At 29.4% G+C, this 144179-nt stretch overlaps 3 protein-coding genes and 1 long non-coding RNA gene across 8 annotated transcripts; 2 read left to right on the top strand and 2 right to left on the bottom strand.

Annotated features, from left to right (window-relative positions):
- Window positions 1-19794: 19794 nt before the first annotated feature.
- On the bottom strand, window positions 19795-36581 carry LOC107446543 (glucose-6-phosphate exchanger SLC37A2). 2 transcript variants are annotated; one of them, XM_087163978.1, is made up of 6 exons: window positions 36442-36581; window positions 33135-33477; window positions 30209-30482; window positions 25901-26077; window positions 22992-23335; window positions 19796-20285 (listed from the first exon to the last, which is right to left on the bottom strand). In XM_087163978.1, exons 2-6 carry the CDS (start codon window positions 33459-33461, stop codon window positions 19911-19913), a joined length of 1497 nt encoding a protein of 498 aa, XP_087020104.1. In that variant the 5' UTR covers window positions 33462-33477; window positions 36442-36581; the 3' UTR covers window positions 19796-19910. The 2 variants fall into 2 exon arrangements, with proteins under 2 accessions (XP_042906379.3, XP_087020104.1); XM_043050445.3 differs by lacking the exon at window positions 25901-26077 and having other exon boundaries at window positions 19795-20285.
- A 5418-nt stretch (window positions 36582-41999) lies between these two features.
- On the bottom strand, window positions 42000-100323 carry LOC107446550 (uncharacterized). 2 transcript variants are annotated; one of them, XM_071185680.2, is made up of 11 exons: window positions 99840-100323; window positions 99679-99760; window positions 85850-86003; window positions 81351-81432; window positions 77600-77731; window positions 70516-70621; window positions 68606-68663; window positions 68350-68522; window positions 65137-65246; window positions 61972-63374; window positions 42000-42277 (listed from the first exon to the last, which is right to left on the bottom strand). In XM_071185680.2, the coding sequence occupies exons 3-11, from the start codon at window positions 85996-85998 to the stop codon at window positions 42271-42273; spliced, it is 2220 nt and encodes a 739-aa protein (XP_071041781.2). In that variant the 5' UTR covers window positions 85999-86003; window positions 99679-99760; window positions 99840-100323; the 3' UTR covers window positions 42000-42270. The 2 variants fall into 2 exon arrangements, with proteins under 2 accessions (XP_071041781.2, XP_071041777.2); XM_071185676.2 differs by lacking the exon at window positions 99679-99760 and having other exon boundaries at window positions 99840-100132.
- A 39-nt stretch (window positions 100324-100362) lies between these two features.
- LOC107446569 (GDP-D-glucose phosphorylase 1) lies at window positions 100363-114062 on the top strand. Of its 3 annotated transcripts, XM_071185683.2 has the most exons (11): window positions 100363-100587; window positions 102096-102212; window positions 103683-103790; window positions 103868-103921; window positions 104951-105043; window positions 107969-108027; window positions 108110-108212; window positions 109726-109829; window positions 111192-111331; window positions 112320-112385; window positions 113666-114062. In XM_071185683.2, the coding sequence occupies exons 1-11, from the start codon at window positions 100507-100509 to the stop codon at window positions 113776-113778; spliced, it is 1038 nt and encodes a 345-aa protein (XP_071041784.2). In that variant the 5' UTR covers window positions 100363-100506; the 3' UTR covers window positions 113779-114062. The 3 variants fall into 3 exon arrangements, with proteins under 3 accessions (XP_071041784.2, XP_071041783.2, XP_087020105.1); XM_071185682.2 differs by lacking the exon at window positions 103683-103790; XM_087163979.1 differs by lacking the exons at window positions 100363-100587; window positions 102096-102212 and adding an exon at window positions 103055-103254.
- A 12558-nt stretch (window positions 114063-126620) lies between these two features.
- Window positions 126621-131625, top strand: LOC147809365 (uncharacterized). The gene is made up of 3 exons (XR_015433732.1): window positions 126621-126832; window positions 128707-128851; window positions 131215-131625. It is a non-coding gene; the product is annotated as an uncharacterized LOC147809365 (long non-coding RNA).
- Window positions 131626-144179: the final 12554 nt, after the last annotated feature.

Below are 144179 nucleotides of genomic sequence, written 5' to 3'. Positions count from 1 at the left end.
AACATAAAGTAGTCACATCAACATGGATATGTTTAATGTGACAGAATTGTTTCTACTCTTACTTTAATTTTAGTATTAGAAATTCTCATTAATTTTAAGAATGCTTCGATGATTATTTCAAATTAAATAAAATAATTAGCCCCCCTTCTAATAAAATAGTTAAATAACAAAATAGTCCTTGATTATAGCCAATCTAAAAATGCCGTTTACTTGGTTCATCCATAAAGCTCTTCAATTATCAGTAATGATAATTATTGAATACGATAATATCGTGGGCATTAACTGCAACAACGAATGTTAATTACAGCATTATCAGTTTTAATAAATTTCAATTGGTCAATTCAAATTTTAATAAAATTCAAATCAACCAATATAAATTAAATTGAAAAACATCGAGGAAAAATTTATATTTTCTGAGAAAATATATTCTTTTTGAAATTTCTGTAGAAATTAGCAATAATATAATAGTGTTCAAATAACTATTGTATGTAGCAAAATTGTGTTTAAAAATTCATACATTTTTGTTCTTTATTTTTTTTCTCCACAAAATAATTTTCATATGAAAAATATTCATATGAGATGAAAAATTCTCATACATTTAATGTTATAAAACACGTTTCACGTTTCAAATTGAGTCAGTCAAACAATAGGTAGATAATAAAAACCATTTACTTTCGGATTTAAATCTCTTTTTAAAATCACAATTCACGTTGCTTTTTTGGCTGTAAGCTTTCCTATTCATTGTGTTATTAGTTAACGAAATTGATTTCCAAAAATATACTTTTAACTACTTATTTGAAGTAACATAATATTTGAAATAGTTATCAATTACATGTTTGACGTTAAAACCATTCTAAATAATATTTATTTGAGTCATTTCGTAATAAAAATAAATCAACGTTATTTACAAAATCCTTTGGTGGAAGTAATCACCAAAACCAATATTGACTGCAACATAACTAAGAAAATATAGACTGGAAAATTAATTTAATTCAATCTCATGACAATAGAATGAACTTATTCTAACAAATTTAAAATTGTTTCATCAAATAGTCATCTATATCTGCTTATTGTTCGTTTCGTTCAAAGCAAATTTAATTAATTCAATTCAACTTTTCTCGAATAAATTCTCGAAAATGTCAAAAAGAAAATTGATTCAGCTATGTTTAGAGATGGTCCCGTGTTTATCATTCACTTTATAAAATTTGGCCTTTTAAGAAAAATTTTCATTTGACGATTTCAATTAATATGCATAAATTAATTTTCGTTTTTCCTCTTGGGAATTCATAAAAGTTACAAGGAATTGAAGCGGCACGATTCCAGTTAGTTTTATATAATCTTGCAATTTGATGTTTAATACGGTACGTTTAACACGTTTTAGGTCCGTATGGCGAAATAGACATCATTTCATAATAAATCACCTGAAGCCAAGAGATGAAAATTCCATTTCTGTATTGCAGCAAATATTTAATCTTAAAGAAATCCCGGCATTTGATTAGTGATCGAGCAAATTATACCGGCCAGATGTATGTTTTTATTTATTTTTTATTTTATAACCGTCGTTGAACAGCCGACCCAATTTTATGGGTTTAAGACTACTAATGTTCAACTCCGTAGTCTGCCTTGTAATTTAGAACCCAATCCAGAAGACAAGGGAGATCCTGGATCGAGTATTTGGAGAAATTTGCCTTCCTGGAGGACTTTTTGATGGAGCTAACCCGCATTTGCGTTACATGGAGAGGAAGATCACAAGAACATCCTACGGTTAGTCTGACGGCAAGGGGATTCTAACCCATGATCCGTCTACCACTGAGGATATCTCACGTGAGCACTGTGGTCGGTGCAAACCGGATGCTGAATTCGTATCGACTGGGATTCGAACCCGGTTCGCCTCATTGGAAGGAGAACGCTCTGTCCCCTGGAGCTATCACGGCTCCAGATGTATGTTTAATAAGATTCTTACGATTGTCGGCCAGGTGGCCGAGAGGTTAGCTTACTTGACTGCGAAGCCAATGGCTGTGGATTCGAATCCCGCTCAGGGCTTGGATGTTTCTCTTTGTGTGCTTTCCTCTGTTGTGCGTGATGTGTGAATGCGGCCCACCCTGTGAACGGGTATCTGTGGCGTGGGTAATGTTGCTCACCTCCGTGATTCTGGTCACAAGGTGCACAGCGGACAACTCAAAATGAGTAACACCTCTGGCACCTTCCATGGCCAAGAACGATAAGTTCAGTGCCTGCCGTTAAAAAAAAATTAAAGAAATACTTTTACAATTTGTCATTCATTGAATTACAAATTTTAATAGCAAAACTAATTTTAATACCAAGATAAATATCCTTCAAAGTGTTGATATTAAATTCCGTGATGTTTTGTAGTTGGCAACATGGTATTTACAAGAAATAACAATTTTGTAAATTTTAACAGTAGTTCAAAATACAAATGAAACCAAAAGAATTTGTGTGTCAAATTCTGAGTAAAATCTTAACTTGAAATTTTTGGATCTCGTTTTATAAATGGTAGTAAAAAAAAATATTAGTCATTCGAAAAGACGAAATAGTTGCGAGTTCACGGCGAAAAATGTAATGCATTTAACAACAAAAATAGTGGCAAAATGGTGTTCCACTAAGCGTTCTTCAACAACAAGAACCAAGGAAATTCTTAGTGTAGTTAAACACCAAGAACGTTTGCTCTTCACAACTAAACAAAAAGTAGCTAACACCACTTTACGTACTGACTAGCACTAAACTTTATCATGACAGTAGAATATGAAGTGCACAAGAATATACGAGTCAGTAATGTTATTTTTACGATAAAATAAGAATTATTAATTTAGAATGAATATAAATTGATATTTAAAATAAGATTAGTTTGTCAATCAAACGTAGGCACAGCACAGAGAGAATATTTCAATGAACTCGAACTTGTCTTAACAGGCTTACGCAGATAGCAATTTAATATTACAAAAGTATTTAATACAATTGGCAGAAAAATTAAAATATAATTATCCTTGTTACACAACTAAAAACGCACATACCTTTTGAAACGGTGAACTTTTTAATAGATATAGTACAGCGTAGAAGACAGCAAATTTACGATGATTCATAATCGATTGTAAAGAAACAAACTACTGGAGATATCAAAAGTATGCCAAAATTCAAGCTTTGAAAAATAACACGAAATTGGTAACATTTGCCAAACGCCAAAATTGGCGAAAAATTTCCAAAATTGGTGACAATACTTCACAAGTGATGCAAACATTTTCAAATTTAACTGTAAAAACTGTAAAACTTTTACTGCAATTAAACTGTAAATTTTTTCCGTGCATCTGACTATACATTTCTTACTTAACAGAAAGATGAGCACTATGTCATGTAGAATGTAAACAAACTAATGATGCATCGAATTTGTCAGGTACACTAAACAAAAATATATCAAGGTTACTATAAAATTACCTAACCAAATAATAAATCTAAGTTAAGTAAAAGCCGTAGACGAGAATATTTCAACAATTTCGATGTTCAATACGAAGCTTTATTTAATTAACTTAATTAACATTTTAACTTATGTGGAGATACTTAGCGCAATTTTAACAATCTATTTTACTTATAAACAACCAGCTGGCACTGACGTCATAACTCATATATGTGAATATCCGTGATCTTCTTTTTGAAGTGCAAGCACCCAATTAGTTTAACTTCCGGAGACACCAATGTTGGAAAGCTATTAATACCAAAAATCAGCTATTAATTTTAATAATCAAAAAATGCCAAGTGGAATATCGCGAGTAATTTTTTATCAATCCATCATAAGCTGGCGAGAAGTTTCAACGCGTGTTAATTATCAACAAATACGAAAATTTGCCGCTAAATATGTATGTTAGTTGGGTAATAAGAATAAATTATTTTAATTTTTAAATCTCTGAGAACTGTATTAACTGATTATAACTTCAATTCCCTGCCGTTCTGTTAAGCCTAGTTCGAATCCCTCTTGAAATTTTATCTGTTCTACACTCATGCTTAAATTGCAAACTAATTTTTTTAAGAATTAATATATGGGTGATTCCCACGAAATATGACAATTCACTGTCCCTTGCTCCAAGATCTAATACTATAATACTAAAAGAACTTTTTTTAAAAAAAATTAATTAATTGCACTGCTGTTAGCATTTTAAAATGACTTTGCACTACCATTGACTGTTTTGTATAGTTAAAAAATTTAATTGAACCTCAAAATGTCATTTTCCTGGCATGTCCCAAGCAATGTTTCCAATTGGCAAGCATAGTAAAGTTATATGCTATAACTAGCTTCAAAACTTCCCAGAAATTTTTCAATATCTAATTTTTGTTTTATCTCAACCGGTGTAAGCATTTCTAGAATATACGCAGAGGGCATTATTTACAAAAACTTCGTTTAAAAAAAATTTTCTGTCAATAGTTTGTTTGTCTCAAGAAAATCTGTCATTTTCCTGGCTACTTTAATTTAGTGGTTTATAACCAAAATAGATAGAGCGAGCAAACAATATCTTATGTTAATAGATTGATTAGATACCCTCCTATATGAACATGTCTTGTTGCATGAATAAAGAACCAACTTTATGGTTTAAAATCTACTTCAAAAATTTTTTCAAGATGAGTAGGTTTTTGTGTTGTCATTTTCCTGGCTGCTTGAAATCATTAATAACATAAACTATATAAATTTATCTGAGTTATTTTAAGAAATCCTGTTGTTTTCTGCAGAATGTAAACGTCTTAGTCCAAAAATAAATTAAAGTAAAGTTACATGCTATAAAATGGCGAATTTGTCATTATCCTGGTTGTCATTTTCCTGACTTAAGAATTCCAGGACATTGAAGTGAAACCAGAAAAACCAGTTGTGTAATACCAGATACCAGTTGTGTAAAGGAACATTGGAGTAGTGAAACACTAGATTTAAGAGTTATGTTCAGCGTTTCACTACACTACGGTGGAGTAAAGTAGTTGCCACCATTTTTGGTGTTCAGAAGCAACACTTTGGTGTAATATAGTTCCCACCACTTTTGGTGTCGAGGTACACTAAAAAATTTTATAGTGCACAATTTAAAGGTTGTAATTTAGACACCAAACACGCGCTCATTCACACCAAATGAGAATTGTTTTCGCTTTAATCTTGGCGAGCTTTAAATATCGTCTGTAGATTGTTTTTATTTGAGAACAAGCTGGCGTGAAGAAGTCTTCGAAGCTGGTATATATCGACCAAAACAAAAGGTCGCTATTAAAATATGTGTTTGGTTGTGTAATTAGGAGAATTATATTTTTAATTTTAAATCTATGGGAATTAAGTGATTTTTACCACGTATAATTTCTATCGGCTTCTGTTCTGTTAAGCCTATTTCGAATTCGTCTTTATATTCTCTCTGTACTATGCGTGTGTTTGATTTGCAAACTAATTTTTTTAAGCATTAGTATACACATGCATTCTAAATTAATGAATCTTTTTGTATATTTTATCGTTAAAATAACGTTACTGGCTCTTAAGTGTATCTTCCTTTACTGCTATTATAAATTTTGATGCTACTGAATACTGAAAAGAAATGGTGGTGATGCTTTAAACCAAGTAGTAAAACTTGGTATAGTGGAACACTTAGTCGAGCACCACTTTGGTGTAAAATAGTTGTCATCATTTTTGGTGTTAAAATACACAAAAAAAAATTTACAGTAAGCATGAAACTGAAAATGAAATTAAAGGATGCCTATTACATGAATAGAAGCTACATTCAAAGAACGCCAACTACTTTCAACGAAAACTACAAAAGAACGTAGGCTTTTTTTATTCATTGCATTTATAGTTTTTTTTATTAATAATTCATGGAATCAGACACCTGATCATTTACATGCACAAAAACTATAAACTAAATCTAAATATCATTCATATCACGGAATTTACATAGGTCTTCTGTTAAACTTTTATATAAATCAGACTAAAAATGAAGAGTTAATCGTGTGAGCAATTATAGAAATATTGTTTGACTTTGCGAAAGCTAATCTAATGTATACAGTCGCCAATGCAAACGATACCATATATTTCTCGTTTATACGAATTTCAACTTATACTTCAAAAACAATGTTATTAAATTGCGTGCTGTAAGAAAATTTTCAACACAAAAAAATTTATTTTATTTATATGCAAATTTTAAGTTAGTATTTGCTCTTAGATTGCATTTCGTAGAGAGAATATTACATCCAAATACAGAAAACATAAGTAAAAAGGTACTCAAGAAGTTCAAAAAATGGAAATTCTCTGGGTTTAATAGCAAACTTAATTTGTGAACAACTCTTTACAAATAAGACATCATCCTATTTCATAGCTATTTAAATCTTGGCAATGACACTGTTGAATTTTCAAGTTAACAAACTCAACATCCCCAGAAAATTCTACACCAAGCTCTAAATAAACTGAATTAAATTCCTTCTTTCAGATAGAAATGAGACCTAGTTTCTGGTTACGGATTAGAAATTGGAACGCTATTTCAAAAGCGGAACATTCGAAAATTCGCTTAGGTTCGAAAAAGAGAAAACTTATTTGAAAGGTCTGATTAAATCTCCGAACATCATTAAATAGAAAGAATCAAATAGCATATCACGTTTGATACAAAACCGATATTCTACGTAAGAATGCGGTTCTTTTCTAGAACATTCAAAATCTGATATAAAACTAGTTTCATTAGAGTAAATTTGATTCTACATTAATTTTATGTTCATTAGAAAACTATTTTTAATTTATAGACTAATACAGGGGTGGCCAACCTCCTTGATAGTCGAGCCATTTTTCAAATTTGAAATTTTACGCGAGCCTCAATTAAATACGTATTTAAAAGGTATGAAAAATTTTTTTTACAGAATTTATATTTATTGAAAACATATAAATAAAAGTACAAAATATGTGTATTGAATTTAAATATTAAAAATTAAACACATTTATTTTACTTCTCTTGATAATTCTTTAAAATTTGGTGAATAATTGGTAACAGCACTTCTCAGTAATTCTTTGAGATGCTGGTTAGTTAATACTGATCGGTGTTTGGATTTCACGAATTTTAAAGTGGAATAAAATGATTCATATAAGAACGTTGTTCCGAATGTTGAAATAATTCGACAAGCAGTATTTTTTAATTCAAGATACTTCGATTCTGGTACAAATTCTCAAAATTCAGCAATTGACGTCGACTTATATTTTAATTGTAGAGCTTGATCTTCTTGCATCTCCATTAATTCTATTTCTCCAGATGCTTTTTGGGTAATAATTATATTGGAAATGGAAAACACTCACCTTGAATTATGTTAATTTCAAATGGATTCAGAAAAAATCAAGAGATGATTTAAAATATTTCAAGTCTTGAAATCGATTTTAGAATTCCGTCAATAGTTCTTCTAGCTTTTTTATATACTCGTTGAGTTTCTCTTGTTCTTGTTTTTTAATTCGAGGAAAATGACAAAATGTTTTATTTTTAATGTCCTTTTGAAAAAGTTGCAATTTAGTTTGAAAACTAAATAAACACTGTGAGAGGTCAGATATTATTTTATCTTTCCCCTGCAATTGTAAATTCAGTGTTTGCAAATGTTCCATGACATCAGTTGAAAATATTAAGTCTTGTAGCCACTCGTCATCGTCTAATTCTAAATAGGTTTCTTCCTTTTCTTTTTAGAAATGCAGCTATCGAATCAAACAAATCTACAAAGCAATTTAATACGTTGTAGCTAGATAACCATCTAACAATGCAAAAGAAATTAATGTCATTTGGAAGTTCTTCATCCTTTAATTCTTTAAGGAAATTTTTGAATTGTCGATGATTTTTTGCATTGGTTTGAATGTAATTTACAATGCCGTAACACGGTTTTCATAACATCAGGATATTTTAAATATTTTGTAACGAGATGATCTCGGTGAATTATGCAGTGAATTGGTATGAATTGTGGAATTTGAGAATCATCTCTTAAAATCCCAATAAGACAGATTTTTTTTTTTACCCAGCATTGCCGGAGCTCCATCAGTTGCACTGCTTTCAAGTTTATTAAGAAGCGCATCAAACGTTTTCATTATGGAATCTAATGCATTTTTAATATCGACACCGCGGTTAACTCTTGACGTGCTACTAAATCTAATAATTCTTCTTTAACTACGAAATCAGGTGAAACAAAGCGTATAAAAATTGCCAATTGCGGATGATCTATGATATCTGTCGATTCGTCAAGGAACGATTATAACTTTTTTTTAAATATAATAGCACAAAAATGAAAAGGAAACTCACGTACATTTATAGAGAGCCACAAATAATCCTTCAAAGAGCCGCATGTGGCTCGCGAGCCGCAGGTTGGCCACCCCTGGACTAGTAGAAAAAATAACACATTAACGCTATCTTAATATATGAAGTATACCAAATGCAAATTCTGTTTAATGGCTAATTCACTAGTACTAAAAATTCTCAATTCCTAAATTTTGTTTGTTAAATGTTAAGTTAAAAACAACAAAAAAATGGTTATACTGCGATAAAATCAGACGCTAATATATTAATAGACGCTAATAATCGTTGCAAAGAAATCAAATGGTTCCATAAACTATGATTGGCGTAAAATTAAAAGGTTAATTAGACAAATGGGGGAAGATAAGTAGGGTGTCTGACAACCTTGTCTACCTAAAGAAGGTAACTAATGGAAATTTTGGTCATAATATTGCTTGAATTGAATGCAACCCACCTCAGGCTCTAAGTTGAATAATATTGTACGATTTCAGCATGATTGCATGATAAAGTAGTTGACTTATCCAGAAACTTGGTATTAATACTATACGCTTTGTTTCATTTTATTTATTATTGTTTTACAACTGGTGTTGAGCAACCGACCTATTTTTGGATTTACGGCTATCAATGTTCAACTTCATAGACTTTTAATTCTGAACCTAACCCATAAAAGAAGGGAAATCGAGGGTCGTTGGAACGAATTAGCTTTCGAGGAGGACTTTCCGATGGAACTAGCCAGCATTTGCGTTACATGCAAAGGAAAACCACTAAAATCTCTTACAGTGAGTGGGATACTAACCTATAATCCACCCACCACTGAGGATAATTTATGCCAACATTGTGGTCACTGCGAGCCATAAGCAGAATTTGAATCAGCCAGACATTGCTAGGATTCGAACCTGACAAAACATCATCCAGAAGCGAGTGCTTTTCACCTGAGCAACCGTAACTCAATATTAAAATTTAACACATTTTTAGCGTTTTATGACTAATGGAACTGATATTCGGGTTCAATGTTTAAAATTTCTAATCTGTTTTTTTCTTCTTCCTCTTTTTTAATTATCAGCATCCGATAAACCCATTTCTTAAAATATCTTTCTATATCAATAAAGAAGAATGTTTATATATGTGTGTGCATGTATTTTATACAAATCCACAATTCTAAACTAATCCGAGCCAAATTTGGTGCACAAACGTTCAAAGACATGGCAGACCTAACTGTCTATTTTAAAACATTCGCAAACTATCATTTCGCGCGCTACATCTCAAAGAGATTGTTTTTCTTAGGATTTGTCAAATAATTAATAATGAGCCGCGATGGCTCAGGGGATAGAGCGTTCGCCTTCCAATGAGGCCAACCGGGTTCGAATCCCAGTCAATACGAATTCCGCATCCTGCTTGCACAGACCACAGTGCTGACGTGAAATATCCTCAGTGGTAGACGGATCATTGGTTAGAGTCCCCTTACCGTCAAACTAACCGTGGGAGGTTCTCGTGATCTTCCTCTCCATGTAACGCAAGTGCATATTAGCTCCATCAAAAACTCCTCCATGATGGCAAAAATTCTCCTAATACTCGATCCAGGAGTTCCCCTGTCTTCTGGATTGGGTTTAAAAATACAAGGCAACGGAGTTTAACATTAGTGATCGTAAACCCAAAACATTGGGTCAGCTGTTCAACGAAGGTTATAAAAAAATATTTAATAATGAGCCGTGGTGGCCCAGGGAATAGAGTGCTCGCCCTACTATGAAATGCTCCGGGTTTAAATCTCAGCGATGGCTGGGTGAAAACCATTAAAGATCACCATATTATTATTGTTGTTAGTTAATTTTAGTAATAGTGTTTAGTGTTCGTGATGTATCGATCTATTAATCAATGGACTGTAACACACATAATAATTTATTTACAAAATTGATGATATAAAAATTGACAAGATCTTTGTAAAGTGACAGGGAGATGCGCCCTGCTCCAGAGTTAAATGGCAACTGAACAATATCGTGTTATATGATGTGAGCGCCGCCTCGTGGCATAATTTGGCAATTCTTAACAAATAGGTATTACTTTAATTGATATTTTTTGTAAGTACTAAACACGCTACGATTGATATCGAGATACCTACGTGGAAATAGCTTTTTATGGTCCACCGAACGGAATATGAACCGGAGAAAATAGTTGATCATGGTAATTTTTGTCCATCAAATGTTCATATCTAGCAATAGCATTATGCCAAATAATACTGAACATAATTATTTGATCCAGGGATGTACTTCTAAAAATATGATTTGCTTAATCTGATAACATAAAGATACCTGAAAAGGCATAAATCATGGATACAGTACCTGAAAAAAAAATTGATTATGGTAATTTTTTACAATCAAGGCTTTGACCTCGAGCAATAGAAATATGCCAAATATTTATGTATATAATTTATCCTTATTTGGAAGGAATGAACTACTAAAAACATGTTTTGTTCAATCTGATAACATAAAGCTATCTGAAGGGGTAACAAAAAATTAAAAAAAATAGTGCGTGGAGTCCCTCCGCGCAGAAGAAGTTAAACTTCGCAACCTGCGACGTTAATTGTAGAAGAATCTGCAGTCGTAGAAGGATCACTAGTTCTATTCAACGACTCTTTTTCCTGCTCTGCTCGCTTCCGTGCTCTGTAATCACGGTAATATTGTGCATTTTTCCCTCGTGGACCTCTTGAACCAGTGGAAGTGCTCCTCATCGTCTCGCCCTGAAAAATGTATTTGTATTAATAATATATGTGAATGCGTCATAATGTAATTTCAAAAGAGAAAACCTAACAGTCAATTGATATTCACAAGAGACGTACCTTGACATAACCTTAAATCCGTCGCATTGTCCGTGGGATCGTTTTCACTCATTTTTTACAATTGTTATCCACTAAGTTTGAAAATAAGAAATACTACCCTATTAAATTATATGTGTATCAAAACAAACTAAAAAAATATTTATAGAAAAATAAAAGTTTTATGACTTTTATTATTTTTATGCCAGTGAGAACCAAAACAATATGGAAATGAATGAGGAAAAACTGGATCCTACCACGTGATTTCCCGGCCAATAAAAATGTAGCGTTAAATGTTTAACGCAACCTTGTTGGAAGTCGCATAAGAAGCATAACTTCAAAAAATGAAATTGTGCTAGCTTAATTAATTGTGTTGGTATATATCTTTGAGTCTTGGGCTTGATTTCGTAGTTTTATTTAATACTGATTTATTGATCATTTACTTCTTTTCTCACCTAGTGCGAAAAAACAGTTATTCAGCTAGTCTCTAAATAAGTAAAATATCTATAATTAAATTAATATTTACTAATAATTTTGATTTAAAACATGATGATTATAATAGGATACCTGAGAGTGATGCAGTGTGGGTATTCCGATACTGATTGGTTGTTGAACCGTGGCATCTGCCTACGTTAGCAACTCTTCTATTTCGAGTAAGCCAACCTCATCAAGTATTAATGTTCTTAAGTAACATTCTATAATCTCCTACAAAGATTTTTTCACAAAGATTTAAATTCTTTCACAATATATTTCTTACTCAACACAAAGACAGGCACGAAGCCATGTAGAACATAAACAAACTAATTACGCATTGAAGTTGCCAGGTTCACAAAACGAAACTATATCACGGTTACAATAAAATACATAAACAGATTAAAAGAAATCTAAGTTAAGTAAAAAACGCAGACGAGAAAGAATTATATTTCAACCAATTTGATGAGTGATATGGCACCGCATTTAATTAACTTCACGTTAATTAACATTCTAACTTTAGAGGAGAAACTTAGCTTAAATTTAACACGCCATTTTGCTCATAAATGTTCATCTAGTGCTAACGGCGTAGGTCTACGTACGTATGTATCATTAATCTTCTTTTTCTTCTTGAAGTACAAGTACCTAGGTAATTGGGTATACTATAACCTACGTCACAGGTTGTGTTATTCCTACTAAATTTAACCCATGAACGGCATTTTCTGCGAGCCTAACTTCAAGCCACAAATAAACAAACGAAGTGTTTGATCGTTTAAATAGCTGCTCGCCAGATTTTATTGCATTATAAAGAAAAGTAATTGATATTCGATTTTTGATTAATAATTTATTTATGTGGATAGTGGCATTTATGTGGATAGTGGCATAGAATTTAGCATTGCGTCATGGTAAATGTTATTCCTACTAAGTGGAAGTAGTTGTGTTTTTTTTTATATTATGCCCAATTGCTGCATACATGAGTAATTATAACTAGCTTTAAAATAACTATAAAATAATTATATATTTGTTTATTATTCATATTAATCCTGGTAAATGTAGCGAATTCTTCTTAATATTTTCATATAAATCCTTTTAACCATTTTATTATATATGATATCCAATTGTTTAATGTAAAATTTAGTTAATGCAATAGTAATCGCTTAATGTAACGATGAAATTTATTATATAAATTATCCACGTTGGATTTTATTCCAAATTAGCAACTAAGGTGGTGGCATTTCAAATATTTTTACCATATCAGCTAGCTAATTTCGCTGTTATGCTAAACAATGAGAGATTATGCATACTATTTTGCTTATTGTACAGAATAACAAGTTAATAGCATACTAGCCAATTTCACACATTGAGAGTATTATGAAATGAAGTAGAAGGAAAAAGAATAAATAAGATATTTGTACTAAGCATTGATAGAAAAGCATAAAAATAAAAAAAAATTTAACAAAAGAGCTTAGACTTTTACATTTTAAAAATAAATAAATAACTTACTTTTTTGTGAGGTAGAGACTCTTGTTAAAACGACATCGTCAAAATCAGAAACTTCTCTTAACTCTAAATCTTAGAATTAAGAATCTTAACTTAACTCTAAATCGCAATATTTAGTACTGGCTCAAAGAAAAAATCGAAATTAGTAGTATGAAGGGTATAATTCTTTATTAAAGGAAAAAAATTAACAGTTTTAATAAAATTTGAAAGAAGGCGAATGTGGGAGCAAGCATTTAAATATTTTTTAATAAATAATGTGAAAAAAGAGAAAAAAATCGTTCTATAACTAGAATAAGAACGAGTCAAAAAGAAGAAAGTCTCCTACCTGAATCAATAAATATGAAAATTACAAACTCAAAAAATAAAAAAGAGCTGAGTTTCAAACAATTATTTCATTCACATGGAAATTTATTATAATCTCGGAAAATGATAAAAGAATTCTTTAAGGAAAGAATCTTTTCTTCTATTTTCTCCCTTTCATCAAAATACTAGATCAAAAGAAAATAAGAAATTTTGCAAACGATATCTGTATTAAATATCTGACTGCAGAAGATTTTCTTTATTAAGAAAAAGCGATGACCATCGCACAATTTCTTTGCATTGGAAATGATTGGAAGAATGCGTATTTTTTTTTATTATAATATTCGTTGATAAATTAAAATGAAAGCAAAATGCATCCGTATTTTATAATTCGCGATCGCAACGAACTATAGGGGGCGTTGTTGTATGAGACTAATACCTGCGATTTCTATATGAATAGTCATTCATTTATTCTAGAGATGTCTTTAATGTAGCGTGTATAGCAATGCAACGTTCCTTCTTTATCGTGGCTATTTAAATTTAAAAAAGAAAAACGTTTAATATCCTTTCTTATGCAAACGAAAACAAAATGGTATCTCTTTTCTTTTTAGAGAAGGAACATCCAAAACACATCGGAAAAATATTTGCACATAAACAGAAAAAAATATGTATATTCTTATAAGAGTTAAAACCTAATGCCCGAAAAATAGTTTTACTAAATTTAATGATGTAACATAAAAGGCCTATTTAAACTTTGCATTCCATAGTTTTAAGAATCATATTACTTCAAAAATTAAAATGAACAAAAAGTATACATAAGCCTCATAATTTTATGAAATTTAACTTTGTAAAAAAAGTTTTTTGACAACAATTTTTATCAAAAAATTTTAAGTTTCAATAAAAATCATTATTTAGAAACTAAAAAACGTAAAATAAAGAATGCTTACGATACAAAGCAAGAAATAAAAAACCAATTCTAAAAATTCCTTACATTAAAATAAACAACTTTCATGTTTTTTCTTTTTTGATTCATAATCGGACGCAGAAAACCATTCTATAGAAAACTATCATCAAATAAGAAAAAAACTACTTAAAAGTAAAATTTTTTATTTTATAAAAATTAACACTTACCTGCTTTATAAGACAGAAGAATTCCAAAATGATTTGTTCTTCGATTTTTGTTACCATTTTTTAGTGCTACGAAAATGCGTCTTTGGGATTTGACAAAAATAGAACAAGATGCAATTTCATTTTTTCAAGAGCGAAATATTTTGCCCATTGTCCACCGAAATCCGATAAACTACTTTGATTTTAAATAAAGTGTTTCATTTTATGATTTGACACAAAAATTTTAGGTGCAGAAAGGCGGCACTTAAAAACCGCCAAATCTGTAGCTGCTGTGGCGTTAATACATAAGTACTGAATTTTTATTCATACTTTTCTGAATCATATTACTTGAAACATTAGAATATGCAAGAAGTATACATAAACACATAATGTTATACCATTTATGTTTACGAAAAAAGTATTTTGACAACAATTTTTATAAAAAAATTATAAACTATAAAACGGAAAATAAAGAATTCTTAAGATAAAAAACGATTTTAAGAATTCTTTACATTGAAATAAAATCTTTCATATTGTTTCTTTTCTTATTATTCTTATATATTTCTTAATCAGACGTAAAAAACCATTCTGTAGAGAACTATCATCAAATAAGAAAAAAAAATTTGCAAGCTAATTTTTTATTATAAAAATCATAACACTTACCTTCTTTATAAATCTGCAGAGTTCCAAATGAAATGTTCTTCGTTTGAAAGTTTTATTTTCAAATAATTTGTACATAGATTATCCCTTTATTATTTTTAGATAACGTACCACACATCAAAATTTTATAATTGTAAGATCTCGATATGAATTTGAATATGTAGCTTAAAAACAGAACAGCTGAATTCTAGTTGAAATTATCTATTCTTTCAAAACTAAAAAATACTTACCAAGAAAACGATAAAAAATTTATTAATCATCAGCACAAATGACACTATTTCAAGTAATTTGGTTGATTCTTTATTGTTGTTTTCCGAATTATATAGATACAGAAATATGCACTGTTCTATAACAAAGAAGAAAATTCTATAACTATTGCAGTTCTTGACGGTCTGAATTCACATTTATTTATTGGAATGACGAAAGCAATGTTGACTTCATTTTAATTTGCAATGAATTGAAAACAGAAAAAATTATTTTACCGTAATATACACATCTGTAACAGCAAGTGATCACCAAATTGTAAATTATGTTGTTGGTAATAGAAAGGTAAAAATTATGGAGAAATTGTTCTTCAAATGCTTGGCGTGTTCTGCTTCAATGTCAGGCATGTTCTGGATAGTTTATCAAGTTCTTCAGCTTTTCAAGTTCTTCAGCTTCAGAAATTTTGATTTTTATTTGCTGCTAAGAAAATGGCGTCCGTCATGGCCAATGATTTTCATGGAACTAAATGAAAACGTGATAAATTAATGTCTGATATTTACAGGCTCCCGCTAGAGGGCGTACTCGAGCGTTGCGATCGCGAATTTAAAAATCGCATATACTAATGAATAAAGGGATGCCTGCAAGTGACGTAGTGTGGGTATCCTGATACTGATTGGTTGTTGAACCGTGGCATCTGTTTACGTTAGCATTTGTTCATTCCATTCTATATACAAAGATTTTTTTTCTCGGAGATTTCAATTATTTAACTAAACAAAAATCTTTTTCATATAAGAATCAAGTGTTAGTTTATGAAAACAGTTGAAAACGATACAAAAATACTGATTTAAAATGATTTTTCAACGGATACTGAAGTGACTATTTTTTTTTTTTTTAATTATTGGCATTATTATTTTTACGTTTTAAAAGCACATGGTGAAACGATTAATTGATTTTATCAAATTGAACAGAAGGCTAAATTGCATTTCTCTGTTGATAAAAAATAGCATTTAATATTTTTTACACTCAATGTAAAAACAAAACTATTATTGTTGCTTACAGACTGATCGTTGTGCATTAAAGATTAAGACGCATTTCTGAAATAGTTTCAGAAGATGATAGTTCAAGCACAAGTAGTACAAAATTAAGAAATGTACCTATGTGTTTTCACTATGATTTAACACAGTGGTTACCAACTGGCTGCCCTCGGGTCACATCCGGCCCGCGAAGCCTTTTTTGTGGCCCGCGAACTAAAATATAGTAGTTATCATTTTTTTGCTGACAATTTTCGTAAAAAAATCTATATGGGTTTAAAATACTTTTCTTTCGTAAAAAAAAAACCCTAATTTCTTCATTTTACTGAAATTTAACACACCAAAGATGAAAAAAGAAAATTTCTCAGGTAAAAATCTACTTCTTATTTTAATTTGTAATACAATACTTTTGTTTTGTACAACTTGATAAAAGTCTGACAATAATATTTAATGTTCCTTCAAACATAGAAGAGTTCTATATAAAATGTTGATAAAGTTGCGTCCCGCCATTTGACTGGTGTTTTAAATTGCTGCCCCCTGCCTCATGTAAGTTGGAAACCCCTGCTTTAACATAAACTGAAGTACTCTTCCACCTAATAAAGTTTATTAATTTCTTGCATGCATTATTATTTTTAATTTAAATTTATTGTTCATTATAGGTTATGTGTGCAAAGTTCATGAATAGAATTATCATTATCGTAATAATAAGAAAACAGAATTGAGGAAATAAAGAATTTTTTAGTTATAATAAATAACAAAATAATAGTTGTAAATAAATAAAAAAATATACTAGAATTTCTTCAAAGTTTTGTCAACTCCAGTTACTCCACAAATTTTAACAGAACAGAGGTTTTAGAATGCATTCTATTGATTCATATTAGATAACATTTAATCTGTAGATAATTGGATACTTTCAAGTGATCACGTTTAGGTAAATCGTGCCATTTTTCAATTCAGAAGCCAATCAGGTTCAACACACATATACGTTGCTAACAAGTATCTAATTAAATCTAATTTAAATCATATGGTTTGGCGTAAAGGCTTCACTTCTTAAGCTACAAGTACCCAATTCAATTTATGCGCATGACGTCTATAATCAAGTGTAATTTTTTTTTTAAAAATTTGTAACATTGCATGCCTATTAACTATACTCTTTGGCCAAGCATTAGTTACTACTCGACATATCATGCTTACGTTGCAAGGAAAAGCAATAGTGATTAAACTGTTTTAGCAGAACAAGCAGTAATGCGTTACCACAGCCGAAAATATGATTTATCGATTAGAGCAGAGGGGGCCAAACTGCGGCTCTTTCAAGGATTATTTGTGGCTCCAATATTAAACAAGAAAAACTCAACGAGTATATAAAGAAGTTAGAAGGAATATTGGCGGAATTCCAACATAGATTTAAAGACTTGGAATATTTTTAATCGTCTCTTGATTTCCTTCTGAATCTATTTGAAATTAACATAATTGAAGGTGAGTGTTTTCCATTTCCAAAATAATTATGACCAAAAAAGCATCTGGAGAGTTGGAATTAATAGAGATGCAAGAAGATCAAGCACTACAATTAAAATGTAAGTCGACGTCGATTACTGAATTTTGGAAATTTGTACCTGAATCGAAGTATCCTGAATTAGAAAAGGCTGCTTGTCGAAATATTTCAATATTCGGAACAACGAACTTATGTGAATCATTTTATTCCACTTTAAAATTCGTGAAATCCAAATACAATCTCAAAGAATTACTGAGAAGTGCTGTCACCAATTATTCACCAAATTTTAAAGAATTATCAAGAGAAGTTAAATAAATGTGTTTAATTTTTAATATTTAAATTCAATACACATATTTTGTACTTTTAACTATATGTTTTCAATAAATATAATTATTGTAAAAAAAAATTTAATATCTTTTTTGCATACCTTTTAAATACGTATTTAATTGCGGCTCGCGAAAAATTTTAAATTTTGAAAAATGGCTCGACTATTAAGGAGCTTGGCCATCCCTGGATTAGAGCAAAATGCTAAGAATGAAAGAGACATATTGAGAAGATTTAATGCTACTTTGCAATACAACTTAACATTTGCTAAGCATATTAAATGTGTTTATGTCAATTATCGCAAAAACCTATTGACGGAATTTTGTACCGAAATTTTTTTATCAATGTTAAGCTCATCTTTGAAATTATCTGTTGTTTCAAATTTCATCTCATTTAGACCACATCGCTTTCTAGAAAAGCTGGAAACTTATTTCTTGTTCACTATAAAAATAATCAAACTTTCAGTTTTACATTATACAGAATAAATAACCCCACACTAAAGAACAAACTTTAGAAAAATAGATGCAAGGAAAGCAACTATTTATTAAACCACTAAATATAATACAGAAATATACCCTTTGCAAATCCAATTTGGTCCGAAGTAACAACGCAATCTCGTACAAGCAATCAATTTCCGTATCTACAGTCACAAATGAGACAGAATAACCAGTTGATCACTTAGATTTGTAACTAATAAGCTTCGAGTCAGTATGTTTTAGTTAATGATGCCTCTAACTTTACCTTAAGCTGTATCGACTTTACTAACCTACTATTTCAATTATTCATTAATTTCTGAACTAATTTGAAACATGGCGCTGGTATTAATTGGCGTGTACTAATATTTTATTGAAATGGTCGAACTAAAATTACAATTAAAAGAACTGAACAGTTTAATGCTCTTAAATCAGGAAATTATCCATGTTGTTAAATAGTACAAAATAGTTCACTTTTATTAAAGAACCCTTTGCATTTCTGTTAAAGGTGTCGTGTACTTTAATGGACACAACTTTCCGGTAAACTTAATAATATGCATGATACAATGCAATTCGATACAATTGACAAAAATTTATAACTTCGTTAAATATTTTTATTAGCTGTCGTTTATGAATTGTTCGTTTTTCCGATTCCGAATGTGGGCTTGAATTCAATGTCATGTTGGTTTTAAACTGTGTCACCAAAGTTAGCAATTTGCTGTTTAATAATTGTTTTAAATTAGTAGCTACAACACATACCTGCCAACTTTTACGTATTTGGCGTAAAATTTTATTTTTATATTTAAAGTGGTAGTAAATATGTACTATATTTTCTTTTATAAACTTAATTTTTAAATAATTTTGATCACCACTATTCTTAAAAAAATTAAGTATATATATTAATATGCGCTACTATCATGGTTGTCAGCTTATGTTTTTCTCAATTATTACGTATATTGAAATTTTGAAATTTTAATTCTATTTTACTACCACTGGGAAAAATCATAATGGAAGGGATTAAAAGTTGGCAGGTATGCAACATTATTTATGTGTACAAAAATTTACTTCATTTAGTTTTCACCAATTTGGCTAAACATGGTGACAATTTAGCATGTGTTCTTTTATAGTGGGAAACTTAACCTTACAACTCTAAATATAATCACATAGCAATTTGTATTTATTTGTTTTATTCTTAGACATAATGACAAAGGATAAAAAGTGCAAAATGAACCTCATTGCTCTAAATCTGTCTTTCCAGTTCAATAGTCAAACATAACTGAGAGAGCGAGGCGTGGTTTTAAGATAATCAGACAGAGAAACTCGAGCAATATTCTTTTTGTAATCTGCAATGGCCATACGCAAAAGACATAAAGCAGCAAGTATCTGAAATGCAGGCATGATCAGCAAAGCATTTCTGTAATTGAATTTAACAACGTGAATATAAATTATAGGTGCTAAACTGCTTCCAATAAGTGCTGCCCCTTCCACAATTCCAGCAACAGTCGACAATCCACGAACACCCCTCTTTATCATTCTATGTGTGCCTAAGTCTGCAGAAACAGATAATTTTAATAGAATGTATGGTGCTTCCACAAAAAGACCGAGAACAAAATGGAGGATAACTGCAAAAACTCCGTGAGTCTGCAACAAAAATAAGTTGAATTCATTATTACACGACTGTAAGGTATTTAATAATATCGAGAATAGTATCATGTAAGGAAAAAATGCTATTGGGTGTACAAATTAGTTCGGTCCGTTTTTTAAAATAAGCTCTGCTGTTATGAATGTTATATAGTGACAGCTGGCTTCGGTGGTTTCAGAGAGGTTAAACATCTGTCAATAATATTCATTTTATATCGTTTTGATTTCATACAAAAACCCAGTTTTTTGCTTTGTTGAATATGTCAAATTTTGCGGTAATGAAGCACCATTTGCGGGAGGTTTTATGTTTCTGCTTCAATTGGAAGAAAAGTGCAGTTGAAGAGCATCGATTGCTTGTAGAAGTTTATGTTGACAATGCTCCAACTGATAAATCATGTAGGGAACGGTTTCGACGTTTCAAGAATAGTGAATGGTGAATGAAGAATGGTAAATGGTAAATAATAAATGGTGAATATTTTTGTATACTATGAGCTGCTACAACCTGGTGATTCCATTACTTGCGATCGGTATAGGCTACAATTGATTCATTTGAGCCGTGCATTACGAGAAAAAAGGGCGGAATACGAGCAAAGATATGACAAAGTTATTCTTCTGCATAATAACGGTCAGTCTGATGTCTCAAAAGTCGTGAAAAATTATTTGGAAACGCTCAAATGGGATATTTTACCGCACCCGCTCTATTCACTGGACATTGCTCCTTCTGATTACTGGTTGTTCCGACAGATACAGCATGATTTTGCAGCTCACCAGTTCACTTCTTTCGCAGAAATCGAAAATTGGCTCCTAACTTGGATCGCCTCAAAAGACGAGACATTTTTTCGATGGAATTCTAAAATTGCCTGAGAGACGGGAAATAGAAGTACCCAGCGATAGATAATACTTTGATTAATCTGTTCACTCATTTTGTTCTGAAATAAATGCATTTTTGATCACAAAAAAAAACGGACCGAATTAATACATTAGTTTTGAAGTAAAATAAAGTTTTTTTTAACTTTTATGATAAAGAATTCACTGTAAAAAAAAATTTTCATAAGAAAATACTAGTTGGTGAATCTAACTGATGACTCATTATCATGCTATCATTTATTGTACTATTTTTTTTCTACCATAAAAACTATATAAACTTTTGTAACACTTTAGCATAAAAACATTATGTCATAAAATTGTTAAAAATAGGATCTATGTTGATATTTTATCCTAACCCGAATTACTTGAAAGCCTGAAAAGCAAGGTAACTTATTGAAATGGATGTTTATGCTGTTATTTCATAAATAGCTGCACGTTATTCATTTTGTGACGATTAACCTCAAAAAGAATCCAAACATTGCTTCGAATACTGATGTTCTGAACAGTTAAATATGTTTGTATACGAAACACATTTAATTCGCTCAACTCGTTTAAAAATGAGCCTACTGTATTCAACTGGTATATATTATTGAAAATAATGTTAACTCAAGATCTAGGCCAACACGTGATAGTTAAGTTTCTCCACAATTAAGCAATTTTTCTCCGTTAATTTGTAATAGCTTTAATTTAAAAAAAATAATAAATAAATTTCCGCTAAATATAGAGATCTAAATTTATAAAGACTAGTTTTCAGAACATAAATATCAACAAAGTAAACATGTAGTTTGATGACATTACACCCCCCTTATAACAGAAACTAGCAACATTGATTTTAATTGTGAAAACCTAATACAAGAGAAATCATTGATAAACTATAAATTGAAATGGTAATAAGCTCCCGATAAAACTAATTTTTGATTAAATGGAGCTGACAAAAAAATTAATTAATTTTAAAAAAAGTAAGCCAATTAAAGTAGCTGACTGTATTATAGTTAACTAGATATTGCGGCTTTTAAAAGATTCAAAAAATAACAATATTGTCTTCAGCTTGCATTACAACAATAATCACAATGTTAATTCTAAGAAATATTCTTTTTCCTTGGGTTGTAGCACACTAATAGGTGATCAGAGAAAATTTAAAGGTTGATGGAAGTTGTGATTTGCATGCCCAGAAACGCGCCATGCTTCCTAAGAGTTGCTTTAAGTAATCTTTTTCTACCAATGCCAAAAATTGGAGACTTCACATTTTTTATGTAAAATGTTAATTTATTTCTATAGATCCCCCTAGTAGTTAGAATTTTCTGAAAATGTTTCACGTGGGGGATTTCTTCAAAGTTAATTCAATGAAATGAAGAAAAAAATTTGTATGCTTATCTCAGAAAAAGTGTGTTTTTGCATAGGAAAAAATGCATAATCCGTTTTGCATAATGTTTTCCACTAAGAATACTATTCCACCAAGGTTAAACTTCCTTGTTATGCTCAATATAAAAGATTTCAATGAGACATTGTCATAACACTTCAGGGCATGAAATTCTAACTAATTGTATAAAAGTCATTAGAGTTAAGTTCTATTTTATTCGGTGTATCGATATTTTAAATTAAGGAAATCAGATACAAAAAAGTACATTCTCTGAAACTCTCTTTCTAGAGATATTCAAATTATTAAATATCAAAATATGGACGTAGTTAAATACGTTAAAGAATTATGAATTCATAGAGATCATTAAATTAATATTGCGCTTGCGTTCTGTGGGCAAACCCGGATTCAACAAAAAGTATTCTATAAAACGCCAAATCATACCCAGTAAAAATTCTAAAAAAAAGTTAAATCGTACTTACACAGTTCAGAAATAAGAGTTGTAAATAGATCACTGGAACAGAAATGACCAAGATACATATACATAAAAGAGCACTCTTTTGAAACATATCTTTTAGAACGCCAACTATTAAACCTCCTGTTATGGCTCCAGTGATAAAAGACATTGCATAAAATGCACTCACAGATGGGATTTTTTCCAAATCTTCAAGATTATAGCAATGAAACACATAAGAAAAAAAGTAACTGGTCACTCCGCAGAAGAAGGAGCACAAACTGAACTCAATAACGCCAGGAATTCTAACGGCCTGCATGAAGTTAATACCACGTGAAGGATCCAACCATCTCGGTAATTCCATTTCGCTGTCTGGAAATTTAATAAACATATATTTTACTATGACACACGATTAGGACGAATGTAAATATATGTATATATTCGAAATTATTACAAACATTACGATAGAAGCCGCGATGGATCAGGGAATAGAGCGTTCTCTTTCCAATGAGGTGAACCGGGGTTCGATCCCGGCAATGGCTGGTCGATACGAATTGAGCATCCGGCTTCCACAGACCACAATGCTGACGTGAAATATCCTCAGTGGTAGACGGATCATGGGTTAGAGTCCCCTTGCTGTCAGGCTAACTGTGGGAGGGTCTCGTGGTCTTTCTCTCCGTGTAACGAAAATGCGGGTAAGTTCCCTCAAAATGTCCTCCACGAAGGCAAATTTCTCCCAATACTTGATCCAGGAGTTCCCTTGTCTTCTGGATTGAATTCAAAATTACAAGTCTACAGAGTTGAACATTAGTAGTCGTAAACCCAAAAATTGGGTCGGCTGTTCAACGACGGTTATAAAAACATTACGATAGGGGAAGGGATAGCCTGGTTGGTAGGGCACTGGGCCCATGTCCAAGAGTTTGTGGGTTCGATCCCCGCCGGCTGAAGACTTCCCGGGTAGTAAATGGTGACTGATGCACGCTAAATCTGTCTAGTCGCAAAGTCCTCCATGTTAACATAACAAATCAACACCTCTGGGGGTACTGATCCAGGAGTATCCTTGATTGGTTAAAAATGACAAGGCTACGGAGTTGGACATTTGTTCTCGTAAACACAAAATGAGGTCGGCTGTTCAAAAACGAATATAAAAAAAACATTACGATAAATGATTCACATAAATTAAAAAATATGTATATCTGTTTTGTTTTTCTTCAGTAGCAAATTTTTGACGTGTGACCCTATATGCTAAGCGTCAATCAAATTCGTACCCCATATGTTGTAGTTTCACACTGCCACTGGCGCTTATTAAAATTCCTTCAGTGTTCCCGGCAATGCGGCAGTGGTTGTTCATATATGCAGTTCCACATATGGCAAATTGTTTTACTTAGCCATTAATGGTTTTATGAGATTACTTAAAAAGACGCTGTTAGAAGCCATCGATGACAAAAAAAAAACTGCAAAAACTAAACATTTGTGCAGTATTAGAGACGAATCCCCTTGCAAAACTACGTAATTTGAGGAAATTTACCAAACTTTTTTCAAATGCAAATGTTCCATATGTAACCCTTTACATTAGATCAAAAAACATCTGATCTGCAATCAAAAATGTACGTTAGATAACAAACATCTAATCTGTAATTCACATATTTTCAAATCACCAATGAAAGGGAAGCCGAATTCACCATTGATAATTTTTCCCAGTGAACAGCGTACACTTAATTCTGTTACTTCCACTAAAAAAATATTTAACACCGCATAATGCCACCAATTTTAAAACCGTTAATGAATATTCCTTTCTCTAGTCAATATTATCGTTACACATTTCTTTGTTAAATTTATTTTTTATAAGCTGCTTTCAACTACCAGTTTGGTCACCTTTGGAAAATTATAGTGTGCACATAGAGTTTAACGGCAACCAAGCAAATTGCATTAAATTAATCCAATTCTTCAACCCCTCCTTCAATTCCAACACCTAATTTAGTCTTAAACTATGTATTAACCAAATTTCTAGCCGAAATACTTTTATTTTAAATTGAACAATTTTCAAAAGATGTCAGCTTTATTATCAAAGAAATAATTTAAAAGACGCCCGATGACTGAGTTGTAGCGCTTCTCACTCCCGTGCCACAGGTCCTGGGTTCGATCCTCGGGCCGGGTAAAGTTGACTCAGCCTTTCATCCCTTCAGTGGGTCGATAAATGAGTATCAAGCATTCTTGGGAACTAAACACTGGGGGTTCCTCGTTCGGCTGACCACCTAACCGGAACCCAGAGCCCAAGGTCAAGAAAACTGAGATGGGCACAGTAGGCCTTGGGCCAATATATATATATATATATATATATATTGTCTTTTAAGGTCGTATTTTTTGACACTGAATAGGAAACCGTTACTTAGAGGTGGTCACTAAAGGTAAATTTGCAAATTATCAAACAGATAATATTCCTTATATTGGGTAATGACTGAATTTTGTATGCCTAAAACATTAAAACACTTCAAAATAAGGATGAATTAATGGTGTGAATATATAAAATGTACAAAACGAATTTCAATTCAGAATAGATATTCATCGTGCAGCAAAAGGGTCATTGCCTCTATGAGCAAAGCTCTGAAGAAAGATACTATTTAATCCATCTATCTATTTATTGGGAGGCAAGGGAACTTTTATATAGTTTATCTCCTTGACTCGTTGCCTTATTTTATTGTTAAGTTTTATTTGTTTGGACTTAACTGATAAATTAGTTCCTATTTGTGTAATACCTTTCTTTCCGCAAATGAATTGCCCCTTACTTTGCTGCAATGGAAATCAAAAGAGGTTGGTCATACATCAAGCATTTGTAAATAAAATAAAAATATTTATATATATATATATTTCTTCTATTCCAGGTATTACTTGCTGTTGCATGTGCGGTAATTCTGTATTTCTATAATGTACTCTTACCTACGTATTGGTCTTTTTTCTTTTCATTGTCAAGAGCTTTAAGATCCGATGGATGCACAACCAGAAGTGACCAACAGACTAATCCTACAGCAAATAGAACTATAGCGGGGACAAAGAAACACCAGCCCCATCTGTCATCAATAAAAACAAACGTAACCAAAGCTCCCAACAGACTTCCTAAGAAATTAATATATATATATATATATATATATATATATATATATATATATATATATATATATATATATATATATATATATATATATATATATATATATATATATATATATATATATATATATATATATACAGGGTATTTCTAAAAAGTTGAGCAAAATTTTAGGAAGTGATAGTACACACCCAAGCAAACAATTATTATCAAAGAATGCATGGTCGAAAACAAAACGAAAAGGTGCTGGCTCATTTGGAAAGTTGTTTGATGCAAACGATGCATTTAGTTCCAGCAGAACGTAACACCAGCTCATTACGTACGAGAAGTGCGAAAGTATCTGGACGTAACCTTTCCAAACCAATGAATTGGGCGAGGTTAGAGTGCCTGTATTGAAAAGAGTGATGACAATATTCAAGAGCGCATGCGCTGCCGTCAGATTTTTGTCCAAGGGGGTTGCCAGATGATACACCGAAATTGGCGCCACTCGCTCATTTGGAGTTATTCTGAAGGTTCTGTTATTCTAAGAGTATATACTAAAGTATCAATAATATAAAATTTAAGATTGGAAAGCACATGATATTACAGATTTTTTAAGAAACATTGTCTAGCATCTGAAATTGTTAAAAAATTAACGTCAATGAAAAAAAAAAAAGACTAATGAAAAGACTTCAGCTTTTAATAAATGCCTTAAATAAAATATAAAAATTAATAATGATTATGCCATTTATTTCAGAAATAATAATTAATAATGCAAATTATATAACTTATTATTATTTATAACTTTTTCAGGAAAAAATTATCGCATATTCACCTGAAAAGGTATTGTTTATTTCAACAAAATGTAAACAAAAATTTCCATAATTAGTTGAAATTTAAAACAAACTAGCATTTTATACAGTTGGTAACGAAAAGTAAACAAATACTACTTTGTAACGCGCATTATAACATTGTAACATGAACATTGTAACGCGCCAACATGTCAAAGTAATATCGCCAAACTCTGCACTTCTGAAGTTTTGATAAAAAGATGCTCAAATCTTAAAATTTATAAGTAATTTAGATAGAAATTATGTGCATTAAAAGTAAATACATTTATTCTTATCTAACCATTAGTTATTTCATCACCTTGTTCTCTTTACAATGAGATAAACATAACTTTATATGCACGCAAGTAAGTGATAATAAGGATAAATTCTAATAACTAACAACTATCCAAATTTTCAGCCATAATTTTAACATTTACTGTAACTGTGAAGTTTCTTATTGAAAAAAAGTAAGTAATGAACTTATTACATGCATTTATTAATACAGAACATAATTGTTTTGAGTCAGATAATTTTCACTCCGTGTAATTCCAATGGCGAATTTTCCACTCTCGCCTCCGGCGGTAAAGTTTTTCTGTCCACCAATCAGGAATCGTTTCTCCCTTGTCCACTCTCTTTTACTCTAGGCTCTCTAGGCGAGGTGATCCTAGCTTGGCTGCCGTGCTCGCCAGATCTTGCATGTCTGGATTTCTTTTTGTGGGGACAACTGGAGGCTCTTATGTATTAGACTTCCATTGAATCTGCAGAAGAACTGGTAGCAGAGCTTTCGGCCGCTGCAGAGAAAGTTCCTGATATGCCTGGTGTGTTTGAGAATGTTCGTCTACCTTTTCTTTACCGTTGTACTGCGTGCATTGCCGCTGCCGGCCACTGTTTTGAACACTTATTGTAATCACATGCCATTTAATTTGCTTTTATAACTTAACTTCATCATTCTTTGTGTGCTTTTGCCTCATATAAGAACATAAACTTTGACGCCCTCTAGCGGTTTTACGTTTTGTTTTCGACCATGCATTCTTTGATAAAAATTGTTTGCTTGGGTGTGTACTATCACTTTCTAAAATTTTGCCCATCTTTTTAGAATCATCCTGTATATGGGTGATTCTCACGAAATATGACAACTTACAGTCTTTTGCTTCAAGATCTAATACTATACTACTAAAAAACTTTTTTTTAAAATTTTAATAAATAGAATTGCTGTTAGCATTTAAAAATGACCTTGTACTAGCATTTACAGTTTTGTATATTTAAAAAGTTTAATTGAATTTCAAAATCTCATTTTCCTGGTACGTCACAAACAATCTATCCCATAATAACTAGCTTCAAAACTTCCCATAAATTTATCAATATCTAATTTTTTTTATCTCAACCGTTGTAAGCATTTCTAGAATCTATGCAGAGGGTATTATTTACAAAAACTTAGTTGAAAGTAATTTTTTCTGTCAATAATTTGTTTGTCACAAGAAAATCTGTCATTCTCCAGGCTACTTTTATTTATTGATTTATAACCAAAATAGATAGCACCAGCAATCAATATATTATGTTGATATATAGATTAGAATACCATCCTATCTGAACATGTCTTATTGCATGAATAAAGAACCAACTTTCTGGTTCAAAGCCTATTTCAAGTAATTTTTCAAGGTGAGTAGGTTTTTATGTTGTCATTTTCCTGTCTTCTTGAAATCAATAATAACATAAACTACATGGATTTACCTGAGTTATTTCAAGAAATCCTGCTGTTTTCTGCGGAATGTAAACATTTCAGACCGAAATGTTAAATTAAAGTTAAATGTTATATAATGGCAAATTGTCATTATCCGGGCTGTCATTTTCCCGGCTTATGAATGCTAGGACATTAAAACAGTTAAAACAAAATTTTTTAAACAGTTGAATGTAAAGAGAGAAAGCAAATATTTATCTAATACCAAGTTTATGTAAGATTGTAATATGCTGGAATGTAATCAAAATTTAATTCTGTGTATATCAGCAACAAAAACATTTTTGATTCTTTCTACAGTAGATAAAAGAATTAATTTAAGCAATTCATGGTCCCTCTAACTCAAAGGCTTAAGTTGAGTTACTTACTATTAGCTTAAAATGACAGTGTTTTTTTTTAAACTTCTAGAATAATATTTCATTTTCCTGGCATTCAAAATTTGGTGAATTTCTATTTTATTTCTTTTCTTGAGTAAATGTCAATAAACTACACTGCTGTCTGTAAGATCTTAATAAATGTAACTTAATAATTAAACAAAAAAATTAGATTATTTTGAAGATTTTAAATTTAAAGAAATTTTTTGTTCCGAATTGTCATGTTTCTAAAGAATCGCTTTTATATATATATATATATATATATATATATATATATATATATATATATATATATATATATATATATATATATATATATATATATATATATATATATATATATATATATATATATATATATATATACAGAACTGTGTAGTCGGAGTATGAAGCTCATAATCTTGTTCATCAAAATGACCATATCATAGTATCACCAAAAGTACTTGCATACGAGGCCTTTTAATAACTAAAAAATTGTACAGAGCGAAAAAAAAACGAATTGCGCTGAATAACTTTAGATCTAAGGATCGGATCTTTGCGTTTTAGGACTTAATCTTAATGTTTCTAAGAATGACCTAAAATATTCTAGTTTATTGGGTTTTTTTAAATTCGTTTTCTCGGGAACTATTCGACCGATTTCGCGCAAATTTTGTATTTTGTCATGCGAAATTACATTTTTTTAAATGATGTTAAAACTTGTATACCTTTCAACTCAAAATTGTTTTGACTATTATTAAATAAAATAATAAAAAATTACTAAATAATCATTAAAATTATTTTTTGCACGTAATTATAGTTGAATTTAATTTTACAAGTGTTTGCGAAAATCAAAATATTCAGACTATCCTTCCTAAATTGCGGCTACCCCCTATATCTTTAGGGGTCAGAAATTTGAATCTGTCAAAATAATTGCATGTTTATTCAAAGAAGGTACGTTTTCGTGTCTGCACTGATTAATTAGCATATTTAAAGAAGCTAAATCTACAGAATAAACAAATCCGATCACTAAATCTAAAGTTATTCAGAAAGGACCGTTTTTCTTTCTTTTTTATTATTTATGAACTCAATAACACAGTCAATTTGCTTTTAACACCGATCAAATACCGGTTTGCTAACCGATAAATAACAATAACATAATTTTTTTTTGTAAATAAAGCACAAGCAAAAGCAAATAATATTACTTAGCGCAAAATATTAGTTTTAGCAAATAATATTACGTACCTACATAATTACTGATGTTCCAAATACCGTAAAAAAGTCCTCTGCGGAAACCATCGTACCAGTTATTTGTACAAGCCAGAAGAATTGGCCAAGCCATTGACTGAAAAATGGCAAAATTAGCCATTACTGTACCAAAGTATTCGTAACTAGCAATATTCCATTTTTCAGCTAGTCCCAAAAATATAGCAAAACTTCCGGTCAGAAAACATCCAGCAGAAAGAAAATATCTTGGATTGATCATATCAGCAATAATACCACTTCCATATGAGGTTACCTAATAAACAGATATGACACTAACATACTAATAAATGAAGTGTTAAATAAACAATCTCAATAAACTGAATCGGAACTGATACCGCTTCCATATCAAGTTTCCTAATAAACACATATGACACTAGCATACTAATAACCGAAGTGTTAAATAAACAATCTTAAAAAACTGAACCAGAAAAATTTACTTGATTAATTACTTCATTGGCTTAGAAAAAAATATGAGATCGTAACAAAAGTCGACATGTTTCAAGCGCTTAGAAACAGGAGCCCATTCTCAGGATTTCCAGAAGTGAATGAAGAAATCAAACGTAAATTGCGAAATAAAACATTAACGAAAAATAGAAAATAAAGATGGAATAGCTGTGGTTGTTCAAAGGACAGAGTAAGGAGTTGGATTTAAGCGGTCCAGGCAAATATGCTCATACGCAGAGAAATTTGATGTCTCGCCGTTACGAAAGAACTCGCAAAGTATTTGAGGCCAAGCAGAAGGTGGACTCTCAGGCACAAGGCCCCGAGCAACGCTCGAAAAGGAGCACCACAAGTCGCGCCGGATGGCAAAGGAGGCAAGGAAGGGAAACACACTGCGCGATGAGGCCGGGTGGAAGCGGAGACGTCGAGTCTCGGCACCAGCCTGGATCGACGGCAGTCGAACGGCCACCAGGCCAGGTTAAATTACTAAAATCAATTTAAAACACGTTTCAAAAATACAAAATGTTGAGCGAAGCTCAAAATTGATATTACATGAGTCGCAGGAGTATGCCCTAAGGCTTACAAATCAGGAGTAGGTGGCCTAAGTTCTGTATCTCGTTCGTTTCTGAATCATGGACAGAGGACAGAGTAATCGCCTCCCAATGCGAAGATCCAGGTTTAAATCCCAGTGATGGATGATTAATACGAATTCTGCTCTCGGCCCGCACTTACCACACGTAATTTATTATTAATGGTAGACGGATGACGTAAACTATCATTAATGGTAGACGGATCATGGGTTAGAATGCACAATGGGCTATTGGCGGCGGTCTGGGAAACATCCCGGAGGATGATCCGAAGACATGCCATCACAATTCTGATCCTCTGCGGAGGGGATGGCACCCCCGCTTCGGTAGCCCGACGACCTGCGCGCGAAGTCGAGCACTTTACGGTAGCACAGTTTAACGAGGACCAATACCGCACACCCTCGGTCCCTACGCAGACTGATCCAAGTGGTCACCCACCCGCACACTGACAGCTGTCAGTGATGCTTGACTTCGGTGATCTGCTGGGAATCGTGTCTTAACGATCAGTCCACTGTGGGACAGGCGTTTCTTTGAAGTCTTACTTCGTGTGTTTGGTGGTTCATTATTTTTCAGGGCTTTTCTGGTAATGATTTTCTTATTTGTCTATCCATTATTGGGCCTCGGGGTACTGTCAGTTTTGGTTTTTCCACTGACAACAGAAAGGCTCCTGTGTGTTTGTAGACAGTGTGTCCCCTGAAGAAGTTCTGTCTTACAAACACACATAGATTCTATTTTATTTATTTTTCCTGCTTTAATGCTTGTTTGAATTTCGAAATTAAAATGAAGCAAGCTTGGTTTTAGCTACTTTAGGCGCTTTTCCATTTTGATTTAATGTTTTAATAATTAATTTATTCCTTTGTCTCTTTTTTGCTTTTGTAATATGTAATAGTTTAAAAACATTTATTAGTTTTTAATTTGAAGTATGACTACTTTACCGTACCGAAACCTAAGAGGACGCTATACTGCGGAAGAATCCCTTAATGACAAATTCTCCTCCACCTGCATGAGTAATTTAAAAAAAATTTTAAGTTTAGAGAAAAGTGATTTCATGTGAAATGAGAAAAGAACGAAGTTTCGAATGCTGAAAAATAATTTAAAAATGAAAACAAATCATGGTGGCATAACTCAGGATTAGGCAATGGAAAAATAATCCTGCAGTATTTTGCTTGCATTTTGGTATTTTGAAAATATTTTTTCAGTATTTCAAAGATAGTGGTTTACTCTAGGTTTACCTGAACTACACTTTTCTGTAAACTTTTATAAAGTACATATGGAGGTGGGGGCAGAATTTGCCATTCAATGTTTCTACCGTGATATAGAGTCCTCTTAACTATTTGAAGATCAAAAGGGAAGAACGGTTTTAAGTTCGTTTTTCGCAAGGAATGACGAATGGATCACCATCTGTTGCATTCTGAGGATTTCTAAGTTTTGACAAATCAATAACGTGGAAAAATGGTTCTCCCTGAGAGTTGTTACACAGTGATGATGGGCCGTACGGAGGAAACCAGCTTCTGTCCACGCGTATACAAAGAGAGTAAAGAAAAGTATAGTGAAGTACTCGACAGGGAGATTAAGCATTGATTGGGGGAGAATTTCGAGGTAACGCTTCCTTACACAATTTTCAGTTGTTGTTTTTTTTTTTCAATAATATAAAAAACTGAAAATTTTGTACTGAAATTTTTAAGGGATGTAAATAAAGACTTGTGATAATCGTGTATGTTTTTTTTTCACGATTTCAATCGAATGCTCGCTCTTGAAAATTCTCAAACCTTGAAAATTCGTTTTCTCAAAAGCAGCGTTCGTGGACATAAGCCGTTCTTCCCCCTTGATCTTCATTTATGAACTTATAAAAAAAAATTGTTCAAAATGTAACTTACGCCACGAATAAGAAGAAATCCTGTTAATAGATTTCCCATCATATGCTCCACACTACGATCTGCATTTTTCCACCATCCACCTGAGCACCAATCAGGGATGTGAGAATAATTTGAATATGTAACTTCGGACAAATTGCATTCTACAGTTACTTTCATCTGCACTAGTGTTAAAGGCTTGCGAGATGCGGCAAAGCAGATGTGTACTGTGAAAGTTAGACATATTGTCAATATGCCGATGAAGCGATTCCTTCGGATCCTGTCTCGTGGTAAATAAGGTGCCAAAAGTCGAATGCACGGAGGCATACCACCAATCTCTTCTTTTTCCATTTGGAGCCAACAATGTCTAGTGTACATTAATAAAATAAAGAATAAAAGTGTACATTTCAGAAATAGCAATACAAACACAAAATTAAGCAATTGTAGGAGGTTTATTGAGTATTGGAATAGATAGAGGAGAAAATAATGTAAAAACATACAGACACAATGAACAAACCTCAACTCCAAGGACTGGAGAAAATCGATTCTCCTTTTTGTGCCTATAAAATTATTATTTAGAGAATTAAGCAATTTTATGTATTTTAGCTCATTTTACTTAATTTTTATTACATTTCCTTTTGTTTTGTTTAACTTGTTTGTGTCGTGCAATAATAATACTAAAAAAAGTTGGAGTGGCATAAACAAACTCAGAGTTTCTGAAAGTATGTAAAAATTAAAACTGTTATGATTGCTCAAATGATAAGTCTGCGATAGCTTCAGAAATACAGTAACGATAGCAGTGTTAACATTTTGGGTGATAAAGGAAGGTTGGGAGAATGCCTGGAAGTTTGCGTGTAGATTAACCGATTCGCATAAGAGCATTTAAAGTAAATATAAAGTCCTGCTAAAGATGGATGTGCCTAGAACAGAACAACTAGCATAGGAGTAGTGCGAATTTTATCTGCCCAAGGTGATTTCCCAGTTCCCATGCTCATAAAATGCTGCACAGATATCATGAATCGTAACTCTATGATTACCTTAAAATTTGCATTAACAGCATTACTGAACTAATAGAAATTATAGTGTTTGCTTGCTCTGATCTTGGTACATTTATTGATATTTATCTTGCACGAAAACTTTTGCATCATTTGCTCATAACTGTTTGTCGTAGATAGTGCTCGTCATTAACAATTCCTTTTATAAATATCAACAACAGCGTTATGCTCACATTCTAGGACTAAAAAGTCGTACAATTACGTGATCTAGACATACCCATCTTTCGCACGACTTAATCACTTAAAATATTCCCTTGGGAACCATTTATTCAATTGTAGGCTATCCATGTTTTCTTGTTGCTTTCATTAATTATCCCGAAATGTGATGCATCATTGCTGTTTTGTCCATCATTGCTTTAAATATGTTTTCGCAACAACACACTTCTGTTTTTTGAATGAGTGCCACGAATCGCAATTACTCTGAAATATAAAATGCCATTGCTGTAGAAATTTTAATTTTCGGTTAAAAAGACATAGCAACATGGGCCCCCAGCATTTTCATTATTTTTCCTCTTTTCTTATATTGCTCTGGTAGCGCTTCGCGCTCCCGTGCCACAAGTCCTGGGTTCGATCCTCGGGCCGGGCAAGGTTGACTCAACCTTTCATCCCTTCAGTGGGTCGATTAATGAGTACCAAGCATGCTTGGGAACTAAACACTGGGCGTTTCGCGCTAGGTTGATCACCTAACCGGAACATCTGCTCCTGCACCCCAGAACCCAAGGTCAAGAAAACTGAGATAAGCACAGAAGGCATTGGCCCTCTTTACGCTGTTGCGCCACTGAGTTTTTTTACTTTTTTTTAGAGGTTTTTCTTATATTGCTCTAAATCCTTAAATCTTTCTCGAGTTAATATCGGAATTTTCTATGGAGAATATTAATTAATTTTTGGCAAAAAAGATATAGCCACATGGGCTCGCAACACTTTTATTAATTGCCCGCCTAAGGAAGGCAGTTCGTTCAATGAGGTGACTTAACGCCTTACGACTCTGCATTCACGCTAGTAATGTTGTGGGTGAAAGTTATCGACAGTGTCAACCTTTGTCTATAAAAAGGAACCCCAACACAGAGTTAACATGCCTTATATACTAGTGAAATGGAATTGAAAAATCGTAGTGGTAGAACCGCTACAGTTCTCCCCCACCAGAATTTTATCTGTGATAGAATTTGATGAACGGATATACCTAGTTGTTTAATTGCTATTTTGTGAGGAGCAATCAGGAGAGTTGTATTAAAATCACCGGACTTTGAGTGCTGATCTAGAGATCTATAAATAAGTTTTCAGTCGTGGTTGCACTTGTGTTGACAATACTACTAGTGTGTATATAGGCCGACGTTGTGTGTGATCGAGACTGAGTAGCAATACCGTGATTAGGACAATGACGGAGTCACAAATAACAAGTCAACTGTTCAAAACGGACCATCTATCGAAGTAGGCGAGTTCAGATCATGACCGCAGGTCGCCAATGTGGGGGCTGGTGTTATCGACAATGTCAACCTTCATCTATGAAAAGGTACCCCAACATACTAATAAGTTAGTTAACATGTCTTACATACTAGTGAATAGGAATTGAATAATTGTATTGGTAGAAACGCTACAATGTCTTTGACGACGTTGCTCTGAATCTTTAAATTTTTCACGAATTCATGTCGAAAGTTTCAATAGATAAAATTCCTATCAAACCGAAACTGAAGCATTAGATTACTTAATATTTGGCACTGCAACAATTTTACGAGAAATTCCTCTCGCTTTTCTAAACATACGAACATACGACTTCCACTTTATCTGCAACAAAATAGCAATACAAGGATTTACTATAAACAAAGATTTTAAAAATTCATTATTATTCTTTTCTGTGTTATGTTAAAATTGCTTTAAGCTATTAGCATAAAAATAATTAACTTGTATTTCTTGTTTTCACTTAGCAAGTTCATGAATCCTCAGTACTAGAACTTTCAAAAACACTTAGCAGAACTTTAGGAGACTTTATATTTAGGTGAGTAATACTACTCATAAATTAATAATAAGGCATTAGTGCAAAAATACTAGTCATTTATCACAATTATTAAAAATTAGAACTATGCAAAATATAAATATAAAAATTGGTTAAAGAGTAGAATTGGGGGGCTCTTTAATATTTGGCGATATGAAAGCATGTCTATGAATATAAATATGAAAATAAACAACAACTAAAAAACAATCACATAACTCAACATTTTCTCAGGGAAATCTGTAATTGAACTGACATTAAAAACAATTGTACAAAAAGAAAAACTTACAAAATGTTTCAAATAGCTTAAAGTTAAAATGTATTTAACGAATGTCTTTAAAGTACTTAACCTTTTTTAAGGTTAATTTAACAATACTGTAGCTTTTTTCTGTAAAGTTGTTTACAAAATAAGCTCTTGAGACGGTTTTGAGATCATGGTCATAAATAAATAAAATCTTGCTGAAATCTGAAAAATAAAATTGTGCTTATTATAACCCGGTACATTAATAACTTTTACTAGATTTCATAGCAAGCGTAAGGTTGGGTTCACAGTAAGAGCCGACGTCAACGTCTCGGCTTACAGCGTCCTCTGCGTAAGAGCATAGAGTAGATTTATAAAAAAATTTTGTCGAGAGCACGTGCGCAGAGGATGCAAGAAGCTGAGAAACTGCATAGTGAATCTGATAAAATAAAATGGTAAAAAATATATAAACAAATTTATTTTTATATTACTGTCACACAACGTTACCACACTATTGATTTATTTTTAAAAATTAGAACACATAAAAAAATACTTAGTAATTGACAGTGTCCACTTTAATGTTTCAGCATGCCAGCTAGTGAAAAAGGGTGTAAGACACCGTGGTGGCGTTCGTTCAGTATTTCTGACAAAGACATTGCACGGTGTGCATCAATTTAAACAATTAATTGCGGCCACAGTGTGATACGTCTAACAGAAAATCCATTTGAATACCTTCAACTAAGATTGAATCATTCAGAATGAGAAAGATCGTCCAAGTGAATGTGGCTGAGATTATCTCAAAAAAAATTTCGCGAGAGGAAAGAACTTCAAACGACAATAACAGCTGTCCGAGGGTTCGGTATAGATCATCTTACAGGCAACAAATCACATGACAACAGACTACTGGACCTCCTATATTTGCTATTATCAAGGCCAGAACGATGCACATGGGTGGTTGATTGGTATGGTGTGTGCTATTAACGCCAGCTAATCGGAGGCTGAGGTACCGAGTACCGTTCTGGGGTACCGAGTACACCAGATCTTGAAAGATAAGGTTTGGGGTCTAGTATTCTGTACAAATGATAGGAAATTTAAGCCTATCTATGATTCTGGGAGCGTATTCATCTGAATAGAATGGTTCAATAAAGTTCCTTCTTATCCTTTGAATTTCATTTTGTTCAGTTTTGTGTACTTTTTCCCAGCGCCCGACGTTACAATAAAAAACTCGCCTCTTTAACTTTTTACGCCTCGTCAGAGAATATTTCTCACAAAAGCAAAAAAGATTTCTATTCTCGCGCTTTCAAAGAAAGGCTTTAATAATCTGGCTATGCGCTTGAAGCATGTCAACTTTTATGTTATTTCTTATTTGTTTATTTCAGAAGGGGTTTCTTTATACTTGATTGAAAACTCAATAAGTTTTCAATCAAGTAAAACCGATTAGGAGTTAGGCAGAAATGAAAAGTTCAAAACAAACAGACATTATCCTCTATTATGGTGAAAAACTGTGGGCAACTGCACCTTTTATATGAAAATAAAAAATTGTTGAATCTATATGGAGTTTTTATTTCAAGACAGAAACTTTCCAAAGCGTCCTCGTATTTGAAATAAATCTCTTGATAAAAAAAATTCGTAACCAATTCTAAAAACTTTAAAAAACCCTAATTTAATATTGTAAATTCCACTTTTTCAAAAATTTCCCCATCAAGAAATAAGAAAACACACCTGTCTAATTTCTCATGCGTTGAACTAAATATATTTCATATTTCCCCATTATCTATTTCTTCTACAATCAAAGGATTCAATTTTAATCTCCTTCGAATAAAACAACAGACACAATCAGTTTTCTATAAGAAAATAGTTTATTCATTACAAGAGTAGGAAAAGATTTTCAACAATCAACATGTTATGAAATGATAAATAAACAATTTGTGATATAAACTATAAAAGATTTTATAATTTGAAGCAGAAGTCAAAAAATATCCAACTTTTTCAATACTAATTAAAAAAAGCTGAGTCATTTTGATTTTTAGAATCTTGCTTTAAAAATATTAATTTCCTGAAAGGCGGAATGAATAAGAATGAATATCAGGGAAAATCTATCATTTTTGTTCTATTTTCTTTGCTTTTTTAGAGAAAAAAAAATACTATGCTTAGCAATGAGTGTGAAGATGTGTTAATGGTATGTAAAGATTTTATATTTTAAAAAAATTTCTGAAAAAGAAAAAAAAAATTGCGGTCAAAAACATAAATTTTCATTTTTCTAAAAGTGTATATACAAAAACAAATTTTAGTCTTAAAAAAATATAAAGCAAATGTAAAGTAAAACAAAAGTGTCAAAATTAAAATAATCAAATAATAAAAATGTCAAATTTTAAATACGTCAAAAGTAAAATAAAATTATATATAATGACATATAACATTCAAGTCTGCAGAAATTTAACAGAAAACCTTAATTTTAATTATTAAAAAACAGATTTTCAATTTTCAGACTAATATTTAGGTTACTCAAGTAGATTCTGGAGGTAAAATTTAATTATGATTTTTATTACTCTTACTTTACATTTTTGAGCTTGAAGATTAAAATTTGTTTTATTTTTAATTTAAGCTGCTTTGAAAATTTTTAAAATTTACATCTTTGATCACAAAAAAAAACTTAAGACTAAATTGAGAGAGTCCAAAATATTTTAAAACTTGGCTAAGAAAAGCATGTTTTTTATCACATCTCAAATGGAAAACAATCACAGACAACATTTACAAAATTAGCTTTTGAGTAACGCTTGAACTTTCTCAGCAATAAGGGCAGCGTATAACAATAGCGTCTTGAATCTTGATACATATATTCAATTTTCATTTTTTATATATATATTCAATACAAACTTTATTTTTTCACTGATTCTTAAAGTTTGTTTTGAGGTTCTAAGGTCGAAAAAAAAGTTCTCTTATATAAAGCAAAATCGCACAGTGCAATATTTCAATGAAATGCAAACAATCGCACCAAAATATATACCTGACATATCCATTTAAATTCGTAATAATGCGTTAGGGGGAAAAAGCGTGTACGGCAATAACTACAATTATTATGAATTTGAGCAAATGTATACCACTGTCATTATTATAGATAGATAAACTTGCAACAAAAATTCGTTAATTCTTTTCTTGGAATTTTAATTTGCACGTCATTTTAAAAATTCGGCGATGAAAGCAAACGTCAATGCAAAAATACATTTGTAACTTCATAGTGTAAATAAACACTAGAGTATGAAAACTAAAACTTTTCTGAGTAGAAAACTTTTCAGAGATAGAAACCTAAATATAAAACTTGCAAAAAAAATAATAACTTTAAAATCAATATCTGTTCACAAATAACGCTTAAAAGGCAATTAGAAACAAATCTTAATAACGTCGTTTAAGATACAACAAACTAAAATTATTAAAATAAATTGTACTTTCTTGTATTTGAAAATAAATTGTAATTCTTAAAACGCTATTAAACTTAACTCGTATTAAAAACAATGATATAAAATATTTTCAGTACACACTGCGTATTTGTTTACAAAATAATAACAAATCACGATTATGAGCGAACATAATCTCTTTGCAATCAATTTATATATAGCAGGGGTGATTGTGAGCCCAACTCAAAAATCCTGAAAATTTCTCCAATAAAATCATTAATTACGTATTGCAAAAAATTAACGTCTTTATAAATTTAAATCATTGATATTTTCAAAACATGAAATTCTAAATAAATTATATGCAGCATAATTTAAATGAATAATTATGCATACATTTACTTTTATCCCTAATCACATTTATTATTCTACTAGAAAAAATATTTCCAAATGAAAGAGATGCCAAGTACAAATTCGAGTTCTATTATTTCTAAATAAAACATAAATGTTTTTTAATACATAAATGTGATCAATAATTTCTTGAAACTTTTGGACCTCGGATTTCCGGAAACTTCCGGATCGCGTTTACCGAAAAATCCGAATTTTTTCCGGAGCACAATCATCTCTGATATAGAGAGAAGGATACATTTTAAAACTATTTTAATAAACAAGTTTTAAAAAGAAAAATTCAATATTTTTTAGATATTTCAGGACGTAATTATATGCAAATTTTTAGCCCTAGCACACTAATTTTGAACAGTGGCTGAAAAACAAAGACAAAAAGCTAATCTTTCAGCTTTGATCAAGCAATGATCACTGAAAATGATCAATTTTGAATTTATTACAAGCAAATAAAGCATAAGCACCAGCATTATTAGTCTGTGGTTAAGCATTTAAAATAAACTAATATTTAAGGATAGGCTTAAGGATCCCTTCAAAACTTTAAAAGTGGAGCAATTATTTAATTTTTTAAGCAATAAAACTAAATATTTGCATTAAAATCAAGGGACTACTATAGTGAAACTTTTCTAGGAGCCAGCATGTTTTGTTATGAAAATATCGTAATAGGTTTTTGCTCTCATATTTTTTAATATTAGGAGCCAGCTACGCTTGTTTAATCTCCATGGCGATCAGGTACCCCAAATTAAAGTCGAAGAATTTTTCCAAATAGCAAGCTGAGAAGATTTGAAAGATTAAATGCACACTATACATCCTTAAATTTGATACAAAGAAGTATAAAATAAACATTACAATTACTTCATTTTCAACTAATGTAGAAGCCATGGATGAAACTAAACCAGAAAGAGAAAAATGCATCGTAATGCTCGAAATGAGTGGATAGAATGTTCAATATCGAGTTTATATTGTTGTACAGTTCTTTGCTTTCACTTAATTGCAACATAGAAAAATAAATTCGATCTTTAATTTCTATTTTTTATATAATTACAACATTAAAGAAAAAACAACAGTATAAGGTTTCTCGTAATGACCACCTTTAATGTAAATTTTTAGACTCCTTATTTAAAATGACGAAAAAAATGCACTTATTAGGGGTGAGAAACACCTCCAAGTTGCATGGGACAATGCAAAATGACTCTGGGTATTTTCACTCCGCCTTTCCCACTGGTGATTCGTCAGATTTCGATAGCATTTTTCCACCTTACTTATCAAATTTTCGACCCCTAATGTGTATGTTATGGTAAAAAAAAACCGAAGTTAAATTCTGAGTTTTATCGGTAAAACCTAGTTTTTACCAAAGTGACTTGGTTCAAGGTATGCTTTGTTATGATTCCATTTCCACCTTTTTACCAAATAGTTGCGGTAAAAGAGTAACCAAGCCACTTTGGAAAACTTGGCTTCTACCCAGTGGCTTGACAAAATTCAGAAGTAAGCTTTAATATGATTTCATTTCGGCCAACCATTTTACCAAGCTTTTGCGATAAAAACTGAAGTTTACCAAACTCTTTTTAACAGACGAAAAAAAAAACCTAAAATATACCAGGCAGCTTTTACAGTGTACTTCTCAGACTTAGTTTTTGACAAGGATACTAAAACATATATCCAAGACAGTCATTGCAAAATATATCCTGTATATTGTATTGCAAACACAATTATACTCAAATAATATGTTTTAAAAACTGAGAGGTCGTGCCCTACTTCATGAAAAGTAACCCACTTCTGCCATAAAAGTCTTCTATGACTAGAAGGAATATATCAATGAGGAAGATATCAATTTATTTCTTTTAAAATATATTCATCTGTTCAATTAGATAGGCTTTAAAACAGTTTAAACTTCACAATCCTTATGCATTCATATTTAAACATTTCTGCTGGTTCTTTCGTCAACGTTTTGAACAACGCTAGTAGATCACAGGTTCGAACATTTTTCAGTAGACCCAAAGTCACAAATTTCAGTTCACGCTAACACCATAGAGAGGTGTTTCCTGAGGAATGAAGTGAATTCCCTGGCTCAGACTTTTCTGTCTCACATGCTACAAAAGAAAGAAAATAGTCATTAGAAAGCAGTGTATTTGTCGATAATTTAATGCAGAACAGAAAGAAACACAACAGTTATTAATCCCCTGAAAGTTAGACCCGACCTTTTCCGAAATCTCGGAGTCCGTCAAAATGATTACAGTTATGCATATTATATATATATATACATACAATGTATTTGTTTTTAAGAACCACAATATTAGATTATTCGAAAACTCAAACACATATAAAGAGTTGTGGAATGATTGAGGGGAAAATTTATAGCATTTAAGTGGTTGCAAAACCAGGTGGATGCTCTGATGATAAGTTAACTATAACAGTTTTGAGGGACCACTAGACGCCCAGCGAAATATCAGTACAATTTTGTCCAATGGCTCAACTCTTGGCGGGTAAAATTTTAAAAAATCTAGTAAGTGTGCAAGACTTACTAGCGTCAACATTTCCACTTTTATCAAAGTATTTATTTTATCACTTTTATACATATATATATATATACACATATATATATATACATATATATATATACACATATATATATTCTTTCAATACTAAGTGGTCAAGAAGTTTTTATTAGATAAGAAGCGTTAAGAGCTATACTGGAATAAGTCCAAAAGTAAATATAAAAAAGTTACTTCTTTCTGTTTTATATTTGTATATGCTGCATAATTTCATGGCTAAAACTTTATATCTATGCTACTTATATGCTTGTATTTTATATATATAAAATTTTATATAATTTATCTATATATATATAAAATTAATTTTAAAAAACGGTACTCTGAACTGAAAACCATAACCATTTTTTAATTAAAATGTTAACTAAACGAAGAAATATATATATTTAATTGAATAAACAAACTACCACTTTTTTTTATTCTCCTTTGGAAATCTTGTTGTATTAACGCTTAATGGGCCAATGCCGCCATATAAGCGGCATGTCATTTCTACTTACTGCTTACAATGTCGCGACAAAGGTCAATAATTTATTATTTTATCACCCTTATTGTTATTAGATTTACAAATTAAATAATTATAATTGATAACGTAATTATACCTGGTGGGAACGAAACTTGAAATGCTTAACTTTAATACTGTACTCAGTTAAGGGTTTATTATAGTCTTCTATGTTTACAATAGTAAAGGGTTAAAGAAGATGCAATATAAATGCGATATCATTATTAAAGAAAATATTAATTAAAAAGAAAGATTAATGAGATAACTCATATTAATTACTATAACAAATATAATATTAAACTAAAACTTTAACAAATATTGGTAAGGAGAAAATTCTAAAAATTATTAACGTGTATGATTAAACAATTCTATTGAAGATATATACTAGAGATTATCAATAAAAGAAAAAAAAAATTATTTAAACTTGAACACTTTTCACCTAGCTAAACATTTAGTGATACAGGAACAACATTCCAGATTTGGATTATCTACCTATTTCTTACTATAATTATTACTAAGTTTATCTAATTATTATAAACTCCAAATTATTACCTAGTTAAACGATTAATTTAGACAATTCTATTATTCACGCCCTCTACTTTTAAGAGAAAAATCAATCTACTAATTCTTTTGTATAACCACTCTGAAAAAGGAAAATTTTACTCAATGATAAATCTTAGATCAATGTAAATTTAAAAAAAAAACATTTATTTAGAAAAAAGTTGGGAATTGAGACGGTACAGCTATGCTTTATTATTTTTTTCGCATACTTAAAATTAAATAGTTAAGTAGTGCTTAAAATTAACGGTTGTCCTTTTGAACCAAGACCACAATAAAATAATTAGTGATCCCTCTTACAAGCGATTAATCACTGGAAATCAAGAAAAGGAATGTGATTTGGTTTGATGCTTTAGTCTGTGCTTCTGCCATAAAATTAATCTGTATTTCTGCATCATAATACGTATTCTCTGCATTTTTCATTTTAATGATATTCTCTTTACTTTTGATAATCAATATAGTGTTCTACAAGTAGTAAATATGTAACATTAAGCTAGTTCATTAAAAACAATATTTCTAGTCATATTTAATAAATTTACAAAAAAATTTTAAATTCTTCCGTTTAAACGGAAGATTTCATTCAGATATTTCAAGTGTTAGTACATTTTATAATTCACTGTTTTACTTTTTAATTAATAAATTTGATTTATAAGACTTTGAGCAACTATTTCAGAACTATCCTAATAAGGACACAAGACCAGATTATCGGGCAATGAAGTTTTAATGAGCTAACCGAAAGTGCTTAGGCTAATTTTGAATTTACTAATGCTTAAAATACAGCAAAGACTTACGAGTTGACATTCATGAATGTTGCATTCGTAAATTTTTATAACATATATATATAACAGGGGCATAAGAACGGAACAGTGAAAATACGTTGTATTAGTTAAATCTCTTACATACAGATCCTTTGAACTAGTGATGAAATTTTTTTCTTCATATTTATCCCAAGTAAGTCAACGTTACAAACATAATATAACATATTGTATGAGGATTACGTTAAGAACGTAATATTGTATGCGGGAGTACGTCAAAAGACATCTATGAAAACTTATTGAATTGTTTAATTGTCATTTCTACGATTATACCAAGATTTAAAAAATAAAAACAAAACTATTTCATTTCCAAAGATCGCAAATATAAAGAATTCAGATTGCTCAACGTAAAATGTTTCAAATTGAAGTTATAACAACAAGTTTGCGCAAACATTGTTAAAATTTTGTCAAGTACTTCTTTAAATTTCAATCTATAACAGGCGAATTATATTTGTTTGAAAATGCATACCTGCTAACTTATAATCTATTCGAGGATCATTTTGTCAGGTAGTAGTAAAATAAAAATGACAGCCTTAGGCAGAAATATATTTTAGAATGCGTAAAAGCTTTAACACACCATCGTAAAATTATCATATTTTTATTCATGTATACATACTTGCCAACTTTTATGCTTTTCAACTAAGTGTTTTCTTAGTGGTAGGAAAAAGCTAATTCAATTGCGTTAGTAAGCTGGTGTATATGATAGCAAGCTATACGTACTATACATATGTTTCAATTATTAAAATTAATGGTAGTCAAAATCATTTTAAACCAAATTCATTTAAAGAAAAATAAAATGCGGTTAGATAAATTTTGCCACCATATTAAATATAAAATCTTTCGGAAAAACCGAAAGCATTGGCATAGATATATTCAATCAGTTTCCTTTAGAGTCATTAAGATTAAACTTAGTAAGAAGAAATTCCGAGCTTTAGACCATGTTGTTTTATAACCGTCGTTGAACAGTCTACCAAATTTTAAGTTTACGATAACCTATGTTTAACATCGTAGCCTTTTGACTTTGGAACCCAATCCAGAAGACAAGAGAACTCCTGGATCAAGTATTGATAGAAATTTGTCTTCGTGGAGGACTTTTTTTGATGGGACTAGCCCGCAATAACATTACATGGTGAGGGAAACCACGAAAACCTTCCACGGTTAGCCTGACAAAAAGGGGAGTCTAACCCATGATTCGTCTACCACTGAAGATATTTTACATCAGTCAGGGTCAGTGCGAGCCGGGTGCGGAATTCTTATCGACTAGCTATCGCGGGGATTCGAACGCGGGTCTCCTCGTTGTGAGGCGAGTGCTTTATCCCATGAACCAGAAAGGCTCTAAACCGTTTTATTTTAAAATAGATATAAATCAGTAATTATAATATCAAAACACAATTAAAAATCACTCGAGATAATATCTCATGTATCATAAATTTTTTTTCTTTTCAAAATAATATATTAATAAAAATATTTATATTTGGATATAAAGTCAACACACAATGTTCGTTTTTTTTTTAAATGTAAGTACTACTTACTATATATATATATATATAGATATATATATATATATATATATATATATATATATATATATATATATATATATATATATATATATATATATATATATATATATATATATATATATATATATATATATATATATATATATATAAGGTATAGGGCAAAATAATAGGAACACCTGTAAAAGAATGGAGTTGTCCTTCGACCGACCAATAAACGGCGGCACGTGTCGCAAGAGTGTGCCACCTAGTGGTGATGGAAGGAAAGGTATCAGTCTAGCATTTGGCACTGTGAGAGTTGCATGAGAAAAATCTGTTCCTAGCAAAACGAGATTATGTCCGACCTCTCTGACCTTAAAAAGAGGCATGATAATCGGAGCTCGCCTCGCTGGAGTGTCCGTGTCCAAGCTTCGTGGGTGTTTCAAGGACCACTGTATCAAGGACTCTGTGGGCATACACAAAGTTGGGTAAGGTGTCTTCTGCGAAGCACAACAGCGGCAGGAAATCGAAGTTGTCGGACCGTGATAGAAGAGTGTTGGAGAGGATAGTCGCTCGAAAACGCAAGACTGCACTGCCGGTGATAACGTCCGAGATGAATACTCACCTTCAGAACCCCGTATCCATGAAAACTATTCAACGGGAGTTGCCTGCTGCTAACATTCATGGCAAAGTAGCTATTCCAAAACCGTTAGTTTCAGCGCGGAATGCTTTGAAGAGACTACAGTGGTGCCAAGACCGCCTAAAATGGACACAACTGCAATGGGAACAAGTCATCTGGTCTGATGAATCCTCTTTTACACTATTCCAGACCACCGGACGTCTGTTCATGAGGCAAACGCCGGCAGAAGCATTTCAAGTTGACTGCCTGGTTCCAACCGTGAAACATGGAGGTGGTTCTGTGATGGATTGGGGCCTCTCGTTGTCTTGAGGGGGTGGTCAAAGGGGACCATTACCGAAGCATTCTCGCATATCATCTTTCCCCTATACTTCATACTCTCTTTCCGAAAGAACGTCCTGTGTTCCAAGATGACAACGCCCCTGTTCACGCGTCTCACTGTGTTCAAACATGGTTAAATGAGCATAATGATGAAGTGGAACATCTAACGTGGTGCCCTCAGTTCCCTGATCTCAATATCATTGAGCCTTTGTGGGGTTTTGTAAGAGAAAATAATCCGTGCTCGGTTTCCTCCTCCACGCACACTCTCTGAACTCCAGACGGCCCTGCAAGAGGAATGGCGGCAATTTCCGATGAACTTAGATCAAGACCTTTTTTCGTCAATCCCACGTCGAATGCAAACTGTCATTCAGGCCAAAGGTGGCCCAACTTCTTATTAATATTCACAGGTGTTCCTATTATTTTGTCCTATACCTGTATATACACACCAACAGAAAAAAATATTCTCTTGGTATAAATAATATTTTATATAATTGAGACTGCTTTCTCCTTCAAAGAATTTTCCTGTAATTATACTATAGCGCAGAAAAGAGTAGAAAGGCCTATCTTCCAACTGGTCACACAACTTTATTTTGAGAGACAATGATTTGAAATGGTATCGAGGAATTTTAAGTTTAATTTAAAAAAGGTAAATTTTTTGCGTTCGATTTTGTTACTTAAATAATTTCGACACGTATTTAATATTAACTTAACACTATCCAATCAGTATACTTTAGATACGTCCTTTAAACCCTTAAAATTAAAGAAAGAAAAAAATGATTCAACATGAAAGTTATTCAGCGCATCTATATATCATTATTTTTTAAATCATAAAAATTTATAGGGGAAAAAAAGATTGATTCTTTTTTTTAAATTTGAAAAAAGCTACAAACATTTTAATGAAAAAAATTTCTCCCGTTCTACTAACGATTTAAAAATAGAAATTAATATGGCTCGTTTAATAATTTTATACCAAATTTGTGAAGGTGCTTAGTTGAACAATTAAGTAACCGAATTTTCTCGAAATTAACACTTTACTTACACCCCGAAGATAAAAAGTTACGGGAAATTATTTCAAGATTAACAATAGCAAGATCAGTGCCGATCGTAATAAATTTTTATTACATTTAAATGGCCATGATAGCCTGGTTGACAGGGCGTTGGACTCTCGTTCATGAGAACTGCAGTTCGAATCCAGTCGGCCGAAGATTTCCCCTATAGTAAATGGTGACTGGTGCACGTAAAATTTGTCGGGTCACAGAATCCTCCATGTTTCCATAACAAATTATACCTCTGGGGGTAATGAATTGGAGATCGATCGTTCTCTGGTTTAGGTCAAAACTACGATCAGTGGATGAATGAATGGGTCCACCTTATGAAGGGGTGTGAAATATGGTTGTGACAGAAATCGAATTATTGGCCATAGATGGTGCCACTGGAAAAGAAGAACAATCGCAACCCATGCCTTAATGGCCTATGACAACAACAATACATTTAAGTTTGATCTGGAACCTTAATGTTGCAAGTTTTTAAAACTGTGTAGGTAGCTAATAGAACGCATCCTAATTCAAAGATGAATTTGCAACCACTTTTTACTTAAATTTTAGAGGTTCGAAAACACTTAATGCGATCCACAACACATAAGATTTAAAATAGTATTGCCCCATATTATTTTCGATACACAATGCAGCCCACTAGAGCATAAACATTGGATATTCTTGGGTGAAAATAAAAATAGTAAGAAAAAAAGGACTAGGGACAAACTTCCTATAGTTCTTGTTAGTTCGAATGTTTTAATTAAATATTAAAATATATTAAATGGACTTCAACAAATGAAAAACAAAGTTAATTGTTGTAAGTCAAAAATGTTTGTGACTGGTATCATGCGATATTCTGGAAGCTTTCTATCTGGCAACATCTAATTGTTAATTAATTACTTTATTGTTTACTGTTACATCAAGTCATCGAGCTTATGAAATAAAGGTATTGTGAGAAATAAATTTTTCTGCAACAATTGATAAAGCGGAAAAAAAATCATAAATAAATTACGGAATTGTGTAGATATATGTATAAATATATATATATATATATATAAGTGAAAAAAATATAACTATGGTAAATATTTATTATAACTAATTATTAAAAAACGAAAATGGTACAAAAACTCTCCGAGTGCTTTTGTGAGAGAAATATTTCTGACTTAATTGACAATATTCTTAAATAAAAGTGAGAATTTAGATTGCACTGGGAGCATTTATAAAAATATATGCTTTCAGAAGTATACAAAATATCAATTTATTTATTTCCACGGCGATATCCTCACTAGAAAGTATATTCAACGTTAAGAAACTATTAACATCAGGCTAACTTCTCTATGATTTTTTTTTTCTTTTTACACATAGTGGAATGATTTTAAATATTAAGTTACATTGTTAAAAACTTATTAAATTTGTTAACTACTACAAAATATCCTAAGACATTTGACTTGGTTTAAAAACAATACTTATTTAAAAGGCGTATTAGTTAATGGCTAATAATTATTTAAAATCAATCGTGTGAAGTTATTTTTATTTAGGTATTAACCTATCCTAACCGACTACATATTTAAAAATATTATTAGTAATAAAACCAAAGTTTTTTTATTTTTGTTTGATAAATTATAATATTTTTTAAAACTTACCAGACAGACATAAACAGAAGTATCGCCTGTGTAAATATCCTTTAATCAGCCTATATATAGCATTTTAACAATTCCATCCCTTTACATTTTTAAATCTTGAAAGTTGTCAATATAATCCCCCCCCCCCCCTATTTAGGATCATGGCATTCATCCCCAAAATTTTGGCCAGTCCAGATAAAATCGTTCGAATAAAAAATTTGCCGTTAAAATTCCTGAAATTAACCCCTTATTTACAGAAATCACCAATAACAATAATTAATAAATATGCAAAGAAAAAAGCAACATTTTATTGCTTAATAATTAAAATAACTGCTAAAAATTAAGCTTTAAAAATTAATTTCATATTTTGTTTATAGATGTACAAGAAATGTGTAAAATTATTTGGTTATTCTTTAAAAAAAAAAAATTTATTTTTTTAAAATATAAAAATTTGGAATCTTGTGCAAAGTTTAAACAGCATTAAAAATGAATAGTTAAATATCCAAGGATGTTACATTGTTGGCTTAAGATATTATGTTACATATACATACATAAATTATTTCTAAAACCTTTAGAAATAAATAGTAATTAAAAATAAATGTTTTTATTTATTCTTCCCATTTTAGGAATTTATATTATTCTCCATATATTTTAATTACTATTTTTGAAATGGATTATCTTCAAAAGTTTTTATTAACTGCACTGTTTCGCCGCAATCAATGTCAATTAATCACAATTTTAACCTTGCTTAAAGATACAAGAAACGATAAATATGAAGTTTCAATAAGTTTTGAAAATATTTAAATTTAAATTTTAATCAGATGACTAGTAAGATTGCTAAACAAGAGATGGCAGCACTATAAATAATGCTTTAGAAGTTTTGCATGAGCGTTTAACATTGCTGACATAAAATTTTAGTAACCGTTGTTAGTATTAAAATGAATAATTATACATAACTTTAAACTACTAAGCTTTGCGATCGAATTATTAAACTAAATTAATATTTAAAAAATTACGATAAACCTGCAGTCTAATACCTGCTTTTTCCAAAAAGTAAAAAAAGAAACAATATTCTTTGTACACAATTTAATACAAATTAAATAATATAAATACAGGTGAAAAATGTTTATGAAATAAAAGTATAATTGCTGGCAAGAAAACAAGAATATTAATAAAAAGAATCTTATAATGAAAGATGGATTTTATAATTAACTTTCAAAAACTAACTAACTAAGACAAAGAAATAAATATATTTATTTGTAAAACGATCGTAATGAAAACTCTTTAAATTTATTTGTAAAGTACGGGTATGAGTAAAATAAAAATATTGATAATTTCTAAGAACTGCCATTATACTTAAAATACAAGCATATGCTGAATCGTATTGTTGAACCGAATTGTATTTTACAACTTACTTTTAAAAGAGTTTCAAAAGACTGAATTGATTTTTCGATTTTAAATTGAAAGTGGGGGAAAAGCGTTTTTATTTTTCCGTTAACGGAAAAAAAGCACGTTTTAAGGCGAGATTTTTTCCCGGAAAAAGTTAAATGATTAAATTTTTACACATAAATGCAGAGTAGTAGTATTTCCAACAAAAAAAAATGTTTTACATCGAAATAAGACAAGTCAGAACGGAGTTTTTCAAAGATGGAAAAAAAAAAAAAAAAATGACTAAACTGCACAGGAGGAAAACGGCAGACTGAAGTTTACCCATTTCCATTCCCTATGGTAAAGTGTTTGGTTAATTTTGAAAAGACAAGGTAACTTCCTTTATGAGTGATTCTCCAAAATCCTGGCAATATGACGTCAAACAAGAGTGACTTAAGTAAGAAAGATGTAATTTTTTTCCCCCTGGCATATAAAAAGATTTTTCATTCACAATTATCTAAAAGTCATTTTCTTGACCTGCCCGAAACTTTTCCTTAAACTTACTTATTTAAAATTTTTACGCCAACTTTTGAATAATGTAAATGTTAGTAAACTAGATGTTTGAAAGTTTAATCAGTTTATTTAATTCCACACTTGAAAATTTGTCCCAAGGTTTTCAAGTCACTCTCCTGGCACAGGAATCTCTTGCATTATTTTAAGGGGAAAAAAGGGAGAATTTACAGTCGCACATAACACTGTTTATTCCCAAAATTCTGTTGGATTGACTGAATGCTCTGAAGATCTGATTCACTTGATGTTCTTATCATGGATTTGAAGCTTCTAAACTGAGGAGTGTAAGTTTCTCCAGTCATTCTCATGCACAGCGGTTTTATTTGAAATATGAAACAATTTTTATTGTTTCAAAAACAGAACAAAAATTAATATTTATCTTAAAATAATTGCGCCAATTTTTAGAATAGTCTTCTCAAGCGTTTCAGTTTTTTTTTTTTTTTTTTTTTAGTCGAGAGTTTATAGTTATGATTTTCATTAATATACACTGCTCAAAATAATTAAAGGATACTGTAAGTCTTGTATAAAATAACGGTATGAGCAAATTTTCTTTGCATAAAATGGAAGAGTCACAAATGCAAATTTTTCTTATTTTAAAAATTCGCAGTTTGCAAATTTTGAGATAGACGTCGAAAACGAGGATTTAGCGGCAACGAATTTGATTTGGCTTTCAACTTAATGTAAGACAAAGTGGAAAAGAATGATTGACATTCAGTAAGGGTGTTGTTTTGATGAGTGTGATACCTCAACGAAGTCATTTAACCGAATCAGAAGCTTGGAGATTTGATGGCCGGTTAGAGGGGAACCAAACACACGCCGAAGTAGCAGAAGTCATTGGTGTTTCACGAAGTGTGATTTCCAGGATCTGAAAAGGCAGGCCGAAGATCACAGCAAGGGCGTAGACGAGCAAGAACGCCCAATGAAGACCGTTCTTTAACGCTAACGGCTCGGAAACCAAGAAATATGAATGCTAGTCCTCTCAACAACACCTTCGCACGGCTACTGGCACCAACGTGTCGACACACTGTCCGAAACCGCCTTCATGCTGTAGGTATGTATGCTCGCCGACCAATAGTGTTTGTCACGTCAATGGCAAGGCACCGTTGCGCCCGCACGGAGTGGGCAACACAGCATATGAATGGTGCAATATTCTCTTCTCTGAAAAGTCCCGTTTTTCTGTCCATCCTGATAATAGGCGTATTTTCATCTGGAGGGAACGTGGCAGTATAAACAATCCTGAGTTCGTGCACAAAAGTGCAAGATTTGGTGGTGGGGGAGTGATGGTCTATGCTGGCATATCCATTGATGGGCGCACCGATCTCCATATCATTCGAAATGGAGCCCTGAGCGGTATAGGGATGAGATCCTGATATTTACTGTAGTCCCTACGCAGCAGCAATCGGAGATGACTTCATGTTGATGGACAATTGCAGGCCACATTGTGCTAACTCGGTTAATGATTTCCTTTCGGAGGAAGGAATCATACGAATGGATTGGCCAGCGTGTTCTCCTAACATAAACCCAATCGAACATGCTTGGAACATTCTAGGCAGACGAATTGCCGGATGCCTATCACCCTCAAAAACTATCCAAGAACTGGAAAGAGCTCTTCTGAAGGAGTGGGAGAACCCCTCATTAATAACCTCATTGACTCGATGCCTCAAAAGTGTTCAACGATGCTGGCCATCCGGGGAAACCATATCCCAAATAAAAACTATTTTCTTTTAAAAAAAACAAATTATTCTGTCGATAATGTATCAATCATTCAAACAATTCTTCATGCGCAAAATCAACCCACAACCTCAATCTCCTTTAAGTGTTTTGAACAGTGTAGTTTAAAATTGAGAGGAATTTTTTTTCCTTGCAGAAATAATTTAAGTTCGTTTATGCATTAACATTAACAGCCAACATAAAAAATTATAGGAGTAAATCTACATCTATTTTTTTCTGTAATATATTAAAATCAGCTTTCAGATTTTGCACAACTTACATAGAGCTTTTTCATATATTATTTTTTATAATTATTTATTGTTGACTTAAAATATTTAAAACGTAAGTAGTGCAAAAACTAATAGCTATTTTTAATAATTTTCTCACACAAAATATGAATTAAACATTTATCGCAATTAAATAGTATATCAGTGATCACCTAAGACAATCATGCTATCTTTCGTGATGCACTGGGCAATAAAGGGTAGTCAACAATCAGAGTTATTGTGTATGAAACCCACATCCCCTACATATCATTTGTTGATTTATTATTTAATTGGGTATACAATCAATTTTCTAGAGAAAAATAATGAAGTGCAAAAATTAATAGAATAACTTTCATAATGTCAGAGACAGTAATTTATAAAAATTGTTGCTCTCCGGATATTAGCCATTTATTGAGACTTAGAGCTAGGTTGGAATTGCTTTTGTTACACAGCAAAAAATTAAAAAAAAAAAATTAAAAAAAGTAGTCAGGCTACTCATACAACATCGCTAAATTTCCCTCATTAATCAAGTCGAATTTTAAAGTAAACACATTCTAGGATGCGAAAACTTGGGACTGGGCATCAAAAACTTTTCGTGCGTTATTTGATTAGCTGTGAACTAATAATTATTAATTATTGTTAAGTCCACATATTTATAAAGTAACAGTGATACTCTAAAATTGCTAATAAAACGAAGAAAAAACTTCTGGAATTGTATTTCAAAGAAATTTGAAAAAAGTTGCATCCAGAAGATATTTACATGCTTTTCATATGCATAAAAACTTATATGCCTTGCTTTAAGTTTAGCAGCATTTTTTTTTCTTCCGTACCATACTTCTTAAACTAATAGTAACAAAAATTTAGCGATCCAAGTTAAATCGATTGAAATGTGAAAGACACAGACATTCTTCAAAAAATCTCTAAGTTTCATACCTTTTATAAAATATCATACTCTTTTTAAAAAATCTAATTAAATAACCCGAAAAAATTTATGAATTGTTTAAAAACTCAATGTAAAACAATGCTAATTTTAACTAATGTAACAACTGAATATGGAATTTTTTCATCTACTAAATTGTAGACTGCAATCAACTATCATACAAGTTCGACCATAAGAGAAAAGGAGAACCTTGATTTTATTTAAGTAAAAACGTATAATAATGCAGAACGTTACTTAAAGAAACCACATATTTTTTTTTCACTACCCGTACTACTTAAGTGACTAATTAACCAATGGGGACACTAGTTCTAAAAAACATTCTTTTGAATTAATGCAGATTTATATTACATACAAAAGCAATGTATCACATAAAAATTTCCGAGTCCCTCTTGTCAGCTGAACAATAAAAAATTCCAAGGTATTCCTTTTAAATGCATACGAGAATATTTTACTTTCAAAGCACAAAAACTCTAAAAAGTATTAACGGAGGTAGATCTTTAATACCCTAATCCTTAATTAAACCGTTACTTGTGACACTTTTCTCAAAAGGGTTATCAACAAAGGAGAGATTATTGTTAGTCTCACTGATCATAATGAAACCAGTCTTCTCATTGACGGTTAGGTTAATCTTATTACCATTGAGGTCTCATAGGGAAGATTTTCTCTTTGTGTAACACCCTTTAAGCATTGAGCATCCGGACAAATGTGTAGTGAAATTTACATGCAACTCACTTATTTCCAGTCGAATAACATGAGAAAAAAAGTTTCTTTTTCGGCAAGAAAGCTACCAGCTAAAGCTTCTGTTTTAAAGCAGAAAAATGCACTTTTATCAAGCAAGTTTGCCTAAAAACTTGATCTAGGGATATTTTCACTCCTGATTTAAGTACATAATTACAAGATTGCAAATGCTAAAAATGTGGCAACCATACATTTGTTATGTAGATTGACTGTTCAATAAAATACTAACATAGCACCAAAAAAAAAAAAAAAAAAGAAGACAAAAAAAAATAACTGCACAAAAATTAGTAGAATTCTAATAAGTTTTGCTTTAACATTCTTCACTATAAATTTAAAAATATCACTAGAAACCGAATTGGGCTATTATGAAATTAGAACTCACACTTTAATAAAATGGCCTAAAAAATCTAAAATATTGTCTAGGGCAAAAGTACTGATATTAAGGTCTGTTGTATGGTGCACTATAATTATAATGCTCTACATAGTGCAATAAGCACAAAATTAAGAATTGAAATTATTTAATTAAAATTTAACGATGTTAAAGTAAAAAGAAAATGTAGCCAAAAAAACTATCTAAAATTTTAAATTACTTTTACTTTAGTTTGGATAACTGATTCATAACTGAATCAATAATGCATTGATCGCTGCCCTCTCACTTCAATCTAATCAATTATAAACTACTCTTGTATGAATCTTAGTAATTCCTTATATAATGCTTTTAGGACAATATATTTTGAATAGTTTGCTTCTCAGCAAATATACCAGCTTTTTTTACATCATTCTACAAAAAGGAATTACAAGAGAAGAATTTCTCAGAAACTATGCCACCGGCAGAAATGCAACAAAGTTAAATATTATCAAAAATATAGTTCTGTTAAAAGAAAACTTAGGTTTTTTTTTATCTCCTTTGTTATTAAAAACAAGATGATAATTCAAAATTTTTGTTGATTTTAAGAACATGTCATATAAATCATACAGAAAGAAAATATATGTAAAATAAATTTAAATCGGAAATAATTAAATAAACAAATTGTGAAGGAAATATAAACAAAATTGTAGTAAATTGTGAAATTAAAATTATTCAACATTCCAGTATTGCAAATTAATGTCTACTTTAGAAATATGCATTTGCAGCACTTATCCCGTCTATGCTTTAGCACTAATTTGCTATATTAAATTAAATATATTAACCATTGATATTAAGACCCAAGCTCTAGATAACAATTTACAAGCTGAATACCACAACTTACTAAACCAAAATATGCTGAAATTGTAAAAAAAAAAAAAAAATAAAAAAAAGAAAGAATATTTGGTTAACTTAATATTAAGCTTATCTACTAGAAAGTTAAAAACTATTTAGAAAATGGCAACATAAATATGTTTTGATTTCCACAAAAAGATCTAATTCATAATACAGTTTCTATCAGCGAACAAGAGAAATCAAAATACAATAGACTGGATATAAAATAGATCGTCACACCACCTTATAAACCAATATTTATCAGCTTTTAGGAATTTTCCTTAAATTTAGTAAACTAAGTGGGGAAAAAAGGCAAAAAAATTTTTTAGAAATATTTATAAATCAAAAGCTTAAGAAAAAATTTTTTGTTCTTCAGGTAAAGTTATTTTAAAATTTGAATAATAATTTACAGATATTTTATATTTATTATAATAATTTATATATTATAACTTATTTCCTAATAATATTATTGTTTCAGTTTCTTTGATATCATAACAAAATATGTTTAGTCAGTATAAAAAAAATGTGCTTGGAAATGTAATAATTAACAAAGAAAATCTACATTTTTATATTGAATGCAACTGATAATCACGCATGAACTAAATATATGGAAACGTTTTACAAAAGTCGGAGCTTAAATTATTAATAAGACTAATAAAAGTAAAAATATGATGCACATGTACTTTCAACACAAAAACACATCAACCAAGTTATAGACAAAACTGATGAAACAATGTATAGTAATTGAGACATCAAAAGCGAAATATTTCCACTGATTAAATATGTAGTGTTCAGATATTTTTTTAAAGCTTAGCTCTACTGAGTATAGTCAACAAATCTTATTTAAAACATACATAAGATATCAATGACATTAACAACAAAATCTTACCTGATGTAATTTTTTCAGAAAGAATATAAATTTGAATTATAAATTTAAACAAATAATAAAAAAATTATTAAATCATTTATATTGTATTATGATTAAGGTACATATTGTATTGTATTTTAAAGTACATATCAGTTACATAATAAACTTATAACAATAACAAACATAACAAAATTTAAATACAAGAAGAAAACTTAGCTTATGTGAATGCCTTACATAGAATAATAATATATGAAATGCAATGCACAAAATAAACAAGAATAAGATCTTTTTTTTTCTTTTCTGCAGGAAAACAAAAATAAAAAGACGACAAAATTGCGTTGTTTTGAATATTTCTTAAACTACTCTTATATGTTAAATTTGATATTTCTGGAATTGCTTGAGGACAAATTATGGCTAAATCAAGGGGAGGGGAAACAATATCTTTTTTCAAAATATAGTAAGATCAAGAAGGAATAAGTGCAAAAGATAAACACATTATGAATTTGCTAGAGGTCATTATTTTATATTATTCTTAGCTGCTAAAAAAAAAAAATTATAAAAATAACATTTCAAAACTTCAAAAAAACATTAACATGTAACTTTTTCTTAAATAAAATTTTAAAAAATATATTTTTTATTTCAAGTAAGCAAACAACAACAGAACAAGAAATAGAGAAAATGTTTAGATATTAATTTAGAGAAAACTAACTTAAAAGAGAATCGTGAAAAAACTAAATTTTGCAGAACAGCACAGGTTAACAAGAATTAGAATAGTGGAATGATTTCGAAAATTTAGAGTATAAAGCTTCAAAAATATTAATTTACATTTTAAACAACATCAGAAGAGAGTGAATTGAAATATTTCTTTTTCTAAAGCTTTAACTTAAGCAATTGCTTTTTTATTTATTTAAACTGAAGCAGAATAGAAAAAAATTATATAATTTATTTATGTATTTTATGATTAATTAAAACACAACAGGTTTCAATGCACTAAAATTCAAAAAAAATACAAGAATATGTATTTACAATCTTAGAAAATATCAATAATTTAATTGATAAATTATTAAAATTAATTTATTAGACATGAGTTTAGACTTGAAAATATTTCTCACATACATATAAAAAAAATTTCACTATTTAAAAACAGGTTTCACTATATATATATATATATATATATATATATATATATATATATATGTCAAAATCAAATTCTACAGATAGCAGAGACATTTTCTTTCAACACTAATTATTATTTTCTTTTAAAGCTAAAAATACTAGAATAATTTATTGCTCCAAGTCACAAACAATGAATTTTAAAATAAAACTAATAATAAATGCATTGGAGACATTAAATGAATGAATACAGTATTAATAAAAAGGAAAGGAATTGTCAAAATTCAAGCATCAGAAACAATTGTGAGAAAATTAGGAAGAAAAGAATGCTAGCTTGTGTCAAATATGATGTATTAAGTAAATGTTAAATTACTATTTCTCATGAAAAATAGCAGCTACAAGCAAAGATTCAAATACATAATAATGAATGGAAATTACAAGATAAAGAAAAGCAAAATTATTTGATAAACATTACAATGGCAAAAAAGATACAGCAGAGTACACTAAAATCAAAATGTATTGAAGTGTGGAAAGAAATTTAAACTATTTCAAAAAACCCTTAATAGCTAAAGAATAATTTTTAAAAATATTTTTATTTTTAATTAACAACAATCAAGATAAGAAAATTAAAAATTGACACATTTTAGAAAAATTCGAAGCTAGAGATTTTTTAATATTAGATTTTTTATATCACTACACAATCAAAGATGTAAAATATAGTGAAATATATAGTATTATATACAGCCAAATATTCAACATAGTTTAATAAAAAATAATCAATTTAAATTATTTTGTTTTCATAATTAAAAGGTGGAATAATATGCGAAATTCATAAAAATGCATCAAAAAAATTCTTGACATCAGTTACCAATATAAAAAACTATTTCAAAGTCTAAGCTCAGTAAAACTGCAGATAAAAAATATTTAAGGGAATAGAAAACTAAATAAACACAGGAAGAAAATGAAGCTTAGTCTGGGTACAGCCAACAATGCATGAATAAATTTATTTTATTGATAATGAATACATGGGCATTATTAATAATTACATAAATAGTTTTAAAAAATGACTTTTATAATATCGTTAAGAAAATCTAACTTTTTTTATGATATTCCTCAGTATCAATAAATCAGATTGAAAATAATTATTATTAAAGAAAAAATTATATCTCACTGAATTTTTGAATAAATAACTTTGAAAATGAAAAATAAAATTTAAAAAAAAAAAAGCATAAAGAGACAATAAAATTTTTTTTTTTAATATTTTTAAATTAGTTTGTGGCTTAACAAATTTTTAAGAAAATTTAAATTTACTGATATACTAAAAAAAAGAATATTAAATGAATAAACATCCAAACATTATTATCAAATAATATTTAGATTAAAGCTAGAATCATTTCTTATGCTATATAGTCATACAAGCTATCTAAACATAAATAAAAAATTTAATTCAAAAACAAAATTTTCATTCAAAAAGAACAAAAGCATTTTATTATGGAAGTAATTTTATAACTGAGCACAAAATGACGAATTTCTTATTTATGATGTCAAATTTAATGAAGTGCACCTATTTTTTTTTAAAGTATTTATTGACTATATTTAAAAATTTACTACTAAATGAGTACTTTTGACTTTACTGAAAATACAAAATTTAAAGACTAATTTCAAACAATCAAAATGAAGATGTGAAATACAAAACACATTTAAAACATTACAGTAAATTAACACTAAAATACAGGAATACAGTAAATTAACACTAATAATTAACACTAAAATACAGGAGCAATGAGTGGGAGACACAAAAAATTCCTTTACAGAATAAAAGATGACAGATATGATTAATCTTTGTGGTAAAATATATACATACATATATGTCAGTCTTTATAGATATCAACTTTAAAATATATGTGTACTGAAATTAAATTGAGCTGTAACAGTAGCCAGTTCCAAAGTAGCTATCAATGGCAATCAAAAACTCCCTACTCTCAAATAACAAAAAATTTTGCAACTGAATAATACATATATGCAAATACAATTGAATGAGTAATAATAATTTTGAAATAAAAACATTCATTTTTACTTCAACATATGAAAAGGCAGAGTAAGATAAAAATAAAAATATAAAAAAAAATATTAATATGCAAGATAAATGAAATTTTATGTTATACAGAAAATATAAGGAAAAGAAGTAATATAAAACTGATAATTTTCTCTCTTTCAAATTATATAAAAATTTTAAACTTATTTTGAGGATACTTTTATTTACAAGGAAAAAATATACAGTTGAAACTATATTCTATGAGGACATTAAAGTTAGATCAAAATACAAATCAGAAAGAAATGCGAAATATTTTCATGTTTTATTTCAAAGCATTTCAAATCAAGACATAAATTATTATTGAATTTAAAAATTTAAAGACATTGTACAAATTTTACTCAAAGAGTGAGAAAAAAAAGGAGGAAATACTGGCATAAATGATATTTGAAAGACAAATCACAAAGTTAAAGTATAGAAGGCCCTCGACTATCCGGGTCCTGATTATCCAGCCTCTTAAAAATTGAGAAATGTTAATACTAGGTGTTATGGAAACTCTTCAGAGGAGAGCTAAAAAATGAGGAATGCTAAATTAGCAGTTTGTGGTTTTCACCTACCATCTGCAAACGTCATAAAAACTGTGTAGTTTTACTCTTTTCAGTCATAATTTTCCATACAGTTTAGTATATTAATAAACACTAAGTATTTTTGCCTTAATCATTTAAATCAAGATGTGAAGCACTCTTTAATTACATGTAGGATTAGGAAGTGGAACTTAGTTCCATCCAGCTTTTTTGTTATCCCATCTTACTCTACCACATCAGACCAGACAGTCGATAGGCCAAGGTATTTACTTAATTATTATTTTAGTTTTGAAAAATAAAAATAAATTAGCGTGTGGAATAAGCAATTTTTTTAAAATATATATAGAATAAGCAATTTTTTAAAATATGTTTCATAAAAAATTATTAAACATAACTTATGAAAAGAATATATAGAAAAACACATAAGACACTAATAATGAATGTTAAAACTTGAAGCTAACTTTCATAAAAAAAAAATTTAAAGCAATATTCAAAAAAGGAAAGAAAAAATATATTTTCAAGCAATAAGGCACTAACTATAAGTATGCAGTATTTACATGAAAATCACAAAGAATGCAATGTGATAGCAAAGAAATCACTACATAACAGGTTTTCTCATGTTTCAATCAGATAGTGCAGAGTAATACAAGATAAAAGAATTTTTTTATCAACACAATAAGATAAAACAAAGGTTTTTTACTCAAATATTTTACAAGCCCCTTATTTCAAAATTATTACTGGCAAACTTTAAGTAACAAATACCATACTAAATATACCAAATAATATATATGAAATCAAAATTAAAATAAAAAGCTTAATACCTTCCCGTTATTCGTACAGGTGGTATTCCTGTAGAGGTGCCCTGTTGTTGTTGCTGCTGCTGTTGCTGCATATTATTCATCATACGTGGACGAGGGCCAGAATTCCGATGCTGTTGTAGATCAAGAGGAAATCGTCTTGGCCCCATGGGTCGTTCAAAATTTGGCCCAAACTGGTTAGGAAGAAGTGGTCGATGAAAATTTTGATCAAATTCTGGAAATGGTGGATTATGCTGAAAATGAGAATCATAATCTGGCTTTGGTCTATTAAACCTATTGGAATCATCAAAAGAGCTTCTAGGTCCAAAATCTCTAGTGGGTAGTCTTTGCTCAAGAAGTGGTCTCATACCACGACCTTCTTGTCTAGGACGATACATATCAGAACCAGGCCTAGGATTAAAAACATTTTCAGTCCCCAAGCGTGGGCCACTATTTCTAGGTCTCACACCTGTCATAGGTGGCCTAGAACTTCTGGGAGATACACCAGGAGGTGGAGGGGCAGGAGAACTCCTTGGAGTAACTCCAGGAGGAGGTGGTGGAGGAGGTTGTGCCCCCCTTATTAAACCAGGTATGGGTGGAGGAGGATGGTGAGTTAAACCAGGAGCTAAAGTTGGAGGTGGATTGCTCATATTAGGTGGTCTGGTAGGTGGAGGAAATTGAGCATTAAAAGGTGGAGGAACAGTGCCTGGTGGCAAAGTAGGATACTGATGTGGAGGTTCACCAAACTGAGGTGCAGCTAAACTAGTAAGTGAAGTAGAAGGTGCAACACTAGGTGGCGGATGCTGAAATTGCATAGGCTGTTGTGAAAAGATTTGAGGGGGTGGCTGCTGTATGTTGGGAAATGTGGGGGTTTCACCAGTAGTTCCAGTAGTAAAGAATGGAGGAGCTGTTTGAGTATATGTAGCAGTTGGAGGAAGAAGGGGGAGAGTAAAAGTAGTTGTTGGTACAACAGGTACATGTTGAGGTGGTTTTACAAGAGCATTTGTATCGGTAGACAATACAGTAGTATTAGTTGGAAATGACTGTGTGCTCATTGTTGCTGATATTCCTGATCTAAAAGTAGCATCAGATAATGTATTACGTTTAGGAGGAATCTCAACATGTTTGGAGACCTTACTAACAGTTTCGATTGGTTTCGGACTAGTTGGTGAAGATGGCTGAGTGGATGTTCCTTTAATTCTGTTAACTTTCTTAAGAGGAGGGGGAGAGCTAGCAGCACTAGATATAGTAGGAATTGCTTTGCCTTCAATGCGAGGGATTTTGCTTTCAACTTCTTTTTTGGCTTCTGCTAGAACAACTTTTCTTTTGAGTTCTCCCGGCTCTAATCTAGGAATAGGTAAACCAACAGGAGGCTCCTTAACTTTTGGTTGTGGTGCAGGTGATGTTGATGCTTCGACAGGGGAAGGCTGCAAATAAGACAAAAATGAGAAATAATAAAAAACACAATATTGTTGAATATGAATACTAATTTACTTTAATTCAAATCTATGTGCATAAAAATCAGATGAAAATAAAAAATGCAAAGAACTTAAGTACTAAGTGTACAAACACCCTAAAAATGAATTTTTTTAAACTTTATCAACTCTATTTTTTTACTCAATAACATAACCATGGTTTACTCAGCATGCGATTCACTGGACAACACAACTTAATGCTATTCAAATTACTTTAATTAGCTCCAATTAACTTATGGGCAAAAAGAAATTTTTTTAATTATTATATGTTGAACAATACTGAAATTTGACAAATGAAGGGGTTTTTTTTTTCTGCAATGCTTTTTTTCAGCATTTAATGAAAAATGGTAGTCAATTCAATATTTTGAATTTTGAACCAAATAAGATTATTCTATTGGTACAAAAAATTCGAGTCAAATACATTTTATTTATATCTTATCTTGAATATTTTTTTATTATCTAAATAAAAAGATATGGAAAATAGAACATTGTCTTAGCAAAATAAGTAAAAATTGGAGATAAATACTTAGTCTTTCTAACCAAAGCTTTAATTGAAAAGAAGTAGCAAATTTAAACTCTGATGTTTACACTATAATAAACAGAAAGTTTTGGGTAAAAAAATTTTTTTTTAAAGTTTGAAAATAATAGTTTTAAGTCATTTATTTTATTCATATAAACTTATTTCAATGATATTTTATGAACTAGATAAATACTGAAAAGAAAGTATGGTTTCATAAAAATGAGTAATGCATCATCAAATAAATACATCAAAATAAAGTGACAATCATTATTTTCAAAGCCCTTTCAATAACTTTACAAGACAGTAATTTAAGACAATATAAAATAATTTGTGATAAAAATTAGCGATCTCTGCATACTTTTAAGATTTTGCATGTAATAATACTTTTGCATATAAAATAAATAAATTTTATAAACTAGGGGGCCGTTTAAAAAAGTGCGTACATCCCAAAGGGGGGGAGGGGATTTGCTATTTTGTACAATGGGAAGGAGAGGAGGTATTATATAAAGTACGTACTTTATAAACATACACCAAATTTAAATATGACTTTATCCTACACACTCCTTAAATAAATATTTAATTTTATTTAAAACATAATTATTTAAATTTTTATGAAAAAGGGAGGTAGACTAATAAAATGTATGTACTCTAAGGGGGGGGTAAGACCTTATGTACGGTAATGTACGAAGGGGGGGAGGGGCTTAAAATTTCTCCATTTTCGTGTATGTACTTTTTGAACGGCCCCTAGGTGAATGGTCAATAACAAGATAAATCCCCAAAATGACTGGAGAAATAGCCTAAAAATTATAAATAACTGCGGTAAAATTACATGGATTTAAGACTTCTTCTCTTCATGACTCAGGCACGTTAAAAAGCAATAATTTATATTTGAAAATCATGTTTCATAATAATATCGTATTAAGTATCTTGAAATTTTAAAACCAAGGAAGAAATAGAAGGAAAAAAATGATTAACCAGCACTGAAAAGAGAAAACTATCAAAATCAGACTTTTCCATTGAATGTGTTAGAATTCTCGCTGTCCATAGTAACAGGCAAATATATAGTTAGTAGTTGGGGTCCTTGCAGAAAGCTTCAATCTTTTTCCTATAACACTGTTATAGAACATCTCTTGAAAAAGTTAACTAAACACTAATAGTAACTGGAGCACATAGACATAAAATTAATGAACTCACAGGTTGTGATGTCTTTCTTGTAGACTTTGTTGGTGGCGTAGCCGGAGGAGAATCCTGAGGTGTGCTTGACATTGGAGTAGAATATAAATCCAACACTTGATGACAAATATCTAGAGGGTTTCAGAAGTTTATTAAGCATTTAATTACACATCTATATAATATACACAACTTACGTTAAAATTTTGTTCTCTTACACAAAAAAAAGAAAACAATTTCTTATGTATTTGAAAGGCTGGATCCTAAGTTCACATTTTCTCTTAAACTGAATGGTGATAGATTTAAATTATATTACATAATGTAAAGAAGAATTATGCATTAACTCCACCTGCATTTTTTATAACATCTATGGATCTGAACAGTGATGCACGTTAATGTTATTTGAAAATGTTGATTGAGCAAAGTAGAAATTTCAGTGAAACTTCAAGCAACCTATTTTTGCTTTACTATGTAGTTTAGTTGATATATAGTGCTTGGAATATTATACTATTCCAAGCAGGGTTGGGGTTTTGGACGTCCTAAACTGGTTTTAGACAGGACACGTGGGATTTACTGTCTTAAACTGTCCTAAACTGGGTAAAACTGTCTTAAAGTGTCCAAAACCTTGAACTTTGGTAAAAGGTAAAAATTCTATAGGTGTAACCATTGTACACATAATAATTACATGTATCAATAAATATTTGATATTTTTTATACAATTTACTATAACTTATTAAAAGAAAATAATATAATATAATAGGAAAAGGTTTATAATTTTTGAAACTCCACAATTCATCGAACAACAAAAGTGAATACCTAATCCTTTAAATATAAATATGCTTTTAATACTGATAAATAATATTTTTGCATAAGGATAAATATGGCAATATTAAAAAATAATAATTTTTCTCAACAAAAAAAAAAAATTACTAAATTTGTTTAAAAATAAACCTTTTATTTTTCACAATATTTTTTTATAAAATTTTTATAATTTCTGCATTACAGGATGATAAAAAAGACATCTATTAAAAAAAAAACAAATTTAAATATAAATATATCAGTTTAAATTGAAAATACAAAATAACTGAAAAATGTATTAACAGTTTTGAAGGGCATAACATCAGTTTCAGTTACTGACACTGGTGATGTACCACCACTATGCTAAAAGAATTGAACATGAATGAGATAAAAGTATTCTTGAATAGTACTATAGATAAATAAACCTGTTTATGACGAACCAAGCACTTAGTCCCTAATATTTTAACCTGTATGGCAAGGCCAAACTTCAGTTATGTACTATTGAATGAGAGGACCAATTGAACTTGATTACTGATTAATCTTCCTTTGCTTAAATTGAAGAGTCAAACAATATTAATAAAACATTATACTTTTAAAAACAAATATTCTCTAGTGTATTTAATTATCAATATATTATTAGTTCTATCTTTATTCTACCTCTTAAATATTGTTCAGATAAAATTGTGACATAATTTGAGTAAAAGGGTTTTGGACAGTTTAAGACAGTTTTGGACAAAGGGGTTTTGGACAGGACGGTTTAAACCCTGGATTAATCCATTCTGTCCTAAACCTTGCCAACCCTGATTCCAAGTATATAATAATGTGAATATAGAAGAATAATTTTACTCATTTTTAAGCATGCATATTTTGACGGTTATTTTGATTAATAATTATCAAAAATCAACATTGATTAATACTATTAAGGCTATCCAATTAGCAGGGTTCTGCTTAATGTACATTATTTGTCATGCTAACAATACAAAAAAAAGAACAATAATTTATTAAATGTACAGTGCTCAAAATAATAAACGGCCCCAACAGCTTTTGGTCTAATGATCGGATCTTAAGGTTCTATGTCTCAATCTCAATGATCCGATTTTAAGTAATGAAATCAGACACTAAAACATACTTTTTCTGACCAAATATACCTTTGTTTTGACAAATTCGAATTAGTGACCCACAAAATAGCTCCATCTGGAAAATATTGTGCAGATAGTTTGGTCAAGAGAGCAGTTTAAAGTTTGGGCCCCTTAATGTTAATTTTACTTTCCGCGTATTTTACCACATCTCGAGAACTTTTTTAATGAATAGAAAAAAAAAATTTCCCATAACTATAAAGTCCTTTTATCCAAACACAATTCCACACAAAACATAACTTTTAGTATGTATAGTACATTTTTTTTTATTTTATTAAATGATATTCGAAAAAAATGTCAAACTGTAGGATATGCAATTTTTTACATAATTTTAAAGAAAGTAAATTTACACATCAAAATTTGAGCAAAATCAGTCAAAAAGTTCCTGATAAATAGAACTTAGAAAAAAAAAAAACCTTTTAATCAAAATATTTGATTGCTTAAGAACTATTTGACCAATTTGCTCAAATTTTGAATTTTGTTACATTAAATTACAATCCTTAATGTAATGTAATGTAAAAAAAATGTTATGTAAGAAAAAAAACTGCACACCTTACAATGCAAGATTTTTTTAACTACCATTAAATAAAATAATAAAAAATACATAATACTTGCTAAAAGTTATATTTTGCATGGAATTATCTTTGGCTAAATGGATTTCATAACAAACTGTGTGCAATATTTTTTGAAGTCGCTTAAAAAGTTAGAGATATGACAAAACACACAAAAATAAAATTAACGTGAAGGGTTCCAATTTGTGAACGCGCTCGTGACCAACCTACTGCTATCATATTTCCCAATTTGCGGCTACTCTCTACGTTTTGAGGATCAGAAATCCAAATCTATCGAAAAATAGGTATGTTTATTCAGAGAAAGTATGTTTTTGTGTTTGATTCCATAACTTAAAATACTGTCTGAGCTAATAAATTAGCATATTAAAGGTTACCACCTCAAACCTTTAAAAGATTGAATCCTAGAACTTGACGATCCGATCATTACATAAAATGTTATTCTGTATGGTCCGTTTTCTTCTTAGAATTATTTTGCACACTGTACATTTATTAGGCTTTTAATGTTATACCAAATTACAAATGTATGAATATTCAGTTTCTTAATAGATTAAATGCAATTTATAATGTTTCAAAATTTATCTATGTGAATGATAACTTTGCACTAAGCAACACTGATAAGTGAAATAAAAACTAAGAAAGAGAAATAGTTCTTTATTATTACATAACAATATATAATCAGTTCAACATTAATAAAATTAAAAAGAAATAATTAGTTGTAATTTTCTACTAACCTTCTAGAAGTTCAATTGACATTCCCTCAACAAACATATCCCACCAATGAGAATGCTTTGGTGTACGCTCCACCCAGTCAACAACTTCAAATTTACTTAGTTTGCCAGCTAAGTACATTAAAGCTATAGCGATGACTTCAGGTTCCCACTGAAGGCAAAGTGTCGTACACAAACTAAAACAAATGTGATATATATAGCACTAGTTATGAGTAGAGAAAGTGAAAGACAGAAGTAAATTAAGATGCCCATAATTTACCTATCATTGATGAATGTCCAGGCCATTTGGACCATATTTTGTAATTTCTTGTTATCACCTAAAAAGAAGACACATTTAAAAACCTTTTTTGTCTTCAAAATTACAACTACACACAATTTAAACATCTAAAAATTTACAAAACTTTGAAATTATTCTAACACAGTTAAAATATCTAAGCATTTAAAATTAGTAAAAAAAAAAAATTTAAAAAATACAGTACTACTATACATAATACTTGATAAACAACCTTTAAAGCAACTCTCGCCTCATCCAAAATCAAATCTAGAATCAGCTAAATATATGAAACAGGGTTCCCACTCAATTTCAGGAAAAAATTCCCTGACTTTTCAACTTATAAAAGGTAAATTTTAATGAAAATACTTATTATATTTTATCTATACCATGCTATTATTCATCAGAAAACTTTGATTTTTTTTTTAAAACTTGTAATATCAAACATTAGATTTTGTGAGCAAAAACATATAATAGAATGAAAATGGAAACATGGAAAATTTTCACTAAGAGGTGGGATTTTTAAAAAAAATTGAAATACAGTACAAGACCCGTTATCCGGAAACCAAAAACCGGAACGAAATTCGATACATTTCTCGCCATTTTAAAAAAGAAATGTTTTTTTTTTCTCTTAAGAATTTAGGATTTTTCTTTCTTTTTTGAAAGATGTTTACCTTACCATCATTTTGGAAATAATCATTAGTGTATTACTTCATCGTTTTTTCGTCTTTTTAAGATTATTTTCAAATATTATTTTTTTTTTTTAGTTTGGTTTATTAACAATAAAAAAACGGCTTTTTGTAACGATTCAGAAAACCGGAAAAATCAGTTAACCGGAAAAATCAGTTATCCGGAATAGCGATGGTCCCGATCGTTCCGGATAATCGGTTCCCTACTGTATATGTTATAATTATTTCATTCGAATCTCAATAACAGATTACTGTTATTGACAATTCTAACACTGGTTATTTTCCAGGTACAATAAAGAAATTTTCCAGGTTTTTCGTAAAAGATTGCAACTTTCCCTCACTATTCCCTGCTTTTTAGAGTTAAAACAAAATTCCCTGACAATTCCAGGTTTTCCTTGCTCTCCCTGACCCGTGGAAACCCTGATGAAACAAATTATCATTTACTCCTTTATTCTTCTTTTGATAACAGCCAGGTATTTACACTTATTGAAAAAATAAATAAAACATAAGTCCTTGATTTATTGACAGTTTTTAAATTCGAGGAGTGTCAAAAAAATTTGTAGAGAGATATCCCGTTCTAAAGTTCTAAATCAAAGTACTGACATGTTAATCTTACCAAACATTTCATTGGTAGACAATGAAAATTGGACTGACAAATTCAGAGGGGTAATAAAAGGCATCAAGAGGATGGAAATTTACCACAAAGGGTTGCAAACTACTTTGAGAGTATGAATATTGCAAAAACCTGCAAAATAAGATTTCATAGCATGGATTGTCATTGAGGAAATATCAAAAACATCCCTTCGAGTGCAAGGTGTGTTTTCAAGTTGTTGAAGCAGTTCAATAACATCAGCTGGTGCCACTTCAAAGAATTCTTGTAATAATTAATCAAATAAATGTTTTAGTAGTTATCAAGTGTGTAGTTTTTTTGTAGTTGCTTTCTAGCATGATGTTGGACAATTTTCACTCTTTCGATGTGGTTTGCGACCCCATGATGTTCAATTGCAATATTCTTGATGCACTTTATCAGCCTTCTGAACTTGTTGGTCAAATTTTGTAATTTACCACAATGAGTAATAGTAAGGGACAGTTGTTTTTTCATGCGACTTATAAAAAAAATAGAGATAAATTTATAATGAATAACAGTTTAAAAATCTTTATAAACAGCTTATACAAAAAAACAAATAAAGTCAACTTAGAGCAAAATACCTTTAAGAGACTTTGCATATCTCAACAAATGTCCATATGGGTGATCAACTTGTAAATCAAATTTAATAGTTTGTAATAATATTCTTTCCAGGGTCATCACTTCTTCCTATAAAATAGTAAAATGATGTTCAAAAAAATTAATTCAGTATATTATGGTTGATACATTATTATAATTGAATATTATATTTGTGTATTATGTACTGCGTGTTATATTTGTATGAATGTTTTTGCCAGAAAACCCTGCTTTTTTCAATTAAAAACAATTAAAGCTTTAATTGAAAAACACTTTTAATAGGATTTCTTAATTAAATTTAATTCCTTAAAGTACCTGCATAACTCGAAACCTCTTTATCCCAAATTCTTCCCCTTTCCCGTGAGATTCGAGATAAACAGGTAAGACTGCATATAGTATATATGATAGGTATTAAAAATATTTTTCCTAAATAAACTTTAAACACTTGTTTGATGTTAATTGTAATTTATTATTGCTATAAATTTATCACTTGAGAAAATATGCTGGCATACATAGTAAGATGGTGATATCTCTCAACAAAATGTGAGAAATATCAAAAGAAAAATTAGATGGTGTTTAATATTTTTGAAAAAATCTTAGTATCACTTTCAATATCAAATAAAAACTTTAATGTGGTTAAGGGTGCTTTTTACTCAATAGAATATTAAAAAAATTAAACAATGGAGAAATATATGACAACCGAAGCTGACGTCGTACCAGCCCCAGAAGTCATAAATGTAAAACCCTTTCTATCTAGAGAGCACGAAAAATGTCTAAGTTGCTCTCTCTGTACCCCAAAGGTTTTGTCAAGTAGAGAGAAAACAGAATACAAAATATGAAAACAAACACAAAAGTATAGTACTCAAACTAATACAAAAGAAAACAATGCTCAAAAACTTACTTAAAAATAATAAATAACAAAACCAAAGAATGCAACACAAGGTGCTTTTTTCTCTTAACTATTTTTAACTTTGAAAACTTTTTTTGTGGTATGTAATAAAAAAAAAGTTGCTGCCTACAGTAAGCTATAAGTGATCTGATAAAACAGGGATGAGATTAGTCAAAACGCAAAAAAGCTGAATTTCCACAATAGTAAATTTTACGCAAACGCAACCCTTTAATAACAAATTCCACAGTTTAAGGTAATAAATGATGTGTTGACATACAATTGTGTACTAATCTATTATTATAAAAACGATTACATTGATACTTAACATTTAGTGGAAAAAAAATTTCCAATTGAAAAAATAAAGCTAAAAATTATATTTTTCCTCAGTTTACATAAGAGACAATTATTACTTGAAAAACTACCTGGTTAAACAAATTAAAATTACTGAGAATATACATTAATATTTCATTTCTTTTAATAAATAATGTTATGTGATTTATAACAAATATATAAGTAATATTACTTCTTAAATTATATTGGAAAAAAAAACTTTAACAATGGACCGAATCATTATGTTCATATTATAGTCTAATCTAACTACAGTCCTCTGAAACATATCAATAACAGTGAAGTAGAAATATATAGTAACTCCTTAACATACAAAAATTGCTATTTTAGTTTGAAAAATTACATGACAATCAGCAACTGTTTAGATAATTGTTTTTTATTTGATAAGAATTTTGCATTTTATAGCATAAATAGCAGCAATTATAAATAAAATTTTAACTCTCCCCCCCCCCCAAAAAAAAATTTTTTTTTAATTAAATTCCTTTTTAAGTGATTGCTTCTGTTTGCTATATCTTTTATGTTTGCTATATTTAGTCGTTAGTCCATCTTCAAACATCTTGTGACAAGTCCTATTTTTTCTTCTTTGCAAGCACAGAATGTAAGTTTTGAATATATTCTCTTCCAGTTTCTCTGATGTTGTAACACTTACATATACTAATAATCGCCGTTAGAAATACAGTCACCCTTATAGTAACTAATTAAAAAAAAAATTTACTTCTTACAAGAATCGCGGTAGTTGATCTTAAAATTGCGTGAATATGAATAACAATTATGGATTTTGAAATCACATGAATATGAAACTAGATATAAGATTTTGAAAATGAGAAAATACAATCTGGGATATAGAATTTTTAAAATGCGTAAATACAAATCACAATTCATAATTTTTAGATCGCGTAAATACGAATCATGATGCGTAATTTTAGATTGCATAAATAAGAATTATGATGCGAATCCCAATGCCTTATTTTAAAATCACGTATAAATACGAAGATCAATGTTTGATATTATAAACCGCATTAGCAAATCAACACACTGAATTTTAAACTTGCGTGAATACGAATCGCTACATAGGTTTTTAAAAAGACGTAAATACGAATCACAATATCGGAATTCCAAATCTCGTAAATAAGAAACGCAACGTACAAAATTCAAATCATGTGAATAAGAATCGCAACAAGCAAATATGAAAAGCTATGTTTGATATTAAAATCATGCGAATAAGAATCGAGATATTAGCAGATTCCAGGCTTGGGACCTCTAAAAGGCTTGTCAGAAGCAGCGTCGTTAGAACTACGAAAATCGGATCTATCTGGAGGGTGGTAAAAAATTCGAAAAATCTTATCTGCTGCGTGTAAAAGGAGAGAAAATAGGTAAAATAAGTAAAAATGAGAAAGGATTGGTAGCTATGTAGTTTGAATTTTCTGTTTCTCTTTGAAAATCGGTGAATTTTCTGAAAAAGCAGATAACTTGTTAAAAAAAATGAAATTTTTAGAAAATCTGAATTCTTGATACAAAAGCTGAAATTTAAGAGATAAAAGTGAAAAAAGCGGAAATCCGCTAAAAAGGGGAAAAATCTCATCCCTGATAAAAGTATGAAGGACAGCTGCATTAACCACTAGTGTGATGTTTGAAAAATTTCTGTGAAATATAGTCTAGAACAGGAGTGCCAAACTCAAAAGCTAACTTGGGCCAAATGAACAATGCTTAAATTTAGGTGGGCCGCAAAAAAAATCAATGTTCATAAAAACAAATATTTTTATTTTGAATAGTACATTGTAATAAACATATATGGGTCATTCTCACAAAAATAGTCATTTTCATGTCCCCAGTATATTTTATGTTTGTTTTACAACTTACGAAAAAAAAAATTTCAGGGAAAGTGTCCTTCAGAATGCAAGCTAACAAAAGAATAAAAATAAAATTATCAATTTTTATTTTTTATTAATTTTAGCTAATAAAAATATACCAATATGTCATTCCCTCACTTGTCCCCACTGCTGATTTAAAAAAAGAAAAAAATTGTTTCTGAAATAAAAAAATTTTTTTTACAAATTTGTGTTTTTTATTTGAGAATATTGAAATATAGAATTCAGAAAATAAATTTTAAATTTAATTTCTGATAAAAATATTAACACAGCACTATTTTAAACTTTGTCCCCAGTGTTTCGCGTCATTCCCTCACAACAATGTTCTTATCACCTGCAATCATCTTAGAATAAAAATATTTCAATAAAAACTTCAGAAGTTAACAACTGGCATCATAGAACAAAATTGCAGTATGTTTCCATCTTCAACTTAAAGAAGCTTTGCTGTGGAATAAATTTGAATGAATCAAACCAGGTAAAATTTTTTACATTTGTCATTCCCTCATGTCGTTTTTTAGAGTAAAATAAAATACAACTTCATCGAGAAAGTGGATAATTATATGTTGCTTTCTTGTATGAATATATTTGTATGCGATTGACTTCAGAAATTAATAAAGCCTAACTGTTATTTTTAAATTTTATTGAATTCGTCATTCCCTCACTAGTGTATAAAGTGAGGGAATGATTCAAGATGAGTATATTATTAAATTTTTTTTTGTTCAATCGTGCCAGCCAATTTTATTTCCCAAACCTGTAAAAACTATTAAATATATAAGACTAAATTATAATAAATATTAGATATACTTAGTATGTTATCATTTTCAAACTTTAGGTAGATGTAACTTACATAAAAACATGTATTAAAATAAAATATCATTCCCTCACTATTAGTGTCAGTCCCTCACTTTTTAAATAGTGAAAATAATTAATTTACTTATTAATTAATTTGAAAAATAAATTAATAAATTGATTTATTAAACTAATTAATTTATTTATTAAATTAATTAATTAATTATTAATTATTATAAATTAATAATTATAAATTAAATATTTAAAAAATTAATTAATTTAAATATTAAGTATAATTTATAGGATATATACTTTCTTTATAATGCCATTACATATTTCTATTAATATAGAAAGTTTCAAAGCTTTTTATTCACTTTACTTTTTTGGGATTTTATGAACTGAAAAATGACAGTTTTCGTGAGAATGACCCATATAAAGTTAAATTATTGTTTACGTTCTGATACTTCACATCTCTTCTCTGCTACTATCTCTTCAATTTCGTGAGAAATTTCATAGGCCGAGACTACTTTCAAAATTGACCCAACCTGAGCGTTATTAATACGGTTTCGGACAGGAGATTTATTTCCATTCATAACAGAAAATAATTGCTCTCACTGAAAAGTACTGCCAAACATGGAAATAAAATCATATGCGAGTTTTCGCGTATTTTCAAACCTTTGCCGGTAAATATTTGTAAAATTCAAGCACACCCACTTCAATGAATTTTGCCTTCAACTTTGAGTCTCAATGAATCTCAATCACTTCCATTTGCATATAACTGGGTACTGAGTCTATATTTATTGAGAAAATCAAAGAAAACAAAAAAAATTTGTCTTCCAAAGAATTATAATCTTTGAACCTTGTTTCAAATTCTGTTCAAAGATTTAAATTTTTTTTCTGCTTATTTTTTATACGATATAGTATCATCTGAACTAGATTTTTTCTTGTTGCGAGTTGGGAAGTGCGTTAAATCTTTATTTTTCAGTTGCCTTTCCCCAAAAAATAGTTTACGTTAGAATACATTAATTATGTCAAACATGTTTGTAATGATCTGACCCTTGCCTTGTAACAATAAATTTAAATCGGATAAGTGTTTGGTTACACAAAAGATAAATCTTGCAACCATATTTGATCGGAGAACAAGCTTGTATCTTGATTTTTAGTTTGTAAAAACTTATATATTTCTTCCTTCGCATCCCAGAATTGTTTGAGAACCTTGAAGCAAGATAACCAACGTACCTCGCTATAGTAGGATAAACCTGAATATGTACTAACTGATAGCTTAGTGTGAAACTGTCTCCATTTCAGGCAATTAGAATTTTACATTTTCGTACGTACAATTTAAAATGATCCGTATAGTTTATAAATAAAGTATATTATAATTTTATATACTGGTTTCGTTTCTAATTCACATTTCCATTTTATTTTCACTTTGTTTCGGATCTATTGACCGGGCCATAAAAAAGTTCATATCGGGCCACATGCGGCCCGCGAGTTTGACACCCCTGGTCTAGAATATTAACTTTTAAGTACTTCAAAAAATATTTTTTCTCTAGGGCCATTCAAATATTACATTAGTATCTAAGAGAGGTGGAACTTGCTTATTTAGGATGACAAGAAGGAAGGATTGTTAAGAGGAAAGTTATGTGAACAGTGCTTACGTGCAACACAAAATTCATCGAAAAATGAAAACTGCATTTTGAAAAACAATTTTAAATGTCTCTACATTTAAAAAAGTTTATGCTTTCGTAACCATTGCTTTTTTAGAGTTATTAAAATGAAATATTTCTTCTTGTTGATGAAATTCATTTGCATAAACAAAAAAATTGCATGTTTCTTTGTTTTAAAAAAATGACACAATTCAGCAAATCCTGCTTCTATTAAAAACATATTAATCATTTTATGTAAAGAAATCAATATTAACATTTATTCAAGTTAATGTAAAGACATGATTTAAAATCATTTCCCAAGGTCCTTTAGTTGCTTTTAGCATATTGTTGCACATTTTAATTAGTGGACACAATAAAAATATAAAACTTAAGTAAAGCAGGTGAATAGAATATCAGAAAAAATAAGGTTTTTCAATTTACAGGTTTTAAATTAACTGAGCTCATACACTCTATAATTTTTTTTCTCTGCCTATAGATGACAGAATCCCATACCTGTCAGAGGAGAAGACAAATATGCATACAAAGCAATGAAAAAACTTGTGAATAGTGGCCATAACCTTTTATAAATCCAAAATAAAGGATAAAAGAATTCAAAGAAGAAAAAAATGTAATATTAAACAATAAACTTGAAATAAAGCAAAGTAATATAGCTCAAAAAAGCATAGCTCATAAAGTAATATAGCTCATAAAGCAAAGGAAAATAGCTCAAAAAGCATGATCCAGAGTTTGGAAAGTTACAGTTTTTATTTTTAGTATTTTCTACAATAGGGGTCTGTCTAGGTTTTTCTGAGAGATACATATTTTGTGAAAATTTAGACATAATTTGTGAAAATTAAAAATTATGTTAAAAAATCAACACAAAAAAATGGTGAAAATATGGCTTTATCGTTTCTTATGGGATACAAAAATAAAATTTTAAGAGAAAGTATTTTGTGGGACTACCGTTTTTTCTAAAGTTGAATTTGTGAAGGTACCGCTAAACTTGTAGTAAATTTGGCCTGGACAGACCCCTGTACAAGTAATAAAAGTTTTAGAAAAACAACTTAGTTCTTTATTTTTTAAAAATAAATTTTAGAAAACCAAAAGTTAATTCTGTTCAATAATTTCAGATGTACTGTTTTTGATCCCTGTGATGTTTTTTATAAGAAAAGCACTGTCTAACAGACACACTATTGTATTATTATATGACAATTTCAAGGAAAAGTTAATCGGTAAACTTATTACAGTAAAAAGTTAGGCTTACTTGAACAAAATTTAAAAAAAGGAATTTAATTGATAAAAAGATAGCATCCTATTTTCATAATTTATGATTTAAGGATTAAATTGTAAATAAGACATGTTTTTGGAAATTAATTTCCAAGTATCTATAAATATTAAAATTTTAAAAAAATGAGTAGGAAATTATCAATCTCAGGTACAGGTAGTGTATATAATATACCTTTAATATATATATAGCTATAAATTCTACAAATCACACCTGATCAACAAAACCCAACAAAAATATTACCTTAGGATCATCTCCGAATTGTGAAAATTGATTGTCGCCAAGAAAGCTCTTAGCTGTTCTTATAATATCTTTACACTTCTTAGGGGTTTCTTCTACCTTCCCAGCAAGAAACAAACAGCAACAAGCTGTAACCTGTTAACGAGAAACAAAATACTGAATATTTTTTCAAAATATTTTGCACTAATCACAAAAAAAAAAACATTAAATAGAGAATGTTCATGTTTATAAGACAAATAAACTTATGCATTTTATTATTAACATAGGGCTAACTTCGATTTAATATTTTTTGAACATGCTACAGGCATAATTTAACATGCAATTAACAATCTATATTTATAGCTTCTCTTCCTAGACTTTTTGGAGAAAAATAATTTATTATTTTTAACAAGCTATATGATTGTTTTATTTTAATTTCAACAGTAGTCAGATTGCAATAAATACCAAAAGGTTATGCCATAAATCCCCTTATATTAATGTAATTTACTTACTTAAGCTCTTTATTCCATCTGGAGCAAAAGGTTTTCAGCCTCCTTTTCCATGCTCCCGGCTTAGGATTTGGTTTCCATTAATTTATTAAATTTCACTCTCTTAAAATCAGTTAGCATTTGTCTCTTCCAAGTCATTATTAGTCTTCTTTTTCTCTGTTATTAAGATCTCAGGTAAGTAAAACATGTATCTTGGTATGTGATCTGTACTTTTTCTAATTTATTTCTTCTCCTACTGCAGTGAACTTTATATTTTCTAAAATTGCTTCATTTTTCATTTTAACAGGCCAACAGATTTTAATATCGATGTAATGGTATCGTATATTTCTTTTATGAAATGTACTTTATATTTATTTAATTTCTATATTAAAACAATATTCAAGTTCTGTAATTGCAAATTGGAAATAATTATGGAATTTAAGTTGTAATAAACTTAATGACAGTAAATAGGATTCGGAAAATTTTTGGTCATATTATTATAGAATTCTGATGCTTATCAAGGCAGTAATGGAAAAATCAAAATTAGAAATTGCTTTTAGCAAGGATGATATAATAGTAAATAATCACTAGTTACGATTATGCATATTTAAAGGGGGGAAACCATTACAAACCAGAACCGACCTATGTAGAAAAGATATTCTATGGTTTAGAGATAAAGGAAAAATTATGAAACAGATTAATTTAAAATGACCAAAAAGAGGTTGAACTTTTGGAGGAAAATTAATTTTGGTTAAATGACTTTTTTTAGATTCCAAGTAATAACATTTTTCGAACACTGCGATTTTTAAAACACAAGCATGTACTAGCGCTATAGAGTTACAAGTTTTAAACACTTACGAGCCTTAAATAGTTTTATGAAACTATAGAAAATACACTTTTAATGCATTAAAAGTTTCATAACAAAAATTAAAAGAAACAAAATTTCGAAAAGATAAATAATCTATGTTAAACAGGGTTGGGTTTTTGACGTCAAAAAGTGGTTTTTGACATGACAAGGGTATAATACTGGTTTAAACCATCAAAAACCCGTTGAAAACGTCAAAAACTGAAGTTTGCCAAGAAAATATATAAACTTCAAAACTACCAACAGTTGCCATGCATTATATGGAAATTTAATTATACTATAGGTAATCAGCAGGTTTTAAAATATTTTTTTATTAAAATTAAGGTAAAATAACAGATTTAAAATCTCAGAAATTTATATTCAAATGCATGTGCAGAAAAATTTTGCACAAAAATTGTTTAAATATTTATATTTTGAAAAAAAAAAATTTTTTTTTTTTTTTTGATATTTAAGAAAATTAAAAGTTTATTACCATGCATTTTTGACATATAAGGAACATATAACTAATATTTATATTTATAAGGAACTTACAAGTTATGTTGTATAAATACAAACTTGATACAAGTGTATAAAAAAAAATTTAATGTTAGACCGAATATCTTTACTATCCAGTATGTCAATTTGAATTTAAAAGTAGTTATATTTATGAATAATGATAAATATAATTCATATTGTTTATTATATTTATTTATAATTATTACACTTATCATTTTAAAACAATTTTTATCTCTTAATATTTTTTTCTCCACTTGTATTAAGAATACAAATAATGTATATCTTGAAAGCAAGAAGTAATTATTCAACAGCTGAATATTTAGATATTCAACAAAACTATATAGTATTCAGCAAAATGAAATTCACAAGTATTTGGATAAACTAAATTTTCAGCATAGTAAATGAATAGGCTGAATATACTGTAAATCGACACTAACTACTCTGTGTATTTAACAGAAAGCACTTAAATTTGTATTGTCTTATGTTAACTATGAATTAAAAAAAAATTGAAGATTTAAAATTCAGAATTACAGATTTTTCTGAAAAACTAACAACCAATCACAAAAGTCAAACTAAACAGAAGAACATTACAGTCACTGATCCATGAAATATTTAAACAAATTATTATGGAAATTTTTTAATTATCCTAATTAAATACATAATTTTAAAAATTAGAACATGCATCACACTACATAATCAAAATGAAAATGATGGAAGTAGAAATTTAATTCAAAATTCAATAGTCTAGTTCATTTGCTCCTCGCAGCATACAGTAGCACATAACTAGTTTTGAACATTTTTCCACCACCAAAGTATGTTGAAAGCAGTTCACTAATCCCCCTCCCCCCAGTTTACTTTAGAAGAGCTAAAAATAGACAAAAATTCCCTGATTGAGAATGTTGCATGTGTCCATTCTGTTTAAAAGATTTTTCTTTAAAAGATGTCTAATGTACAAAACTGCTAATGTTTATCTTTAAAAATGTCTAATTTTTAGTATAATCTATATTATACACTAAATTTGGTTTTAAATAAATTTCTTCATAATATCACTGCAGATTTTCAATAACACATGAAAATGAAAACATAATATTACAAAAGATGTGAGCTTTCAAAAGTACAAGATTTTGGTTACTATTCAAAATATAAGTGTTTCTTCAAAATTTTCAATTTATTTTTTCTAGAACATATTTAGAAACACTATCCCTTATAAAAAATATATAAATTTTATGTATTAATTAAATTTCACATATGAATATAGGTTTTTGACATTTTCGACAGTGAGGTTTTTGACGTGACGGTTTAAACCATGGTTTAAACCGTCAAAAACTGTCACATGTCAAAAACCTGCCAACCCTGATGTTAAATAAATATAATTTCAAATTTTAACTTCTCAATAAAGATTATCTGGAAGCAATTCCTATTAGTTGCTTTTTTAGTTAAAATCTCTTTTATTGAATTCCAATTTAGTGAAGGACTAGACTTAATGAGCCTTTTTCATTTCCCAGGCACCTCATTAAAAACAGGTCTTGCTGTACTACATAATTTGTTAATATAATCATAGAAATATAATGAATTGTGAGATTTTAACTTCTCAAGTGTTATTGTTATTGACTTCTAGTACATAAATAAGCTAAATTTAATAATACTTTTTTCCTCTTTAATTAAATATTTAAAATTCCAATCTTTATAAAGATAAATCACAAGTATATTGTCCAAAACTAGTTTAACCTTGGCTCATGATGCACAATTAAGTAAATTTCAATTTTTAATTAAACATTTTAAATTAAAAATTGACTTGTCACACCCTTCATATTCTTAATTTTTAATAGAAAGAAATCAAACATTTTCAAAATTTTAATTTGAATGAAAGCATCTAATAATCATAGATTTAAAAATATATCAGAGAACATAAAGAGAAATCACTTACATATCTTGGAAATGTTCTGAAACTGTGAAACATGTAAAATCTGTGAAAATAGACAACACCTGTTGCCATAGTATCATATCGACTAAAGGAAGTTAAGGCGGAACATGGAATAAGTAATTTAAATATACAGTCAATTACTGCTTAAAGGAATACTATTGGTTCAAAACTCTATTCAATTAAGCAAGTTAATCGATTAAAAGAAGAGTGCATTATTCTATATGTTATGTTTTACGAAGTTTTACTTTTAAATATGTTTCAATTAAAAATAAACTCATTTTTATCATCAATAAACTATAATCAAAGCTGTCATTATAAAGTATAAATACCTCTTAAAGATAAATCAATGCTTATGAAAAATATAATATACATAATATAACACTATTTCCTTTCGAAAAAATCTGTAATTGGAGACTGTTTTGATACACATAAATATCGAGTACTTCTCTGCTTCTTTTTCCAAGTTGCACAATACATTATAGTCACTTCCATTGTACTCAAAATAACATCTTAAAGTGGCTAAGGAATTGCAAATCTCATTAATTGTTGGAGGAAGGGGATTGTCCCGATTTTCTTCTGCTTGCTGGTCTCCTTTGGCACTTGCCAGGATAATCTCTTCTGCTGATTTGATGTCCTTCTCTTCATCCAAATTTGCTAACTCCGCACATTCATTATCTGTTGAGTTCAACCCTTCAAATTCAGAATTCACAAAAATGTGCTTTTTTAAAGCAGCTTTAAACCTCTTCCAATGAGACACTATTCCATGCTCTTTTTGAAAAATGCAGTGCCATCAAGAAGTTTTTTTTTTATATGCATATAAACTGATTCTTCTATTGAAGATTCTTATAAAGCCCAAGACCTTTTGAATCACTTGCAGTTGATAGCAGGCTTTAAAGGAGTAGAAGATTCCTTGATCCAGGTTTAATTTTGCTAATTGAATTCGCGAGAAGAAATTGTAAATTAGGAGATGGAGTCAATTTTATGGCTCGAAATATTGTCCAAAATAAAAATATTTTTTATTCGACTATTTAAAATATCGAAATAAGCCAACAATTTTAAAAATTGTTTTATTTCGAGAACATGTATACAGAATAGGCCATGTTTCCAATTACTGAGGGCTCAAGCTTTTCTGTACCCTGCTTGATTTTAAAAAAATAAATAAGTTGATTTATCTTTATTTCTTATTTTTATTATTTCTTATTTATTTCTCTTCATCTTGCCAATGTTCCTAGTAGTATTGGAAGATGAAAGAGAATTGTTTCATCAAAATTGAAAACATTCTCAGCACTATATTCTTTCAACAAAGGCACTCAAACCTTTTCTCTCTAAATTCCACATACAGAATCATTTGTAGAGCTAGATTCTCCATGTCAGATCTTGAAATTCGATCTGCAGAGCCAATCCTTTAAAGCAATAAACTTTTCATAGTTTTCGAATTTTATGTGATTTTTATTGCTTTTTGTTGAATTATTGCTTTGTTGATCAAAGCATCTTTGGCTTGACGAGCTTGAAACAAATCTAACATTTCCTGTCTACGTCACCAAAATTCAAATTTTTAAAATTTATTGCTTCCAAGATTTTTTCTTTTTTTATGAACTTAAATGGTTCTTTTTTGTGCAACCAACTCAGAGTTATTCACTGGAGTAACCAATGATTATTATTCTTTCGAGAAAGAAACAATGTGCATTAGTCTGCAAGTAGGTTTTTGAAATTTTGTCTTATCAAAGCAAATAGCATATCCAGCAATAAAAATATTTTATACATTCTCAAGTCATTTCAACAGTCTATATAACATCCTTCTTTAGTGAACATATAAACTTCTAAGACAATTTATTAACAAGTCAGCCTGAATTTATTGTTTCTCATACATTTAGCCTTATTTTTTAAACAACATAGAAAATTTTAATTAAAATTTATCAAATTAATTGTAAATAAGACTTTATTATTTTTTCTTGTATATTTGATAAAATTAAATTAGTTTTAAGAAATACTTTTTCACCTTTTTTATTATTTTTATCAAAACAATTGTAGATTGGAATTCCTGTCCTTGCACAAAATTTTTTAGAATAGTCATTAAAAAATCTGGTGATTTTTTTTCCAATCTTAGTTTTTGTTAGAAATTTCATTGGAATTGAAACGCGATCTTCCCTGCTCACACTCCCAAACTATACCATAATAACTCTGAGGGCTTTTACAGATGATTTCAACTTCGTCCTTGCAGCTTCCACTTAATCAGACATCCTGGTCACAAAAGCAATAAATGAATAAAACAAATGGGCAACAGTGAGCAGTCTAACTTTTTCAATAGATAAAACAACTAACAACTAAAATGCAAACTTGTAAATGGTACATCAATACATCTTAATGGGCAAAAAATTAAAAGAACTCAATTTGGATGAGAACCGAACCTCAACAGGACAAACCATCTGAACATCCAGAAAGACAAAGCTGTTAGGCAATTTCAGGCCTAACAATGAATAGCTGGTGGAAAATGAGGGATAAATTCCAAAAATGAATCATTTACTAAGTCTGCATAAAAGAATGATCTCCCATGCAGCTGCTGTCTGGTGTGTTAATCCCAAAAAACAAATTACATTGCGAAAGAAAATTCAGCATGTGCAAAAGTGAGCATTGCAGTATAATGACTGCTCGCCACATCGTACTACTCTGAACAACCAAAGCAAAAGTTCCTTATAGCCTAAAAGAGATCAGTTTACAAGAACCACAAATTGAAACAAAAGGATACCAACCCAATTAATTTTCTAGAAGATTACAATAATATCTCCAGGGCCCCGACTTAGCCTGAATCAGGCCCAGGGCAAAAAATTCTTTGGGGGCCCCCTCTGCTTCACTACTTCTGTAATGAGGAACCAAACTATATGGAGGTATTTAAATTTTTCACCTCATTGTAGATATATAACTAGAAAATTGACTAGAACCTAAAATAGCTATAAAGCCCCCACCCCTTCAATGGTCAGTATTTTTGTAGCCAGTATTTTTGTAAACACATCCCATTTTGCGATATGCAAAAATACAGGCTTTTGTTTGGCCAAATTTATCCATCGTAATTGTTAAAATTTAGCTGAATTCTGCCCTAGAAAGCCATAGATTTAGGAAAAATAGATTTTTTGTGTTCATACAATAGAATAATGAAGAAGCTAACATAAAACAGATTTTACACTGTACTGCTATTTTGATTTTAAAAAAAAGTTCGTTAAGGAAGGAAACGTAAAATTAACTTTCTATTCAATTTAGGGGCACCGTCTGATGCGGGGGTCCAGGGCAACTGCCCCATATGCCCCTGCTTTAGTCAATTTGCCTCTGGAAATCTCTAAGTAAATACAATAAAAAAGACAAAAATATGCAATGGTGAAACATATCACTACTAAAATTGGCCAATTCCCCATGGAAACATTTTAATCATTATACCATGACTAAAGTCTATTCTCTCCCCTTGGGATCCCCGTTCTTTTTTACTACCTATCACTTTAGTGCAAATTCAACCATCGATTACTTAGCAACAACTGCTCAAACATCAACATGTTAATCTAATTAATGTCTCTCTAGAGAGCACACACCAATTCTAGCTCCTTTGAGTTCAACGTGGGTCAATTGACTCATGGCAGCAATGTATGACACTAAAGTTCTCTCAGGCCATAAACTCACTCAATGTAAAAATCCTAAACATGCCTGAACTAATAGCAAAGCAGAGTGAAAACAAGCCCCTAACCCAACAATTCCCCTAATTCAACAATAACTGAACATAAGATCCTAGCATAGTTGAATAAATGTTTGTTTTTTTTCTTCATTAGAGATCCTCCCCTTAATAGAATAACGCTTGTTTTTACACAACCAATAACATTTTTCACCAGTATACTTGTACAACTAAACATCCTTACCATTTTGTTCACTTTTTTCATCTTTTACACAAATAATTATTGTTTCATTTAGTATTTTTCATGAACCGCGAATTTTATTATACTATTGATTACATCTCAGAAAAATATACAAGATTAATGTGATGTTATTTAATCCTGTATTTATATGCTTTAATTATCTGTCGCATCATACAACTCTAACTATTAACAGATAAATGCCCTTTGAGGGCATAGGCACGGCTGTTGGTGTGTTTGTAGCAAGATAACAAAACAAAACTTTCCCAAAAGGATGAGGACATTTTATTATCATTAGTTAATTGGAAACTAGTTAATTTAAATTGTAAATATATATATATATATATATTTAGAAACTAAACTGTTTTCACTAAATCATTTGCATTTTAATCATAACCAAATCTATTATTGTTTAAAAATAACTATGGAATAATCCTACATAAAAGGAAGAATTCATTCTATTTCTGGAATTATAAAATTTAACAATACATATATAGATTGGAATTAAAAAAAATTATCAAAAACAATTCTCAATATTAATTTTAGAAAAATAATTTAATTTTGACCATGGAATAGCAATTAAAAATAACAAATAAAGAAAAAGGATACAGTCCCATTTTAGTGCCCACATTAATAATAAAACGGGCTCCTTCTCTTCGATATCTGTTCTCTTTATCCACGTCGATGCCATCAACGATGGAAGGAGTTCGTTTCAAATCTTTCTTCTCATAATACCAGTTAGGCATTAGGACTGTCATAGCAACTGAAATTATAAAGTAAGATTACAAATGGAGGAAGATGTGATCACATAACTAAAATCATAGAATTTTAGAAGTTAGAAATCAGAGAAGAAAATTTAATTAAATAAATACTAAAAACAAAAAATGTCTTCAATTCAAAAATTTATGAACTATCTACCCAATACCCCATTCTATAAAACAACATTTGAATAATAAAATTTAAAAAAACTTTCACACTTTAAAACTGCCTAAGGAAAAAACTACTAGCACATAAAGCTTTTCAATTATAGTGACTGCCACTTATAAAATTGCTTGATTATAAAACCAGATTTTAAAACTTAAGATTATAAATCAGTTTTTTTTTTTTTTACTAGGCAAGGACAGATAAAAACCAGGACAAATATAAAAACATGTCAAAACCATTCATTATTGCCTTTATTACTACATCATTATTTTTATAAAATAAATATTTTAAAAAATATAGGCTTAAAAATAAAATGTAAAAAAAAATTTTTTTTTTTTTTTTTTTTTTTTTTTGACTGAATGTTAAGACATTTTTTTTCTGAAGTTTTGAAAGAAATAAAGCATATAAATAACAAAAAAATATAAATAACAGACCAGGTGTATTTGTAAACACCATATTTGAGTGTCAAAGATAAACTAGAAATTCCTCTAAATTTATCCTTGATTCTCAAAGTAATAAAAGGAAGTAACAATTATTTTTCATAAAGTTTTAAATGAATTTAAAATTTTAATTTCTAATGCTACAAATTAAGCAACAATAAGTTAACATTTTAAAAACCTTCAAAAAGTTATGTAAAGTTAAAATTTAGATTATAGTATATTTGTACAATTTAACACTTAAACTTATTTTTTTTTTAAAGGGTAGATATGCCACAGCCTCTAATGTGACTTTAACAAGACACATTTACAAAAAAATTCTTAAAAATAATAAGTGATTTCAGTCATTAAAATTTTTTCAGGAAATATACAATCCACAATCAGTTAGATAAAGGGAAAAAAATCCCATGCTAGACAAATAAGTGTATTTGTAAAGCCTTATTCATAAATATCATCAATAATAAAAAGGTGTCAATCTGTAATCATGGCTCAAAATGAAAAATTCATTTCTATCTTCATATTTAATATCATAATATCAGTTAATAAATTGTCTGAAAAAAAAAAATTTCCTAAAAAATAGCTTAAAGCACACTTTATCCCACATTTATTATAGATACACATTTATTAAAGATATGTAAAAAATTACATACTTTTAAAACTAGTCAAAATGTTCAGTCAATAAAAAAAAAATTGTTTACAAATTTCGCTTGAAGTTATTGTGGATATTTGACCACACGACTCCAATAAAATTATTTAGCTCAATACAACAATTTCTCCAGCTGCCAATCGGCCTTCCTTGCATAAAGATATAAATGAATTTAGATTATTATTGTTTTATCCGTACTTCAATCTTAAAAGCCTCGTAAATATAGTTTAAAAAATCACACGTTACATTTCATTGTTTAAAAATTAATGCTCTGGATATTTTTGTACAAAATATATTTTTTAGTCAGCTACTAGAACGCATTTTGTAGCTCTTTGCTTATTTCTGATTGCTTAAAGCAATTTTCGGAAATAATTCACCACGAACAAGTGGTTGCAGGTCAATAGTCACCCACATACTTAGTCCGACTGTGGTACATTTTCCCCAAACATTAAAGAAGCTGTGGCAAATTTTTGATACGTTTCAGGTCCAAACGCAAACCCAAAACCATACAAAAGACTTTAACAGCGTAAACAACAATCTGCACAAAATTGTCAAATGGCTTATCTATCAGTTTCTACAAATAGTCTATTACCGGTAGTTAACCACTTTCCCTGATTTATTTTTCTAAGTTTTTTGACTGCTTATCTTTCTGATTGACTTTTGTAAAATTGAAATTCATTAACACTTAAAATTTAGAACATTTTTTTAAAAAAAATTGCTGATTTTTTAATAATAGTTTAATGATTATCACATTATCCCAGGGAATGAAATTTCAGATTGAAAATAATAGCCAGTCAAAATTAGCCAGTAGCATTTCATAGTCTGGATTTTCAATCCTTTTTTAGTCTTTTTTTCACAATATTTTTATTATGATGTGATTACTACACACAAATTTCAAATTAGAGTTATCACGGCTTGTTTCCGATAATTATTCACGTTTTTTTCCCCCCAGCTATCTCCATATGATTTTTCAATTTTGGTATTTTTAATACGATAATATTGCAACTCCTGAAGCTTGAATTTAAATAACAACTTTGAGATTCAAGACTATTTTGTTGTTAATTCATGTTGTTTTTTATTATTTCTCTGTAGTTATTTAAACTATTTTTCTCGCTTGCTTTTTTTTGGCATTTTTGCATAGTTATCCAAATTTCGATATTTTTCAAACGTTATTTTGACACAAGAATTTCAAATTTGAGTAAAAATATTTTAATGTAGGGTGACCCGAAGTAATTCACGATCACTCTGTTTCTGGGGTAAATAATGATCACCTAAGTTTTATTTGAAAAAAAAAAATAATAATTTTAATTTGAGACATGCACAAGAATGCTGGTACACTTTACTAAAGCATAACTACATTTACTTAATAATAGTTTTTGTTTCATTCAACTAAATAAGTATCTTTTAAACTGCTCTCTGTATTTTCCATTTCAAAGATGGGTTTCAAAATGTGCACATTTCTGCAAAGATCATAGGAAACTATATCAAATGTTGCCCCCTACAGATGGGGTAATTATTGATCACTGGGGTAATTCCTGATCATTGTCATTTCTTTTTATAAATTGTATTAAAAATAGCTAAGAAATAGCTAATTGTCTTTTCTTAGATAACAGTTCATATTTATTAAGTGGAACAACTATAAAATATATTTTGTAATCACAAAATTTGTTTTTAACTGTATACAAGATAAATGTGTTCTGATTTGCACCATTTCTGGTTTGTCTTACCTTGCTTCTTAATTTTATGAGTAAACATTGTTAGAATAATTTTTAAGTTTATAAATTAGCCTAATACAGGGTTGGGTTTTTGCCGCCAAAAAATGGTTTTTTGTCATGACAATGGTAAAAACCGTGTTTTTACCGGTAAAAACTGTAAAAAACCTACTGTTTTTCTTTCATTTATGGCATATAGTGGACAAGATATTATTTTCACTTAATTGCAGAGTTCGTGATTTTTTTGATTTTTTTAAAAAAAATCAGAAGAATCAGATTTTTTTTATTTAAATCGGATTTTTTTTATTTAAATCAGATTTTTTTGATTTTTATTCAAATACACTGTAAGAACTTTAATTTATGATTTAAAAAAATTATAAATGTTGAATCAAATTAACTTAATATTAAAACTATATTGTAACAATATTTTAGAAGCTCAAACTAAAATAATTTTTCATTATAACACATGGCTTTGAATGCATAGCAATCATTTTGAAACAAATGCATGATTAAAGACTAGATGAAATAGAGAATTTAAAAAATACTTCAGGGGTCTGTCTGGGTTTTTCTAAGAGTTACCTATTTTGTGAAAATTAAAAATTATATTAAAAAATCAACACAAATATAGTAAAGATATGGATTTATTGTTTCTTACGAGACACAAAAATAAAATTTTAAGAAAAAGTATTTTGTGTGATTATTTTTCCTAAAGTTGAATTTGTAAAGGTACCGTTAAATGGTAGTAAATTTGGCTTGGGCAGACCCTTGTACTTTAACTATTAAAACAAAGTTTCAATTAGCAAACCATAACTTTATTTAAAATTGTGATTTCCTTTTTTTTTTCTCTTGATTTTTAAAATGACAAAATAAATGTAGCAGACTGTGTTCATAAATGTAGCAGACTGTGTTTATAAATGTAGTTATTCATCAAAAAATAAATAAATATTTAATCTATATATTTTTATATTAAAATATTCAATTTTAATTCTATATCAAAATAGATAAGTTCAGCTAAAAAAAAATTAGAAATTTTGAAGAATTTTTTTTCACAAAATTTCTTTATAGAAAATCAGATAATGTCAAAGATATTGTAAACATATTATGAGAAAAAAATACCAATTAATAACCCTACTGCGTCAAATAGACTTTGAAAAGGAAGAATGACACTATATTAGGAAAAAAACATCTGAATTCATCAGCCTATTTTTCTTTCTTTTTCTGTTTTTGGCATATTAGGGTAATTTCTTTTTCATATAACCTCAAGCTTCAGAAATATACATTTTCCACCAATAAAATATGATGTATATTTTAATTCACGCTTTTTCATTCAAAAGGTAGAATTTTAATTAACATTATTTGTATTATTTTTTGAAAGAAATTCATGTTTATTGATTACTTTCTACAGCTATGCAAGTCTATATTAAGACAGCATTAAATGTTTACTTTAATCTGTACTTTCAATCTCAAGAATCAAAAGATTTTTAAAAATGTAATTTCAAATGTGTTGGAATTTAACACACACCAAGAAAGTGATTTCGTTAACTAAAATTAATTAATGCAGCAATTTATTTAAATTAAATTTTAATACTAAGAAAAGAAAACAATAAAAGTATCAAAAATTTAAAACACTGTTTAACTTTTAAAATCAATATATATAGATAAAAAAAATTAGTTGATTTAAATCAATGATTTTTTTAAAAAAATCATTTGATTTAAATCATGATTTAAATCGTGATTTAAATCAAGCTGATTTAAATCAACGAACCCTGCTTAATTGCCTTTATAAATGAATGTTGTAAACGATTGCTATTGATTTTGCAACTATATACATGTATTCTTATAGAAGGATATACATTCATACAAAAATATTGTAACATACTTATTGAAAATAGTGATACTTAACTTTTATCATTATAGCTTTATTTGCAAAGGATTCAAAATTTTGCACATCTAAATTGTTAAAAATAAACAAACAAACAAAAAAACTTGGAACTATTAATAAATTCAAGAACTAAAAAGAAGAATTTAAAATTTGGCATTTCTTAAATATTAGAAATAAGCTAAACAAAACTTTCAAAACTTGTAACTACTAACAAACTCTAAGTCAGGAATGACTAAACATTCTTCAGTAATGTAATATGCCAAACAAAATGATGCTTGGAAATGTTGAAAATTTTGTTTAGTATCCTAATATTTTACTTCAAATAGTATGATTTGATATAATCATGTTGGGAAAATGCAAAAATCTGTTCTTAAATATATTTTAACAACTTTTTTTCTAATTTTAGTGCCCAAAAATGAATTAATTTTAAATCATAAGCAGTTAAACTCAAATTAAAATACAGTTCTATCAAAACTATGGGTTTTTGAGAGTTTTTGACAGAGGTTTTTTTGACATGACGGTAAAAACCGTCATGTGTCAAAAACTTGCCAACCCTGGCCTAATATAAATATGGTGTGAAATTATAAGCCTAAAAAGGATAATAAGCTTCTAGAAAGCAAAATGAGTGAATTTCTTTTAATGATTGATTTTTCCGGTTTTCTGAATCGCTGCAAAAAGCCGTTTTTTTTTATTGTTAAACCAAACTAAAAAAAAAATTTTTTTGGAAATAATCTTAAAAAGAAGAAAAAACGATGGATTAATACACTAATGATTATTTCTAAAATGATGGTAAGGTAAACATCTTTCAAAAAAGAAAGAAAATCCTAAAATCTTATGAGGAAAAAAATATTTTTCTTAAAAAATGGCGGGAAAATGTATCGAATTTCGTTCCGGTTTTTTGGTTTTCTGATTTCCGAATAACGGGTTCTGTACTGTAACAATATTTTTAATATATTATTATTAAACGTGAATTTCAAATTTGACTAATCACTTTCTGACAGGCTCAATTCCAGACTATGTTGTTGTAATGCAACCTCATTTTCTCAACAGTTATTATGGTTAATTATCTTGCTTCTGGCCAGGGTTGGCAGGTTTCTGACATGTGACAGTTTTTGACAGTTTAAACCGTCACGTCAAAAACCTCACTGTCAAAAATGTCGAAAATGTCAAAAACCTATATTCATATGTGAAATTTAATTAATACATAAAATTTATATATTTTTTATAAAGGATAGTGTTTCTAAATATGTTCTAGAAAAAACAAATTTAAAATTTTGAAGAAACACTTATATTTTGAATAGTAACCAAAATCTTGTACTTTTGAAAGCTCACATCTTTTGTAATATTATGTATTCATTTTCATGTGTTATTGAAAATCTGCAGTGATATTATTAAGAAATTTATTTATAACCAAATTTAGTGTATAGTATAGATTATACTAAAAATTAGACATTTTTAAAGATAAACATTAGCAGTTTTGTACATCTTTTAAAGAAAAATCTTTTTAATATTCTTTTAAATCTTCTTAATAATCTTTTTAACATAAGACAATACAAATTTAAGTGCTTTCTGTTAAATACACAGAGTAGTTAGTTCACAGAGTTCTTGCTTTCAAGATATGCATTATTTGTATTCTTAATACAAGTGGGGGAAACAAATTAAGAGGTAAAAATTGTTTTAAAATGGTAAGTGTAATAATTATAAATAAATATAATAAACAATATGAATTATATTTATCATTATTCCCAAATATAACTACTTTTAAATTCAAATTAACATACTGGATAATAAAGATATTCGGTATAACATTAAATTTTTTTTTCATACACTTGTATCAAGTTTGTATTTATACAACATAACTTGTAAGTTCCTTATAAATATTAGTTATATGTTCCTTATATGTCAAAAATGCATAGTAATAAACTTTTAATTTTCTTAAGTATCAAAAAAAAACTTTTTTTTTTCAAAATATAAATATTTAAAAAAATTTTGTGCAAAATTTTTCTGCACATGCATTTGAATATAAATTTCTGAGATTTTAAATCTGTTATTTTACCTTAATTTTAATTAAAAAATATCTTAAAACCTGCGATTACCTATAGTATAATTAAATTTCAATATAATGCATGGCAACTGTTGGTAGTTTTGAAGTTTATATATTTTTTTGGAAAACTTTAGTTTTTGACATTTTTGACGGGTTTTTGACGGTTTAAACCAGTATTATACCCTTGTCATGTCAAAAACCACTTTTTGACGTCAAAAACCCAACCCTGCTTCTGGCACAACAATTTCCACATCATTTTTAAAATTTCTATATTTTAACTACGATATAAAGTACTAAAAAAGTATTAAGAATTGTGCATTTGAGTACATAAACTTTCACACAAGTACAAATATTTAATATTTATCATTTAGGGATCATTTTAATACAATAAATAACACAGCAATGATTGTGTTGAATTTTCTGCATTACAAAATGTATTGAGATATTGCTTAAAAAAAAAAAAATGTTTGTATGAATCTTGATTTTGATAGTACAATATTTCTTAGCACAATCAATTTTGCTTCTGATTTCGAAAAATAAAATCATTCCCTGTCTAAGACATTATCTAAAACTAAATTTCAAATTTTTATATACTAATTCCTATGATTCTCTACTGAAGAATTTAAAAAATTTACTACTTTCTGAAACGAAAAATTAACTACTTTATTATTGCAAAACAAATTAACTTATGGAGATAACAGACTTAACATTTTACTTTCCTCTAATATATTCTATTTGAAATTAGTTCTTCTGCACTAGAGGTATTTTGCCTCTTTCACAAATCATCACTATGTGCAGGTTTCCTATTAATAAATTTTATTCAATCCATGAAATCTGTCAGAATAGTTGATAAAAAAGAGATAGACAAGAGAGCCTATAGAGATTAGACTAGAAAAACAAAGCAATCACGTGTAATATTAAAAAATACGAAAATTATATCAAGTTTTTTATTAAAGTGAGGGGATGATAACATAGAGGGGAATAATAACTTTAGTTTTCATATTTAAAAATGTATTTAACCGAATGCAAAGCATATACGTCAGTCCTTAACTGCTTTTAAAAATAACAGTAAAACAAAAATAAACTTTTTTTAACTAGTCTTAAAGACTAGTTAATCCAACAATAGACTAGGAATCAATCCAACATTAAAGGTGATTTTCTTACGTGAATGAGAAAATATACAGAGTTTGCTTTTGAAGTTTATAACTAAAATAACAATATAACTATTCCATAAGTGTAAACTAGAACCCCTTAAATAAAATTAAAAAATATATATCCTTTAAAGCAGGGTTGGGTTTTTGCAGTCAAAAACTGGTTTTTGACATGACAGTGGTAAAAACCGTGTTTTTACCGGTAAAAACCATCAAAAACCTACTGTTTTCTTTAATTTATGGCATATAGAGGACAATATATTATTTTCACATAATTGCCTTTATAAATGAATGTTGTAAATGATTGTTATTGATTTTGTAACTATATACATGTATTCCTATAGAAGGATATACATTCATATTGAAATATTGTAATATACTTATTGAAAATAGTGATCTTATTTTTATCATTATAGCTTGATTTGCAAAGGATTCAAAATTTTGCACTTCTTAATTGTTAGAAATAAACAAACAAACAAAAAAGCTTGGAGCTATTAATAAATTCAAGAACTAAAAAGAATTTAAAATTTGGCATTTCTTAAATATTAGAAATAAGCCTAAACAAAACTTTCAAAACTTGTAGCTACTAACAAACTCTAAGTCAAGAATGACTTGACATTCTTCAGTAATGTAATATACCAAACAAAATGATGCCCGGAAATGTTGAAAATTTTGTTTAGTATCCTAATATTATTTTACTTCAAATAGTATGCTTTAATATAATCATGTTGGAAAAATGCAAGAATCTGTTCTTAAATATCTTTTAACAACTTTTTTTCTAATTTTACTGCCTTAAATGAATTAATTTTAAATTACAAGCAGTTAAACTCAAATAAAAATAAAGTTTTACCAAAACTATGGGTTTTTGACATGACGGTAAAAACCATGGTATAAACCGGTAAAAACCGTCATGTGTCAAAAACCTGCCAACCCTGCTTTAAAGCAATATATATCCTTTAACCATCATACTATTAGAGAAAATTAAAGCATTTTTCAAAAATAAATTAATTTCAGAAATTTAAATGAGGGAATGAGAGCGAATAGTTATGTTAATAATATTTGCTCAGTTTCTTTCTTTTTACAATCTGAAGAACTTCTCTAAATTTTTATTAAAATTTGTTTTGCAGTTTTATCAGAACATGTGCACTGCTTCTACAAAAATAATAATGCCTGTGATCTGAAACATTCTGAATCACTATGAGAGAGGGAATTATATAAACAGAGTTTTAAACTTGTTTTCTAAATAAAAAAAACCATTTAAAGACCAAAATATTAACTTAATGCATAGAAATAACATTACAAATTTAAATTTTAAAGGATTGAGAAAAGTACTGGCATTTCAATGCAAAATTTGGCATTTCATTACTGACATTTCAATGCAAATTACAGGCATTTGAATTCTTTTTTTCTTTTTCTTTTTGTAAGTTAGGAGAAAATGAGATTTTCATATCAGGGGTCTGTCCAGACATTTTGTAAAAGGTCTTGTTTTTGTAAAATTGTGAAAAAATTACTCGTAATTTGTGAATATAAAATAAACGCTAAGTCACATTCTTTCAACCATGGTCCTGCTTTTATGAATTTTTGCAAATAGACTCCGGTTATTGCAAAGAACTTTTTCAAGGAGTTTTTAAATTGTAAATAGATACAAGATTATGCTCAGCACTGCAAAATTATGATTAATAAAAAATAAATTTTCAAAAATAAACAGCAATTACTGCTTCTAAATTAGAGATGCAACATACAAATATTTGGTATTAAGCCTAATACCTACTGCTGAACGCAGAGTATTCATTTCGGACGAATAATGGAAGAAGCGTGTGCCGAAGACAAAACTTAATTCGTTTACATCCATCTTTCTTGTTTTCCCCCCTGGGAAGGGTTTATTCGATTAACAAAACAACAATGAAGATAAAAAAATTTTTGAAGGGTCCGATTGAAAGAAAAATCCTTTTGTGAAGGGTCCGTTTTTATGAAAGGATATTTTGCAAAGGGTCCGTTAATGGACCCAAATTTCTTCTGAACAGACCCCTGCATATGTTTAAAAATTAATAAAAAATATTTATTTCAAATAATACTTCAAACTTACGAGATAATGTAACAAAGATCTTCAAGTTATTAACTGAACATATAACTTATTTATTTTTCTAAAGAAAAAACTTAAATATCATTTTATCCAAAGTAGAGAATTATTCAAAAGAGATTATTAGTCTGCATACATTTTCATTGGCATTTCATTTCACATTTAAATTAATGAATGGAATTCAAATAGATAAATTCAACATGAAAATGTATAATATTTACTATTGTTATGAAAGGTACTGTTTTGTGAAAAAACACAAAAGCAAAAATCAATACAACTTATTTTACTCTTACACTGATTTCTGGTCTGGAAAACAACTGATATTCTTTCATGGCAATGTGAGACAAATTTTTGTGAACCCAACAAGCCTTGTACTATTGATACTATCATAATTATTCAAACAAATACACCATATTATATATAAAAGGGTCTGCACCAGTGTTTGCTTTTTGCTGGCCGAAACTAGGGCAATTTACAGTAAGGTCAATCAGATGACCAAAATTCTAAAATTCATATTTTCAGGAAAAGGTGACATTTTAAAGGTAAAAAACACAAATTTAAGAAACAATAACTTTTGACTTATTATCAGTTTTCAATAAGTTATAGGTTGTTAGATGAAGGGCTACATGTGAGTCTCTAATAAATAATTTTTTTATTCACATTATTAATAAATAATAGAAAAAATCATGATTAAACTAAACTGTAAAAAGACAGGTTATCATGCCCAAATGTGTCCAAACATTACACATTTTGATTTATACTGGGTTATGTAAAATTTTAAGAAATTCCAAAATTCAAGGTGAAATAAAATTATTTTGCACTTCAAACTACGTTTAAAAGATTTAAACAAGATATAAAGAGAGGGAAAAGAAAAGATCTTCAAGTTGGAAAATAAGAGAGAGAAAAAGTTCTGTGATATAATAGGCAGGGTTGGCAAGTTTTTGACACTTGACGATTTTTACCATGGTTTTTACCGTCATGTCAAAAACCCATAGTTTTGGTAAAACTGTATTTTTATTTGAGTTTAACTGTTTATAATCTAAAATTAATTCATTTTTAGGCAATAAAATTAGAAAAAAAAAGTTGTTAAAAGATATTTAAGAATAGATTCTTGCATTTTCCCAACACGATTATATCAAAACATACTATTTGAAGTAAAATATTAGGATACTAAACAAAATTTTCAACATTTCCAAGCATCATTTTGTTTGGCATATTACATTACTGAAGAATGTCAAGTTATTCTTGACTTAGAGTTTGTTCGTAGTTACAAGTTTTGAAAGTTTTGTTTAGCTTATTTCTAATATTTAAGAAATGCCAAATTTTAAATCCTTTTTAGTTCTTGAATTTATTAATAGTTCCAAGCTTTTTTGTTTATTTGCTTATTTCTAACAATTAAGAAGTGCAAAATTTTTAATCCTTTGCAAATCAAGCTATAATGATAGAAGTAAGTATCACTATTTTCAATAAGTATATGCATTACAATATTTCTATGTGAATGTATATCCTTCTATAAGAATACATGTATATAGTTGCAAAATCAATAGCAATCATTTACAACATTCATTTATAAAGGCAATTATGTAAAAATAATATATTGTCCGCTATATGCCATAAATTAAAGAAAACAGTAGGTTTTTCATGGTTTTTACCGGTAAAAACACGGTTTTTACCACTGTCATGTCAAAAAACTAGTTTTTGACGGCAAAAACCCAACCCTGTAATAGAGGTGTAAATTTTCCACTTCATCCATCTAATGATATGCGAATTTAAAACATTATATTTTTATTATTTATTGATAGGCAAAACAAATATATTTAAAATAAGAAAGAAGTTATATTCAGAGGAATCAAAACTCTTGATTACAGTTGATCAAACACCTGTGCCAAGAGAAGGCGACATGGCAATTTGATTATCTTTCTTTGCTATTAATAAAAGAGGAAAAAAGGATAGTTCGATTTTTTTTAAAATATTAATTTGATTTTATAATTTTGCCTACAATGGCAAAATTAGCATGCCCTAATTCTGTCTTGTCCTTATTGTGCCATAACCAAAATGGAAAATTATATGTTCTATCTTCTCTTTCAGCATTCCGTCTATGATTTTTTGCACATTTGACATGTTATAGATCAGGGGTTTCCAACTGACGGCCCGTGAAGTAAAAAACCGATTTTAGTTGTCTTTTTTTTTCGGACAATTTTCGTAAAAAATCTAAATGGATTTAAAATACTTTTCATTTGTTTAAGAAAACCTAATTTCTTCGTTTCTGTAAAATTTAACAAACCAACGATGCAAAAAAATTTATCTCTCAGGTTTTGCACCCATGAAAATATTTATTCAAATACAAAAATAATCGTGTATGTTGCTTTTGTTTTATCAGAAATTTTCTCTGAGAAATTCTCCCATTTAACTTTTTGAAACTACACATTTTGGACGAAATTATTAACATTTGTAAATTTTAAAATGCATAAAACAGGGAATAAATATCATGTTTTATTTAAATTCCCTGAATTGAAGATCGCATAAGCAGAAAAGAAAAAAAATAATTTCAGATGCTCGTGTATTTTTATTTTTTTTGCTATAATTCCTAATAAGTAAAAAAAAAAAAAAAAAAACTGTTAAAAGCAAAATAACAAGCATTACTTGTAATGCTTGTTATTTTACTTTTTGATATTAAAAAAACTATGATAAAAATCTGACAGTAATATTTAATGTTTCTTCATACATAAAAAGAGTCCTAAATAAAATAATGAAAAAGTTGCGACCCGCTCTTTGACTGGTACTTTTAATTGCGACCCCCAGCCACATGTAAGTTGGAAACCACTATTAGAGCATAAGCAGAACTACTATTCTTATAACTGCAACAAACTTTTCAGTTTTTAGTAAATATATCAAATATTTACTTTAAGTAAAATAATAATTAAATCTAATATTAACAAATTGTTAGTTTTTTATCATATTAAACACTCAAATTCAAAAATTTACCATTTAACTTTCAACATAAAGCCCTTTTCACTAATTTTGTTTTTAGATTTTTTTTTCTTCCCTAGTTGTTATTTGAATGGCAAAAGTAACAAACCAATCATGTAAACACTAAAACAGTCTTAATCTTTGCTGTATATAAGAATATAATTGGTAAGATTCACTGATTTAAAAATGTAAAAAACTTTTCTTTCTTGAGGTATAGACTTTTGCAGGGTGCACTCATTGCAATATTTGATTTTGAATGGTAATAATAATAGTATATGTAAATTGTACTTTAGTTAACATTTAATTGTTTTACGTCAGCTTTAGATGAATGGTTAATAGCTTGTCTGGAAAGAAAAGGCGGTTGGTGCATAATATCATTTGTCATGAAACTGTGCAGTCATGACCCCTGATCTACAATGGGCTGTTACAGTACTATTATAATTGATTAACAAGAAATTCAAATGACTTATAACGAGTTAATGTCTAAATTCTTAGAAAAATATAGTAATTATTACAATAAATATAAGAGCTGAATTCAGAAAATTGATATATCTAAAAACAAAATGTAAGGTTGAAATGTTATTCAACTTACCAGACTTATTAAACAAATAGAATGGTATTTCTCAGATGAGATAAAGTAAATTAAAGTAAATTTTGGAACTCGGCTTCATAATCTAAAACAAAACAGCCTATTTCACATAAGTTTTCAAAGCACTACAACAGATAAAATATGTCAGACACACATTTCCTTACATGAAAAAGAGTCACCAATCATACTAAATTTAACTTGGCACCGGCCGAAAGAAAAAGAGTTCTTCCAGTAAATGTAACAACAAAGATTTCATGCAGAATAATTTTAAATTTACAGCACAAATTAATCAAATTCTGAAACTTAATTGGAACTAATATTTAAAGTTAACAATTAATAAATGTTTGTCGAACGAAATCACTACCAAAATAATAATATTCAATCAGCACATCAGCACACTCAAGAGCAATAAGGTTTTTTTTTATGTGACTGTAACGCACTACATTTTTTCAACTTCTGAAATTTATCCACACTTCTGTAAATAGGTAAACAATTTTAACACTTTACGAACTTAAAACGCTTATACTTTTTGATGCATAATCTCGAAATATTCTAAAAATTATTTTGTATTGCCAATTATTAAAAAGATAACTTTAGCACAACAGGCTCTAAAATCTTTATCTCCCGGCTTGAAAAACAACAAAACTCAAGAAATATCATTTTTGTATAATTTAACATCATTCAATTTGGCAGCTCTCAAGTGCTTGCAATGTAAATAAACAAACTAGTGTGTTTCATAAGATTTCATCTCAAGATTTCATTATCAAAGATTTCATCTTTAAACTTTTCAATAATTGTCTTTCATTCAAAGAACTCTTTGTTAAAGAAAGCATGGACACAAAAGATATTCCTGTCTTTGATTATTCGGATAAAGATTTTATTTTTTCCTTAGATCCCAACTTGAAGGCTAGAGTAAGAGCATTAGGTTTTATTTACCTGAATTATTCCATTAAAGTATAGATTTATACGTGTTTTATAGGGATAATGGTTTAATATTATAATTTTTGTATTTCACATTTTCTTAGAAAAATAGTACGGATGAAAATCCCAATGAGAATCGCAATGCTCAAAATTTAAAATTGTATGTTATTATGCATAGATTAATTATCTACTCATATTTTTTGATTTCCAAAGTTCAGTGATGTGTAGTTGGAAGTTCTTTTGGACACAAGCATAATATACAAATATATATCAGCCCCGGTTTATACCTTAAAAAAAAAAAAAACACTTTTGCTAATAAATATATGATGTCACTATTTGGAAGTTTTTGTTTTCTTAGCACTTTTTTTTTTATTTCCTCTATAGTGCAAAATTTTATTTAAATAGAGGACTTTACCTCTAATTAACCCAACAGTGGCTACTAGTTGGTACCATTCTAGGATTCTCTCTCTCTTGTCAGCTGTTTTAACAAAATTTGGTGATCTTTTTTGCTGCAATTACAAATATGGAAATGTTCTCAGCATGGTTAAAACTTCGCAAATACTAGAATCTGTTTGTATTTTTGTAATGTAAAAATTCAAAAATTTTGCAGCAATTTTTTTGTTTTATTTATGTATTTTCATTAGTTGTATCTTAAATTTAAAATTTAATCAAAGATTAGTATGAATCTTAAACTTTACAGTAAATGTAATAATTTTTTCATATGTCCTTGGTAGTAAACTGGGGAGATTTCTGTATCGTAAACTGTGGCAGAATAATCGCAAAGTCTTCTCAACTTCTGTGCAGTGGTCCACGAGAAAAAAAAATATTTCAAACCATGAGCATCTCAGAAATGATTCATAAAATTAAAATACACAGTCATTTTAATTCTCTAAAAAAAAAAATTTTTAATCTGCTAAACATCTACAAAAAGATTAATCTCTTTCTTGATTGTACCTTTCATGAGTTCAACTTGATAATTCATGAAAATTTTCTTTATTTGCCTGAAATAGTATTAGGGAGACTTAAAGAAATTTCTAATTATTTGAGGAGAAAATATGCCTTCAATCCCTTCCACCAATGACGCCCATGTTTTAAACAAAAATGTCTGTTTTCTTAAACAAAAAATTTTTTTAAAATTTTTTTTGTAAAAGAGACCCTGGGAGTGATTGTTTTTTTAAAATAGAATTGGTAATAAAATTTAACTCTTCTGTGAATCCCTTAGAACAATGTAATATAAAATTATTATTCATAAATATGTGTTCCTTCTCTGAAGCTTACTGTAATATAGAGGTGCACTTTAAAGGTAGTTTTCTGTGAAAGGTGAACTTTCTTCTGTGAGCTTTACTTTTCTACAAAATCATTACTTCTTAATATTTCATGATATAAAGTTTATTTTAACTTGGAATATTACTGTATAATTATTTTTTTTTTTTAATATACAGCATTTATGTATCCTACAGTTGTGATTTATGTGCATAGTTTTTGTCTTATTATTTCAGTTCGATGGGAAGCTTCATAACCTATGGGATAATAAAATGCAGACTAATTGTTTTCGCTACAAATTAGGAGACTTAAAAACAAAGTACTTGCCAGGGAGTTATAATTTTGTTGCTCAGGTAAAATTTATGAGAAATTATTTTTACTTTTAAATAATATTAATTACCATAAATATTTTAATGACATAAAATTGTTCAAAATAATATAATCTATAATTTTTAGAGAGATCCTTTTTCCATAATAGGCGGGTCCTATTATAACGATACATAAAATGTCATTTGCTATTCCATAAAAGCAATGTTATTTTAATACTCTTTAGGATGAAAATGTCATTTAATGTCATAAAATGCAATGCCATAAAATGTCAGCAAATGTCATGAAATGTCATTTGCTATTCCATAAAAGCAATGTTATTTTAATACTCTCTTTAATACTCTCATGTGTATAATAAACCATTTGTTCCAATATGATGACTGAAATTTTATTTAATTTTTTTATCCTCAAAACAAGATCATTTCAAAAATAAGTGTCAAACATTTGCAAACTTTCTAAACAAAATTATTCCATTTTCAAAGTCATTTAGGATTGTAACAGTTACAAAGTAGTTATTTTTGTAACTATTTTTTCTATTTTTTATGTTACCTTACAGTAAATATAATCCTCCTTCATTATCTTTTGAATAAAGAAAAGGTGACTCAACCCCTAAGATTCTTATTCTAGGAGACCATAACTTATTGTGAAAAAAATTGGTGAAACACGGATTATTTTACTTTCATAATCTTTTGAGTATATTGCAATGTCATGTGCAAAATGGCATATTGTCTGGCATGTGGTTTCTTTTAATGATTTAAAAGATGCATTCACAATCTTTTTAAACTTCTTTTCATATTTTACAATAAGTTTATCTTATTATCTATTATGTTATTATCTATTATGTTATTATCTATTATGTTATTATTATCTCTTTTGTAAATTTTAGTCACGTTTTTTGTGTGATGTGTTAATTGTAAATTGGTTAAATGAGTTAATTGTGAAATTTCCTTAGGAGTATATTTTTAAAAGTAAAATACAAGGTTTTTACAGTTATCTGGACCAGTGTTATTTATCAGAAATGGTTGCCCTTAGTGTATTACTTTTGCCTAAAATGCATTATTTCAAATGGTATTTTTATTTACATATTTTTAAGGCAATCACATTTTTTATCAATCAGCTTTCTAATTCTTTTTAATGGGAAATATTGTTTTTTAAAATTAGTCATGTAACTCTCAGTTTAAAGTAAATATTTATAGTTATTTTTATGCATTCATGATGTTATGACATCATATTAAAATGTCCATTTTCTCTTGAATGAGAGGGACTGTTTATTGTCAACTGTATGATAAAATGATTTTTTTAACAAAATTTAATTTCTATTTAATCAAGTAAAAAATTTTAAATAATGATGTTTTTTGGTGACATAAAAAAGTCTATCAGAAAACTAAACTAATTTTAATCAATTTATGTGAGCTTGTAGAGTTTAAATAAACTAATTTCTCCATTTTACCTGTTTTTTATTATTTTAAAAATGCTTAATCCTTTTAATTTTCTAGTTAAATGTCAAAAGAGCTGTTGATCGACGTAAACCTCAATTTATATCGAGTATTGTTATGCCATTTGATCCAAACTTGTTTCATTTTGGCAAAGTGTCAGAAAAGGAAGTTGGTATATTTTTACTACTCAGAATAATAAGATTTGTTTTCTTAGCTGATTCTAATTTTTATTTTTCTCTACATAGATCATTTTTACTTTGACACCTAAGCATTGGGAAAAAAATCTACTTAATAAAGAGGTATCACATTTTTATTTACTTATTTTTTTAAATTATCATATTCCAATCTATCTGATTTTATAGCCTTAATATTTTTCATTAATTTTTTTTATCTTTATGTAGTTCTCTAATTATTCAATTTCTTATATGCTTGTTGAACTGCAAATTTGTGCTTCAATAATTACTGGCTATAATAATATTTTTTTAAAAATCAGGCATTTTGTATTAATTAGTTATCTTTTTTAAGCACAAGTTGGATATAATATGGCTATTTAACTTAGGTGACTTTATTAATAAACTATTGTATTGTGAGTCTTTTAATATTTCCAGTTCTAGTGCATATTCATATTTTGTTATTTAAAAAACATACAGATACTGTTTCAAAATTTAATCTTCAACATATCTCTATCCAAAATAGTTTTTGCTTTGTAAATAAGGAATGGTATATATGTAATCAAACAATGTTTTGTAGGGCAAAAATATAATGTGATATTTTTTTGTTGATATTTTTGGACATGTCAAGGAATAGTATTTCTGAAATTGAGTGAGAGTCTAATTATTTAACATACTAATTATTTACCTTTACCTCATAATTATTTTTAAGCTCGCAATTTTTTTTTTATGTAAACAGCTTCATAGTCTAAGGTTGAAATAAATTTGGATACTTATGTAATAAAAATCTCCTATTAAAATATAATCTGATTATTTTAGATTAATTTCACAATAACAATATCATAACAATTTTACCTAAAATATGATTTAACTTTGTAAAAATGTACTTAATTTATTTTTAAATGTATAACTTTTTCTATAAACCATATTATGTTTTCAAAGTTGTAGAATTATTCTGATGTTTTTCATGATTTATTAAATATTATATAAAATTAAAATTAATTTATGGTGGGATAAACATAGGAATATTTCTATATGATGGTTTTTATTGATATTCATAAGCAACAACAAATTATAAAACAAAGATTAAAAATAATAACTTTTATTTTATGTTGTTGAATGTTGTTTAACTTCAGCTAATACTTGTTTGATTTTCAGGAGACAGATAAAGGAACTTTTATTATAAATGTTAGTCCAATTGAGGAATGTCACTGTTTATTAGTTCCAGGCCTTGAAAATGGTTTACCTCAAGTAAGTAACATTCATATTTAAAAAAAAAAAAAAAAAAAAAAAAAAAAAAAAAAAAAAACTCACATTATACTATTTTTCTTTGTCTTACACATCAACCTTTTTAGAGGTTCTAAAATTTTTCGTGTTGTATGATAAGAAGCGATGCAAATCTCATTGCAGTCAATTCTTTAGCATTAGTTTTTCAACACTTAGTTCTTGTTACAGCGGTTCTTTGCTAACTAAATTGATAAAAACTTGTCATGTAGGCAAATAAATTTTTAACAACATAGTTTAGAATTTCTGCTAATTCATGATTTTCTTCACTGGTATTTTTTTTCTTTTTTTCAGTTTAAATATGCTTATTAATAATTAAATATAAATATGCTTATTAATTAATTCAAATAATTCAAATTTAAATATGCTTATTAATAATATGTGCATTTAAGGAACTCATTCCTGTTTCTCTAGTTGCCTTTTCATTGTTTTGTCTAGTTGTCTTCTCATTGTTTTGTCTAGTTGTCTTCTCATTGTTTTGTCTAGTTGTCTTCTCATTGTTTTGTCTAGTTGTCTTTGTAATCTGCCATTAGAATTTTAGAAGAAGAAAAAATTTATTCTTATTTTTCTGAATTCTGAGGCTATACAGCCCAATATTGATGCTCGACTGTTGTATCGAATGCAAACAAAATGGATGAAAGAAAATAAGTTTACTTAGTTCCCACGAGTGTTGGGTTTTAGATGTCAGTAAACTGGTTATTGACAAAATAAGTCGAAAAATGTGAAAAACTGCCAAAATTTGACAATAACTATAAAAAATCTGGGACAAATTCCTTTCCTGTCATTGGATGCATTTTATTAAAAGTCAAGCTACTTAGCTGTTTAAATCTTGCACAATATTTGCATTATAATTATTATTATAATCATGATTCATACAATATCATATATAAAAAAACATAACCCAAATCTTTGAATCTGTTAACTGTTTTGTTTTTTTTCCTCAAGAAACATGTTATGATTTATACTTTATAATCATTATTATTTTATATATAATTATATAACTATTCAGTTTATATTACAGATAATAACTGTCAGTTGTTAATTGTTATAAATCGGAATATTCATTTTAATTCTTTTATGTAATAATTTTGGCTGAGTTTTTAGCTTAAGTCAAACTTAAGTTGCCAATACTAGTCAGATCTCAATTTGTGAAATTCCTTACTGATTCTCATAATTTATAGTTAATGCTATTATTATAATGCTTATTGGATTAACATTATTTACAAATTATGTTTAAAATATATACCCTGCTAAGTAAATTGTTTATAATTTACAAAAATTTATATATAAATGTTTGTTTAAAATAAAATCATTAATTTTTTCAACCAATGAATTCAAGTGTTTTATAAAATTATTTTCAATATTTAGTACTGTTAAAATAATATTTCCAATGCATGTTAATTTTTGTATGTTATAATAGTTTTACTTTAATTATGCAAGGCAAATAATATTTATAATGGATTTACTTTTGCACCAAAATTTTAGATTTTTAGCAGTAATTCAAAACAAAAAGGTAGTTTAGTGCCAATGGAACACAATATAGTAGAGTCTGGATAGTTCGAGTCTCATTTGTTCGAGTTTCTAAGTTTTCTATAATTGGAGTTCTTGAAAGTTCGAGTTTCTAAGTTTTCTATAATTAGAGTTTTTGAAAGTTCGAAATTGGCTCAGTCCCTGTCCACCTCGAATTTTCAAAACTCTGCTGTAGATTGATTACTTGTAGTTTTATATATTCTTTTATCTATATTTTCTTCATATATATAATAACTAATACTTATTTTTTTCAACAAAATTTTGGGTTGACAATTTAAAAAAATTATGTCAAAAAGGGTTTTTCGACATGACGATTAAAACCATGGTTGAATTCGGAAGAAACAGTCAATTGTCAAAGTCTTACCCGCCCTATTTCCTATGTGTGTTAATCTTCTTTTTTTTTTTTTTAGCACTTTAATTGAACTAGTTTTAACCAATTAGGTCTAATGTGCAGAGATTATAAGAGAAAAAGTAGAAAATTGTTAACTCATTGTTTAATTTTATTTAAACTTTATTTAGTTGTTAAGAGTTGAGCCATCTTTTGAAGAAAATCAAGTTAAATAGAGTAAAAAATCAAGTAATAAAGAAATATTAACAGGCTATTAAAGACAAAAGAATGAGGACCTCATTAAAAAAAATGAGTTATGGTTACATTCTAACTTTCAGTTTCAGCAAATCGATTATATCAAAAATGTTACAAATATCAATGTAAAATATGAATGTATAATTTTGTCTAATGTGAAGAAAAAATTTGAAGCTCTTTCTCTTGTAGAGATTATGTAATAATCTTTGTAATAATAATCTTATGTAATAATCTTTATCAACTTTTTTTTATCTTTAATTATAAAGTAATACTTTGTATTATATTTTCTTGAGAGGCAATATAAAAATTCTTAAACTCTCTGATAGGTTTTTTAAATGTGTATTCGTATATTTTACATCTTTAGAGATGTTATGCTTGCTTTTAAATTTGATGCTTTGAATTGAGTCTGAGGTTTATGCCAAAATATGCATAATCACTCAAACTTTGAAAGTAAAAATTGAGTTTTGTGTTAACAAAATTCATTCATATTTTGGCAACCATTTACCCCATATGCAATTAGATGCAAAACCTTATACTGTACATTTTTGTATCGATGAAAAATTCACAATTTTTAAACATAATCTGAGTTTTTTGCTTTAATTTTTGTGTAAACTAAATGACATAAAAATTTTTATCGTACGTATTCGATAATTTTCTTTTCAATTTTAAAAAATCAAAACTTGAGACAATATAAGTTCTATTATCATAAGAGCAGCAGTATGAATTGCATGTTTTTAATGTATTATGTCTGTTTTCTGCATAGAGAATTTTTACTTTAGGTGCTTAATATAAATAGCTTGAGACTTGCAGTGGAATCTTTATTAATTAGTAATGACAGGTACTGATGGTTTATTTCTTATGTTAATTTGATTTCTTTTTATGATTTCTTGATATTTTTGTAATGATGCCTTTGATTTCAGGTACTTAAGAGTTGGTTTTAACAGTTTAGGAGCGTATGCATCTGTCAACCATCTTCACTTTCACCTATATTATTTAAGATATAATCTTTATCTTGAAAATGCCGTAAGTAAAGACTTGTTTACACTTAGTACTTATCCTTTTGAATTTAATATGATCGATTAATATTTTTAATATGTATCAATATTACATTATATATTTTCAGAATTACAAATAATTGGTAATTTGAGCTAATTAAGAGCCTTTATTTAACTTAGATCATTGAACTTTTGAAATTATTAAACATAATTAGTTTATTAAATGTTAGTCATAACTGAATCAACGAATTGTTTTTAAGTCTTCCGACAACATTTTTAACCACACACTGCAACTTCAAAGCCAGATGTGATTGTTTGAAATTATATCCCTGTTTTACTTTCTTTTTTATTACCTTTAATTTTTTAACCTGCTGCAGACTATTAAAATTTAAAATTAATTTTATGCATAACTTATGATTAATTGTGTTATTGTAGTTAATAAAGTATAATGTAGTATGGTTATGCTTCACTCTGTGCTATTGTTCAATTATTATTCTAATTTTGTGAAAAAATACTGACAACTTTTATTACCATATTTTAATTATAAACTGTGACCACTGACATTATGAACACCACCAAGTTTTAATTATTTGATGCACAATCATCGATACTGTTTTAACTAAAATGATTTTATGTTTGCAGATGTGATTAATCAATTTTTTCTTTGGATTTTGTTTCAAACTAAAATAAATCTTTTATACTTTGTTGAATAAGCTAGTAAAGGATCATAGCAAATGTCATATTCAATGTTCATAGTCAATTTTCATAGCCAGTGTTCATATTTATTTTTTATTTGAATGGTATTTTTAAGAATTTGAAAATGTAAGGACTTCATTAAAGGAAAAGTGGGTGCGTGTAACAGTGTCAGACATTCAGAAACAATCACAGCACCAAATAATTTATTAACAAGTTAACATGAGAGCAATTAAAGTGAATATAAAATTGTATTAAGATGCATGCATGTGGAACAAAACAAATTACAATAGAAAAATTTTAGTGGTAGAAGATAAGCATAATCCAAGTATTCATTGTCAAATGGCAGACATTAGCAGCGCAAACAACTGTAAACAAATTGTTCAACAAAAAAAAATGGGGGGGGGGGAGAGTCAAGCACCAACATTGGATCAACCAAAGCGCAGGGTCGAAGCAAACGCTAGGATCTGCCATGAATCTGTTCTGCAAATAAGGAAATGGTGAGAGCTATTTGAGGAGTTACAAGTCATGACATCTGTGCAACACTTTGTCTAGGTAAAGAAATAGTGAGATGAGTTTCTGCCATTAAAAATCATATTTCTTCATTTTGTTTTCTTCTGAACACATCCATCTTACAGCAACTTTACATTCACTTTAAGTGTTCTCATGTAATTTAGCTAATCAGTTACACTCAGTCTTCTGCTTTCTTCTTACTTTCCTTCAACACTCTGAATAGTGGTACTGTTATCACGACTGCATTTCTGACACTGCACAATGCAAATAATCACTTTTCATTAAGAAATCCCCTTTACTTGTATATCTTCAATCAAAGTATATATTTTTTTCAGCCTGTAAACCATTTAATTGGAAACTGCTATGAACTTGTCCAATATCCTGCAGAAGGTTTTACATTCCAGGTACAAGATGCATCTGAAGTGGTAGAAACTATGAAGTAAGTTATTTAAATGCTTCTTTAGGACTGAACCAGTCTGAAACATCAGTTGTAATTATTATACACTAGCAGGCTACACTCCATGATCTCTATGCTACCTAACCCCCAGGCAACCTATGTAATTCTTATAGTTAGCTTCACAAACCATGGAAGCTTCATGCATTTCCTGTAGAGGGCTTCATCTGGTAACATATGCCTAATATCTAATGCACTGATGCTTCGCTCTATTAATCTATTATGAAATGTATCAAAGACATTAATATATGCCATTCAAATTGTTATATTAAAAGCAAATGTGGTTAATGTTTCAGATTTGCTGTTACGTATGATTCTAGAAGTATGAAGCATTGTTCAGCTAGTTGAAGTATGTATTCAGCTAGTTGAAGTATGGTGAAGTATTGTTGTTGAAGTACACAACGTGAGTGCTTCATACTTCATAAGTTTTCAACAATTCTTATTGGTTATTACAATACCAGCTGCACATTTTTAGCACTTTTCATTGGTTGCTGTGACACCTTCGATTGATTTTTATATATTGTTAGATATAGTGCTGCTAGCTTTTTTGCAATGAGTGGAGTTTTTCTTTAAAATGTGAAGACTACTCGAGTTGACAAATGACAATGTATTATTTCAATTTCTGCATTCATAATGCAATGAAATTATTTCACCTTCTTGCATTAATGTAGATTTTATCTATACTTACCATATCTTCTTTCATTTAAGTTGAAACTAAATCACACTATTTTAACCCTCATATATGCATGGTGAATCTAAATTGTTTTTTCACAATGAAAGGGATGATAGTACCCATTCAGACTAGCAATGACCTTGAATTTTAGGGTTACATTCCCTTTAAAATACAAGGAAAAGTTACATCGTATCAAACTTGTGGTTGGCATCCTTGCTCACTGGAGTTTTTTCTTCGTGGGCGCATGAAATCTTTAAGTGTACAAAATGCTTGTGGACTCCGCTGACGATTTCATTGTGAGAATTGTTGGTGTTGGCAAAATTACCATAGCATCCGAAATCTTTGAGAGAAACTGTGCATTGGCATGTGATATAAATTTGTCTTTGATATATAAATGATATTGAACATATTTTAGCATTATTCATTGGGCTTTCCAACACCTTTATCTCTCATGCTGAGATTTTAATTTTTGCTTGAAACTTTAATTAGTACAATAACCCTTTTGTAACCCCTTTTTTTAGATCTTTTAATTCTTGATCATTTTTTTTCGAATTTTTGTTATAAGATGAATGCATTGTTCTTTTGGTTTTCAACAAACAAAAATTATGCATTCATTATATACTATTGTAAAATTTCTCGTCGCTTTTTAATTATATTTTATATCCTTTTTTCAGATCCGTTATGAAGTTGATTGATTTTTTAATAAAAGAGGAAATTCCACATAACCTGTTTTTCTCTAGAGGAAGGAGTTTTACTGATGAAAATGTTTGCAGTGTTGTCAGAATTTTTGTATGGGCCCGAACAGCTATTTATGGTAAAATCTAATTTATAGTTATTTTATTTATTTTGGTTTGGTTGCTGGCTTTTTCCAAACATAAATATGGTTCTTTTTTTGTCAACTTTTATTTTATTTTTACTCAATATTTTTGTCTGTTCTTATCTTCAAACGCTATTTTGTGCAACATATAACTCTAGAACCATTGATGATTGTTCTGAAATTTGAACATTAACTGCACTGAACAATCCTAAAACTCCCCTTAACCTCAAAAATCATTTTGAAATTTTAATGAGACTGTTTGAGAGAGATGTTTGAAAAATCATTTTCTAACATTAGTTTAGCATTAACTATTGTTATACATTGTAAATCAATCTGTTTAACATTTTATTGTATGTCATTTTATACACAATCATCTTTTGCAAGCTAATCATTAATGTGAATAATGGTATGTGGATAGGTGCTATGACCACTAAAACTGTATTTTTGAAGTTATCTGAAACCACTTGTTTCCTTTGTTAATAGTATTTAAAACATATTTATGGAGCTAAATAGTTTAAAATTAACACTTATTGAAATAAAATAAAAAAATTTATTACATACTAAAAAACAAAATTAATCGAGAAAAGATACTGATTGAGAGGAATTGTTATCAAATTGCCATATATTATTGATACCCATGATACTAATTAATTTTGGTAATTAGTACTTCTGATATAGGGTAATTAGGGCTATTTTTTAAAGGTACCAAACAAAATATATTTGTTGTGTGATTCGTAATGAAAATAGTAGAGCATAGTTGGGATTTTTTTTTTTTTTTTTTTTTTTTTGATTTTTAAAAATTATTTTATTTTAGTTTCTTATCTGATTTCTGTCATGTAAGGCAGAAAATTGTTTGTACTTCAAATACTTGTATCTTGATTTACTTTTGCCCTTCATTCAAGACGCAGTAGTTTTATTGATTAAATATTTTGTTTCAGAGTGATTTTATTTTTTCAATTACGCTACTATGTTATTTTCTTCGTAGGCTCAAAAAATGATTATACTTTTAATGCTGCTGTTTGTGAATTAGCTGGTCATATTATTGTTAAAGGTAAGTCTGTTTCTTTTCCCCTATATTAGACAGAGATTGAATTGGTTGTAACTAAATTGCTTGATTATCAAGATAAAACTAAAAATACGAGTGATATTTTGAGGTATTATGTAATAAGTAAAGCAAAATATATTAAGGCACACACTGCATTATTTACTTGATTCTCTGTAATTGAAGATATTTCTATAATCATCATTGCTAAACAATCATATTGGTAATTTCTGGTTTCTTCCATTTTGTCCAGCTTTTTTCCAGTTTCTTGCAGACAAAATGTTTACCCTATACTTAACAAACTGAACCCTATGCTTGAACTGAAATTTTCTTAATGACTGATAAAAAAAAATTCTTTAAAAAATCAATGTTTTACAAATATTTTATTGTAAGAAAATTCAAGGATTATAAATTCAACTAAACAATAAAAATATGGTTGAAAGTAGAAAAGTAATATTCTATATCTCAAAGTCATATGCATTAGATAAATTATAGAAACTGTCTTCATAAAATTTTATTTACCTTCTTATTTTGCAAGATTTGGCTCCTGAATTTATTAAAATAACTAAATTTAGAACTCTTGTTGTTCGATCACATAGAAATTGGAAGGAAAGTGAATATTAACTTAATACTAATTCAAACCAGAGTGTAACATCTGCGGTATAAATTTTGGAAATCTATTGTTCTAATTTAATCTTTTGCACTCTTGAGTTCTCCCCAAACCCTCTCACACGTGTTTCTTATCTCCCTTCTTTCATTATCTTGTTCAAACTTGCTCCTCTGTCTCTATTGGTTTATCTACTTTGCTTTTTTTTTTTTTTTTTTTTTTTTTTTTTTTTTTTTTGTCTATTTATTTCTCTACTATCATTCAGTGTTGAGACACTGAGAAAGGCTTTTGTTTATAAAACCAAAACTATAGCATGCCCATTTCTGAATTTTTATTTATCTGTTAGTTACATTAAAAAGCTGGAATTGCTTTTATAATCATTAATTTAACTTGTGTCATAGCAGCAGACTCTGAATGTCTGTAATCTTCTGTATAAATTTTTGCATATATTTTATTGATTAGACCTAATTCTGGATTAATGTAATTGCACTGTACTCTTTTATTTCACTTTATGTAAGCCAATATTTCATTTGTTATGTTAGGTGGTCCTCTCAAACTAGGAAATTTGTAAATAAGATTAAGAATATCATGTATTTAAATTAGAAGTTGGTCATATTTTTTCTATCCCATATGATATTTTGAAATTCATAACTTATTTACCTTTATCTGTTTGTTTTCATAGAGGAAGATGGATTTGAGACTACAAATGAGGAATATATTGCTGCAGTTTTAAAGGAAGCTTGTCATGACATATTTTTTGGAATCAGGGACAGAGTAAAAGCTCTTTATTTGTGACCAAAGCTGTAGTAGATATTTTAAATTAACTTCACTTCAACTCTCACTATTTCTGCCAACTGATGCCCCAAACACGATATTTCCTCTGCCATTTGTCGTTATGTTACACAATTGTCATATTTCTGACTATAATTCCAATTCTGTGATACTATTTTTAAACAAACTATTTTTATTTCTGCTCGTTTTAAAAAATACCAAAGCAAAAATTTACTAGTTGATCTATTATAGTTTCAAAACATGTTTATGTTGAGCCATGTATAATTAAATTGTACTTAATTCATCAATTGTCACTTTCTTTATCTAAGATCTTTCATACATTAAACTATGAGGTTTGGGAAAAGTTTTGATTGTTTTGAAATTTTACTAAGATAATTGCATTACTACGGGTAAATTAAATTGGTTTGAATACAATTTCTAATTGATGATAGAGAAGGTACAACTCACTTTCAAAGAAACATGCTTAGTTTCAAATGCAAATTTCATTTTCATTTATCATAAGAAACTACATCACAAAACTTTTCTTAATTACCTCAAGAGTATTCTATACTGTGAGAGAAACCCTTCGTTGCAAATTCTCTATCACCTATGTTTGAAATTTTACGTTTAGAGAAAAGTGTTTTTTTAAGTAATCCTAAAGTAAATCATAAAGTTTCAATTGCTAACAAATTTTTTTAAAAATATATTAAAATGCTAACAAATTATAGCAGGATGACTTTGGATTATGTAGTGGAGAAGTAATCCTGAAATAGTTTGTTTTCATTTTGATATTTTGAAAATATTTTCCAGCATTTCAAACTTCATGGAATACTTAGCTTTACCTAAATGCACTTTTCACTTTACTTACAATTTTAAAATACCAATGAAGGTGGAACAGAGTTTGCCATGAGAACTTTCACCTGTGGGATAGCATCCCCTTAAAAAAGATATACCTTTTAAAGGCTTATTGTTCAAATAATTTTTACTCAACTCATATTTTAAGCAAACTTTCAAATTTCAAAAGGAAAAAAAAAATTATATTTTATTCTTAAAGAAAAAAAAATTATGAAACTGAAATATGCTTTTTTAAGGTCTTTACTTTTTCAAAAAAAAGTCAAATTTTTTCGATAAAAGTTCTTATTTTTTGCTTTGATGAAAGAGTAGGAACCGTGCTTTGATAAAAGAGTGGAAACTATCATTTAAGAACGCAGCTTATTTTTTATCGACCTTTTATACATACATTTACAATGTTTATTTGTTGTTTTCTGATTCTTTAATTATTATTATTTATAATTTATTAAAATATTACTTGACTACCTCTTTAGCCAATTAAAAAAAATTTCCAGTTGCTGCTGTAATTGTATAGCATTTGTAATATTTGCAAGGGCACCTTGATACACCTCAAGGACGTCATTGTGAAAAGTTATGATTGGCATTTGTGACTGCAACTTTATGTTATCTTTTAAAGAAAATGTGTCTTTATGCGAATTCCAAGCTGTCAGATCTCCAAACAATAAAGGAGTTTTCCAAAGCTCCTTCACCGAGGAAAATAAAATAGCCATGATTTAAGTACCATGAACTCGATGCTAATTAGCTTAAGCTATAATTTTAAACTATATACCATATTACCGTAAAGAAGTATAATAAGCTTTAAAACAGGGGTGTCAAACTCGTGGCCCGAGATGAACATTTTTGTGGCCCAAGCAATATATCCAAAGCAAATTAAAAATAAAATAGAAATGTGAAATAGAAACGAAACCAGCATATAAAATTATAATATACTTTATTTATAAACTATACGGATCATTTTAAATTGTATGCGAAAATGTAAAATTCTAATTATCTTAAAATGGAGTACGTTTCACACTAAGCTATCAATTAGATAATACATAATCAGGTTTATCCTACTATAGCGAGGTAAGTTGGTTATCTTGCTCCAAGGTTCTCAAACAATTCTGGGATTTGAAAGAAAAAATATGTAAGTTTTTACAAACTATAAATCAAGATTCAAGCTTGCTCTCCGATCAAATATGGTTGCAAGATTTATCTTTTATGGTTGATGTAACCAAACACTTAGCCGATTTAAATTTATTGTTACAAGTTGAGAATCAAATCATTACGAAAATGTTTGACATAATTAAAGTATTGAAATGTAAACTATTTCTTTGGGAAAGGCAACTGAAAAAGGAAGATTTAGTGCACTTCCCAACGTGCAACAGGAACAAATCTAGTTTAGATGATACTGCATCGTATCAAAAATATGCAGAAAAAAATTTCAAATCTTAGAACAGAATTTGAAACAAGGTTTATAGATTTTAATTCTTTGGAAGACAAATTTTGTTTGTTTTCTTTGATTTTCTCAATAAACATAGACTCAGTAACCAGTTATATGCAAATGGAAGTGATTGAGATTCAGTGGGAATCAAATTTATAGGCAAAATTCACTGAAGTGGGTGTACCTGAATTTCATGAATATTTACCGGCAAGGTTTGAGAATACTCGAAAATTCGCGTATGAAATTATTTCCATGTTTGGAAGTACTTAGTGAGAGTAATTGTTTTCTGTTATGAATGGAAATAAATCTCCTATCCGAAACCGTATTAATAAAGCTCACGTTGGGTCAATTTTGGAAGTAGTCTCGGGTAATAAAATTTCTCCCGAAATAAAAAAGATAGTAGCAGAGAAGAGATGTCAAGTATCAGGACGTAAACAATAATTTAACTTTATATATGTTTATTACAATTCAAAATAAAAATATTTGTTTTCTATGAACATTGATTTTTTTTTTTTTGCGGCCCACCTAAAGTTAAGCATTGTTTATTTGGCCCAAGTTAGCTTTTGAGTTTGACACCCCTGCTTTAAAACAATCAAAGAATTTTAATAATTGGCAAATATTCTTAAAAATTGCCAATTTGGCTAGATTTTCTCACAGTAGTAGTGTTGGAGTAACTTATTAAAGATTACACTAGATCAATAATGTTTTTTATATTTTAACCGAACTATGGCTTTTCTTTATATTGACATTTTGCACCATTTTTATAATTAACATAGAGGATATAATCAACAAAACGTAATTTAATCGTGGAGAACAATTTTACAAACATGCAACAGTTGTAACTAGTATATTATTTGCTAAAAAGCACCATTTCATCAAGGGCGGCGCCAGTAGGGGGTCAGGGGGGGCAGGAGCACCCCCGTCGGACATGGCCAGCCCCCCCCCCCATCGGGAAAAATTTAAAGTCTCGTCGGGAAAATAGCCTGGTCACATTTTTTTTTCTAAAAAATGTCAAAAATTCATTTACAAATGCCTAATAAAAATTTTTGTAGTTGACTTTTTATTTATTTATTTTTAAGAATTAGTAACAAAATTTAGTAAAATATATTGTAAATTCTATGTAATTGTAGTTTCACTGCACTACTCCTAACTTTGCTCATATATTGTTAAACTAGAGTCCGGATGCGATTAGACATGGTTGAAATTGAAGACTTTTCGAAGACCCATAGAAATCCTTTCCCCTCAAACACATCTTGATTTTCTTGGAAACTTATCTTTCAAACTGCTATTCTTTTTTCTCGAGAACTGAGGAGGGGATAGATAATCACCCCTCTTTACTGGGAGAGAATAACTGACAAAAGCCTGAGGGACAGAGAGAGAGAGAGAGGCAGGTCCTCTTTACAAATTCTTTTTTATGTAACATGTTTATTAATGGTTTATGAGATCACATAATTGCTTTGTGAAATTTTCAAGCAAAATTAAAGTAAAAGAATAAAATAAAAAAAATTCAGTTTTAATTTTTTCATTTTTTTAATACTTTTAAATGAGGAAAATCATTTACTTATTCGGATTCAAGGTTTATATTTTAATCAACGCATTAAATAAGTAGTCGGAAAAAAAAGAAAAACAAACAGTAACAAAATATTTGTAATTTATTTAAATTTTTTTGGCAGATTTAATTTATTATTTTTTTTTATCATTTTCTTAGTAGTAAAAAGATTGTTGAACAGAGAAACAATTAAACTGTCCGTATTCAATATCTTAAAATATATATTAATCAACATAATAGATTCTCATTGACTTATTTTATGTACAGTGTATGAAATGGAAAAATGGAACACCTTGATTAACTTTTGATTTAATCGTATATTCACGTATAAAGAGTCAATACCATATTCTTACGAAAAAGAGCACTAAAGCGCATTTTGTTCAGGAAAAACATGCAAGTTTGTCAAAAGTTTGGTTTTAGGTTTTTAATTTTCAAAATGCGGAAACAGCCGCAATCTGGAAGATGATAGTATCCAAAGTTATGGCAAAAAGAGAGATGGAAAGTTTGGGTCCTTTAATTTTAACTTCATACTTCGATTATTGCGCATTATCTCGAGAACTTCTTGAGTGTATTGAAAAATGTATACATTAAATTACAAAAAAAAAGAAGAAAAAAAATTATGCACAAATTTTTAAGCAAAAATAATTTTAAATAATTATTTGTTATTTTTTACTAGTTTATTAAATAATAATAAAATATATTGAATTGCATGTTCTACATATTTTTACATCCTTTTAATTTCAAAACACAAACTTTCAGAGCAATCGATCGATTAGTTTCTGAGTTCAAATTTTAAAAACGTCGGTTTGTTTAAATTTCATTTATCTTTAATTATTCAATCAATTTTATTCAAATTTTGTATTTTACAATTTAAAATTACTTTCCACAAAATAATATAAAAATTTGTATATCTTGCTATTTTATTTTTTTCTATCCGTCGTTGAACAGCTGACCTAATTTTCGGGTTTACGGCTACTAAAGTTTAACTCCGTAGCCTTGTAATTTTGAACCAGAGCCATTTTTAAGGATGGGCTCATTGGGCCCTGGCCCAGGGCCCCGAGTTCTGATGGGGCCCCCGAAAAGTCTAAAATCTCATTGCATTAATTTTTTTTTTTTTAAATTCTTACTTATTTATTATTTATAACTCAAGAGGGCCACCAGATCCCACTTTTTTCTTCTTTTTTTAAAGTTTTATTCAGAGATTTATTCAGATTATTTTTTTCTTTTTTACATAGTTGGATGCTTTTCAAAATCTTATTGAAGTGCTTACAAACATAAAATAATTGTTATTCTTCACTTTTCTAACCAAAAGAGCTATAAAACGCTTTTTCTACTGATGAAAATATCCCCACTTTCGTAGCTACCACCCACAGAGTTGTTAAATAGCCTCCTCACTTTACACTGTGAGAATATGTTTTTAGCTTCTTGATATTGCCTAGGGGCTCTTTTCTCCTAACTTCGGAAATATCAGATATCCACAGAAACACCCTTTTGTTTGATTTCTGGTCATAAATTTCTAAGAAGAAAACATTTCTAGGGCTGTAGATAGGGGGTGGGTCTTGTTAGAATCTGTCTTGAGATTTCCATACTGTCCTTAAATTGGGACTCGTTCAATTCGAATTTTTCTCTCTTACAAAATTTAGAAGATATTTTTTCTAATTTATTATAAAAGCTTTTCTTTCCTTTAATCATCCTAAATGTTTCAACTAGCATAATTGTTTACTTTATTTAATTATTGTAGTTGATTTAATTCTGTTATTTTTCAAATCAATCGTAAGAGAATGAAATAGGAATTTCTATATCAACTTTTTGTAGGATATTAAGAAGACATAAATCTTTCACATGGAGGTAAGCAAATGTTTCTATTAAATCAATTTTGGTAAATCAATCAAAACGTGAAAGATTTGAGCTGTTTTTTATATATACATTGAGATTTTTTTGTTTTGTTTATTTATTTAAATGGCGGGCCACTATTCAATTCCCTCTTTGACTGGTCTGTTTGCCAAAACTCTTGATTTGGTCTGTTCCGGATAAAATTGATATAACAAATGTAATTTAATTTTAATTTTACTTACTGCTAATAGACAGAAACAACATATGATTTTGTTTAATAGAGCATTGAAATTAAATGATCATCAGCTAAAAAATTTTTACAACATGAGAAAATAATTGTCTAAAACTCCTGTATGATCAAATTTTCCATGTTTCCCCTAAATAAAAAATATGTTTAATTTGTAATATTATAGTTCGTACACGAAATTAATTAATTTAGTTAGCTTACGATTTTATTGTTTATTGATCATTCTATTTTTAACTCCTTTTTGTTGTTATTATGTGTTTAAAGTTAATAAGGCTTCTCAATTTTTTTCATTAATAAGGCTTTTAAATTTCCTAATCAAAGTCGAAGCAATTTCTTAAAGTTATAAATCGAAACTATATATAAAAATTTGACAGCTTTGTTTTTATTTTAACTGTGTGCATTTAATTTAATGAAATAAAAATAAATAAAGAAGTGGAAAAAATGTAAATAAATGACTGAATAAAAAAAAAACTTCGTTGTCATATCATCTTTTGAATAATTTGAGTATTAATAAGTTATGTAAAAATAAGCAAATTTTTAGTTTAAAAGGTAAAAAAAAAATTTGATTTGTTTAAAAGGTAATTATGCTACATCATTCGATCATGAGACTATTTAATATCTGTTCCTAAGGATCAGAATTCTTTTTCATTTTACTTCATTGTAAAAATGATATATACTTAATATTTTCATGTGATATGCTGCAGTTTTAAATACCTAAGAGATGATTGAAATTGTCAATTCAAAAATCAATTAATATTTAAACAATTAATACGTAAAAAAAATAATTGTCGCAAGCAAATTAATATTAAGTAAGAACGAAACAAAAATGATATCAATATATGCTGAATCACTAGTGAGACAGGTGGGATGAACGACATCGAAACCAATTTGATTGAATAGTAAAACTAGAAGGTGTTTCTAAAATCCGAAAATCAATCAAGCTTCAATTTTTTTTTCTTTTTTTTTTGTCACGAAATTTATCAGGGGCTATTCGTTAGATTTCAATATGTGTTATGTTTTTTCATAGATTAAATATTAAACATTAACAAATATTTGTCTTTTAAAACCTTTCACTCTATAATAATTATTAATTCTATATTAATTCTATAATAATCTTATAATAATTATTCTATAATTGTAATTCTAAAACTAATTGCTAATTGATATAAAGCGTTAGTGTGTATATATTAAATGTCTTCCATCGGCGGAACCCCGACATTACGATTAAAGTTTATTAAGGTAATTACGAATATTATAACCTAAAAACAGACTATTTTTAAAATATTTAATTCGAGGAATGTAGATTTTTCCTCGTTTTACCATTTTCAATCTTAAATAAGGTTTTATATCCGACAGTTAAGTTTGCAGTCCTTGAGTTATATCTAATCTAGTTTTGAATAATTTTTGGTGTATAAACATAAGCTGAAAATGAATAAGATAAGCCGAATTATGGTTTACTTCTAAATGAACTGATCAATTTGGAAAGTATTTTTCAAGAATGTTAAGTATCCAAATGACTTAATTTATTAAATTTTTAAAAAAAAATTTAAAAATATCCGCAAGGCAGGTTTGTATATTTGGGGCTGATGATTATGAAATCTAACACAAAACTGTGAGATCGGGGGCTCTATTCCAGCTGATGGCAGTTTTTAATTATTATTTCTTAATACTGAAAAATGTTTTTCGTATTTTTTTAAGTATGCATGTTAATAACTAGTAATTTAACAATTATTTAAAGAACTGGAAGGTTCCGCTACCTGTTCATTTTGCTCACTAACCCTCGTGGTTGCTTCTGCATTCATTGCAGGTTTAGAGGAAAAACGGTTTATTTCCCTTTTTTTCAACAAAAATTACGATTGAATTACCATTTACATTTTGAAGGTGATTAAATTTAAGTAAATCAATAAAATTGGTACCAATCAATAAAATTGGAAAATAGGTACCTGCCGCAGAGTTATTACTCAATAAAGTTGGACTCAAGGGATAGAGCATTCTCCTCCGAATGAGGTGCACCGAGTTCGAATCCCAGTGATGGCTGAGTGATATGAATTCCACACCCGGCTTTTACCGACCACAGTGCTGACGTGAAATATCCTCAGTGGTGAGCGGATCATTTCTTAGAGTTCCCTTGGTATCAGACTAACCGTAGGAGGATTTCGTGGTTTTCCTCTCCATGTAACTCAAATGCGGGCTATCAAAACGTCCTCCACGAATGCAAAAATTTCTTCCACTACTTGATCCTGGAGTTCTCTTGTCTGCTGGATTAGGTTCAAAATTACAAGGCTACGGAATTAAACATTAGTAGTAGTAAGCTCGAATTTTTGAAATTTTTTCTAGTTGTGCATAAATTTTTTATTGTTTGAGTTGCATTGTTTGAGTAGAATATTTAATTGAGAACACTGTAGAATCTTAAGATGGATGTGCATATATTGTTTATTTATTCAGATATCACTTTTATATTTTTTCTTTGTTAATATTTGAATCATGATAAATTTTTTATCAGAACAAATATGCCTATGTCATATTAATTATTTTTCGTATATTAAAAATTATTGCTTATTTTCAAAATTATCTTAGCCCCCCTGTCGGGGCATTGCTGACCCCCTGTCGGGGTAAGTCTAGCGCCACTCTTGCATTTCATGTGACTGCCAAGCTACGAAAAACAACTTTGAAGTGATGTCTTAAAAATGAATATTCTTATTAGAATTAACATACAGTTACTGCCATTTTTTTAAATTTTCAAAATTCGCAGAAAAACTTTTTTTTAAAAAATTCCTTATCTTTATAATACACTATTTTCAAAGAATTCAAAAAAAAAAAAAAAAAGTAAGGAATTTCTAAATTGAGATTTGAATTTGTTTTCTAGAAAATAAATAGCTCTATGTTGGTCATACAGTTGAAGGAACTGATAATCACTGGAAATTTATTACATAAAAAAATCCAAGAAAACGACCAGAAACATGGTAGTGGGAGGAAAATATTTACTTACTACTATCTAAATGAATTTCATTTACATCATTTTTATCCAATGACCTCGATCTGTAAAATTATTGTGAAACAATGATTTAGAAAAAGAAATGAAATAAAGTTAATGAAACCAAAAAAAAGAACAGTAGATTATTTTACAATCAGAACTAACTGATGTGTGACATGTAATTAACCAATGCACTGCAGTTAGTGAAATTCTGCACTAAGTTCAAGCTCAACATATATCAAGTAGCAGGTTCAACTGAACAGTTTTATTCCTGTAAGAAAATTTTAATATAGTGCGTAATTCAATGACTGAAACAATATTTAATTGAACTTATTCACCAGGAAATTTTTAATTAGTTTATTTATGTCACAAAAATTAAATTAATGAATTAACATGAAATCACATCTTACATAAATAATCATATGGAATTATCTGATCTCGGCTAAAATGTTTTTCGTCTTTTATAAAAATCCTTTTCTTATTTCTTTTTACAGAGACCATTAACAAATTTTATCACAAAAAACCGTTATTCTTAAAAAAATTTTGAAGTTTTTTCATGCTATGATTTTTTTTCTTGATAGTTTATAAGAGTGTGCAGAACAAATTTTCATCTTTAAGTATCTCGCCTTGTCTTTCTCTTCACTTCAGCGACTTCTTCGTGATCTTTCATAATGTCCTCGATTTATATAGCTCTGGATGTTCCTAAACTGATGTTTCTTACTCAAACCTGATGTTACTTTCTCCAAACCTAATGTTTCTTCCACCGAACTTGATATTACTTTCTCAAAACCTGCTACTACTTTCTCCAAACTGAATGTTTTGGTCCACCAAACCTGATGTTACTTATTCAAAACCTGTTTCTTTCTCTAAATCTAGTGTTCTTTCTCTAAACCTTCTAAAAATCTGATATTACACTCTCCAAACCCAATAATGTTTTCACAAACCAGATGTTACTTTCTCAAAATTCCCTTTGGATTTCCCTTTTTTTTAATTCTGCATCAACCTGTCTCACTTTGGCAACAATCTTGAAATATAAATGGGAAAAAAAAAGAATTAAGTAGGATGTTTCTGTTTCAATTGTGAAACTATTAAAAATGTCACTTGTTGATTCGATTATACTCGTCACTTCTATTTATTGGGGGATGTTAGCTCAAGACTATTTTTGGTGTTATTGTAAAGACTTCCATCGTTTGAATTTTCATTTTTCTCATAAAATGTTCACTTTCTGGGAATCGATTTGAAAAATGATATCAAATTTTATTCCAATTAATGTTTATTAGCAGTTCTGATTGAGTATCAGTGGAACTGTTAAGGATGCCACTCATTTTTTTTATTTTTTATTTACAACTTTAACACTTTCCTCTTCTATTTCTTGGGATGATGTTTGTTCAAGATTTGATTTTACTGTAGGATTCTTTACTGTATTTCTCGTTTTCGAATAGAAAGTGAAGCTGGCCCTTTATTTTGACTTCTTTTTTAATCTGAAAAGTTTTTCTTTTTTTAAATTATATCTTATAATTAAAATGTCTATTGCATGTAACTATTATTATTGCACATAACTCTTCATTTAAGTGTAATTTAATTTGTATTGTTTTTTTTTAAATATTTGGTTTTAATTATTTTTTAATGTATATATATTTTTTACTATTCCTTTTTACACCCACATTTTAATCTTTTAAACTCTTAAATTTTATATAGATGGGTAGAATTGATAAAAATACAATTTTGAAGGATTTTCAAGTATTTAAAATAAAAAACTTTTTTTCGCATTTTAAACTTTCTAGGCCCAACAAACTGTGTTACATTCCATTGCCCTGACTCGATTTATGATGATAATAATAATAATGCCATTTTCAGAGATGCAAACTTGCTCCGGACAGCAGATAAATATTTTTGACTGGTAGAATTTTTCTGTATGATTCATGGTTTAATAAATTCTATTTATTACATTTAAATCCACCAGTATTTCTAAATAATTCAAAAGCTTATATAATTTGCTACTTCTTATAATTGAAACATGTTAAACATTTAAAAAAATAAACAAGTTTAGCCAAATAAATGCGAATTTTAGTTAGTTAGAAGTTATTTACCATTTTTTAAATTGTTTTGTTGGGTCCGGAACAGTTGGCATCTCTGCATTTGACGAAAACTTGTTTTGAATTTTTGGGGTATAATAGAAGCTATTTAAGAGAAATTACTATAATTTTTTTCCATTGCACCTAAAGAATTCAGTGCTTTTTAAGAATTTTTTTTCAAAAAGAAAAAACATTTTTGAAATATGGAGATGCTTACTGCAGCTATTTAAAAGACATCTTTGATCATAAAACTCGCACAGTTAATCACAGATTTAAATATGCCCAACTTAAGCACGAACATTCGAATTGTTGATAACTTTTTGATATAACCAACCTGCATTTACGTTACATGGAGAGGAAAACTTCCAATGGTTAGCCTGACAGCAATGGGACTCTAACCCATGATCCGTCTACCACTGAGGATATTTTATGTCAGCACTGTGGTCGGTGTGAGCCGGGTGTGGAATTCGTTTCATTCAGCCATCACTGGAATTCAAACCATCAGGTCATCACTTCGGAAGACGAGCGCCTGAGCGACTCAACCAAACTTCATTTTATTTTATAACCGTCGTGGAACAGCTAACACAATTTTTGGGTTTAAAACTACTGAAGTCCATCTCCGTAGCCTTGCAATTTTGAGCCCTATCCAGAAGACCAGGGAACTCCTGGTTCAAGTATTGTATGAAATTGCCTTTGTGGAGGACTTTTTGATTGAATTAAGCCGCATTTGCCTTGCATGGAGAGGAAAACCACAAACTGTTAACCTGACGGTAAAGGGACTCTAACCCATGATTCGTCTACCACAGAGAATATTTTACTTCAACTCTATAGTCGATGCAAGCCGGATGCGGAATTTGTATAGACCAGCCGTAGCTGGAATTCGAACCCGGTTTACCTCATTGGAAGACGAATATTCTGCCGCCTGAGCAATCACGGCTTAACAAACCTTTATTTTATAACCATCTTGAAAAGCCAACCCAATTTTTCGGGTTTACGACAACGAAAGTTCAACTACGTAGCCTTGTAGTTTTGATCCCAATCCAGAAGACAAGGGAACTCCGAGATCAAATATTGGAAGAAATTTGACTTCGAGGAGGGCTTTCTGGTGGTACTAACCCACATTTGCGTTACATGGAAAGGCAGACCGAGAACCTCTCACGGTTAGCTTGATGGTAAGGGGAATCTAACTAATGATCCGTCTACCACTGAGGATATTTCTCGTCAGCGTTGCTATCGGTGCAAGCCAGATGCGGAATTCGTATCGACCTGCCATCGCTGGGATTCGACACCGGCATCCGACTTACCTCATTGGAAGGCTAACGCACATCCCCTGAGCCATCGCGGCTCACCAACCTTCATTTTATTTTATAACCGTTATTGAACGGCCGACCCAATTTTAGGGTTTACGACTACTAATGTTCAACGCCGAAGCTTTGCGATTTTGAACCCAATACAGAAGTCAAAGGATCTCCTGGATCAAGTATTGTGAGAATTTTGTCTTCGTGGAGGTCTTTTTGATGGAATTAAGCTGCATTTGCGTTACATGGAGAGAGAAAACCATGAGAACCTCGCATGGTTAAAATGGCAACTAGAGAACTTTAACCCCATATGATCCGTCGACTAATGATGATATTTCACGTCAGCACTGTGGTCGGTGCAAGCTGGTAGCGGAATTCGTATCGACCTGCCATCGCCGGGATCGAACCCCGGTTCCCCTCATTGGAAGGCGAACGCTCTAGCCCCTGTGCCAACGCAGCTCCCACCAACCTTCATTGGCAATTATTAATAATAACTGATGAAAGTGATTAATATTCATAATTGTACCTTTGGGAGTACTGATCCAGGAGGAGTTTCCTTGTTTTCTGGATTGGTTTAAAATTACAAAGCTACGGAGTTAAACATTAGTGATATTTGGTCAATTTAGGAATTGGTAACTGGGCGGAGTGAGCTTGACGCTAGCTTTTATCCATCAATCTTCTTATAACCCTATATTGATTGTGTGACCAAACTTTTTCGCCAAAGCAATTGGCGTTGTTTAAACAAAAGCTATTGTTAGAGGAAGCCATTTTCTGTATTTGGCTGCGCGGGATTTCCTATTTCATCATCATGAAAGTTTTAATTACAGGTAATTCTTATTAATTAAAGATTTATAATATTAGTGTACGTTTCATAGCAGTATGTAAAAAAATTGCATGAAATTTTTAAAAAGATTAATGAATTTTATTAAATATCTGTGAATACCACGCGTTAGATTTTAAAGTAAATAGTTTGTAAAATGTATGTATTTTAACACTCCGTCGGGCGCGTCTCGAAACTTACGGCATCGGGCGCGATGTGTCTGTCAGATACATCTCTGTTTTGTGTGTTTTCTGTTAATATGTATTACTTTAAATCTCCTATTTTTACTCTTTTTAGGTCCAGGCTTTTACACCCGGACCTTTTATTAGTTTTTTATGTATATTTTTAATTTTTATTTAATTTTCATATATTTTTTAATATTTTCAATAATAATTTTTATTTATTAATCACAAACGCTATTACAAAAGTTAAATGCTGTAAAAAACATTTAATTAAACATGTTAAACTGTTGAAAAAGTATAAAAAGGACAGTTATGCACAAATAATACATAATATAAAAGTGACAAATCAATTATTATAATTGAATCCGATTCTAAATTTAAGTCAAATTTTTTCTTCCGATCTGTTTTGCCCATTTAAGTATTATTGTCCTTTCCTACATAAAAATCATCATTATTAACATCATCATCGAGTTCTGATTCATTATAAACACTTTTACTGCCATGACAATCAACTTCACGTGTTTCTAAAATATCTTCTTCGTCAGCATCACTTTCATCAAATTCTTCGGCATTTAATTCCTCATTTCCGTCACTAAATAAAATACTATGAACTAGCTCTAGGTCTTTCTGATTTTTCAAATCTAAAAAGCGTTTAGCACTCATCGTAGGAAAAAGATAAATCAAAAACGCTCAGGGAATCTCGATACTTCCATGTAGCTTCACGAGACAAACGTTATCGGGCGCGTGTATCTAACAGATACAAAATTTCAAACAAGCTTAGAAACAGGAAATACTCCTACACCGAACTGGTCACTACTGCATTCCAAAGTAGCAGGGGGCCAGATGGACAGATACTGATAAGGTCAAGGTCGTAAGAAAATGTTTTAGGGGACAAAAGCAGAGATATTGACACGCCTGTATCTGTCAGATCAACGCGCCCGATGGAGTGTTAAGAAAATCGTTATAAAAATTCATTTATCAAAGTTTTTCTCTGCTTCCTTAGAAATCCTTTGTTTGATCTGCCGAAATTTTGTGAAGCAGTTTAGTAATGAAATTTCATTTAGTTAAATTACTTGATTTATGTTTATTTTAGTGACATAATACAGAGGTATCTTTTTTTTCTATGAAATATATTGCTAATTAAAATTTATTTTATATAGAAAGATTAATATTGAATTTTCTTAAAAATAGTGAAGAGGGTTTTGATCATGTCTAAAATAATTTGTTTCAATTTTATTGTAAACTAATCTAAAAAAAAAATTCTGAGAGAAATGGAACAAATTTAGATAATATTTATCATTTTCATTCACAGTTACTGCATTCATTATTATTCTTTTAGGTTGTCTTAACTATTGAATAAATTATGAGCATGCATACTTTCAAAAAAAAATTTTATTTTATAGGTGTATCACATTTATGTGCAAAACAATTTGTACTCAATATTTTGTTTTATTTAAAATACATGATGCAAATACTATAATAAATTAGAAGATAATTCAGATTAGCAAGTTATCTTAAATTTAAGTTATCTTTATTGGATATTAATATGAAATTGAATTTTTTCAATTATTTAACTTCTCAAACTATATCTATAATTGTATTTTTTTCATTACCCTAAGATTTTTGACAGTTTATGTAGACAATGTAAAGCAAACTTTTCATATTTCTTCTTTCTCTTCATAAAATACTTTTTTACTAGGTGATTCCCTGGCGAAGTATTTGACTAATTACTTAAATGCTGAATGAAAATGGGATATCGATGTTTGCACACCCTGGAATCGGTGTGGACAAATTAAGTGTGCAGTTGTGAAGGGACGATTGTGTTTTTGTCTTAATTCATGTTGGTAAGTTGAAATGTAATTTATTTACATATTTAATGATTATGTATCTAAACCATTTGTTGGCATTGTTAGTATCTTGTGTAACTATTCTAATTCAGATACTTATTTATTTTTTTATTAATATTACTTATGGTTGTGCTATAAAATAATAATTTATTTTGCTTTTCTTAAAAATAAAGGAACTAATGATGTGCAATTGGGTACAATGCCCAACTTTAAAAAACTGGCTTGTGTTGCTAATAAAATTTGTGGGGTTATTGGGGAGATTTTGTTTGGTTATCTGTGGAAGAATAATTCTGGGTAGCCAGCCGCCAGGAACTAATAAAAAGAGAAGGGAACTCAGAAGGTATAACTCGTAACCACCCCCAGACAACTATCTACATGTGTTTTGTTTTTTTTGTTATTAAATTTGCAAGTTTAAAATCTGTTTAGCACCTTGGCGATTGTAGTTGGCACGGCAGATCACAATACAGAAATATTTCTGAGTTGTTTTTCTCGAACAAAGAGTTTAGAAATTTCTCTTGCTGAAAGATCAGTGTATGCATCAACATTTTGTTAATCTTGAAAACGTCACTATAAAGCGATTCAATGAAGTAATTAAAACTTTGTGAATTTTACTTGGGCTAATGTTCTGTGAATCAGCTTTATCTGTGGATGAATGTATTGGTTAAGATCACATACATTTAAACTGCCAGGGCCATATTCAACTAGCAAACATCTTTGAAGAATGCATAGCAAAGTTGCTAAAAAAAGAAGTGTATTTATACGCAACGTTATATACTACTAATATAAAAATATTGTATCTTGACTTGACATTTAGCCAGATAACCAGAACTCATCCCATACAAATAAGAAAGAGTAGTCACAGTCAGATATCTGTTTAGAAGAGATTTGGGTCCGTTAACGAACTATTCACAAAATATCTTTTCATAGAAACGGACATTTCACAAAATAATTTATCCTTTACTCAGACCCTTCACAAATTTGTTTATCTTCATTATTGTTTTGTTAATCGAATAAACCCTTCCCGGGGGGGGGGGGAGAACGACATATGTAATCTAAATAAATTCTGTCTTCGGCAGACACTTCTTCCTTTATTCGTCCGAAATGAATATTCTGCGTTCAGCAGTATAGGCAAAATACCAAATATTTGCATGTTGCATCTCTAATTTAGTAGCAGCAATTGCTGTTTATTTTTTAAATTTTAATTTTTTTAATTATAATTTTACAGTGTTGGGCATAATCTTGTAAGTCTTTACAATTTAAAAACTCCTTGAAAAAGTTTTTTTTTTTTTTTTTTTTTTTTTTTTTTTTGCAATAACAGACCCTATTTGCACAAATTCACAAAAGCAGGACCCTGGTTGAAAGAATGTAACTTAACGTTTATTTTATATTCACAAATTACAAGTAATTTTTTCCCAATTTTACAAATACGGACCTTTTACAGAATGTCTGGACAGATCCCTGACAGTACTTGAACAGATTTAGTACTATGATGCTGTAAAGAAAAATATTCAGTAGAGAGTGTTTTTTTCTAATATTCTTATCTGTGCTACTTTACACAATGCAGAAATTTTTTTAGCTGCAATAGAATATTTTATGACTAGTTCTCTCTCTCAATGATTCTGGTTCTACCCTTAAAGGACAGAGGGAAGATTGTTTAGAGCATTGTACCTGAATTATAAATACTCTTCCACTTTAAATGCCTTTGGTAAAATATACTAAATGAATATTGCTAATAACGCTAATGAATAATGCCAGTTGCTATTTCTAAATAGCAATGGGTATATGTTCAACACTAAAAGAGATTATAAAAAATTTTAGATTGCACGGAGATTGATCTAATTCTATTCTTTGTTAGCTTAAATGAGATCTAGACTCAACAGAAGCTAATATGAGTGTCTCAGTTAGTATCTTTCTCTTTTATTACTATAATGTTGTGATTATTCGGAGAATTTATTATTTTTAACAGTGGCATTATACCTTAATCGTTGTGAGTTTTTTTCCCCCAACTGTATTGTTATAGTACGGATTGTTTACTGTTAGTACAGCACTGTTTATAAATTATTACAGTATTAATAAAATAATTAAAGTCAGAATGAATTAAATGATCTTTTAATGTTTATCAGTATTTGTCTTTAATCACACCGTGGTTAAGGAAAAGACAGTGCCCTACCAGTTAGTATATTCCTCTTTTATTAATAATATATATTCTTTTACTTTGATTATTTCAAAAATATTTATTACTTTTGTTTTTATCAGTGGCATTTATTGCATTCTAAATAAAAACTAATATAATGTTTGATTTAGATACTAATAAGTTTAGAAAATTAATTTATGATTTTATTTTTTTATTCTTGTAAAAGGTTTAGAAAATAATATTCATTAAGGAACTGGTGATGTCGACAGAATTTAGATGATTAGATACTAAAAAACTGGGAACAGTGCAATCAAACCTGAACAATGGACAAACACATCAACATGTACTGGCTCATCATTAAAAGTCAGCATGGGGATAACACAACATGCACACTCCATGATCCATCATGGACTCGTGCCTTTAAGAAGCCTACGTGGCTGTCTCTAGGGTAAACGGTGCACACACCAACTGAACAATTGGCTGTGGGGTCATTTATGTTGTGTAAAGAAAATATAATAAAATCTGTGCCGTGACTAACTATTAAATGCTGTGATGTAATGTCCTGTGATTGTCTTGTTCTTAAAGCCATTAGTCTTTATATGTAAACCCTGATTGATGCTGCAATAGAAATATTAAATAATATTAATCATACACTTTCCCTCTCTTTCAGATGTAAGTAACCTGACTAAATTGGGGATCTGCAAAAAGAAAAAATCGAGTAACAAAGCTAATGTTGCAATAATTTACACTCCTTTTTTATGTCTTGATTTTAAAGTGACAGATGTGTCAAATCCCCGAGTATGAGTTTGAGTGATGCTTCCACCCAAAAGAGTTGTGAGACCACTCTGAAAGTGTCGCAAGTATGCCATATGCGTGGAAAAAGATGGATATGCCAGATTTAATAATAATAAAAAAAATTCTGTTAATCTGTGCTTATAACTTAAAACCTATACTTCTGTGCTAAATGTTCTTTCACTCTGTAATTCAAATTGATTCAAACTAATGTATGCAATCCTTTATTAGATTCACAATTTGAAGAGTTGTGCTTTTATCTCTATACTTAACCATTGGTTGAAATCTTAACAAGGTATCTTGATTACAATATTAATTTGAAGCAACTTGTTCTCTTCTAGCTTTTGCCTGGATTCTGCTGATGATTCATGTTTGTCCCGGGGAATGGTCTCACAGCATTGTCTGCTTAAAGCTTTTCTGTGAGATATATTTACCAGGACTTGATTTTCTACAATGGTTTATGCAGAGTCTCATTTAGTTTGAAGAATATCTCTGTACCGTAACAAGATAACATTTCAGTCATTGATTTTGCTATATGTATTAAATATAATTGTATATTTTTTAAATTCATAAAAATAATTAAGCTCTTTATTTTCCGGTACGGTTGTCAGTTATTAATATAACTGAAGTCTTTGATTGGATTCTGATCCACTGTAGAATTTTAAAGTAACACGATTTCTATTTTTTTATCTAGAAAAATGCTTTTATTTTACAGCTGGCTAAGCAGACAATAGCATAGCTGCCAACTGTTCAGAATTTTTCGGATTTGTTCCTAATTTTTAAATCCAATCTGATATTTTTATAAAAATTCTGAATTTTCATAAAATTTTTGATTTTAAACCAATCCTTTTTTCTGATCGCCACAAGCATGCATCCTGTGATTATTGTGCTAAAGTAATTTTTAGTAGCTTTTTATTGGAAAATATTATTCCAATAGCTGTCTGTAGCTGATTATTTCACTAAATTATTATTTTTGGAAATTTTTTTTTTGTAGTATTTAAACACTTGCATCAGAAATATTTGTTTATGATGTAGATTATTATTTACCAGTGTTTTATAATTTGGAGATAAATAATTATATATTAATAGGTAATGTTTGTTTTTAATATATTATACCGGTATTCCTAATTATAAAACATTAATATTATAAGTTTCCCACAAAAGATAGTGTTTATAGTTTTGTTTTACTAATTTACATATTTAAGTATATGTCTATTAATGTTATGATTTAATAATTAAATTTTTATCTTACTCTCGTAATTAGTGCGTATAATTTTGTCGCATATAGTGTTCCTCATTTTTGATTCCTAAGGTTGGCAGCTATGCAATAGTTATAAAGAAAGACTTAGCTGCTCTTTTTCTCAGGATGATGCCACTGATAGTGGTCATAGACCTTATATGATTGCATCTGCAAGCACCTTCATAGAGTCAAGCTAGCTACCATACTCTGTCTATTGTGTAAGAACAAAAACAAATATACGTGCTTCAAATTCTCAGATCCAACTTGAATAATTTTTTTTTCTTCCTTTTTTTATACTTTTTACATATGCTGTACTCTTACCACTAAAAATAAATATATTCAAAAGAAAATTTATCTCATTTATTTATTCTTTCTTGAAGATGTATATCAAGAGAAAGATACTATTTTATAGTACATATGTATCCAAGGTGCTACTACTATAACACTGCAACTATTTCAGTTTAAATGAATCTCAAGTTGGAATTTAATGCTACTATATTTAATTAAAATTTTGAAAATACGTCCAATAGTACGTTTAGAAGTTATTTGACTAAAATATTTATAAGTATTGTACAAGGGCTAGCTCTTGACCTGAGAAAAAAACAAGAGTTTCGGGAAACGGAAAGCGTTAGTTAACTTATTTTTAACGAACTGTAATTCAACTTTTTTTTATTTTCAACTAGCTGAATATCCACTCTTTGAACAGGATTAATAAAATCAAAAAAACAATAACTCGGTACTGAACAACCCAATGAAATCGTGGACAAAACTGAACGGTATATACTGACAAAATTAATAAGCAAAAACATAACAAAACCTGTTTTTTGTTGTTCAGCCCATTAAAATTGAGATTAACTGTATTCAACATTATTAGGTATACTATCGAAATTAACCATTAACTTGGAATTTTTGTAAATAAGTAATTTTTTTAATTTATATAATAGGAATTACCCATATTAATTAAGCATTATTGGCGACAATAATAGTATGGCGCTTGTTTACGATTAATCTATACGAATAAGTACCTGAACTCCATAAATGTTGCTTTTTGTAACATAATGGCTTACTTTTTAGTATTTCAATATGCATCTATTACATTACTTAAATGAACTGAGCGTCAGCATTAACACTTTGACTCAGAATTTTCATTAAATATATTTTTTTTTCATTATTTCTTTTTATTTATTCATGTCAGGATAGGTGAGAAATAAATTTAGAAGTTTAATAATATTTGGTGAGATGAAATATAACGTGAAACACCATGTCTTTTCCTGCATAAAAAGTCAAATATTTCAAACGCGGTTCACTTCCAAACAATTTAACTAATATGCAGTTATTTAAATCTTAGCGAAACAGTTATTTATAATTGAAACTTCTTTAATTTACAAAATCATTAATACATTTTCGAATATGAATCAAAAAAAGATTTTTCCAAACTAATTCTTTTGAATTTTATATTTCAGTAAAATATATAATTCCATAATCTAACAAATATTTTTTATCAGCTGTTTGACTTTTTATTTTTAAAGAGAGAATACCAAAAAAATATATATATTCTTACTAGGAATTAAAAGGCCAGAGAAAAAGAAAAGAGGGACAGCGGTTAATAAAACTGAAGTAATTTTCTACGTTTTTCCTAAGCAAATTAGTACCACTTTCCCATTAATTTTGCCTTTCATTGCAAAAGAATTTTTTTTAAATTTTAATTACCGCTGTTTTTAAATTATTTACTTATACCGAAACACATTTTGACAGACGTGACAAATTAAATACGTGATTTCAGATAACTTTAGAGATAATTTGGTGACATATTGCTACCACGTAAATTTTTTTTTCATTGTAGTTGTTTACGTCGCACTAAAGCTGCTCAATGGGCTATTGGTAACGGTCTGGTAAACATTCCTAACAATCATCTGAAGACATGCCATCACAATTTTGAACTCTGCCGAGGTGAGGCTCCCTTCTCTTCGATAGACCGACGACATGCGCGTGAAGTCAAGTACTTACGTATAACATTTTAACGAGAACCAATACCTCACACCCTCGGTCCCTTCACAGATTGATCCAAGTAGTTTTTCACCCGCACGCTGACAGCGGCCAGATATGCTCGACTTCGGTGATCTGCTGAGAACGTGACAACAATCAGTCAATTGCGGAACTGTTGTTGATTGAAATTATGACGTAGCGAGAAAAAAAAACTAAATAAAGTACAAGCAATAACTCTTTTTTATTGTTATTAAATAGAGCTATAAAGTATCGATGATGTTATCTTTAAGATTTTTGAGGAAACAACGGCTAAGGCTTAACCAGTCAATCCCGCTTAAAGGAATATCATCAGTTTCAGCCAAATCTATGCAATTGAGCGGGTTATTCGATTAAAAGGATAGTGCAATATTCTATCCTAAATTTCTGCGAAATTTTATTTTTAATCGTATTTAATGCAAATTATAGTGTTTTGATTAAATAAACTTAGTTTTATGATCAATAAACAATTTTGATTAATAGTATCTGTGTTAGTATCATAAAATATAAATGTCATTTAAAGTTATATAAAAATAAATCAATATTAGTGAATAGTATAATATATAGGTACTAAAATATTATTTGATCCCTTCCGAAAAAATCTATAATTGAAGACTATTTTTATACCCGTTTAATTCGTCAATTTATCAAAATTAGATTTTCCCTTTCAGTTTCTATTAAGACTTTCATGAATAATTGCGTATTCCTCTCAAACGCATAGTCAGATTATTTATTTTAAATTTTTTTTTCTAACCTCGTCTTGAGAATTTCCAAATTAATGAGCTATTTTAGTTTGGAATTTTTTTTAATATATCGTTTCCCAGATTCATTGCCCCCCCCCCCTCGATTAAGTCAAATCCATCCTTTTCTCGCTGAACTTGCAATCATTCTCAGAGTTATTCTCTGGATTAAGCAATAATTATTCTTACTTAAGAGAAAGACACACTGTATACTGATTTGTTACGTTTTTGAAATTTTTTCTTATGAAAGCTAATAGCGCACCAGGAGGGGACCACAAATCTTGACTACAAAACAAATCACTCTGTACCTTTTTAAAATTCTAAATGATGTGTAAGTAAGTACAATTTGTCTAAAGTAAGAACTCCCCTATTCGTCTGGACCTGTGGGGGTGACTATGGTAACAAGGTATAACTATTTCAAATAGGGGTGTGGGTCACTATTTAGGATATATTTTGTCTCGGGTGGGGGAGAGAAAGGGAATCATTTTTCTTCATATTGCCCTAAAGTGTTTCCCAAAGTGTGGTACGCGTACCCCCAGGGGTACGGGAACAGTTTAGCGAGGGTACGCGTCCTTATGCGAAATATCTTGCAATAAACGAAAATTTCAAACAAACTTATTTAAAAACAAAGCTAGCCATGAAAATTTACGATTACGTATTTTTCTATTTGCTATTTTTTGCGGAGTTTGCAGTTAATAATTAGTGGTGTCAACAGCCAGTTGTGATTTTTAACTTTTGTGCAATTTTTTTTTATAGTAAAAAATACACTCATTTTTTTTATTAGTGGTACACAGCATTACGAAAAATTTAGAAAGGGTACACAAAAGTCATAAGTTTGGGAAACACTGCCCTAAAGTAAAGAGAAGCTACCCTCCCTGAAATTCGCTATTCTTGTTTCCTTAGCAGCAGACGGCCTCAGATTTAGTGGCGGGGGGAGTTCTTACAGTAAACAAACTATAATTCAAAGAGGGGTAAAACACTCGTCGCTCACTTCAATGTATAACTAGCAGCAAGATTAGATTTTTTTTTTTCAATTTTACCCCTAACACCTGTTTAGACCAACTAATGAACAGGACCCTTTTGAAGTGACCACCTATTGTATCCTTATCTTAACTGAAAAACGAAAATTTCATTTTAGTTAGTGAAGCATTTCTCCAAAATAAACAAATTTTTTTCATTTCAGTACCTCTTCTTCATGCAATTAGGCGGGGACAAAAAACAAAGAATGTCAGTTTAAACGGGGAAGTTTAACATTAGTTGCATACAAAATTATTTGGTTCCATTCGTGTAAGCTTGTTATTCGATTATCCGACATGTAATTAAGTGGACATGACGCAAGAAAGTTCCAATCCGTTTTTCGCTCGAACGGTTTGTAATATAATGTTTTAATGTGAACAATAATCTTCGTGCGACGAACTATTAGTATGCCAAATTTCATTGCTCTCTGTCGGATGGTTTAGTCCAGGGGTGGCAAACCTTTATGTCTCAACGTGCAATTTTTTCTAAAAAAATGTTTAATGAACTAGTTAATGTATAGTTTGTCTAAAGTAAAAACTCGCCTAGCCATTTGTCAAGACCCTTGGCGGTGACTATGGTAACGAGGTCTAACTATTTCAAGGGATGTGGGGTCATTGCTTAGGACAGATTTTGGCTAAGATTCAGCGAGAGTAAGAGGACTTTTTTTCCAGTCTATTGTGTTAGCCCTAGAGTGAAGAGAAGCTACCTTCCCTCCCCCCCAATGCCCTCCTGTGTTAACATTGTTCGTCAATTCGGACATTAACAGGGCAGATTTGTTGGCCTCTCTTACAAGGGCACCATATTAGGTGGGCCAACGTTGCTCCCACAGTAAGGACAGATAGTACAGAGAAGAAAAGAACATCCATGCCTTGCCCGGGATTCGATCCCAGAACCTTTCTGGTGCAAAGGCAGTTCCCTAACCCCTCCACAGGTCGGTCGGCTAGCTACCTTCCCTGGAATACGCTATTCTTGTATCCATAGCAGCAGACGGCCTCAGACCATGTGGCGGGGGGAGTTCTTAGCTTAGACAAACTATAAATACTCTGTTAAATTCTGCATCCATTTATAATTACATTCATGTTTTTAAAATATAGGAAAAAACAAGTGAGTGCGAGCGAAAAGGACACATAGCCTCTAACATAATTGGATATAAATAGGAGAACAGATTTTAAATTATCTTAAGTTAAAGCTAGACGCCCGGTGGCTGAGTGGTAGTGCTTTGCGCTCCCGTGCCACCGGTCCTGGGTTCGATCTTCAGGCCGGGCAAGGTTGACTCAGCCTTTCATCCCTTAAGTGGGTAGACAAATGAGTACCAAGCATGCTTGGGAACTAAACACTTGGGGTTCCGCGTTCGGCTGACCACCTAACTGGAACATCTGCTCCTGTACCCCAGAGCCCAATGTCAAGAAAACTGAGATGGGCCCAGTAGGCCTTGGCCCCCTAGGGGCTGTCGCGCCACTGAGTTTAGTTTAAGTTAAAGCTACATTTTTTTCCTTCGGCGTAATTTAGTTAAGCTAAGATTATAAGAAGTAAAATTATGACCGCGGCAGTACCTATAGAGTGGGGGGAGTCTCTCCCCCTCCCTATATATATGTGTGTGTGTGTAACATAAAGCGCTTCAACTAATCTTTTTATGTTATTCCTTTGTCGAAGTCTTTTTCTTAATTTACTATTCTAAACTAAACGCTCTTGCACTTTAATATTCACATCCTGTCTTGTAATCTACTTTTGGTTACTCGAGTAACAGTTTTGATTTTTCCCCTTATTTGAACTGAGAGAAAGACTTTTTCACTCGCCTTATTTAAAATATAGATTTTGTTTTATAACCGTCGTTGAACAGCCGACCCAATTTTAGGTTTACGACTCCTAATGTTCAACTCTGTAACCTTGTAATTTTGAACAAATTCAGAAGACAAGGAAATTTTTGTTTCAGTACCCTCAGAGGTATTGATTTGTTATAGGAACATGGAGGACTTTGCAACTCGATAGATTTAACTTGCATCAGTCACCATTTACTACACGGGCAGTCTTCGGCCGGCTGTGGATGAACCCACGAACTCTTGGGCATGGGTTCAGTGCCCTACTATCCAGGCCTATAATAGATAGATTTTATTTTATTTTATATCCGTCGTAGAACAGCTGATCCAATTTTTGGGTTTACGACCACTAATGTTCAACTCCGTAGTTTTGTAATTTTATAATTAAAAACTGGAAAGTTCCGCCCCTTGTTTACGTTGCTGATCAACCCTCATGGTTGCTTCTCATTAATCATTGCGGATTAAGAGAAAAAAACCGTTTATTTCCATAAATTACGATCGAATTGCTATTTACATTTTGAAGATGACTAAATTTAGACAAAACAATAAAATTGGTACCAATCAAAAAAATTGGAGCATCCTGTAGAGTTAATACTCAGTGAAGATGGAACCAAGGGAAAGAGTATTCGCCTCTGAATGAGGTGAACCAGATTCGAATCCCAATAATGGCTGGTCGATACGAATTCCGCACCCGGCTTGCACCTACTACAGTGCTGATGCAAAATATCCTCCACGGTAGACGGATTATAGGATTTCGTGGTTTTTTTCTTCGTGTAACGCAAACGCGGGTTAGTTTCAATAAAAAAAATTTCCCAACACTTGATCCAAGAGTTCCCTTGTCTTCTGGATTGGGTACAAAATTACAAGGCGACGTTGTTGAACATTGGTAACAGTAAACCCAAAATTGGGTCGGCTGTTGAACGACGATTATGAAATAAAATAAAAACCACGCGCTCCAATCACAATATTTTTCAGTAATATCCCGATTTTTTTTTTCTTTTTTGAGAGTCAGATTTAAAGCTCTTAAATATCATTACTTAAACTGCATAACATATTTGAGTTTGGATGGAGTTGGACGACTGCATTCAAATCATCCTATTACAATCATTGTTGTCGAAACTGGTTGTCGTAATAATTTCATTTAAAAACAATAAAAGGTTTCAACTTAAACAGGGCATTTCATAAAGTTCAACCTTAATGTATATTTTTAAAATCCTTGATGAAATTTAAGTAAAAAAACGAGTACACACATTAAGGGTCATAAATTAATATTTAGGCAAGGAAAAAAAAATCAAAATTTAATGAATCACGACTGATGAAGGTGGGATTGACTTAAAACTTGTGATTACTAGAGTAAACAAAACTTAGAAGGCGATTAAAACTTAACACGTTCGTGTGTCATCGGCCATTCAAACTGGTTTTCTATTTTTCATACCGCCTATTTACCAATTAATTTAACTGATACGATGAAGTTGTCATTTTTTCTCCTCTATGAAATATCAATTTGCAGCTTTAACAACGTGTTAGATGTAATTACAGAACACCCTGTATGATATACAGTATTTTACGTGATTATTAATTAGGTAAATTTCACAATCAAATTTAAATTTTAATAAGATAAATAGCTTTTCTAATACCTAAAATTTAAAAATATCATTTTTTAACTTCTTGTAATTACTACGTCTCTTCAAAATTATGTTGAAAAATTATGATGTTAAGAATGATATAAAATGTTTCATACCTTTTAAAATACACATCTTTTTATAATCATTAATGAATAAAATACAAATAATATTTAATTCTTAAAGGTTAACATTTAACATTAGTTTTGGACAAATAAATTTTACTGTAATGTGAAAATATTTTTAAATTCTTGAATTTAACTTCATAGATACGACGGAAATGCGAATTGTCATAGCATTTGTGCTCATATTTTCGACCGCTCTTTAGAATGAGCTATTGTAAAAAGTTGCATAGATTTTACGAAAAAAAGAACAACTTAGTGTTCAAACGATATTGAGGAGCATTTAGAATGTCGAAGGCACTCTGGAAAGAAAAAAAAAAGTGAATAAATAAAATTCTGCTGCTTTTATCCTTGTGTTTCATACTAGGTTTATCAGGCATGTTGCAAATATTGATGAGCTTTCTTTAATATCATTGATGTTTGGAACAGTGTAGTCGATTCTGGTAATGCTGTCATTAAACTATAACTGAAATTTCATCTAGAAAGAGTCAGTCCAGTTTGAGCTTTATCCTAATCACACTTCTCTTCAAATACAATTAATTCATATATAAAACGTAGCAAATCAAAATTGAAACATTATTTATTGATTACCAGTTAACCTCACTATTTTCCTTAGTAGTAAGCAATGAAAACTCACCACTCATGCTCTAAGGAAAATCTTTTTCAATGGTGCATTAGAGTTCAAACAGCGATTTTACAAATAAACAATTAAAAATAAATAATAAAAAGTACTGTTAAATTAATGGGGTATGCCTTTTTATTCTATGCAAGAATCATGAAGATAAGTATAGGCTTACTGTTTGCGGGTTGCAGCCCAAGGATAGTCAAAGGGTCATCTAAGAAATGACAAAAATAAATAAAATAAAAAAAGCTATATTCAATAATTTTTTTGAAAAAAAATGTCAAAATTCCAAAACTGCTAAACAGTATGAGAAAGAGCCTTAGTGCAGATTATACATAAAATGCAAATTCTATACATGCAAATAAAATAAAAATTATATATATATATATATTTTTTTTTCATGAGTAAAAAATTAACTAAATATTTAACAAATCTCATTTTCTGTATTAAATTTATGAAAATTTATTTTAGCCATGATAGAAAAATGAAGAAAAAAAATTATATATGTGTAACATGCTATGAAAAAATGAAACTTTACTTTACTTGTAGCTTTTTTTTAAGACTATGTACAAAAGCAGCTTCTTTTTTATATTAGGTTTTATTTCATACCAAACTTAGAGTACATTAACATTGATACAAATGGTAAATAAATTAAGAATTTAATATACTTTTTATGACCATTTAAACTGTAGTTGATTTAGACTAAGAAGAAATAATACACTTCTCCATTTGATTACAAAACAAGAAATTATTATTTTAGGCTATAAAGTAGCAGTAACCATGTAAGCATAAACAAATACTGTTAATTCAAATAATAAAAAACAATTTAATTCTATTTACTTAAGCTGATTTGAAATGAGATCCACAATCCCTTAAGATGTTCTTTGGTCTCTTTATGTTTCTAAACAAAGCATAAAAAATAAATGCCCTTTTAACATAAAATGATAGTTGTACTGTAAAAAAAATGTCTTCCTTCATGTTTCAGCATTCATACATAACTTTTTCAGAAAAAAAAATCTATATATATATATATATATGCTTGCAACATTTAGACCAATTTAAATTAGATATTCATTCAACACAAAACAATCCTATAAAAAATTTTAAAAAAAACTTTGATGAAATAAAAATTAGAGTAAATTATTTACACTTTTTAATATTGTGTTCAATAAACAAATTTTGTGTATTATAAAATCATATTATGATTGTGAGAAATAGAGACACTTTTTGAAAAGCCATACAATCTCCGGTACACAAAAAAATATATGAAAACAGACACGAAAGCCACACATCAATTAAAACGAAAATGTATTAAAATTCATCTGAAAGTAAGATCCAGTCAGTGGTGTTACATCCTTTAGAACTGCTCTTAGAAGATATTAGAGGGTATGTTGTAATTTTGCAGTACAGCCAATGGTGGATACGATGTATTTTAGATGTAACTATAAACTACGAAGAAGTTAAGATACGTTTTCTACAGCCTCATGGACCCTCACTGTCATACTCGTACCCACAGAAGCCTTTGATATTGAAAGTAAATAAATCACAGATCATTTAGAAGGTTGAAGTACTAACAACAACAGGTTAAGATTTTTTCAAACCGTCTAATGAGATAAAAATAATTAACAAAAAAATAGCACTACATCATTCCTAACTATTTCATAAAATTTTATAATGCTTATATGTTTAAAAAATTACTAATTCTGTTCATAACATATTGTAACAGAGTTAATAATCATAATTTTAAAAAATATTTTCAATGAAATAAATGTTATTCCTATCTTGTAACTATTTCACATATTTTTTGCATATCAAAAGGTAAACCATTTTTTAATAAGAAAAATATAATACACTTGCTAAAAATAAAAATGTTATTTTCGATTTCATTTTAGGAGACAAAAGTATGGGATAAATACTACTTTTGATATGAATGATCATTGATTTATATATTGGTTTAAGAATTTTAGGCTTTTTACTCAGTTTTCCATGTATATTGTATGAAATGTCTTAAAGGGGAAAAAAGTTGTACAGCATACCACTTTCAATTAATAAAAATTTTGGTTTGCAATAATTAATGTTTTTTTTTTTTAAATTTCAATTTCTATGCTACAAATTTGAAAGGTGTAGAAGAATGTTGTAGTTAAAAAAAAATATTTCTTTCATAATTCTTTGAGACCACATATCACAGGTCAAATCAGGTTGCTTTGAAAGTTGACCTAGCCTCAGAAAGTCATATAAGGTATCAAATGAAAGGTTTATTGCAATGGTGTTTCAAATCTTTTTTTAAACACCATTTACTTTCCTCTAAAGTAAAAAAAAAGTAACTTATAAAATAAAAGTTCTTAAAGTAACTTTTTTTAAGTAAAAAAAAAATACAGTTATTTATATGTATGCAAGTTAGTGGTTTTTTCAGTGAAAATTTTATTTTTTCAAGTGTTTATAACTTGGACAAATTTCAAATTAAAAACTGTTCGAATTGTTTACTTTATCATGTGTGCATGTTCCACCAAATTTCATTAAAATAGTAGGGGGGTCAGTTCAAAAGTGATTGATATATTGTTCAATGACTCATTATGAAATTTTTCCTTTACTAATATTTCTTTCTACTTATTATATAAATATAATTCAAATTTTAAAGGATCTTTATGATTGATAGTTTCTAAATCAAAAATTTTACTCTTATATGCTTCAAATATAGATTTTTATATATTTATTATTTGATTGTTACAAAATTGTTTTTCTAATAAAGCAGTGGTAAGTTTAAAAAAAGCAACATTTTTATACTAGCCACTTGATGCACATTTGACCTAACTCTTAATACACAGCAGTAAATAATATGTAATCAAAAATTTAATATATCATCATAAAAGTAAGTAGGCAACTATTCGAAAATAAATTTCATGTAACATGAATTTTTTTCATTTCCAATATTATTGTTATTTCCACAGAATTTTTATCATTTCAATATTATTGCTTATCATGATGTGCTTAGATTCACAAATATATTATTACTTTTCATTACTTCCAAATAAATATATAATAATTGATAACCACATAAAAATTTTACCGATTAATTTTTCTCTTGCCATAGTTTTATTAACTAGCGATAATTTTATTTTATTAAAACTGCGGGTTACAAATTCATTTATAAAATGTTAGAAGTAGAAACACTTTTAATGTCGAATAAACATAATATA

Source organism: Parasteatoda tepidariorum, chromosome 5 (genome assembly GCF_982258835.1).
Source record: "Parasteatoda tepidariorum strain Cologne lab strain chromosome 5, Ptep-v5.0, whole genome shotgun sequence".
In the NCBI taxonomy this organism is placed as follows: Eukaryota; Metazoa; Arthropoda; class Arachnida; order Araneae; family Theridiidae; genus Parasteatoda; species Parasteatoda tepidariorum.
Note: the sequence above shows the minus strand (reverse complement) of the source record. Positions and strands in the feature narration are given on the sequence as shown.

Coding starts and splice junctions, on each gene's coding strand:
- LOC107446543 (XM_087163978.1), bottom strand. CDS start 33,461: ATGGAAAAAGAAGAGATTGGTGGTATGCCTCCGTGCATTCGACTTTTG. Junction 26,078..30,208: donor GAACATCAGTAATTATGTAG/GTACGTAATATT, acceptor TTAATTTCTTAG/GAAGTCTGTTGGGAGCTTTG. Junction 20,286..22,991: donor AACTCTTATTTCTGAACTGT/GTAAGTACGATT, acceptor TTTTTGTTGCAG/ACTCACGGAGTTTTTGCAGT.
- LOC107446550 (XM_071185676.2), bottom strand. CDS start 99,861: ATGATTGGTGACTCTTTTTCAT. Junction 77,732..81,350: donor TCAGAACATTTCCAAGATAT/GTAAGTGATTTC, acceptor TCTCGTTAACAG/GTTACAGCTTGTTGCTGTTT. Junction 63,375..65,136: donor CAAGAAAGACATCACAACCT/GTGAGTTCATTA, acceptor TCTTATTTGCAG/CCTTCCCCTGTCGAAGCATC.
- LOC107446569 (XM_071185683.2), top strand. CDS start 100,507: ATGGACACAAAAGATATTCCTGTCTTTGATTATTCGGATAAAGATTTT. Junction 103,922..104,950: donor AAAATCTACTTAATAAAGAG/GTATCACATTTT, acceptor TTTGATTTTCAG/GAGACAGATAAAGGAACTTT. Junction 109,830..111,191: donor GAAGTGGTAGAAACTATGAA/GTAAGTTATTTA, acceptor TCCTTTTTTCAG/ATCCGTTATGAAGTTGATTG.